At 35.3% G+C, this 144,179-nt stretch overlaps 4 protein-coding genes across 8 annotated transcripts; 1 reads left to right on the top strand and 3 right to left on the bottom strand.

The window, feature by feature from the left end:
* Positions 1–7,927: 7,927 nt before the first annotated feature.
* Positions 7,928–55,991, bottom strand: CD9_1 (cd9 antigen). 2 transcript variants are annotated; one of them, XM_051216009.1, is made up of 8 exons: positions 55,137–55,991; positions 51,092–51,185; positions 46,013–46,110; positions 44,374–44,448; positions 40,812–40,916; positions 26,326–31,490; positions 11,910–11,993; positions 7,928–9,413 (listed from the first exon to the last, which is right to left on the bottom strand). In XM_051216009.1, exons 1-6 carry the CDS (start codon positions 55,209–55,211, stop codon positions 31,326–31,328), a joined length of 612 nt encoding a protein of 203 aa, XP_051066556.1. In that variant the 5' UTR covers positions 55,212–55,991; the 3' UTR covers positions 7,928–9,413; positions 11,910–11,993; positions 26,326–31,325. The 2 variants fall into 2 exon arrangements, with proteins under 2 accessions (XP_051066556.1, XP_035585314.2); XM_035729829.2 differs by having other exon boundaries at positions 26,326–26,421.
* A 13,427-nt stretch (positions 55,992–69,418) lies between these two features.
* Positions 69,419–73,609, bottom strand: GPR89B_1 (Golgi pH regulator B; the record flags this gene model as incomplete). Of its 2 annotated transcripts, XM_012940711.3 has the most annotated exons (3): positions 69,419–70,951; positions 72,479–72,580; positions 72,950–73,609. In XM_012940711.3, the coding sequence occupies 3 exons, from the start codon at positions 73,607–73,609 to the stop codon at positions 70,328–70,330; spliced, it is 1,386 nt and encodes a 461-aa protein (XP_012796165.3). In that variant the 3' UTR covers positions 69,419–70,327. The 2 variants fall into 2 exon arrangements, with proteins under 2 accessions (XP_012796165.3, XP_051066555.1); XM_051216008.1 differs by having other exon boundaries at positions 72,479–73,609.
* Positions 73,610–73,654: 45 nt separating this feature from the next.
* On the top strand, positions 73,655–124,067 carry MS3_00007691 (uncharacterized protein). The gene is made up of 9 exons (XM_051216007.1): positions 73,655–73,900; positions 81,467–81,856; positions 90,327–90,356; positions 95,671–96,474; positions 99,466–99,646; positions 100,292–100,366; positions 105,757–105,871; positions 117,039–117,193; positions 122,351–124,067. The coding sequence occupies exons 1-9, from the start codon at positions 73,788–73,790 to the stop codon at positions 122,441–122,443; spliced, it is 1,956 nt and encodes a 651-aa protein (XP_051066554.1). The 5' UTR covers positions 73,655–73,787; the 3' UTR covers positions 122,444–124,067.
* Positions 124,068–125,465: 1,398 nt separating this feature from the next.
* On the bottom strand, positions 125,466–142,311 carry RABGEF1_1 (Rab5 GDP/GTP exchange factor). Of its 3 annotated transcripts, none has more exons than XM_051216006.1 (8): positions 142,280–142,311; positions 138,392–138,682; positions 138,244–138,335; positions 138,084–138,206; positions 135,797–136,025; positions 132,365–132,792; positions 129,138–129,316; positions 125,466–125,932 (listed from the first exon to the last, which is right to left on the bottom strand). In XM_051216006.1, exons 2-8 carry the CDS (start codon positions 138,648–138,650, stop codon positions 125,629–125,631), a joined length of 1,614 nt encoding a protein of 537 aa, XP_051066552.1. In that variant the 5' UTR covers positions 138,651–138,682; positions 142,280–142,311; the 3' UTR covers positions 125,466–125,628. The 3 variants fall into 3 exon arrangements, with proteins under 3 accessions (XP_051066552.1, XP_012796168.2, XP_051066553.1); XM_012940714.3 differs by having other exon boundaries at positions 138,244–138,359; positions 142,280–142,303; XM_051216005.1 differs by having other exon boundaries at positions 138,244–142,304.
* Positions 142,312–144,179: the final 1,868 nt, after the last annotated feature.

Below are 144,179 nucleotides of genomic sequence, written 5' to 3'. Positions count from 1 at the left end.
CATGGAAAACTTGGAAGCACTGGACAGTCGTTTCATCCTAGTATGGGACTCCTCAGCAATGCTTATCCACGTACCAGCTCGCGGGGTCCGAACCCAGGGCCTGTCAGTCTCACGCACGAACGCCTAACCTGTAAACCACTGAGTTGACATCCGTCGGTGTTAATGTCTAGCTTCTTGTACATCTTATGCGTAAATATATGTAATAATAACAAGGCAATGAATAATCCATGCTCTGTTGTTACAAACTTTTGCTTATTTACAATCAGGTTAATTTATTTTTGCATTCATTTTTAAGATCTGTTACCTTATTATATATGATAATGTTAATTCTAAATTATATAAAATAATCCTATTAAGTAAATATTGATCAAGATATTTTTTTGATCTTAAAATGTCAATAAGATTAATTTTCAGTTATCATTAATGTTGCATCATTTTATTAAAGGTAAAAAAAATTATGTAATGAGATAAGTGTACTTTTACAATAAACAGTGTTTCTATTGCTTAAAATGAACTTAACTCAAACAAAGTCCTGATGAATATAATAATAATATCAGAGTGAGTTTTGTGGAGATTTTAGTAAATTTCACAGGTTGAAATCATGAGTCAGTTGAAGCTAGACCACCATTGAAAACCTGGAAGCACTGGACGGCCGTTTCGTCCTAGTATGGGACTCCTCTGTTGTGAGATATCAGCTCACTGAAGACATTGGTGTTCGATGGCGCAACTTCGTGGATTGGTTGAAGTTAGACATTAACACCGTTGGGCGCCGGCTCAGTGGTCTAATGGTTAGGTGCTCGTGCGCGGAGCCAGTAGGTCCTGGGTTCGGATCCCGCGGGGTGCGAGGTCGTGGGTGCGCACTGCTGAGGAGTCCCATACTAGGACGAAACGGCCGTCCAGTGCTTCCAGGTTTTCAATGGTGGTCTAGCTTCAACTGACTCATGATTTCAACCTGTGAAATAATAATAATAGTAATAATAATAATAATACGTGGTTAGCAGTACATTTTAGTAGTTCATTAACCGTTTGCACTTTATAATAAACACTGCTCACTGTAATAATAGTAACTGTAAACTTAACTTTTTAAGTATAATAATTGATTAATTGGTTAATCAAGGAATGTTATGGTAACAAAAACACGTTAAAGTTAAGAACAGAGATATTTTTCATTTCATACAGTTGACCTCATTAAGATTTAAAAGTAAAAATGACAACAAAAAAATGCACATTTTACATCTCAGAAGCATCATCATCAATATTATTTTAAAGCTGATTTATTTATTTATTTTATTTATTATTAGCTTTATTCAATATTATATTTTTGGTACAATATAGAATTCTCAGAACAAAATATTTCAACAAGTTTCCGTTTCTTACTTCTCGGTCGGCTCTGACGATAAATATCGAGTGATCGCCATTTAGATGTTAGCAGTCCAGTAAATTGACATTGAAATAATGTACATTCTTTTCGCTGCATATCGCCAGCAATTACGATATCTCTGATTGGGTCTTTTGTAACTTGTACAACGAAAGGTTGTACACCTTTCAGAAACGTACAAAATGGATAACTTGTAGGAATATCTAGATGGCAGGAACAGGTAGCCCAGATGTTTTTATGTAAATGTTGAGAAATAAAGATACTAACTTTATGTTACTGAATATTTACAACACATTCGCTACCAACATTCCGTAAGGTAAAATATAGATCTACGTATAAGGGAACAGTTTGCCAACTAGTTAACAACTTCCATTATACTGTACCCAAGATCATTGCCATTATTAGATAAACAGATGACTTTTATATCATAATTATTTACTGGTAAAGGTCAGTGAACTGTGAATTCATTAACTATTATAGCAGCTTTTAATCCTTAATCGTTGACCATTTTATAATTAATTTCATCTTAACACTTTTCGGTCACGTTTAAGTAATCACATGAAACATTCTTTTTGTATGGGCTACTTTCCGGACAATTAATTTTTTAAAACAACCTTAGTTTTGACAACATTTTGAAATTAAGCAACAACTATTTATTTCATAACAGACTATGACATTGGAGAATATTTATAACAGTGTGAACTGCTATTCATTCAGCAATGTTATACTCATTAAACATTCTACATTGATTAAATATACCGTTTACATGATCTTACTACAATGTTTTATTCAAATGTTTAAACACGTATGGTAATTATTATCAGCTCAAATGAAATGTTAAGATAATTCATTGAAATAGTTTAATGGAAAATAGTTTTCAGCATGTGCTCTACAAATTTTATTAGCTATCTAGTACAATAATCAGTATTGTAATTAGAAACCTATGTCATGACCGAGAAATAGTTGTCAATTTCTTCTAGCTAACTTTTAATGTCGTGTATAGTGTTATATCTGGACGAAGAATAATTGAATAGTAACCGCTAGGATATATTGATGGACTATCATTATATATAATCTTGTTGCATAACTATTAAGTAACTATATTATATGTTTATTCATATTCCTCTTTTTATAAACTTCTATTTGACCTATTGACAATTACTATACGATTTACCTTTTTCAAGTTATTCCCAATTTATTAGTTATATTGTCTCACAATCACAGCCACTTTTTGGTCTGATCTCGTACAATCATTATTTTCTACTCTATGGTATGATGAGGTCTGATTGGCTTGTGTATAAACCAAATACATGATTCATATAGCGGAGGCTGATATTGGTGTTCTGGACTGAACCGATTAGGTTAGGCTGTTGTCTCGGTGAACGAATAAGAACTCAGAGTTGACTCTAGGCTGTTCATATTGGTTTATGCCTCATTGATCTGATCAACAAGTCGGTATTCTAATTGGCGATTTTATCACGTGATAATTGACAGGCCATTAGAACATAACATATAGTCTTTCTCTTGCCACGATAACTGACAACTTCTGTCTACATAACTGAACAAATTAAGTTTCATTTCTAAGTGAACAAGAAGGAAATTAATATCACTTTTATCTCGATGTCTATTAACAGCTAGTGCTATCATATGGCGCTCGAATAGAATTGATGTGGCTTTTCTTAGGTTACAATTTTATGTTACACTATAATGGAACCGTTTGAGAGAATTTTTTTTCTTAAATTAAAATTCAAATGTAAAAATGAAAAGTTTGACGTTCAATCGAAACATTTTATGCTGCATTGATTTTCACTAATCAGTTTACAACATGGCACAATTTACAGCCAACTAACAAATTATTACAGGTAAGAAAATGTTCGTTCCTAAACACATGAGCATACAAACAAGTTAACTAATCATTTATTATTAAATGTTTCCAAACATACCCATAAATTTTCGTCATTAAGGATCAGTAATCATAATAACCATGGCCATAATTACCCTCTGATTTCTTCTGAAGTTCATTTGCAATATAGGATTATCAATGTATTCACCTATTCTCTTGGTTTTTCTTTTCTCTTCTATCTCTGATCTTTTTTCTTAATTATTCTTCTTACAAAGGTCCTAGGATAATTATCCAACAACGAAGTAGACATAACTATATTCAATTCAGTTTATTTATCGTTCGGTTTTGTGAATAGTTCCTAAACTCTGTTTACTAAATTCATAGCAACCATCATCTTTACAGACAGGGCACGGGCTGAGTGTTTGGTTTTGAAATATATTAACTGTAAAACAATCAGTATTTTTTTTTACAACAAAACAGTCACAAAAAGCTGCTTGTGGTCAGTGGATTCAATCTTTCCATTAAACTTGATGCTATCAGATATGATGTAGAAGTTTGTAAAATAGTGTTTACTTAATTGATCTTGTTTTATGATGATAGAGCTGCCATCTACGTAACTCAACCAACTTTATGGTGGATTGGGACTCTGAAACTGTACTTATTTTCAGTGAATCTGTTAGTAAGCTTGAATATTAGTGTGTGCTTAGTGATGAAGAATTATCGGTATGAAATTCGCAATATTAAAACAAATTTCTTATTGATGACATTTTGTTCAGTTGCGTAATATACTGGATCCACTAAATTCAGAGAGATCACTCTAGTTTATCCAAAGTGCAGAGAAGAAAGAAATATTTTGCTGATTGTCGCAACTGTTCTGTTTGTAGTTTTCCAGTTTTTAGCTTTGTCATAAGCCTTAATCTTTTCCTCTATAAAAAGCGCCCTATTATAGTCAGTGGATAAAATGAACAATTAGTCAGTTTAAACTTGGAATTTATCATTTCCAACGAGTTTGTAATAATCTTACTAGATATTGAATCAATTAGATATTATTTTCCATTCCTATTCTTCGATCTGAATATTTGATAATCAAGAAGGTAACTGCCATGAAGTAGTGATGATAATGTTTGAATTGTAAAATACCATTTTTCCGTAATTTTATTCTTCACATTTATGTATCATTGATCAATTACATGCAATATTATTCAATAACTTTGCTACTATTTTTAGTATTTACATTTTTGATCTGCCATATTCTTTTATCCATAATACATAAAAAATTATTTTTCTCCTAGATCCCATGAACATATATTCTAAATAAGTTTCCCTCAGATCGAGTTGGGTCCATAGATTATGATTTATAATTAAAACTTATAGAAGTCACTGCTCACCAAATAAACGTAATCGATTTATCAGTGTCGGGTTGTGGAGATTGTTAAGATTTTGATTGAGATCATGGATCGATGAGTGCTGGATCACCACTGAAAACTTCGAAGTACTGGACGGCGGTTTCGTCCTAGTATGGGACTCCCCAATAGTGCACATTCACGATACTGCGCACGGGACTCTAACCCAGGATCTTCGTTCCCACACGCAAACGTTTAACCTCTAAACCACTGAGCCGAGATCCACCAGTGTTGATATCTAACTTCAACCAATCCACGAAATCGAGAGACCATCTTCCATTGTCTGAGGTAGATACCTGTCTCTTCCTGACACGGATTAGCTCCACGGGTCACGGCTTGATTCTGTCATTTTCTCAAAGATCTTCGTACAATTTGGAACTATCAGTTTTGGAGGTGTTCTATTCTATATTCTAAAACTGTCCAGATAAGAGGACAATGCACTCTAAAAAGTCTTATCCTAAGCTTTAAATATTATCTATCATTTTAGAAGTTGTCAATCCTCCTAATAAGATACAATTCAATAAGCATGCATAGACATTTATCAAGATATAGAAATTCACTCAGAAAAAAAATATTAGAGACAAGGATAACAAAGGTTAGTATACAAAATTAAAATTAAATGAATAGTACTTTATTGGTTCCACTTACAATTAATGATTAAATGTTTTATCTTTACAAACAGATTTCCAAGTGTTCACATGTGAACAATCCATGCCTAAAAACTTGTTGTGACCACTATATGCTACTAACAAGTAGTAAAAGTTGAAATGTAAAAAACCGAAAATGTGGCCTAAAGACAAAACAGACTTTCCAATATGTAAGTTCAACGGAGCGGCGTCAATTTTATTACAAGTATTTACTAATAAATTATAATTTTAACTGTGTTCTTATGACACAGTTCGGTTATTTAAATGCATAGGTAGATCTCTGGAACGTAAGAACTAGTCGAGTAATTGTGAGATAAATTTTATATTTTATATAGCATACCTTGTAGATGAAGTAGTCATGACTGACGAAATTAATTCATATAGGTCAGTTAATTTACTCTTATTCGAGTAGATACCTAGGTTTTTCATCAGGCTCCAGTCTTCATTACATTCAGCAATATTTGCTAGTATAAACTAGTAACTTCCTCTCCAACTCTCAAGGAATTACTACTAGACCATATAAAGGGTACAAATTCCGAATGCAGTGATGGAGGGAAATTCCATAAAATGATTCGTCAGGACATCAAAAATGCCACTACATTACTACGTCATCCCAATTCAATGAGTACTCAAGGTTATGTAAATAACAATTCATTGGGGAGTTTCAAAGCAGGCCAAAAAAATGAGCACAGGTTTGGTAAATGTTTGTTTTGTAGCAAAATTCACTCATGTAATTCATGTGTATTTCGTAATGCTAAATACTTTAAATGTGGTAAAAATTAGCCACATTCTGTCAGTCTGTAATACTACTGTTCATTTTGCTGCAACTAATACTGAACTTCGTAATTTCGATCCTATCGAGTGTTTCCAATGATCATTTATCTTATTCCATGATTTCGAAAAACAGTAGAGTAAAATAGCAGTCCAGAACCGAATGAAATTCAGAATCCTTGTGAGACAAAAGCCTCTAGTTAATCACTTTCTTATCGGAATCCTTATGTTATTGCACCAGATATCGTTTTTCCTAATGATTCACATATGTCTGATGAAATTTCTTATGCGTCTGAGGAGAATATGTTGAATGGATCAAATCATGATCGAAAATCTGATGCAGTTTTGATAGATGCTGATTTTTCTAATATCCCATTATTCTCCAATGAAATTCTTAATAAATTTAAGGAAAATATTTCAGAAGAATCAAATCCTGATGATGCCATATCAAATCTTATTTGTCCTCATAATGCACTTGTTTCTTGTAGGAAACTTGTTTAATCCGAAGCACGAGCCCGATTTTAATTACAATTCGGGGGATTTCATATCAACTGTTGTTTAGCCTTATCATGAAGTCACTTCTAATGAACCCTCTATTCAACGTGAGAAATATGTTTTAAATGGAGCAACATCATTTATAACCTGAGGATATGAAGATCCAACATTATTTCGTGGAGGAGTATTGTGTTGGAAAATCTATGGTTCAAATTCTAGATATCAGTGATTTTAGTACACAAACGACATGTTGATCATATACAATTCTAGGATCCAAATGAGTCAGTTCCAACTTCATTTGTTAATTCTAATACTTATGAGTATATTCTAGATCAAACAGAGTTTGTATTCAATACAGCCTGACATACAATGAACCTAAGTAGAAAACGTACAATAGATTACAGAAACTTAGATTCTAATTTAAGCTGTGGCAGATGAGGTGTTTGTATGAACTAAAGATTCTTTTGTACTTGATGACTGCCTGATTTCGAATTCTAAATACAATATGTTCATTTGTGCTAATCTAGTTCTGCTTAACTTAAATTACGTTACCTTGGGGATTCCTGGTTCGTATAATAATTCAAATACTTCTAATAATCACAGAAAGCTATGTAATGGCATATTACACAGCTATATTTTTACTGCAATTGGTATTCATTAATTCATATTGCTTATTCTCATGATATTTTTGTTGTACAGTAAATCAAAAATTCCTCCTATGATCTTAGATCACTCTACACCTTTTTCGTTGAACCAGCACAAGTATATTCAAGATTGACTGGAGCTAAATGTTTACATAAACAACCGCCAACCATAACATTATTGCCATTTAACTTCAGCCTAGATATTGATCCAAACTTTTCATTCTGACTGGCATTATATGTCTCACTAACTTCTATGAGCAATTCATTTTTCCTGAGTAAACTTATATATGATCATTTATTTTAAAGTATTTCTTTTCAACAGGTATTACAGTTTATCTTGAAGGTGAATGGTAAAATTTTATCTTTTACGTATTGAATTTAAAAAGTGAATACTTGAAATTTAATAAACAAGATGATTAAATTATAGTGAAAAACTAAGAAATCTCACTTCATTAAGGTAAAGAACTATATAATTATTAACTGAATAATTTGATTACGAAATGGACACACTCATTTCATGATACTCTCTAAACTAAGTAAAACTATTCTGTAGACTGAATTTTATAAGTGGATGAAAACGTTCACAATTATATTCATAATAATTTTCATTCACATAGAAAACATAATTTCTGATACCTGAACAATCGATATTATTTTTTGTTCAATCAACTCTCATCAGGTTCAAAAGAGATCTATGTATTATATTTAAGTTAATTATCTAAATAAACTAAATCAGTAATTGTGAACGGAGCTAAAGATAACCTTGAAATCAGCTATTAAGCCGATTGATAGATCTAAGTAAGAATCTCTGGCAAAACAGTGTTGGAGCTTTGGTGAGTACACTGTCTTGACATAAACTGTATTAGGTTTAAAATGAGTTCCTCTATCTTAAGATGAAGATGTTGGAGCAAAAACTCATCCTTCTCAGTATGATTCAGTCTATTTCTCGGTATACTACAAGATCGTTTGTCTAATAGATGGTTGTTGAATGTAGTTGGAAGAGAACCCTAGACCTTAGTTTCGTGCTAGTTAAGATTTTCCAATCAAACGTACCTGTAATCCTGTATGAAATGATGCTTCTTGTGGGAATCGAACTCAGCCACAGTACGCGCAATGCTGAGTTACTTAGACCAATGACCGTAGTGCAACTTGATAGATAGGATTTGATTAGCACTAGAGTCAGGCAAACATGACACTGGTGGTCACTACTCTGTGATCACTTAGACGTAAAGAGTATTCATCATTCAATATCTCAATAAAATATTGACCTATTCTAGAGCTCACTTTTAGTAAATGAAAAATAAAACGGTTCTTTAACGTATCGAATATATTTCGAACAAGAACAAGGAGAACCTTACGTTTCAATATTTACACTGAATGGTGCTATTAGAGGGTGTTTGGTTTAAATCCCATGCTTCATAGCTTATTTTATAGTGTTACTTATTAGATGAAATATTCATATCACTATTTTTTCAGTTTTCGTTAAATTCACTTTCTAGACAGTGATTCATTGAACAGTATAGTATGGTTAAATCCTGCTTAAGTGAAAAAGTCTAAGAATGTTCTAAAATATCTTATTTCACAGTCATATAATAATTAATGACATACTAACAGCTGGATTTTCGTTTACATGAAGTTCCCAGCATCAAACACGATTTACTTAGAATTGATTCACAGAAATGTTATTGAACCTGTTAATATACATTTGGTATATGATAAGAAGTACTATAATATTCAATCACAAAAGAATGCACATTCCAACCGAAAATATAAATTAAAATGCAATAATTATTCAGGGTTGATGAATAGATAGAAACAGATAAATAAACATAGATATATGGTGGATATATAAATAGACATAGCATTGCAATTGATTAACAGACATCACGTTCGATAAACAGATAAATATAGCTAAAGCTCTTTTTATAGGACAATGATAAAAGCAATAAGATACAAATAAAAAAATCTAAATGAATAGTTTGAAGGTAATGAACCCAATTCTTTTGTCAGTATCTTGTTTTTTTTACCTTGAAAAACAGCAATAAAACATCCATATTGATAGTAATAGCTATGATCTGGTGAATATAAATCTGTATATAGTTAAATTAACATATATCTAGTGATCATAACAAAGCTGTCACTTGTCTCTTCGACTTTCCATCTTATGATGATGGCTCAACTGAGTTCACGAATAGCACAACACAACATCATAGAGAACACCATCCCAGATATCTATAATTTGGTTTTAAAAGAGAGGAAAAAGACATATGAGCTAATATTAGTTAAAAAGTATACCTAAACTCATTATCCTTTAAACTAAATAGATTTACTTATACCTGTTACAGTTCGTGGAGGAGCATAGGCTGCCCACCAGCGTTCTCCATCGAACTCTACCGCAGATAATCTTTTTCATTTGCTATTCATTCTTTTGATGTCTGATTCCAATTACCGATGCAACATGTCGCTTGGTCTTCTCCTTTTCGGTTTCGCTTCAGGATTCCAAGTTAGCGATTACATCGTGATACAATTTGATGATTTCCGTAATATATGTCCTATCTATTTCCAACGTCTTTTCCTGATTCCCCCTTCAGCTGAAAGCTTGTTTTCTCCCACAGTAGGCTGTTGCTGATGGTATCCGCTTAACGAAAATTCAGTAACTTACGTAGACAATTGTCTATAAATGTACGTTTTTGTTGATGGATATGGTATTTCTCCACGTTTCAGCTTCGTATAGTAGAACTGTCTTTATGTTCGTATTGAAGATTCTCACTTTCATATTGGTTGACAGTTGTTTTGAGTTCCATATCTGCATTAGATACTCCTAGTTCATTGATGATGCTGTCCAGGTACGTGGAAGTTTACACCTTTTCCAGAGCTTCTCCACCAAGTGTGATTTGGTTGATGCCACCTGTGTTGTATTTGAGTCTTGGTTTTTCCTCGCGTATGTTGAGACCTACTGCTGTAGATGCTTTTACTATACTGGCTGTCTTCATCTGTATTTGATGCTATGTATGATATAGAAGACCTAGGTCAACAGCCAAGTCCAGGTCGTCTAGTTTCATCAAAGCTGTCCATTATATTCCATGCTTCCCCCTGAGATTTGAAGGTCTTCATAATCCAGTCAACCACCAGAAGAAAGAGAAAGGAAGAGAGTAAACAGCCTTACCTGACTCCAACCCTTGCTTGGAATGAGTCTGTCAGCAGTCTTTTATGCACCATTTCGCACTGTGGTTCCTCGTATGAATTCCGGATGATCTTGACGACCTTCTCAGCTACTCACTCCATAGTGTCGTAGAAGGTTCCATAATGTTCTCCTATCCATAGCGTTAAATGCTTTCTCATAATCAAGGAAGTTGATGTATAGTGACGAGTTCCATTCAATTGGTCGTTCAACAATGATCCGTAGTGTCGCGATTTGGTCTATGCATGACCAATCCTTATGGAATCTGGTCTGTTGATCTCTAAGTTGGGTGTCTACTCAGTATTTCATCCGGTTCAGGAACACTGTTAAAAACCTCTCCTGGTACCTATAGTAGTGTAACGACTTTTAGGTCTAACACTTGTTCAGATTTCCTTTCTTTATATCTGGATGAGGTATCCTTCTTTCCAGTCTGTCAGCACTTGTCCCTTCCCCCAAATCTTCCTGAAGAGAAAGTGAAGCATACTTTCAGTTAGTTCTGTCTGTCTTCAATACTTCAGCTGGTATATTGTCAGGTTCTACTGGTTAAATTTTGTCAAGCCCTTTCATTAACTTATTAAATAATGTTATTCGAACAGTGACAATGCGTCTATTTCTTTGTAATTATGATCACTATCTTGCCTGCATAAACGTATACACTTGATCATATGTGACAGCGTATCCACATATCTCTCTCTAGTTTAAAATGTTGATCGTTTAAATATTGCACGATGAGTCATTCTCTTTCCCATGTATATATGTTCTCGAATCCTATTAATGGCCTTTGCCTTGCCTCGCTGTGCCTTGATTCGATTTGACTATAAATTTGCCTCTGTATTCGCTCACTCACACATATTACCTCTTTGCTCCAATTCGCTCGATGTTGCTTGTAACTTTGTTATCTGTGTTATCTGCTAATAAACTGTATTCGCCGCTTTTTATTGCCTTATGAATTCAAGCAGCGTTGGGATCTATACAATAACGGTTATTAATGTGACTGATTAACGAAGCTAAGCCATTACCACCTCTACAAAGGTACTTGGAGAACGTATCTTTAGACAGATTAGAACTAAGTTATGCACGAAAGTCTGTTGCTATGTTTAAATATGCATGAAATCTATACCACAATTGTTCCATATTCTATATGTAACTGTCGGTATGATTGTGATTAGTTTTATTCATGTATTTGAATCTGAAAAGATCAAAAATCCTTCTAAGTCAATTTAGTGTTATTTTCCACTTAGTTGTTGTTAATCTTCCTTTGAAAAAACAAAGTAAATATTCTGGACACTTTTGGCTGCTTAGTTGGTTAAACCTCTAATTTTTTTATCGATATATATAAGAGTTACTTACTAGATCGAAACTAGTAAATACAAGTTTCAGAAGAAGAAAAGTAATTCCCAAAATCACAGTATGTGATTAAAATCACCAACATGGTGTTCAATTAAATCACAGCAGCACGCTTTAATATGAATTGGGCGATTAAATACAAATTATAACATAAATTTATCAATAAGATAATAAAATGGTTAAATGAAAAATCAACTTACAAGAATCAAAGCGAAACTAATCCCGATTCCACATATTACAGATAAATTAGATCTGCATGCCTCCACGAGTACTTCGTGACAACCCTATCAGTACATAAATCGATAAGTAATGAAGTTATTGAATTTAACGAAAATTTGAAGTAAAAATGTAATTTCACTGAACATATAAAAATAATTTTATTATGCAGTGGATGGAATGACTAGTTTTCGGTATTATTCTCTTATCTTAACCTAAAAATGTAAAAAATTATATTTTCATTAATGGTTAGATATTTTGTTCTATGACAGAGACTCTTTAATGACTCAGCAAATATATAATGTATTGTACAAAACTGACAAAAAAGCCATTAAAACCTGGTACTGAAGTTCCTCACATGATCGATGGGTCATAAAACTGTCCACTATACCAAAAACATCTGAAGAAAAACAAAAAGCACTTCTAGATAAAGTGGTACAAGTATCTCTTTTAGACTCATAATTCATGTGATTTGATTAGTTAAATATTGGACTGTGATAGAAAAAAACTGGGTAAATCACTAGTAGGTACGTAACTAAGATATTTTTTCTGCTAAAACAAGTAACCCGTTTGTGGTTATAAGTGACTTTTGTTTTAGCTGTTACAAGATATGACAATAATTGACGAGTTAAAAAAGCCTAAATCACAAATCGATCTTAATTATGCAACCATCGAAAACCAGGAAGGACTGACTGTATAGCTGTTTTGTCCTTAGTGTACAATGACGGCCCTGCTGAGGCAAAGAAGTCAGGATACTCAAGTTTCGTCCGTTCGTACTGATGAGGAGTCCCATGGTAAGACGGAGCAGTCGTCCGATGCCTTCTAGCTTTCGGTGGCTGTCGTAACATAAAATATGATAATCGCTAACAATTAAAAAAGAAAGTATCTGAACGAAGAATATTCTTTTCAATAATTTCTCATCAGGTTCTACAATTATAAATCCAAATTAATAATCCATAAAATTGGTCAGATTTAAGGCAGAGTACATCATTTGGAAATTGTAATATGTGAATCAAGAATTGTTGTTTGTTATATCAAATCAAATCAAATTGTTATTGTTGGGGCTGACTAATATAAAGTGTTAACTTCAGTCATTTTATAAGCGAAATGAAATTGTGAGATAAATGATCAGAATAAATATGGTCAACATGGGGTGAGAGAGAGAGAGAGAGAATAATGAAATAAAATCAGAAGTTGGAATAATGTGAATTAGGTCGGATATAGTAGATAGGGGTGGATGCTGAATAAATTCCTCAAAAAGGTTATCAAGTGTAATAATAATAATAATAAGTTTGGGACATAAAAATGAACATTAATCAAATCACGTCACCATATTATGAAAGAAGTGGCTGAACATATTTCTTTTGGATGCAAAGCTCTGGCTTTTTCATCCAAATAGCAATTGCTCCAGCCGTCTGCAGGATGCTCAGTCTGACGGAATTAGGTAGACTCCTGTTAACACGATATATTATTGCGAAAGATTGCTACATGTTGGCTGTATATCCCGTCTGGATTAAATGGTCTAAAATGGAGCTGTTAACCCTTTTAACTACGCCTTTGCTTAACCACACTTGGGGATGCTCACGAGTCCGAATATATAAATTCCTAGAACATCTGCCAATACAACTTGCTCCACGGGAGCAGTTGAATCGATAGATACAGAAAGAGGTGGCTAGTCTAGGCAATTTATCTTTCAACCTCGAAGTGATCTTTAGACGTGTCGAAAACATTAATTGTAGTTTACCTGCATTGAAGGTTCTTTGGATTGATCTACTTAACTTCAATCTTAGCATCTCACTAGGCGCATCTCCTCTAAATTGTAAGCGTATATACATAGGCTTTTTATTTGCAGTTAGGCGTTCTCTATGTTCTCTTTTATTGGCTATGTTTTTATTTATAAATTTCTCAGGATATCCATTTTCTTTCAGGGTCGTGTATAATGTCCTTGTTTCATCTTCGACCATATCTAGAGAGCATATAGTCTTGATTCTATGATGCAGTGTCTTAATAAGGTTTCTTTTGTATTGCAGAGGAACGCAACTAAGAAAGTTTGTATATTGGCCCGTTCAAGTGGTTTTCTTATTTATGTTTCTTCTTAGTGACCCGTCTTTTCTTCTTGTAAGTAGAACATCTAGAAAGGCTATTCTACCCTCATTTTTCTTCTCACATGTCAATTTTATGGGCGGGTGAACTGTATTGAATCGCTCGAGTGTTCCTATCAAATCTGTATGTTCGTTACAAAGCTCCATAAATCAACTGTTTGATACATCACTCATTAAGAATATACAAAGTGATTACTGTTCATGTTTTAAATTTTCTTGGTTGGTCTCTCTTTTTGATAAATTTTTTGTAGATAATTATTACATCAACAACAGAATGATAACTTTAGAATCATTTGATGGCATCACAATCTTTCACAGTTATCCATTTCTTACATCATCACAGTAAATTGAATTATCCTTGTGTATATTTCATACAAAATTATATTTTCAGAATGGGTTTTGTGGAGATTTTTGGAAATTTCACAGGTTGAAATCATGAGTCAATTGAAGCTAGAAGTTCGAACCTCGTGAGGCGGGATCGTGGATGCACACTGCTGAGGGGTCCCATACTAGGACGAAACGGCCGTCCAGTGCTTCCAGGTTTTCCATGGTGGTCTAGCTTCAATTGACTCATGATTTCAACCTGTGAAAATTATATTTGTACATTTCATTCATAAACTGAATTATATAACATGTGAAAGACTTAAATCATATGAATTTGGGACTAATTTATACCATTGTCTTATAATAATAATTATTCTTGCTTTGCACAATTTTCAAAACAAAGACAACATAGTTGCTTACCATAAAGTAAAAATCTATTGGTTAACCATTTCTTCTACACCTTAAAAGATACATGTTTATTGATTGTTTAAAACAAAAATCAGTTTAGGATTTTAACAAAATTCAATGTTCTTTGTTAACATTGAATAACTAATACAGAAGTTAGCATAGAACAATGAAGAAAAACATGCACATATATTAGAATACATTGTGTATTATTATCATCAGACAGATAGATTATTAATAGGACACTAGACCTACATAAATATTGATTCTTTTAAGGTGTACTTTATAACTTAGAGAATGTATTGGATATCAAATATCAGAAAAATAAATTTATGCAGATTTATTTTTAACTTAGAATATGTTAATTCCTTTTTCTATTATATATTTTCTATCGAAGTAAAACATTAATGACCCGAGTACTTTAGATGAATAAGAAATGTAAATGATGAATTGACTAAACAATGAAATTAACAGCGTTGACTATCGAATAAGAAAAAAAATATTTATTTAGATAAAGTAAGGTTTGGATAAATTAGAAACTTTTCTTTTAAAAGATTTTCTAGAAAATTCAGTGGTTTTACCATAGAACCATATAGATTGTATAAATCACTTTCTTGGTTGTGAATAATCCAACAAATCTCCATATTATATATCATGATCAATTCTAATATAGGAAGTTCTGATCATTAATGAACATGATAACGTTTTGACAATTTTAAAGTAGTTAGCATAGAGGTTTGTGGAAGTTATCAAATGTTATGATTTACATTACAGATAGATGTTAGTTATATAATCAGTAAAAACTAGAAAGCACTGGACAGCTGTTTTATCTCAATATTGGGCGCCTCATGAGTGAGCTTCTACAACTTCGACTGGGATCGAACACATAACCTTCAGGTCTTGCAATGATATCGTGTAAGACGTTAGACATATTAACCATTAGATTCTCCCTCAGTGGTTAAGAGGTCAAACTCTTGGAAGTCCTGTGTTTGATCGCTGGTTGGGCTGTAAATGTGAAATCCTGAGTCCCACATTAAGATGAAATAGTTGTCCAGTGTTTCATGGTTTCCAACAATTGCCTAACTAACGTCAGTCCGTGATGTAAACTAACGTAATCTTTATCCTATAGTGGTTTTAGCTGAATAATCATTGAAACACAGAAACTAGGGAACAACTATTGTGTTGTTGGTTTAGGGCATCACAAGTAATTGTAAATGTTTATAGGGACACCATGTATACATTTATTGATAGTACGGTTATTAGCTCCTCAAGTACCGAAGGTTCTTTGTTCAAGTCCCATGTGCGGGGTCGTAGATGCGCACTGATGAAGAGTCCTACACTGGGACGAAACAATCGTCCAGTGTTTCCAACGGTTGATAGGATCATGGTCTTAATGATACTGGTTGTGATAAAGATTTAATTGACTAAAATTTTCCAGGCTATAAAAATGCTAGAAACGTATATAAATTGTAGTACATAATTATATAGTTTGCAGGCACTCATATGTATTAAATAGAATCCAAGAAGTATGTGACTTGAAGAAGACCAACAAGAGTGGTAAAAACTTAGAAGCAAAGAAACTAAAAGCCTCCAACTTTACTACTGTCCAAAGATTTCCTCAAATAAGATATAATGTAAGGTATCTTATGTACCCGCTGGGGGCCCCTATAAGAACAACTGTCATTCTTGGATAAAGCAGACAGGTATAACGTAATGTTAGCGGCCACACTTCGCAAGAACAAATTCCATTACAGAATCACTAACCAGCCACTTCTATATAATGCGGTGATTAACAGCTATATGACGAAAAGTAGACAATCCGGCCTGAATTTGGGAGAAAAGTAGACAATTCAGTGGCATTTCAAACAGAGCTAGAAAAAAAGGAAATTTCACACCATTTCCTTATTACAGGCGAATAAGGAAACTTCCTGGTGCATTTCTCCATCATTTCCTTTTTATTTTCTAACGAAGTATCCCTTTTATTTCCTTCCTGTTTGCCTTTATTTCTCCTTTATTGGTTGCTTGGCATTCATTATAAACGATGATTGAAGTATAGTTATCATACATTTTAGTATGCCAATGTTATTGTTGTGTTTTGTGGACTGCATATTAGAGTCAGCGACCTACCGATCGAACCAATGACGCGTAAACACGTAAGGACGACCTAGAGTCCTGATTGGCCCTGCTTCCCTATCTAGCCCAGCCAGTTAGTCCAGAACGTAAGTCTCAGCCTCTGAGATATGAATCATTACATTTCAGACATACTCTGTTTATATGCCAATCAAATAGACCACATCGTACCATAAAATAGAAAACAACATTTGTACAATATTTGACAAGTGAAATAAACACTGACCAGTAGGAAATGTTCATTTAAAGTCCAAGGACACCATTAGACTTAACAGGATAATTATTGGGATATTTTTCTGAATATCCCAACAGTTATATAGGATAACTCGAAACAAATCGATAAATACATGGTATTATTCTACCATTATATGTTTAACGGTTGTCTATGCAACTAAATAAGTTTTACAGTCAGCAAACTATCACGTCAAAATGGCGAGAGAGATTTATAGCTCAGAAAGGTTAGCTCAAAGAATCCAATTTCATCAAAAACGGTCACATAAAAATATATATGATATAACGGTTAACACCAATTTTTTCTCACTGTTCCCTCCTTGATGAAGAACATTCCAGAACAGTTTATATATTCTGTGTGATAGTCTGATCAGGTTTTAATATTAATTTTATCTAATTACAAATTTTATCTTAAGTGAACAGTTAGTAAGTTACAAACTCTACTGTACACAATAATTTTTTGTCTTAGTTAACAAATATTCGGAAGACAATTGACTATCTCTGTTGAGAACCATAATTTCAAAGTTATATGGTGTGATCTTTATTAAATTATGAAACAAAGCACTGGACAAATTTGAACGAGTAGTCGGCAAACATTTCAACTAGTCTGATGTATACTTATATATATACTGCTTGGAAGCCACGAACTACAACAAAAGATCCATTTATTGTACTCTAATCTCCAATGGTCCTCTGGCAGATTCTAATCTATGACGAAAGCTATCTTCAATATTATGATACAATTTTTGAACAAAGACTAATCATTATTTGTGTAACTTTGTTCATAGAATCCACATAAATCAGTCAAACGCACTGTCCATTATTACAATTATTACGAAAAAAATGTTCTAGACACTTTGTTTTAAGACTGTCCGAACAAATTTAGCTACTCTAAATAGATAGTACAACTTTTCCACACTGAAGCTATTCGAAATAAAATTTGTATAAAAAATATTCAACGCAGAAGTTTTATAAGAATAAAAATCCTTCCTCGAGATGGATGCTAATGCCAGCCATTTTTCAACTAGACTATTACGCTTAATGAGAAGTTTTAGCTCAATGGTTGAGCTATTTGCCACAAGTTCGAGGCTCGACTCATCTACTTCGATAGTCACAGACATGCTACATCATTAGCTCTTATACAAAACTTTGCTTTAAAATCGAGTTCATCATTACGTATTTGATTTACGATTTCTAATCAATCTTTGTTTTATCCTCAATTCGTTACTCTAATGCGTTAGAAAAATAGTTGACATGATTGGATATTTTTCCATCATCATGTGACCTAACAACAGACATTGATTTTCTTTCATCCTACTCAATTTACATAACAAGTTGGCCTATTTTTTTTTATCAGTGAAGGTCATCCACCTTTATTTTAACTTAATATTTTGGTTACTGGTTTAATTATTCAAAGTAAAACGAGATCTGTTACTACTTTTTGACTAAGGCTACCAAGTGAGAAGTCTGAAGGCTGACTTTGTCAGTAAGTTCTCTGGTACCTTTTTGTGATGAGTTATGGTTACTCAGACAAACAACTGATAGATAAATCTTAATCGATTCACACTGAAATTCACCGTTTGAGATTATTTCACATTCTCAAAAGGTATTATTATTATACTTTCTACCTACACCAATAATGCTGAGCCCTCTTAGTCCGATATTGTACTCACAACAATCAAAAGCCCCATACAAAATTCACATATTTCCAACACGCTAGTTAGAATATTAGTACAGAAGTTTGACATGTGGCTGAGTTATATATTAATCGGTCAATTAACTAGACAGAAAGTATGATAATAATTTTTGTTTGGAAGAGAACTTACAGTGTAGGCTATGTGGAAATAACATAAAACTGATTGTTTAATCAGTAAATGTTAAAAATATACATATTGATTCATACAACAAGAACAAAAATCCAGAGTTTTATAATTTTTCTTCGAATTTCCCTCACAAATATTAGGTAGCTTCAACGCTTCTGAGGATTATGTCAATGAATGTATAACCTTCTTAAGAATCTTATACAAAATGTAGTATTCTGTATTGAACAATGATACGAAGACGGAGAATTTTGTCAATAAACTTTAATTTTTTCTTGTACAGATAATAACGATAACATTCTTTAAATCCATATTTTCTTTCATTGGTCTCTGTTGTAATCTGATCGGTTATTTTCACTCTTGTTTTCAATCCAAGGTCATGTTTGTTGCTATTTTATTTAAGCACATAAACATTGGTATAAGAAGGCATCAAATATATATGTGCCACATAAATCATTCGATTTATGTGAGGGCTGGAATACTACCTGGGTGCCCGAACAGAAGCAGGCTGTTTCCTTAGGAGGCCACACCCCAAACCTTTTGCCTAGAGGTCTAATCCACTAGCGGTGGATCAACTTTAGGAGATGCAGTCCCATGGTAGTCGATGACCAACAATAAGTTCATACGTCATTTGTTCCCTCAGAATCCTGAAACCTATGTGCACTATTAGTTTGGAATCAGGATTTTCCAACTCCCCTAGGTGGATCCTCCATACCCATCGAACAGGATAAAGCGCCAGATATTCGATTCTCGTCCTCTCAATTTCGTAAACAAAACCCCCACCACGAGAAGGCAGTGGGTAGGACTTCCCTTACAGTGGCTATATACGCATGGTCATGTGAGAGCATGTTGAGGGGGAAAGCAAACTCTTTCCACCCTCGGACGTATCAGTGCGTTTGAAGGGGGCATGTTTGTTGTTATATGTACATAGTCACTTAAAAGTAGTATATTCATTTTCTCCATATGAGCTGAAAAATATGCAAAATTGCATCAGCATGGAGCTTAACAAAGTAGCACAGTGGTGCTTAAAATGGCGACTGGAGCTTAATACGGCTAAATGTGGATGGATATATTTTGGTGATACATCACTCAACCTAGACATTACCATAAATGGAGAAGTGTTATCTAGGTTACATATAGTAGTAGACTTAAGTACTCCCAAGACTTGTCGTTTACAGAACAGATATTCAAACAGACCTCTAAGTCTGTTTTGTTGTTCAGTGATCTCTGTTTTCGTTTTAATTTCTCTAGTACATAACTATCAGTAACTCGATCTGGCACACGAAATAACCTTAATTACACCATTCATAAATCAACAGACTGTTGTGGCAAGCCCATTTGACTACTGTATCATTTATCTAGTCATTGTAACTCAGACTCAATTCACTATGTTAATTTCGGTGTGTATGATCGAAAGTATGTCTGTACATTAACTCTTAAGCTATTTTCCTATTGGTTTCAATGTGCAGATAATCGATAATCTATCCACACCCGATTAACTCTCAAATATATATGGATTTTTAACAGACTCACACACTCTCTCTCTCTCTGTTTCATCGTGTGGTTGCTCACCGTACGCTTGTGGATTATTATTATTCATTAACAATAAACTATCTCTATAACTGGTGTTCAGGCTTTTTAATAATCTCGAGTAAATTCGCAATTCTACTAGGAGATTAAGCCTACCTAAAATACTCAGTTACGGGATATTATTATTTGGAGTCAGATATTGAGGACATTATCCTCAACATTTTGGTGACCCGCCTTTAGAACGCGCACCATTTTCCTACAAAGTCTGCTGCATTCTCCTCAAGCGTAGCATAAAGAACTTCATATTGGAATTATTATTATAATTAATAATAATCCATTGACAGTCATAATAAATTCACTCATAATATTTTCCCTTCGGAATTATTACTGTATATTCTCATACATATACCCAAAGTGACAATTTTTCTTCTCGGTGAGTCTTATATATTTTTTGTTGTTATTTTTGATTTTTTCATATTGTATATTTCAAACCTCAGTTTATTATTATTATTGCTCCTTCGTACCATGTCAGTTGATAATTCGCTAAGCCTATCATCTAAATCTATTTCCGTGGGTGCCATCTCTGTACCTTTACCTACTTTTAATCCACGAAAGGCTGAACTCTGGTTCGCTCGCTTAGAAAGCTTTTTTGTAGCAAACAAAATCACAAACCAGAGTACGAAATTTAGTTACGCAAATTCTCTGCTGCCAGATGACGTCATTGGACAAGTGCCGGATGTCGTTTTTAAGCCGGATCCTGACTCACCATTCGATTGTCTAAAAAGAGAGGTCATTCGTGTCACATCTCTCACCGACCAACAGACAATTGATCAACTTTTAGCCAACGTGGAGCTAGGTGACAATACACCGTCACAGTTAAAACGCCACATGACAAACTTATTAGGAAATCGTACAGTAGACAAACGTCTACTATATCAATTGTGGCTCAGACGTCTCCCTCAAAACATTCAACAGATACTAACAATTAGAGACGAAGACGTTGATTTTGATAGACTAGCAGACATAGCCGACAGAATTTACGAACGGTCCAAGACTCACCTTGTATCTCAAATCCAATCAAGCTCAGCTGACGAGATCGCCGAGTTACGACGATCAATTGATACCCTTACGAAACAGATAGCTCAGATCCAATTATTGAATGCCTCCCACAGCAAGCGTAGAGGAACATGCACAAGCCGTAGACGACGTAGTCCAAGCACTACTAGACACAACATTTGTTGGTACCATAGAACATATGGCAAACAAGCTAGAAAATGTACTCCGCCTTGTAACTTTGCAAGCACACAGAAAAAGGAACGTCAAGACCGTAGGTTAATGACGACTGCACTCACAGACCACAACTTTCAAGACAGTCGTCTATTATATGTTACAGACAAAAGAACCGGCACACAGTTTTTAGTCGACACTGGGGCAGAGGTTAGTGTAGTACCACCTACTGCACTCGAGAAAAACACACCTGACCCCAAACTAAAACTACAAGCTGCAAACAGGTCTGACATCAAGACGTACGGCGAAAGGCGGTTGCAATTAAATTTCGGTCCTAAATCTAATTTTTCCTGGAGTTTCATCATAGCGGACGTCCTCGTTCCTATAATCGGCATTGATTTTCTGCAATTCCACAAAATACTGGTAGACGTCAGAAATAGGAAACTTGTCCTTGCCGAACAGAGTAAGGAAATTAGAGGGATTATATCAAATGAGACTTCCATACATTTATTAGTTAAACCTCATCATGAGAACGACAAATACGTCAATTTACTTAATCAGTTTCCAGATTTATTACGACCGAGTTTCAAACACGACAAACCGACGCATACCGTCGTACACCACATAAAGACAGAGGGTCCACCTGTGTTCGCACGTCCAAGACGCCTTGATCCCTCTCGCCTATCGCAAAGAACGAATTCAACAAAATGATTGAGTTGGGCATCATACGCCCCTCCGATAGTCTGTGGGCATCACCGCTCCATATGGTACCTAAGAAAAACTCTTCCGAAGTTAGACCGTGCGGTGACTATAGAGCTCTCAACAGCCGGACCATACCAGATAGATATCCTCTCCCACATCTGCATGACTTCACTCATAGCCTATCTGATGTGTCGATCTTTTCAAAAATTGATCTCGTCCGTGCTTACCATCACATTCCAATTCATCCAGACGATGTTCCTAAAACAGCCATTACTACCCCCTTTGGACTATACGAATTCGTCCGTATGCCTTTCGGATTAAGGAATGCTGCACAAAGTTTCCAGCGTTTTATTGACCAAGTGGTACGGGGCTTACCGTTTGTGTATGCTTACATAGATGACCTACTTATAGCAAGCAAAGATGAAAATGAACATCTAACTCATCTGAAGATGCTTTTGAGAAGCTAAATGAGTATGGGTTAGCAGTCAATCCTGACAAATGTGAGTTCGGAAAACAATCCCTCACCTTTTTAGGTCACGTACTTGATAAGCAAGGCATTAAACCAGTTCCTGAGGAAACACAAGCTATCAAAAATTATTCTTTGCCTGATTCATTCAAGAAACTACGACGTTTCCTTGGGATGATCAACTTTTACAGACGTTTTATCCCTAAATGTGCAGACGTAGCAAAACCACTAACTGATTTATTAAGGGGACGAGCTAAATCATTAGCAATGACACCGCAAGCAATTCAAGCATTTGATCAGTTGAAAAGCGCTTTAAGCATAGAGGCATTACTAGCACGACGAAAGGTTGATGCACCTTTAGCAATGATGACCGACGCTTCTAACGTAGCAGTAGGTGCTGTACTTCAGCAACGTGTCAATGAACAATGGCAACCCCTTGCATTTTTCTCAAAAAGGCTAAACGCAACGCAAACAAAATATAGCACATTCGGTAGAGAAATGTTGGCTATCTACTTAGCCATCAAACACTTTCGCTACATGTTAGAAGGCAATTCTTTCACGATATATACTGATCACAAACCCCTAACTAAGTCCTTGATGCACAATCATGATAAATATAGTCCGCGCGAAATTCGTCAACTAGAATTCATTTCACAATTTGCAGCTGATATACGCTATATTAAAGGCAATGCAAATGAGGCAGCAGATGCACTATCGAGATTAAATATCAATACCTTCTCGATCCCTGATATAGACTATCAAGGAATGGCAAAGCATCAAAAGCTCGATACGGAGCTACAAAAGCTTTTGCAGTCTAAGGAAACGAAATTATTATTCCAAAACATCCCCATAAACAACAAGGACACCTTAACTTGTGATACCTCAACAGGTAAAACTTGCCCTTTTGTACCTTACGGTATGAGACGAAATATTTTTGAGAAATTACACAATATATCTCATCCAGGTATAAAAGCCACTGTAAAGCTTGTCACAGATAGATTTGTATGGCCAAAAATAAACACAGACGTACGAAAATGGTCACGGGAATGCGTTCAATGCCAAAAGTCAAAAGTACATAGGCACATCATATCTCCTACCGGAATTTTTCCCGCCGCTAGCGCTAGGTTCGACCATATTCATATCGACATTGTTGGACCGTTACCAATTCCTAATGGTTACACGCATATACTAACATGTATAGATAGATTTACGAGATGGCCCATAGCTGTTCCGTTAAAAGACACGTCAGCATCAACAGTGGCGAAGAAGCTGGTGAAACACTGGATTACAAACTTCGGTGTCCCTACAACAATTACGACCGACCGTGGAACGCAATTCGAAAGCAAACTATTTCAGCAACTTACAGATACTTTCGGTACAAAGAGAATTAGAACCACTGCTTTTCATCCGTCTGCTAATGGAGTGATAGAAAGATTCCATAGACAGTTAAAAGCCTCTTTGACGGCCGCACGAGGAGATTATAAATGGGATATCAAGCTTCCTTTGATACTATTAGGCATTCGCTCAACCATCAAACAAGACCTCGGTTGTTGTGCTGCTGAGTTGGTTTATGGAACAACGTTACGTTTGCCTGATGAATTTTTTGACCGTGCAACAGATATTCCAGCAGATATAACCAACTACGTACAACAATTAAAACAGCAGATGGAATCCATTAGGTCCGTTAAACCACGAACCCAAAAGGTGAAATCATTCGTACCCAACGAACTAGATAAATGCTCACATGTATTCGTCAGAAATGATAGAGTACGACAGCCGTTACAGACTCCTTACGACGGCCCTTTTAAAATCATCCGAAAGGACACTAAAACGGTTACAGTGGAAAGAGCAGGTAAACATGATACAGTTAGCATCGATAGAGTAAAACCAGCATTTTTAGAGAACACTGAAAAACAGACAACTGTAAAACCGTCTAAACCTGCAGCAGAGCAAGCACCATTCAAACTACCTGCAACAAGCAACACTTCAAATCAAAGTTCAGCAGCAGCACAAACTACAACAAGATCAGGAAGAAGAGTACATTGGCCAGATAGGTATGTAGCAACCACCATATTTATCTAGACCAAATCCTGAGACTACTCTTATAACACATAAAAATCCTACTTTATTTTGATTACTATTTTTTTTATTGGCCCCACGGATCATCATTATGCTTACATTTTAACTTTATACAATTCATTAATGTTAAATATACACTTGTATATACATGATATGAAACGTTTCAACACACAAGCTGTTATTACAATTTTACGCTTACTCATCATATTGAGTTGTACTTTCATTTTAAAAACAGTTCCGTTCTTTATCTCTTTGTCGAACATAGATGTTAATCCAATTTTTTGTGGTACATAAAAACATCAATGTTCTGGATGGGAGCTTATGTGGCAAGCCCATTTCACTATTGTATCATTTATCTAGTCATTGTAACTCAGACTCAATTCACTATGTTAATTTCGGTGTGTATGATCGAAAGTATGTCTGTACATTAACTCTTAAGCTATTTTCCTATTGGTTTCAATGTGCAGATAATCGATAATCTATCCACACCCGATTAACTCTCAAATATATATGGATTTTTAACAGACTCACACACTCTCTCTCTCTCTGTTTCATCGTGTGGTTGCTCACCGTACGCTTGTGGATTATTATTATTCATTAACAATAAACTATCTCTATAACTGGTGTTCAGGCTTTTTAATAATCTCGAGTAAATTCGCAATTCTACTAGGAGATTAAGCCTACCTAAAATACTCAGTTACGGGATATTATTATTTGGAGTCAGATATTGAGGACATTATCCTCAACACTGTCCATTTAAGAAAAATTCAAAGTTCTCGGCTGATGAATTGGATCTCTGTAATACATGTACTACCTAAACAATTACTGAACTAGTATACTTAAAACTTTCTTCTATCACATGTTTGTTCTGTGCATCTAATGTTACTGTTTATATCAAATTGATCATGCCTGTAAACTGGCGTGAATTCTGTAATTATTATTTTCGGAATATATAAATTATTATTATTAATTTGATTTTGTTGAATGGTAAGCTTTCTCCTGTACCCCTAACTTGTCACTGTATCCTTTTGTATCGGTATAACTGCTGAAGTGATGTGTGCTAGTCTCCTGGTTTATCATGTTCAAATTGTATCCTGTTTGTAGTAGAATCCCAGTCGTTCAAAATTAGAAATCACCGAAGGCCTCATCGTTTTTAAAAGTTGACAAAAGTTCATTAGTTTCAGTCCAATTTTATCTTAAAGGTTATTTAACCACTAAAGTTGTATATATTATTAGTCAATCAGTTTAATCGACCGATGTTAAACGAAATAATTTGTGTTCATATCGGTTAAGGTTAATAGAAATTATTTTACAACTAGAGATATATTTTCGAAATAAAAATATCCGTCGGTTTAAAGCAACAACAAAAAGAAAGATAACTTACCCTAGAATATGACTGGATAGATTTTGTTACTGTACAACTTTTAGGTGGGGATCTTGTGCCATAATCAGCTGCTGAAGTAACACCGCAACAACCGAACTAAGAAACAAAACAAAAACCGAGAACAAACAGTAAAACATTAATAATAATTTACATTTTATATTCAAAGAAAAGAATAAACTTGATATCAATATTTGATGAGTGAATTGAGAGAGCCAGCTGAGGGTTATCTGCTAGTGAGTTTATAACTCAACGGACAAATTGTCTTTATTTTGTAGGTAAATGAAGTTAAAATATTATGTTAAGAAATGCAATCTTTCTTTTGTATATTACCACCATTGAAGTAACTACTTCTACGGGTTCGGTGTTCATCTTGTTGTGCTAATGAGGTGTGGTAACTTGTACTGATGTATATATGTGCCTGGACATAAGTTGTAGCTGGCTGATTGAAAGTTATTCACATAGTTAACAAATCTATTTGATAAATTAAATCTGGAAACATATTTCTTTTCTTTGTTAAATTTTTGGCAAGAATGTGATTATGAACAAGAAATCAAACCGTCGATTTATTCAAAATTGTTTAGTTCTTCTAAGTAACTTTCACCTACGAGTTAAATAGGTCAATTTGATCTGAGTTACAGAAAGAAGGAAATAAACCAAGCGTTTTTACCAAGAGAACAGATTAAAATTTGTACTTATCATTGTTGTAATCAACATTTATGAGATACTTTGTATTATTTTGCAAGGAAAACTATGAGATATTCAGAAATGAAAGAAACTTGCATTGATATTTTTTTGATGGCTTAGATTTTCAGTTTTTTCATCATTTATTAAGATACTCTTACTCACATGATGTTGGCTGATAAATTTATTATAAACTTGACAGATTTAAATACCGTCGGGATTTGATCTTTTGATGACTTCAATCATCATTTGAGGTATGTACCAGTAGGCGTGATAATAAATACACTAATTCAGTTAACTAGTCATTTAATTATGATCTGTTTCAATACACTTTCATTTCATTCCAATATTTCCATCCAGAAACTAGTGACTAAATAACGGTACATAGTAAATGTATTAGTCCACCATTGTCATGTTTCCTAAATTAGCATAGAATGAAATAACTTTCGCTTGAGCTGCAGTTTGGACACGATTTCTCTAACACTTTCAAATACATTGGCAATATACATTTAAGTCAAGCATAAAAAACAATAGTAATAAAATAACTGATATCTGGTCCAACGATATGTCGTCAAAACATTCAAATTTTAGGTCAATCAGATTCCATAACATTTCAATAACTCGGATACATGCTGGATATTCAAGATAAATGACTCACTATTATTCACTTAGAGTAAAAATCAACTTATATGATACCCCTACCTAGTCATTTGAACAGTATTGATTTTATTGTTAATCGCGTTGAACAGTTGATTTTGATTGGCTGAATAATATTTTATTTTACCAGCTAATTGTGTTCCCAATAGCCTTGAGCATACCATTATCTGTGATATTATAAAATGACTGCATTTTAAAACCAAACTAGACAACCGTCTTGTTCTTCTCCCACTCAGGCTGCAATTGTTACTACAACAAAATCTAGATCATTAATGCGGTATGATCTTTATTAAACATTTAATCAAGTTTCGTTGTGATCACGTGATCATAACTAATTATAGCAAATCCCAAATAGATATATATTTCATAATGGTAAGCCAAAGTGATTTTATCAATAAATAAATTCACTAAGATTCCTGCATGCTGTCTTAAAAGTGTAACATGGAAATTATATTTGACAGATAATAAAATCATTAAAATCCAGGTTTAATACTAAGCAATAAAATCGTATTTTGCATAAAAAATAACTATCTACATGGGAGTAGTAAATGAGATAGGCAACAACTTGTTCACATATTCTTATGTGTAACTAATCTGTATCTAGGACACATGATATTTTTATAAATATGAATCAATATTATCCGTACTTTTGTAACTAAGTTTTCTAGATAACCCGTCGACCGTGCAATCACATACAGTCATTGATCACTCCGTCTGTATAATAATTATCAGTAAAGTGGACAAATATTATTTATCCATTAACCAAAAGAACTTGCCTTGGTGTAATTTAACAAAAGTGAGATGACAATTCATGTAACCGATGAGTCCTACATAGAGCGAAACGTGCGCAATCGATTCCACTACGAATTGTCATCGATAATCCAGTAAAATAGCCTTTTATCTTACAATTGAAATTTCTAACCGCTTTAAATTTAAAGACAGAAAATGTTTTGAAAAGCTAGATTTTCACATTGTTTATGTATGACGACATTGAATATTGCCTATTTATGTTACGAACCAGAAACTGGACTTAAAACTTGTTACAGGATACACAACTTATTAGATTATGAGAAAAATAAAAATGGAGGTGAACACGGAAAGACAGTAAACCTTATTTGATATAACCCTGGTCAGCTATGTTTGAATAAATAACACTGATGCCTTCTGACTCAGTGATCTGATATGCTAATGCTTATCAAACTGTCCAGAATTTCTAGGTCCCAAAGCCCCAACCAGGACACGAAAAATAAATAGCCATTGTGCCCCCTTTATATATTAGCTTAATAAAATGTATGATATACATAAATTGTGGGACCAAAACACAACATAATCAAGAAATCAAGATGCATACCTAACTAGAACAAATGTGAATTACAGGTTTTTAATTAAATTACAATGATTTTGGAAAAGGAAACGATGTAACGACAGTTAAAAGTCAAATGGATGTATACAATTAGGAGACTGTAGAAATCCCATAAACTAAATGCCTAAAAAGTGTACATTAACAATATAAACACTAACCTACTCTTAAAAAAACTAAGCTTCTAAAGTTTGTTAACCGCACGTATTCGTCTCATCTTAACATTATCCGACGAATGATTAGGCTACAACTGGATAAGACATAAGTAGTGCTCTAGTTAATAATAATAATATATATATATATATACATTATTCCTAGGGCTGTTACATCATCTTCATTTCTTTCGCAATGTCTCAGCTTACTCAAAATACTAGTCAAAATTAACACTTTTATCCAAGAAATCCAATGACATCTTGAACTAACCTAGTTGAAACCGTTTTTGTATCTTATAATCTAATGTTAACTAAAGAATCATTGGGAAGTAATCAACATAAGACTGAACTTCACTATGGAAAACAGGATAAAATCTACGCAGCGATCACGAAACTATAATCATTCGACAGGTATATTAATCGACGCATTAAATTATCTCCTTATTATTTTATTCGACTTACAGATTACCACTGGATCCCTAAATTTATTTATGGAAAACGTCAATGACCCTTTTTAATGAATGTTTGTGTATACACCTTACTTCATCTAAAGTCCATACTTGTTCAATGTTAATACAAAGGCCTGTTCCGACATTAGAGAGAGTGATGTCTCTTCAGTAGCTGGATTCAGAACCGGCCAATAGTAGTATTATTGATAAGACAGGGACTAGCACATAAAACTAGACTATTTGCAACAATGAATCGCTGGGTTAAAAATGTAGTTATATTATCTGACCAAATTAGTTTAGTAGACAGTTTACAACTTTAAGGTGGTGGTTGGAGGTAGTCGACAGGAAATATTGCTTGAACTTGGTTTCTTGATAGTTGTCACTCGTCAGCAAGGTATGCCTGTAATCTCACTGAGGTATTCACGCCGCCCGAAGAAATTTCCTCTATACTGATGTGTTTTGTGGAGATTTTTAGAAAATTTCATAGATTGAACTCACAGTTGAACTCTAGCTTCAACTGACTCATGAGTTCAATCTGTGAAAATTTCTAAAAATCTCCACAAAACACATTCTGATAATAATAATCACCTGCTCACTAGTGACTGACTTCAGGAGACACTTCTGGAGTTCTAGTGAGAAGTCGTTACCAGTGGAGTTCAACCAGGTCTGTTGTGAGATAGGAACTCACTGAAGACAATGGTGTACGGTAGCGCAACTTCGTGGATTGGTTGAAGTTAGACATTAACACCGTTGGATGCCGGCTCAGTGGTCTAATGGTTAAGTGCTCGCGCGCGAAGCCAGTAGGTCCTGGGTTCGAGCCCCGGGTCGTGGATGCGCACTGCTGAGGAGTCCCATACTAGGACGAAACGGCCGTCCAGTGCTTCCAGGTTTTCAACGGTGGTCTAGCTTCAACTGACTCATGAGTTCAATCTGTGAAAATTTTTATACTGATGATTATTAACTGACTGCTGAGAGGTGTAGTTTTTTCAGTTAGGGGCCACCGAAAATGTGGACTGTTCAGCTACTGAGTAGTAACCAATTACATGATTATTTATTCCATAGTTCGGATCAACATTGGTTCCCTCAACACTGTAGATGTTTTATTTCTACAGGAAGTCAGGCATTGCTTGATTGATATTACCTGACACGTATTCCAATATTCCGAAGAGACTGTAAATATTGTTTTGCTGACCAATGCCAACTCAGTCAGTCAGTCAGTCAGTAACAACGTAGAACTTCGTACGTACGTACATCAGTTCGAGTTGCCACACCACATTAGCACAGAGATGCAGTTGTCGATTCAAATCCCGTAGACGTAGAGGTAATAAGAGTATAAGCAGTAATCGGGGAGATTACGGTTTGGAGATGTTATTTAAAGAGTATGTTGAGCATAATGTCCTCAATATCTGACTCCAAATAATAATATCCCGTAACTGAGTATTTTAGGTAGGCTTAATCTCCTAGTAGAATTGCGAATTTACTCGAGATTATTAAAAAGCCTGAACACCAGTTATAGAGATAGTTTATTGTTAATGAATAATAATAATCCACAAGCGTACGGTGAGCAACCACACGATGAAACAGAGAGAGAGAGAGAGTGTGTGAGTCTGTTAAAAATCCATATATATTTGAGAGTTAATCGGGTGTGGATAGATTATCGATTATCTGCACATTGAAACCAATAGGAAAATAGCTTAAGAGTTAATGTACAGACATACTTTCGATCATACACACCGAAATTAACATAGTGAATTGAGTCTGAGTTACAATGACTAGATAAATGATACAATAGTCAAATGGGCTTGCCACATAAGCTCCCATCCAGAACATTGATGTTTTTATGTACCACAAAAATTGGATTAACATCTATGTTCGACAAAGAGATAAAGAACGGAACTGTTTTTAAAATGAAAGTACAACTCAATATGATGAGTAAGCGTAAAATTGTAATAACAGCTTGTGTGTTGAAACGTTTCATATCATGTATATACAAGTGTATATTTAACATTAATGAATTGTATAAAGTTAAAATGTAAGCATAATGATGATCCGTGGGGCCAATAAAAAAAATAGTAATCAAAATAAAGTAGGATTTTTATGTGTTATAAGAGTAGTCTCAGGATTTGGTCTAGATAAATATGGTGGTTGCTACATACCTATCTGGCCAATGTACTCTTCTTCCTGATCTTGTTGTAGTTTGTGCTGCTGCTGAACTTTGATTTGAAGTGTTGCTTGTTGCAGGTAGTTTGAATGGTGCTTGCTCTGCTGCAGGTTTAGACGGTTTTACAGTTGTCTGTTTTTTCTCAAAAATATTTCGTCTCATACCGTAAGGTACAAAAGGGCAAGTTTTACCTGTTGAGGTATCACAAGTTAAGGTGTCCTTGTTGTTTATGGGGATGTTTTGAAATAATAATTTCGTTTCCTTAGACTGCAAAAGCTTTTGTAGCTCCGTATCGAGCTTTTGATGCTTTGCCATTTCTTGATAGTCTATATCAGGGATCGAGAAGGTATTGATATTTAATCTCGATAGTGCATCTGCTGCCTCATTTGCATTGCCTTTAATATAGCGTATATCAGCTGCAAATTGTGAAATGAATTCTAGTTGACGAATTTCGCGCGGACTATATTTATCATGATTGTGCATCAAGGACTTAGTTAGGGGTTTGTGATCAGTATATATCGTGAAAGAATTGCCTTCTAACATGTAGCGAAAGTGTTTGATGGCTAAGTAGATAGCCAACATTTCTCTACCAAATGTGCTATATTTTGTTTGCGTTGCGTTTAGCCTTTTTGAGAAAAATGCAAGGGGTTGCCATTGTTCATTGACACGTTGCTGAAGTACAGCACCTACTGCTACGTTAGAAGCGTCGGTCATCATTGCTAAAGGTGCATCAACCTTTCGTCGTGCTAGTAATGCCTCTATGCTTAAAGCGCTTTTCAACTGATCAAATGCTTGAATTGCTTGCGGTGTCATTGCTAATGATTTAGCTCGTCCCCTTAATAAATCAGTTAGTGGTTTTGCTACGTCTGCACATTTAGGGATAAAACGTCTGTAAAAGTTGATCATCCCAAGGAAACGTCGTAGTTTCTTGAATGAATCAGGCAAAGAATAATTTTTGATAGCTTGTGTTTCCTCAGGAACTGGTTTAATGCCTTGCTTATCAAGTACGTGACCTAAAAAGGTGAGGGATTGTTTTCCGAACTCACATTTGTCAGGATTGACTGCTAACCCATACTCATTTAGCTTCTCAAAAAGCATCTTCAGATGAGTTAGATGTTCATTTTCATCTTTGCTTGCTATAAGTAGGTCATCTATGTAAGCATACACAAACGGTAAGCCCCGTACCACTTGGTCAATAAAACGCTGGAAACTTTGTGCAGCATTCCTTAATCCGAAAGGCATACGGACGAATTCGTATAGTCCAAAGGGGGTAGTAATGGCTGTTTTAGGAACATCGTCTGGATGAATTGGAATGTGATGGTAAGCACGGACGAGATCAATTTTTGAAAAGATCGACACATCAGATAGGCTATGAGTGAAGTCATGCAGATGTGGGAGAGGATATCTATCTGGTATGGTCCGGCTGTTGAGAGCTCTATAGTCACCGCACGGTCTAACTTCGGAAGAGTTTTTCTTAGGTACCATATGGAGCGGTGATGCCCACAGACTATCGGAGGGGCGTATGATGCCCAACTCAATCATTTTGTTGAATTCGTTCTTTGCGATAGGCGAGAGGGATCAAGGCGTCTTGGACGTGCGAACACAGGTGGACCCTCTGTCTTTATGTGGTGTACGACGGTATGCGTCGGTTTGTCGTGTTTGAAACTCGGTCGTAATAAATCTGGAAACTGATTAAGTAAATTGACGTATTTGTCGTTCTCATGATGAGGTTTAACTAATAAATGTATGGAAGTCTCATTTGATATAATCCCTCTAATTTCCTTACTCTGTTCGGCAAGGACAAGTTTCCTATTTCTGACGTCTACCAGTATTTTGTGGAATTGCAGAAAATCAATGCCGATTATAGGAACGAGGACGTCCGCTATGATGAAACTCCAGGAAAAATTAGATTTAGGACCGAAATTTAATTGCAACCGCCTTTCGCCGTACGTCTTGATGTCAGACCTGTTTGCAGCTTGTAGTTTTAGTTTGGGGTCAGGTGTGTTTTTCTCGAGTGCAGTAGGTGGTACTACACTAACCTCTGCCCCAGTGTCGACTAAAAACTGTGTGCCGGTTCTTTTGTCTGTAACATATAATAGACGACTGTCTTGAAAGTTGTGGTCTGTGAGTGCAGTCGTCATTAACCTACGGTCTTGACGTTCCTTTTTCTGTGTGCTTGCAAAGTTACAAGGCGGAGTACATTTTCTAGCTTGTTTGCCATATGTTCTATGGTACCAACAAATGTTGTGTCTAGTAGTGCTTGACTACGTCGTCTACGGCTTGTGCATGTTCCTCTACGCTTGCTGTGGGAGGCATTCAATAATTGGATCTGAGCTATCTGTTTCGTAAGGGTATCAATTGATCGTCGTAACTCGGCGATCTCGTCAGCTGAGCTTGATTGGATTTGAGATACAAGGTGAGTCTTGGACCGTTCGTAAATCCTGTCGGCTATGTCTGCTAGTCTATCAAAATCAACGTCTTCGTCTCTAATTGTTAGTATCTGTTGAATGTTTTGAGGGAGACGTCTGAGCCACAATTGATATAGTAGACGTTTGTCTACTGTACGATTTCCTAATAAGTTTGTCATGTGGCGTTTTAACTGTGACGGTGTATTGTCACCTAGCTCCACGTTGGCTAAAAGTTGATCAATTGTCTGTTGGTCGGTGAGAGATGTGACACGAATGACCTCTCTTTTTAGACAATCGAATGGTGAGTCAGGATCCGGCTTAAAAACGACATCCGGCACTTGTCCAATGACGTCATCTGGCAGCAGAGAATTTGCGTAACTAAATTTCGTACTCTGGTTTGTGATTTTGTTTGCTACAAAAAAGCTTTCTAAGCGAGCGAACCAGAGTTCAGCCTTTCGTGGATTAAAAGTAGGTAAAGGTACAGAGATGGCACCCACGGAAATAGATTTAGATGATAGGCTTAGCGAATTATCAACTGACATGGTACGAAGGAGCAATAATAATAATAAACTGAGGTTTGAAATATACAATATGAAAAAATCAAAAATAACAACAAAAAATATATAAGACTCACCGAGAAGAAAAATTGTCACTTTGGGTATATGTATGAGAATATACAGTAATAATTCCGAAGGGAAAATATTATGAGTGAATTTATTATGACTGTCAATGGATTATTATTAATTATAATAATAATTCCAATATGAAGTTCTTTATGCTACGCTTGAGGAGAATGCAGCAGACTTTGTAGGAAAATGGTGCGCGTTCTAAAGGCGGGTCACCAAAATGTTGAGGATAATGTCCTCAATATCTGACTCCAAATAATAATATCCCGTAACTGAGTATTTTAGGTAGGCTTAATCTCCTAGTAGAATTGCGAATTTACTCGAGATTATTAAAAAGCCTGAACACCAGTTATAGAGATAGTTTATTGTTAATGAATAATAATAATCCACAAGCGTACGGTGAGCAACCACACGATGAAACAGAGAGAGAGAGAGAGTGTGTGAGTCTGTTAAAAATCCATATATATTTGAGAGTTAATCGGGTGTGGATAGATTATCGATTATCTGCACATTGAAACCAATAGGAAAATAGCTTAAGAGTTAATGTACAGACATACTTTCGATCATACACACCGAAATTAACATAGTGAATTGAGTCTGAGTTACAATGACTAGATAAATGATACAATAGTCAAATGGGCTTGCCACAAGTATAATCCAGTTAAATAAATTTGGAAAGAGGAAAAAAGGGACATGAAGAATTCAGAAGATTAGAATTTGGGAAAACATAGACAGTGGATGCACCTGGGCCATTGCAAACGATTTTGACCCACGTCATTCAGGGTCTCTAACCATCGGTTGCTATCATCTCGTGGTCCCAACCAGGTAGTCTACACCTACCAACATGACTCAGTCCACTTGTCAGTGACTTCACGGACTTGTGCCATGTTTTGGTTTGGCCGCCCCTAGCTTTCTTCCAACCTACTCCTATACATACCACTGAACATAGCACGTCGAGGTAGTCGGTCGTTGGGCATACGTAACACGTGTCCCAGACATCTCAACTGATGAAGTTTCGCTACTTCATCAATTGATTTGCCATCCTTACCTAATACCCGTTTCCTAACAACTGTGTTACTTACTCGATGGTCCCACGATATACGCGCAATATTTCGAAGACACCTATGATCAAGTACTAGTAACCTACGAATATCCTCTACTCTTACCGGCCATGTTTCACTGCCATAAAGTAGGACGGGACGAACTGCTGCGCAGTAAACACGTCCTTTGGTTGATAGACGGATATCTCGCCTACGCCATAAATGACGCAAGTTGGTAAAAGCTAGTCGAGTCTTCCGTATCCGTGCTGATGAGACTTCCAAGATAAGTGAAGCGGTCAACACACTCAACTACTTCACTCCCTATCACTAGTTCGGGTGTCGATGCAACCCAATCCTGAAGCAACATTTTGCATTTCGAGGGAGAGAATCGCATCCCGAACATGCTTGCATTGTTTCTTAGAGTGGTCAGAAGACTCTGCATTTTGTCAGCGTCTTCACCAAATAAAACTATGTCATCAGCATATTCTAAGTCAACAAGTGAACCTCCCGGTAGAAGTTCAACCCCTGTAAAGTCAGATGAGGAAAGTGTTATCTCTAATAGTACGTCGACCACAAAGTTGAACAAGAATGGAGAGAGTGGGCAGCCCTGACGAAAAGCACTTGAGGTAATCAATTCTGATGACAGTTCACCATAAGCTCTCACTCGACCAGTTGTGTTCGAGTAGAGAGCCTTTATAAGGTTAATGTACTTCTTTGGTACTCCTTTCAGTGACAAACACTGCCATAGAACCTTACGATCGACAGAGTCCAATGCTGCTTTAAGGTCAAGAAATACTACGATTGTGGGGCGTCTGAATGTGTGTCTGTGTTCTAGAACCTGACGTAGTGTGAATATGTGGTCTATACAACCACGTCCAGGTCGAAAACCAGCCTGGTTTTCTCTAGTCTGCTCTTCACGAGCTTTGATTAGTCGTCGAAGTATTATTGAGGCTAATATTTTATACACTATATTTGTCAAACTGATTCCTCTGTGATTGTCACAAGAGGACTTTTGTCCTTTCTTATAGACTGGCACAATCAGTGATTGAGACCAGTCAGATGGGATTACGTCCAGTTCCCAAATTCTACCTAAGACCTCAGTTAATCTCACTGCTAATACTGGACCACCATCCTTAAAAATCTCAGGAGTAAACCTGTCAGGGCCTGCTGCTCTCCCTCGCTTCAGATTTCCTATGGCTTTTTCAACTTCGTAAAGAGACGGAGGACCTACATTAACTTGCCATTCAGGTTGACTGGAGATCGTGGGAAACCGAAGTGTGGCTGAAGGCCAGTTGAACTGATCCCTAAAGTGTTCTGCCCATCGATCCAATCTCCTGGATTGAGAATGTATAATATGTCCATATTTCTCTGAGAGTGTTTCGCTAACAGTCGGTTTCCTAATACCGGTTTCCTTAACAAGTCTGAACAATTGTCTGCTATTACCTATTGCCGCTGCCTTTTCCATCTCTCTTGCTTTCGCTACCCACCACTGTTCGCGATCATTGCGTAAACTTCTTGTCAGCTTGCGCTTAAGCTGACTCCGCTCTTCATTATGTTCAGAGCCAAGTGGAATGAGTTTCCGAGCATCTATCAGTGCGGTAGATGCTGCTGAGATCCAGTGTTGCTCCCTAACCTTACGGGTTACCTTACTGGCAGATATCACTGCTGTTTCGACAGCTTTTCAGATATCATTCCATGCTGCCTCGGGGTGGGCATCACATACATGGCTGCCTAACTGTTTTCCTAGTTGTTCCTGAAATATACTCTTAGCTTGACTATCATTAAGTAGGACCCTAAGAGGTTTACTTGCAGCGTCTTTCTTACATCCAGTAAGATGCAGACAGATACGCGCTCGTACTAGAGCATGATCTGAATCTAAGCATGTGCTCCAGAATGAGCGACAGCCTTCTATCGAGCCCCTCCATCGGTGGCTGATAGCGATGTGATCTATTTGGGTCCAACGTTGGGACGAATTAGGGGTCGCCATGTTAAAAGATGTTTTTCCTTATGCTTAAAGTTAGTATTTGCAAGGAACAGGTGGTTATCTGAGCATAGCTGCAACAGACGGTCGCCATTATCTGTTCTTTGAGCCATGACACCATAAGATCCACCTAGGTGTCTTTCCCTATCGCTTAGTTTACCTACTTGAGCATTAAAGTCACCGGCCACTATTACTACATCAGAGCGCTTAGCTTTTCGGAGGTCGGAAAGCTTTCTGTAAAATTCATCTTTTACATCATCTGAGCTGCAGTCAGTGGGAGAATAGGCAGAGACGACGAAGAGGCAACGATGAGTGTCCCTATCTTTTCGGATCCTTACTGTTCCGTTCAGTCGGACAGCGCACAAACGACTGTCTACTGGGATCCACTCTAAGAGAGCTAGTTCTGACCTAGGACTCAATGCTATACCTACGCCGGCGAGGCCACGGGAAGCAGAATCAGGGCTTCCAGATACACGAAGCGTAAACCGAGTCGGTTCTTTATTTTGGCATGGTGAGGTCAAATGAATGACGCTACTCGGATCCTGTATGCGCGTTTCGAAGACGCAGCACACATCGATGGAGCGAGATTCTAAAGTCCTAGCTAAGGAAGCCTGCTGTCCTATTTGGCAAAGTGTTCGTACGTTAAAAGCCCCTACGTGTAGTTTAGAGCGTGGTTTCAGGAGACCAGGAATAGCGTTCAACGTACTCGAATCGTTTGCCCTAGCGGTGCGAGGTGATAAAGGGACGTGAGGAGGGTTAGTCATGGAGATAAGAGAGGTATTAGGAGGTGTAGGAAGGATTTGAATCTGACCAACTTGGTCTCGTGTGCTGTTACGGGTATGAGGGCTGATGTCACTTCCCAGCTGCCCACACCGTGGAAGAGTATATCTTGAGGAACCTGAAAAGGAAATTGGATTAGTGTTGGTCTTAACGACCTGGGAGCGTGACCGCAGAGCCCAAGGGACAACTGCTTGAGGCCGGTCGCGCACGGCCTTTTCGTGGAAGGTTTTTAATCTGTCAGCTCCGTTCTTCAAAGGGCCTTATCGCCGGAGACGGAAATCCGTGAGGTAAGGTGAAGTGTGACATTTTTAGGGTCGACCTTTTCTAACCCCACCCCTCCTTGTGGGAAGGCAGCATCGCTGTAGATGCTGGTTGTCCGAGGGAAACACCTTACTGCTGTCACACCTCTCTACAGTCAGCAGTACGACTTCGCCCTCAGACCTTGAGTTGCTGCTTTTAGTCTTACCGTTCACCAATCGACCTGCCCGGCATGGTAGAACCTACAGGAACATATGTTCCAGCCAATATAGCTCGGTTGGGTCATCACGATAGGCAAGCCCGACCACCGCGTCAAGGTAGCAGCTTCGATCGGGACCAATGCCAACTATCATGAAACTTGTCTCCAGAGACACCGGTAGATCGCTTTCAACAAAATAACATCAGCGGTGAACATAATAGTAAGCGACTAGATTTCTAAGAAGTTTAGAATCTTTATTTCTTAGTACAAACGCTTTCTATGTCAAATATGTTAATGAAGTTATTATCACATGATTTAACATCACATGTATATGTTAATAAGATGATTTCCGTATTGCGTAATGTTTCGTGAAATTACAAAACAGGAATTGAGAAGTAATTATTTAATCAATTATTCAAAAGTCCATATAGTGTATATTCGTTTTTAACATAACTTATAGAATACTAACTTTATCCTAATAATTAATATGTATGTAACCGTTAAATTGTAAAATGGTTCATGGAATAAGTTCATTAAGTCCGTTGTAAAGAATTTTCGCAAACAAATATATCCTATGATAAATTGCTCGATAGAGTTAAGTGAACACAAAAAGCATTTACAGTATTTGTAAACTAAACATTTTAGTCCTATAAGAGGGTAATGATAGTTTAAATAGTTTAGTAGTAATGGCTTTCACTTCAAGACTGGTTAATGTGGCTTCTTATCTGTTGTGGAAAGAAACGAATATCAACTTTCTTATTTATGAAATCTAATCAATCAACGTAAAAACTATGTTTAAGACTTTCTCTCATCTACCTTGAATCATTATGAAGATTTGCAAGTCAGGTAGATGCTTTTTGGTTATGTTATGTTGTCTGTGGTAAAAGGCTTAACTAATGGGCTTTCATGAAGGAAAGAACAAATAAAACAATAAAACTGATAAAAGTAATGTATCACAAGCAACACTATCAGAATAAACTAACATAACATTTGTCGAATAAGTGAGAAATTAACTTCCACGTGAATTAGATACGAATGATGTTGTCCAGAACGACAATAAAAGCTCTGTAATCAAATTATCTAGTTCAAAGAGCATAATACCATTGGAAAAACACCCAAATGTTTCATAAAAAAATAATTACAATTGAAGAAACAGAAATTTTATAAGGAACTGATTAGTCTAAGATATGTTTCATAAGAGATTGGTGTTATGTGAAGAATTATTTAGAATTAAAGAGTATTTTGAATTGTAGTACTGGAAAGTGATATGTACTTCCGACACATGAACATTCAATCATATCGTTTTGTACACTACAATTAGGTCAATGATCACGAACTCACTGATCTACATTTTTAAACTAAATTGATGTGTATGAATAGTGAACCATTCAAGTCTGATCATATAGTAAAGAGATAACATACTCTTCAATAGATCCAAAAGTCAACAATCTAAAGTCACAATGAATTAAGTATTTACAATGTTCGGTAGTCTTGAACCAAAAAGAGATACTTAACAAATGTTTCTTGCTATCAACATTTCTCTAAATGAAATCATTATTTTGAAACTTACGAAGTTTTAACGTAAACTGGTGAGTCATTTACCATTCAGATACACTTATTGTAATTTTTTCTAAGATTGATTGAACAGGAAGTTTTATATGTAAAAATACAACAAAAAATAGATACCATTAATTTAAAATGTATGTCAATCTATATTCAATTTATGTAACTCACTTTCTTTTGTATAAAATCCATTAATTTTGTACTTTCATTTTCTGGTTCCGTTTCACGATATCGAGTCACTTGTTCTTCTAAATAACGATACATGTAATGATTCACCTATGAAAATGAAACGTTATATCAGAATAATAATACTTCTAATATATTAATAGAAATATTTTCATTATTCAACAGTATACATTAAACTGTTAATAAATTTAATATCTTCTTGAGTAAATATTTAATCAAGGACCTGTAAAGTTGATATACATTTTAGAAAGCAGTCTAATTAAACTAAATAGTTTCATTGTTTAGGTTTATTTTTCACTTCAAATCAAAATTACGAATTTTATAGACTGAAACACAATTTGATAACTTCCCTAGCTACGAATAGACGGTTGAATAAACTCAATGAGTTATCACACTGAATATATTTACATGTTGAAAGTAGTGAAATAAGACTATTATTATTATCATTAAACGAATTCAAGATACATTTATATATTTTAATAAGTAATATTAAGAAATATGTTTAAATGCACAAATGTTACTATTGTTCAGTTGTTTAAATAATAATAATTATTATTAGTAGAATTATATATATATATAACCAGAGAGGGGTTTTGTGTTCAGCGTAGTAATTTAATAGTTGAATTCATGAGTCAATTGAAGCTAGACCACTATGGAAAACCTGGAAGCACTGGATGGCTGTTTCGTCCTATTGTGAGACTCCTCAAAAGTGCGCATCTACGATCCCGCCTCGCGAGATTCAAACCCAGAACCTATCGGTCTCACACGCGAACGCTTAAACTCTAAACCACTGAGCCGGCATCTAATGGTGTTAATGTCTAACTCCAACCAATCCGCAAAATTGCGCCACCGTCCACCATTGACTTCAGTGAGTTATTATCTCACAACAGACTCGGTTGAACTACACTGCTCACCACTTCTTACTAGAACTCCAGGAAATATCTCTTGGAAACAGTCACTAGTGAACATATGATCATTGTAATCAGCGAGGGGTTTTGTGGAAACTGTAGTAATTTAATAGTTGAATTCAATTGAAAAATCGGCCACATATTTTAGTGGTAAAATTATGCTAGAAAGATGCATGAGATTTAAAGAATAGAAAAATCAAATCGACCACTTTTTAAACTCAACTAAATTTCAAGCCTCATTGAAAGCTAATGTTCTTATCAATTTTAAAACAATAAACCATAACTTTCGTAATAACTCTAGTACATGAAAAAAAGTAGATAAGCACATCATAAGCTCATTTGACTGAATTTAAATTTTGACCAATATGCGGTTACTCAATGACAAATGCTTGGCTTAATTAGTCAGATAAAAAAACGACAACTCAAAAGCGCCAAAAAACATACTTCCGATTCTCTATTTTCATGTAGCGAAGATAACTCTATTTGCATACTAATTATTTTAATTTTATGTGTGAATATATTGTAACTTATATGTACAATTTACTACATGATCTTCATGATTCTCTATACTTGTAACTAATGTATATATCTTTATCTTTATAAGTTGATGATACACCAGAAAAATTTCAAACACCTTACTGTATGCTAACTTTCTCCATGATCGATTTTGCTGATCGCCTAAAAATATCTTCGACAGTGATGAAATATATTCAAATTTCTTTGATCCATTATAATCTAGGTATTAAGAAACTTTGGTCTAAATATGTTGACATATTTAATTGATTTTTTTACTTTAATAATATATAATTTATCAGTGAGCAGTTGTTATCAAGATTCTGAATACTCTAGATATCTAAAGTAATCAATTGTACAGTTTTTATCATTCAATTAAAACAAAGAAAAGATATTAGTTTTAAACTAATTATTTTATTTTAACAGGTATACATAACCTAATAATTTTACATTAGACCTATACAGATATGATTTAACATATAACTCGAATTTTATGTTAAATGTTCTATTTATAAATTATTTTCACATAGAAATACACTATAGTTTTTCTAATGATAATCTGTTATTTTCATTGTAAAACATGGAATACATAGAAACCAATTGTTCATTCACCACCCCTGTGTCATAGGCATATTTACGTTTTTATTTAAATATTTCACCAACTGTATTAATTCTCGACTTATTTTCATAATTAATAATGCATAAAAATTAGAGGTAAGTCAATAAAAAATTCAAATCTATTATAAACAGTTACAATTTCAGACTTGGATACAGAAAGAAATGCTGGGAGATTTCAAATATATTATATAACTATTCAATCAGTCCTTATATCATGTACATAGTTCTTCAATTGATTTCAATTTATGACAAAAGCTGATTTGAATTTTCTTACTTTTATTCTGAATGAGTGATCAATTCAATTGACTTTCTAATAAAAACTATTAACTTTCTTATTAATCATTATGCGATTTGTATTTGTTTTAATTACTAGATAAAATTTTAAAATAAAACTATTCTTACAACTTGTTAAGTTATACACTTGTTAACTGATACGGTGAGACTATAATTTATGGACGACCTCTGAGCGACACTAGACCGACCTTGAGAGTGCCCACTTAATAACCATGGAACAAATGAGGGTTATAAAGCCGTGTGAGGAATTAGAATTATAGTTTACAGTTGATGATTAAAGTTAGGAATTAGATTTCAGGTTTTCATCACGAGCTGGCATCAGCTACGATGCCGAAACTCTATTTCTCCAAATGGGTGAATGAATTTAGCGCCAAAATCCGAGACCTGTTATCTTATACGTGATTGGTTCGTTCATTAGTTATAGTCTCGCCACTGATACAAATAACTGGCACATCATTTGATTTTTTAAAAAAATATATAATTTCTTCAGTACAGTTAGCTCGTAATGATATTTAAAGCGTTAAATTAAATCAAAAATCGACTCTTACACTGATGATAATAATAATTATATCTATATATATGGTCAACTTTGAAAAGTATTCCTTAAGTCCTAGTTAGAAGCCCCGACCAGTGGAATTCATTCATCCCGGAAGTCAAGCAGGTTTCACTGATGATAATAGACAGTATTCGTGTAAGTTAGAAATGTGAGTTGTCTAATATTAACCCAGTGACCTGAAAACAACAGGCGCCAAAATTACTAGCTCTGGTCCTCGCGAAGTCGTAGGTATACATTGTTGAAAACTTTCATATCAAGACAAAACAACTGTCTAGTACTTCCAAGTTTCGGGTAATTGTCTAGATAAAGTCAGTCTGTGATGTTGGTCACAGTTACTTCTTTGATTAATTTATATTTTTTAGATCTTAAGATGGGAATATTCAGATTAGATCTGCCTGGTTTCTTGAAATACCACCCTTTGAAGTTTTTCTAAATAGAAGGATACTTATGGACCATTGATTACAAGCGAAATGATGGATGCTCACTGTTGGTTGAGTAGTCCCATTTTTAGAACGAAGTGGTCGTCCAGTGCTTCTAGGTTTTCAATGGCGGTCTTACTTAAACTGACTCGTGATTTCAACTTTAAAAATACTACAATCTCCATAAATCCCAATACTGATAGCATACATAAATAATTATATAAAACAAAATAACTTACTTTAGACGACCATGCAACAGCCCATAAACCAGCTGCCATTAACAGAGTGAAGCAAAAGAATACAAATGCAAAGAACTATGAAAATAAATGAAAGAATTAAAAGGAATATCAATACAAAATCTCGTTATTTATTAAAATAAACAAACATGAAAGTGTACTGAAAATTTACATTGTTCAACGTGCATTGGCTAGTTGTTGTTTATCTCTTAATCTAGAGAAGTAGTACACGATGTGAAATTCTCAATTGTTTTTGTCATTGTCAAATCTAATGCACTAGATCCCTCGTAAAAAAATTGTCTTCACAGTCGGTGTCTAAACTCGCGAAAACTTGAATCAAGAAAAATATTGAGAGGCGAAAAATACTACAGAACGTTTACTCCCAAGTTTAGTTTAGTTATGGAAATCATGGGAAGTAGTTGTATGGTTACATGCAACCTTGAAGTTCTGGAAGCCTATATTAAAATTTAATTAGCATTAACAATAATTTAGATATTTAACCAATTGAGTTAGGAAGGATAAAAGTAATTTGCACATTTCCTTGCTTTCGCAAAAATCAACGATAATTACAGGTATGCCTTAAGAGATATTAAATATTTTAATCAACATCTGTAGTTTTAAGTAATATTCTATATATCTAAGTACAGCAATAAATAATAATGACAATCAATTTGACTACGACTCTATTAACCATTGGCTTAATTAAAGTCTCTTGCAACAATTATATATTTATCACTACCAATATATATAATAAGTACTGGAATACAAACTGTACATCAATTGAATGCTTGCTTAATTCGATTACCCCTAGCGGCATAAACATGAATATCATCATAAACCCTTCATACAAATTGTTCAGGATAAGCACGACTGGCTAGAACATTGGGATGATAGAAAATTAAGGACCTATTATTTACTTTAAGTTGATTAACTTCAGTGATATTTGCCAACTCTTGAATTCAATAAATGGTATTTCTTTAAGGGGGTTAGTTTTTAAACCCAATTGTTATAGATAATTTAAAAATAATATTAGCTATTTATGTTTTGATCGTAGGATGGGGAAATTTTCTGAAGATAAGGTGATACTTTAGTTGGAAGTTTCTTATTCATTTCACTGGGAAAATTAACGAGAAGTTGATGATAAAATTTAGTCCATGGAAATGTATAATTTTGTTCTAGTCAATCTGGCAATAAAACTAGTCATATGGTTTTCAAAATAGATATTCATATGGTGTTCGACATTTAGATCATTTATAAAATCAGCGCCAAAACATCATCGTGAGTTGGAGTATTACAATGTGATCAGACTTAACATTCTAAAGGCTTATATAGCTAAACGTTTCAAAAGTGGTCACAACATAGATGAAAACAATAACTCCTATGGTTTTCTAGAAATACAAGTGACAAAAAATTGATTATTATTGAAATAGGTAGTGACTCATCTATTCATCGACCCTGCTCGATAACGCTTAACCTATAGATCACTGAGTCGACATCCAATCATGTTATTGTCTAACTTCAACCAATCCAATGTACTGAGCGATCACCAATAATACATATATATATATATATTCAGTTTCAAAAATTGAATAAAATATTTTGAGCAAACCGTTATTTAACTATTTTAAGAAGTTAAACTTACTAAAAACAGTAAACATTGACTTTCACGAATGGCACCACAACAACCAAAGAAACCCATTATCATAATGAAAAACCCGACAGCAATAAGTAAGTTAGCACCTAGATATTACAATGAAAAACGAAAGGAAAAATGAAGTTTGCCAAAACGTAGAGCAAATATCTGTTTAGATTAATAATGTTCGTGAAAATATAGCAGCCATTGATTTGGTTTCCTTGGAAAATTCCTTAGTCAACGTATCTATATCTTTACTTGTAAAGGAGCCACACTGTTACCAGTTAAAGTGACAGCCACCTAATAATTAAGCATCATCATTCAACTCTTCATTATGGAAAAGAATTTGCAAAAATTCAAGATTTACTCTGATTTGCATTATCTCATAGAATCAAACAGGTTCAATATTGTATGAAACGGTCACTCGATGTCATATTACATCTATCAATGAGTGTGTATTGGGTCTCATTATCGGTCTAAGTGGTCAATTCGTTCTCTCTTAGGTGATCAGAAATAATCAGCACGAAGCTATAAAACATTCGTACTGATCAGTAAAGAATATCTAGGGTCTTGAAGAAATTGATGTGCCTCGTGGGATTCGAACCCATACTGTAACAGGGAATGTGAAACGTAGGTAAAATGGTCCATATAAAATAATCCTTTCTTTCAAATATTTGAATATGAACTTTATAAACAAAAAAGATAACATAATTAACAAATTACTTCCTGAATGTACAGAAATAATTCAAAATATTTCATCTGTTCTATTTCCTAGGTCCTGCGTTATTAGGTTATTTCCACTTTTACACAACATGCAAAGCTAAATGCTTCTTTTTAATTGTAATTTCTCTCTTGAAGCCCGAGAATTTTCATTTTCATCAAAAATGACTTTTCTATCATTATGACTACAGTCAATAAATTTTAATTAACTGTATCCCATCATTACAACTTCAATCTTGTATCCAATAGATGCTTTAAGTGTATTTATGTACAAGCTATGTGGGTTAGTTCTATCTTTGATTATAATCTTAGATGATTATTTGTAATTTGTACACGTTAAGAACTGTAAACAATACATTGTAACTTGGGTTATTTTACCATAAGAATTTGTTTATAACATAATGAAGAAATTACCAAATAAATGTAAACAACACATTAAAACCACAGAAATAGTTTACATTTATGCTATTTTTAAATGTAGAATAAGTATTAACAATTAATAGGGCAGTAGAATTTATTAATTTCCAAGCAACACTGCAGTTACTCACAATTTCAAACAATAATATCAATACATATGAATTCAACTGAAAAAAGACTATCGTCATTGAACCATTGAATCTTGTAAAAATAAAACAAACACTTGTTGGATTATTTACTATCCATCAACGTGACAAGCTATTTGGGTCGTTTTATCGATTCTCTTTTTTTGAACATAATATTTACATGTTAATGACATCTGTGATCCTAAGAGATTGAATAACTTCAAGGAAGAAGTGGGTCACTAAAAGATTTCTTGAATGCAATTTTTCAAATGGTCTAATTTATTAGACAAACAATTCAACAGATCCACAAATTTATAATTAGTCCTTATTGATATAAATAATCAAAATATTTGTTTACTTTTTTTGACACAATTGAAAATGAATCAATCTGTAAGAGCTATACTTCATATGATATCTGAAACTAGTTTATAAACAAAATATGTAATTTAATTTTAAGTACTTAACGATATTGTCATAACCAGTGGAAATTGAAATTCTTTTGTAAACGGAACCTATGTTAAGATCGAAATGTAATCTAATTCAAAGACATTCAGTATCAAATGAAACGTTATTTCTAGAGTAAAAATTTTTTTAATTTAGCTGTTCAGTTGCCTTCTTGAGTTAACAAATGATAAAATCGAAAGCATTTCATCTTGGAATTATGGTATTATAAAATATTGACGTTAATTGATAAGTTAATACACTGATGACCTATAGAATTGATAAGCATTGTGTTACAGACATTTCCAAGATTGATCAAAGTTTACAAATCAATGGGTAATGTATAAAAATATAACTAAATAAATAACGTTTCATTGTATGAATACTTTTCTTGACATCAGTTGAAGATTCATTATAAGGGAATGCATTTACAAATCGCTAATCCATTGCGTAATTATTCCTTCTGTCTTTTGTTAAATATTACTTTGAATTAGAACATTATATGACTTGATCTTTAGTAGTCAGTCTCAGATTTGAATCAGCAATTATCGCGATCAGGTATGACATACAAATGAAATGACATCTAATCTAGGAGAATGGAAAATCTCCCAAGAAGCAAAGATTTCATTTTGTTATTAGGTTTTCCTCATTAGGACGAAAACTATATTTAAAACATCGGAATAACTAATTCAAGTATTGAATTCATTAATTAATTTATGATAATCTGTTTGTGAAAAAATCTTTGAGAACAAGATTTACAGATTTTCACCAATTGCTGTCGACAATCCATTAACATACGAAGCACCAATCACTTAACCTATTGGCTACTTCTAAACTCAATTCAAAGAACATATATACATTGGCTATTATATAATCTGTTATCAAACATAAATGTATCTCAATATTGATGTCTGAAAAACTTAATTATACTTATCAATATATTTATAATTATTTACATAGGAAAATCAATCTGGAAAATAAGTCTTTTGTAAAATCTGATAGCAAAAATGAAATATTGACAGTTTCATATCACTACATTAATGCATAGATTAAATGTCTTCACACAAGACCACAAAACTTCTAGTTTTCACTTTGTTACCTCACCATACATATCTTGAAAGAGTAGATACTGTAAGATTTAAAAAGCCATTGTTTTATTTATCTTACTCTAAATATATATGAGGTGACGTTTAGTTTGCATGATATTTGTCCTTAAATCGTTAATGTCCTAAATTCAGTTGCATACATATCATATTGCAGTATTGGTTAATAGAGCTTTGAAATGTTCGTTTACTAATCAACAAATCATTTTTTGCTGGGTACTAATTGATTTTCCAATTACAAATATGTTAGTGTACTTTATATTAAGGTTATTCTTTACTAACACTGAGGTCACGTGGACAATTTCATCGTCCCCATATGGTTTATAATAATTAATCATCTAAGTGTAAGCCATCCTTATAAAGTGCTGATTTCTTTCGTTTTTGTACTTTAACTAAATGAAATATTAAAATATTAAAAAAACAAGGGTTTGTTCTCATATTCATCATAATAACAACCTTCCCTAAATTCTGATGAGAAAGCGCGACCCGTACAGTTTACAACTATGTCGACAGTCGGTAGTTTGATTACAAGTTTCATTGGATCAGAGTAGTACAGTTTACTGAAGCTGAAAATGTGAACCTTTGGATCCTAGCTCAGTGGCCTGGAAATATCGGGCTAACCGCTAACCTTAGGATTGTAGACTGGATGTAATATGAAATCACGGGTGTCCATCGATGTGAACTTTCAGAAGTGTTATATTTTGTGAGCTGAAGCTGAAGCTTTCTTCATATGTGTATGTAATGTCATCGACACATTTCAAAAAGTAGAAGTATTTACTGATAATGTAGTTTAGAAATACAATGAAAGCTTCATAGTTAGATAGTTCAGCTTATGGGATATATCACCAACTAAATCATTCTACTGAACTGCAAATCTTCAAAAACACCTTAAACCATGGCAACAAAGTTATCTAGAGCTCTCTAGTTAGCAATAGCTCTTCAGCTGATAGTTTCACAGAGAAAATTGCGTGTCATATGACAGTGAGTTATTATAGTTTGATATGTATGCATATTTATATGAAGATGAATGTTTCAATAGTTTCAAAACATGTTATTAACTTTAACTCATTTGTTTTATTTGAGTTTAAGTAGAATACCAATCAATTCTCTAGTGTTCATCATCTAATTGACATATTTCTAAAGTTTCGACTGATCAAAGTCTAAATATACGCTTAACCAAGTATTTATGTCGTTATCATCATCATTATTAAGCACAGCATCTCGGATGACGCATCTAATTCAAATAATTTTATTATGACAGTTCTTTGACGATTGAAAGATGTATATAGAATATCGCCTTTGAAATTCATGAATTTTAGTTAAACAGTACATTGCTAGAGCTATTCAGCACTATTCGGACTAGTGTTCGAAATGTAGTTCAAATACATCCTATTACATATGTCAATGATTTAGAAAAGAGAGAGAATATCACAAAAGTCTAACTATTCATTTACATAGAACAAAAAACCTAGTAATTCATTGTAGATTCAAAAAATTTGCTACCCAGTTACTAATCCCGTATAACTGTTATTCATTAGATCTTCTAAGTGATTTGGAAATCTGACCGAATAAAACAAAGTACTCTGAATAGAATAATTTCTCAAATAGCTCTAACTCAAACCCTGACAACTGGAAATAAAAGTTAGAAATAAAATGGGAACTGATACTAAAGAAATATATGAGTATTGTAAAACATTTCAAGATACTCTTTAGAAATAACCAATAAGGATGTGGGCTTTCAGATAGTCAGTCAGCCAGTCAGCTACAACGTAGGACCAGGCACATATATGCATCGGTCCAAGTTTCCATACCTCATTAACACAACAAGATGGACACCCGATTCATAAAAGTAGTTGATTCAGAGGCGGTAATATATAAAAGAAAGATTGCAATAAGGATATAGTATAGGAAGAAAGAATTAGTTCGTAGAAAGAAAGATAACGAAATAATCTATACAAAAGTAGTTTTAAAATTTCAAAATATCGATCTGAAGAAACTTTTTTAAACCGAACCTGGTCTAATTTTTCTGAAAAAATGTCATTTCCCAACAGAAAAAAGAAAGAACATATCTGTGAATTACTGGATATTATCCAATAAAAACTTATTTGTTATTAAATTCTACCAGAATTATGTTCGTTGGATTGTTTGTGTCCTGCTGATGAAATATATATTTCAATGCATTCACATAAAACTATTTAGCTGAATACGAATTATTTGAAATGTGAAGTGAAAAACACTTTTTTTTAAAAAAAGCACTGTTAATATAATGTAAATTATGTTACCTGCATGAACAGCTGGTATATGTGCATCTAAAATTCCAAAGCTACCATTTACACGAGCCACAATACCAACAATAAATGTGATTAAACCAAGAACCTGTAATTTAATTGAAACAAGAAACAAAATTAAGTATTTTAATCTTGTGAATAGTTGCCGATACATATTCGGGAAGTAGTTTTCACCATGGACTACCAACAAATAGAAAACGATTAAAAATAAGAGATAACCAGCTAGCTAAAACAAAATATCTTTGTTTAAAAGAACGTTGGTATAGAACTTAACAAAAGGTGAACTTTGATTCATATTTGTTTCCTGGTTATTCAAGTAACGAGACTCGCACATCGTTCTTTCACTATTGAAATCACAAACTGATCTTAACTTGACCACCATTGAAAACCTGGAAGCGCTAGACGGTCGTTTCATCTTACTACGAGAGTCAACACTGCAGATCCACTGCCCCACAAGAGAGAATTGAACCTAGGACCTTCGAATTTGTGTGCGAACGCTTAACCTGTAGACCATTGAACCGGGATCAAATGGTGTTAATGTCTTACTTCAATAAGTTCATTAATCATCAATTAGTGATTTTAATTGTGAAAATTCTGCAATCTCCACAAATCCTCTATACTTATACATCATTTCAATAGTTGAGATCATGAGTCAATTGAAGCTAGACCACCATGGAAAACCTGGAAGCACTGGACGGCCGTTTCATCCTATTGTGGGACTCCTCAGCAGTGTGCATCCACGATGCCGCCTCACGAGGTTCGAACTTCTAGCTTCAAGTGACTCATGATCTCAACTATTGAAATTACTATAAAATCCACAAAAACCCCTTCTGATATTATACATCATTTGTCGAAAACTATAATTAAACTACGTCTAATTAAGCAAATTTTAGTTCAGCTTACTGGAAAATATGTGTACTACTCAATGAAATGAGTAGCTTAACATTAGCCGCATAAATCAATAAGAATATATTGTTGAAAAGACAATTTTTCTCACTGATTAAAAAGATCATCAGTATTTTTAATGGAATTGTTCAATTAAGTCATTCAAAATGTTTAGATAGCTGCTAAGTTAATTTGTTTGTTTGAAGAATATCTGTTAATACTTGTCAAAGATGGTTATATTGAAGTTCAACCAAAGATAAAAATAAAATTTGACATAGAATTTAATCTGTAAATCATTTATGTATTATAGCATAATTTAGAAATTTTGTTGGATTTTCACGGTCATTTAGTAGGAATAAATACAATTCCATTTACTGATACAGGCCTATCTGAGAATATTAGTGATTATTTCTATTTAAAAAGATAGAATGACACCTATATTTAAATAACTTCCAACTACTTAGTAGACATTCATAATTGATATAAATCATTTTAAACGCTAATCGCTTGTTAGACGTACATCTTTATTTTTTTTAAATTAGGCTCCAGAGATTAAAACAATCAATTTATTGTTTTTATTACCTACTTATTATAGGTAGTTACAGAAAGTAAATAAAAGACTTTACTACTTGTTTTATAAATGTGTTTCGCACTGAGAAACAAAAATCGAAATCTCGTGAAAATTAAAATTGGAAATTTCACAATTTAAGATAGAAGAGAATTTATTTGACGTTAGATAATGTTTGTTTATTAAGCATTCTACATTAAGTGATAAAATAGTATTAGATACTGACTTTTTATACTTAATCTCATTATTCCTTGATTAATTTAACGTGACTATAAAAAGGAAATTGCTCTTCAACATGATGTCCTATTTCTAATCACATATCTAATATATTTTAAATAATTTCTGAGATTTGACTTAGTATTTCCATGGATATGTGCATGACATAAAAACGTGTTGTCCTTCAGTAGTCCTTAAAGCTGAACAAACTGTTAATTGGTGATTAACATGATAATTAATATGAGTTTAACTGTTGACAGGATTATGAACAGTTTTAATAGAGTATTTAGTGTAGATCATCTAAACCGTACGAGATTACAAAAACACCAAAGGTCCATTAATGTGGTGTTATTTTCCTAGCTATTAAGTATAAGTACCTCGTGTGGGAATCGAAATAGATTGTTTTTTCACAACAAAAATTTTTAAACTAGAAAACCTTTTAAAATTGTCTTTCTCTTTGAATCTTAATTTAGGCAGTCAATATAAATATTCTTTCAGTGGATTATCATAAATAAACCAGAAAATTTCATTTACTTTTCAAGTCAAATGTACGCCCGTTTGTGGCTTACGATCAATAATCACTGAAGTGTGATACACTTCAGTAGTTCTGCCAGATGTATTATTTTCGAACGATCAGTTAACCCTAAAATTAAATACCCATCGTTTACTATGTTAAACATATCTATCTGGAAATATTTTATAATTTATGATCTGATGACTCAACAATAAGGAACTTTTTGAGGAACATAAAGCTACGCTTGAAGCATTACTAAATTTGGGTTATTAATAAAAGGATTTTGTAATTTTTGGATTTATCGTGAAAGGATAACAGGTTATCGGAGGAATAGTTCATAGATAGATATCTATGTGCTTTATTGTCGGACTATTCATCATTAGACAAAGTTTAAAGTGATTTTTCTTCAAGATTGTTTCAACTATTAAAATTACTAAAACCCTCACAAACCCCATTCTGATAATAATCATGTGCTTACTAATGACTAGCTTCAAAATGGATTTCTTGGAGTTCTAGTGAGAAGCCGTGATCAATGGAGTCCAATTCGTGTTGAGTGGAGACAGGTATTTAGCTCAGATAATAGATGAAGGGTTGAGCAAGATAATGGATCGATTGAAGTTTGACATAACACCACTGGATGCCGGATCAGTGGTCTAGAGATTAAGCGTCCACGCGTGAAATCGAAGATCCTGGGTTCGAACCCCGTGTGGGTGCGTACTATTGAGAAGTCCCATACTAGAACGAAACGGTTGTCCAATGCTTCTAGGTTTTTAATAACTATTAAAGAGTTAGTTCCCAAATAAATGTTAGGGTTAAGTCTGATCGACTCTAATCAATGATGGTGCAAATAACGTAATCTATCACTTTACATTTATGTGTTGTTACAGAACTGATCCTTCAGAATAAGGGCATCAAAGCACATAACCCTACATAGTTTAAAATACGATATGATTCAAATCAATGTTTTATTGGAACACATAAACAAAAATACGGTGGGTACCAATCGTTTCATTTGTTGAAACGCTTCCCTATGCATATAACTAAGTTTAAAGCAATCCGAAAAAAGGCATCACTGTAGTTAGCCTCACTTATATTTCATCGGTTCCACTTTTTATATTTGGCTATTAACTTCAACCTTTGTGATTTGTGGTAAAATTATTAATGAAAACTAGAAATGTACGAGATAGTTATATTAAACGAGTTGTGGGAATACACGTTACTCATTTAAAATAAACTAGGTTTTTTCATTGTTTCAAGATGTGTTTAGGTAAGGACTGATATCACTTTAAGAGCTATTGAAGACTAAGGAGCACTATATATATACTTAATTGTTCTTTGGATCTACTCATTAGTGAATAATCACGAACCAATTACGGAATGAAACATAGGAAATCCTAGTTTACCAGGAAGTACTATATCACCAAATTACCAAGTTCGAATCCAGTAGACTGTATTTTTTATTTCATTCAAACTCTGAAATTTTGAGAGCCCGATCTAGTGTTATTCTTGAGTTATCATCTCATTCCGAACCTATGGGAATTATTCAACTACTTTGCTTTGTGATGCACGATGATATATATATATATATATATATATATATATATATATATATATATATATATATATATATATATATATATAGCATATATGTAGCTGGTATTCGTACAAGTAGAACTTTAAAACTTCAAATAATCCAATGTGCACTTTCTCAATGGAACATACCTTCGGACGAACTCTTCACCCCAGTGAAATATATCAATAAATAATCTTTTTAAATACAATGTTTTGAAAATTCTAATATTGATGTATATTGACAACAGAACATGCACAATGTATATAAAATATTATACACTTACCCATGCTATCAAACAAAATACAAACATGGAATATTTGAGGCATTTAAAACACGAAGTAAAGGTTATTTTCGTCATTGTTTCTTTTCGCTTGAATTTTGTTTATGATTTTTAACAAGAAAATGAATGAGTAGATTGTTACTTATTTTCAGTGTTAAATGTCTAGTTTAATAATAATTTATTAGAAACGCATCACAATAAATTTTTGCATATGAATGATATGTGAAATGAAGAGAGATTTATATTCAAAGTTTATAATCCAATTGAAAAATGAACACCAAGTAGTAACGGGAAGTTTTATTTCAACGAGCTAAAATACATTCGTCAAATACAAGTATTTAGTTATGTGTTGTACAATTAATGTTGTAATCTATTGACATATTGCTCCTACATACACCTATAAAGGTGTGTACGGGTGTGTAAATGTAGACCATATGTCCGTGTTTGTTGTCATTAGTATATTTAAGGTATAAGCACAAAGTGTGTGTAGCACAATAGATACTAACATCATAGATAGTCTCCCATTGTGACAAAAATTAAAATTACTACAAGATTTTTTTTTAATGCATAAATTGACCAACCAAACGGACACACACTCAAGACAAGCAAATACAAATACTTTGTAATAGATAAACAAACACAACTGAAAAAAATTATATTGATTCTTTGTCCCTCATTTTCTGACTGGAGAGATTTAAAACATTTCATCTATGTACTGCTAAAATATCCATTTTAACTTGATTGGTTCAATTAAATTCAAATGGAGGATTATTTGATCTATTTTCCAGTATAAAATCTATAGCTCTATTGCATCAGAAACAATTGCGACAATAAACAACATACGAAGCTACATTCATCAGTCGAATTTTAAAAAACGTCACAATCACTTTCGTTTTCCTATGATTCAATTTCCTTGTTGTAAGACAGACATGCATAAATCTTTCAAAATAATTGTTGCCTACACACTTACTGATCATAGGAAAATTTTGTCATCTAGTTGTTACGTTAACATTTAGCCAATATGTCTGTGCCTAATCAATAACTTGTAGGGAAAATAAATAATTATGGTCAGAATGGGGGGTTGTGGAGATTGTAGCAATTTTAATGGTTGAATTCAGGAGTCAATCTATGCTAGACCACCACTGAAAACCTGGAAGCACTGGACAATCGTCTCGTTCTAGTATGGACTCCTCAGCAGTATGCATCCACAATTCCTTACACAGGATTCGAACCCAGGATCTTTGGTCTTACATGCGAACGCTTAACATCTAGACTACTGATCTGGCATATATTGGTGTTAATGTAAAATTTCAATCGATTCATAATCTTGCTCAACCCTTCATCCATTGTCTAAAATGGATAACTGTCTTGCACCCAACTGTGAAAATACTACAATCGCCACAAATACGCATACTGATAACAATCATGTGCACACCAAAGACTAGCTTCATGATGTAACCCCAGCTCAGTGGTTCAGAGGTTAGACATTCATATGCGAGACCAGATGTCCTGGGTTCTAGTGTAGTGTATGGAATAGTTGATGCGCACTGCTGAGGAGTCCAATACTAGGACGAAATGACCATCCAATGCTTTCATGTCTCTATAAATTCCATCACAAACAAATATCAGTGGGGAAACCATAAAAAAACAGGTCAGTAGGTGGTGGAAACGAACTAACGGCACTGAAATATACGCAATGATGTTTTAGAGGATGGATAATCCAAAATACTAGTGGAAAGCTAAGAACTGTTAAGTTAGTCATGTCAGGAATATAACTTAATGTAATGAATGAGACTAATGTTGCGTAACCAACTTACTAGAATTTAAAACTATCAACCACCAAACTAAATCTCAGTAGTTGCATGAGGTATCAGGTGGAGTTTGTAAGCTACTAATCCTGAGTTCAATATCAAGTTGAACGTCGTGTTACTGATTACTCAGTGATAACAAAATAGACTGAAACGGCACTTTCATATTATGAAATATTCAATCAACCTCTAGGTGACATCAACCAACAATGAAAACCCCTTTAAAATATTACGTAAAGTTTTCACAAAATTACTGAAGTAAATTAAAATTCCCTGGAAAGCATATAAAAACATATGAACTTTCAGTTAATGCAATAATTTTCAAGTGATTGACAATCCAATCCTATTTATTGATGCTTCAAAAAGATACTTAAATCTGCATTGTTTAGGGTATCAAAAACTAAGTGATTGTCAGCTTCGTTAATAACTATTTTATGCCTTAACTAAATTTTAATAATGAAAAAAATAGAATGTATCGAAATAATGAACTTCATTTCTTCAGTCAATCATTCCGTTAATAATTGCTTAGATGGTTTATTATCACTCATTTTATTCACCTACAACTGTATCGTTTACATTTTCAAGCAGACTGGAATAGATACAATACGTAGCACAATAATTACCACATCAGATTAAGGAAAATAATAACCGGAAATAGATTACCTGGAGTATTGACAGTGAGAACGAAAGCTATAGTAATAGAATATTCATATAAAAAATAACCTAAATGACAAGACATGTATTCAATGCATTGATTTAAATATAGTGCTCATATATATATATATATATAACCAGAGGGTATTACAGGGTTATTTAATTTTCATGTAGGGTTTCTTGGATGGATGTAGTCACTACCTTGGTCGGTGATCGATCATGTACCAGTTTCGGACATATGTCGTTAAATGTAGTTTAGTGCTTATTCCCTCTACTCAGTCTATGTGATCATGGTATGGCCTCTATTTAGTTGCTAACTAGTCTATGAATATTTTATTCGCTGGTTGCTGATCTCAACTCTAGGCATGGAGAGGAGCTAGAGAACAATGGGCAAATGGGAAACCATCTGCTGGCTAGAGGTCAGTAGACATGTTTAACGTGTAGCCGGTCAAGTTAGAGATACTAAACTATAAAGTAACTAACAAACCATGTTAAGACTATGATTCCGACTGGTGGCTGGGAACGTATTAGTGGTCGGCGGTCTTCAAGACATAAAACAGCTATTCTCATTTCTTTATAGTTGGAGAAATCTTTCTGAATAATTTCAGTATTTTTAATATCGGTTTCTGGTGGTTGTTGAAAACAGCATGTACTACTGTTGTCGATTTAATTTGTAAGTTTTCCAGTTCTACAGGATTATTAGGTTCTTTTGTGTAGTTCAGGCGTTCCTTAGCGTGAGTCGAGATTTCACGAGAAGATACTCCAATATAGAATCCATTCAATCTACATAACTTAATCTGTAAATATCATTCTGTGTATATATAAATATAATATTTTCCTTTATTCGAAATAAAGGATTTCGAATAGTTTCGTTTGGTTCTAGAAAACTTTATTTCTATTTAGTTTTAAAATGCATTGGAATTCTTCGCTCTTTAGAAGTTGAAGTTTTTATTCATCTATGGTTTACAGACTACATTGAAATTATATTAAGCAAATGTGTGTTCAATTAACTATAATTTAACAAAAAGCGTACTAATATTCATTATAAGGGAAACTGAGATGTATTACAAATAGAGTTAGGAAGATATGCTCAGTCGATTCAAAAAACAAGGAACTAGAGTTCATACATAATATGTTGATTGAAATGGGTTTTCCACAAGGTTTCCTGAAGAGACACATGAATGTAACAAACAAGAAAATAGCGACATCAACGGCTATCAAGAAACCCCTTTTCCTGAAGCTGCAATTCACTGGAGATGTAGCTGGTGATGTGCTACGGGATAGACTGACTAGAGCATTTGGGAGAACGTTTAATGCAGCCAACTTCTGTCTATCGTACACGATCCAATCTATGATGATTCCTCAACCAAAGAATAAGTTACATGGTTCTGTCACATCTATGTGTATCTATGACTTTAGCTGCTCCTGTGGAGAAAGCTATATTGGGCTCACTACCAGACAACTGAGCCAACGAGCTAGTGAACACCTCCCTTCGTGGTTAGGAAATGGTACCGTCAAAACAATACTCAGCTCTGTTCTATCACACTTGATCTATAGTGGTCATGTAGTGGACAGAAATAAATCATTTAGAGTGATTTATCGTATTCCTACTAGTTATTTTTATGGGGTTCGACCTCGTCTCTTACACATAGCAGAAACCATAGGAATTCGAAATAACAATCCAAGTCTTTGTGTTCATAAGTAATTTGTAACACCTTTATCTCTCCTTTGACCTTAATAAATGATTTTATTTTGTTCCATACTCATTGTTCGTTTATTTTTCATCACCCTCTCCTACACTTTTTTTAGATACAAGCTTCATTGTCCAATTATCTGAACATTTATAATTTTTTTATATGAATATTATTTCAGTGTCTATATTTTTCTAATCTTTGACCTATTTGCCATTATGAAACATTAATTCAAGCCTTTATTATTCTTATCACAACTAGTACACCTGACATCACACTATCAATCTGTACTTTTCACATATGTTTATTTATATAAACTATTATATTGTTATCATTGACTCATAAAATGCCTTGATTAATTTAATGATTTCATATATGCATATAAAATCACGGTATATTAGAGTAAAACCTGATGAAAATCTAATCGAAGACAACATTGTTCGCTTATACATGTTATTTAAGATTACTTAGAAAAGTGGCTTTATTACAATTTGATTGATGAAGTTCATTTATCAGAATGGAGATTGTAGTAATTTCAACACTTGAATTCATGAGTTGATCTAAGCTAGACCACCATTGGAAAAGTGGAAGCATTAGACGTTTTATCCTAGTATGAAACTCCTTCAAGATGAATTTCCTGGGGTTCTAGTGAGAAGCCGTGATCAGTGGAGTCCAATCCGTGTTGAGTGGAGACAGGTATTTAGCTCAGATAATAGATGAAGGGTTGAGCAAGATCATGGATCGATTGAAGTTTGACATAACACCACTGGATGCCGAACCAGTGGTCTAGATGTTAGGCGTTCGTATATGAGGCCGAAGATCCTGGGTTCAAGTCCCGTGTGCGGGATCAGGGATGCGTACTGCTGAGGAGTCCCATACTAGAACGAGACGGTTGTTCAGTGCTTCCAGGTTTTCAATGGTGGTCTAGGTTAGATCGACTCATAAATTCCACTGTTGAAATCCATTTAGCCCTGAAAGCTGGGTAACACGATACTAGTTAATATGATGTGATCGGTTAGTATGAACATCCGGATTTTACAAGAAGTAATTCAGAACCCTATAACACAGTCTCGATGTCAGAGAATATGACGGTGAGTGATATAGATTTCAGCATTGGTTCCCTAAAGACCACACATATATCTTGCAATAAATTCTAGGTAACTTGAAGCATGGGTCTGGCAACTATTTGTTGACAGTCTCCAATCGAGGAAGGTTATTTAGAATTTTAATAGAGTATGTATGACTTCTTATGAATATCTACTTAGATGTTGTAAAATGTTTTGCAAAACTAAGTTTTCCCTAAAGTTCTAAAGTAGTTACATTTAAAGTCTCGAATATGCAATTGATAATAATTAAGATTATTCTGGGGACTTCATTCAAAGTAAGTCAGCTTATGGAAACATTGAATAAATATAAAGTTTATTTGTTCATTCAGATTTTAAAATAAATAAAATAGGTGCATTATATAGTGCAAACCATTGAACTGATTTCTATTGAAAACCAGTTAAAAGTAAACTTTTGTTGAGAAGTGACTAATTAACAACAAAGATTCCGTTTCTTTTTTACGGAAAATGAATTTAACCGTTAAAATGACAGGCGCTAAATGTGTTTCTTATATGCTGTTATTTATTAGCAAGTGATTAGAGCATCTATTACTTGTCATTGTCTGTAGTGAGATATATTGCATAAACTATTTAGACTTTATTTGACTTCAATTAACAATCAAATGCTAATACATATAAGCCTCTAAAAGATTACTAGCTGACTGAATTTGAACATTGTGTCTAAAAATTAAACAAAGAATGAAATTGTGTTCTATCATTGTTTTATTACTTCATTGATTTTTTTAATCACAAGATTTCAGTTAGTATTCGTAATCTGGGATTGGCTAATATATACCAACTAATTTTCCCCAAATTTTCCTTTCAAAAGTTATATGGTATCCAAAAGTAGAAACCTTATCTAGTGACTTTCATTTTCACTCTTGATTATTTATTTATTTGGTCATGGTCATATGACATTAGTTGACAATTTTGTTTGTCAACAACATATTTAATATTCTAATAAATCTTCGATAAATTGATGAGTGATTCTTTTCAGTAAGAGGTTTCAGATTTAATGTTATGGTCAGATAATTATTTGTATAATTCAGTTACTCCATTAATTTATATTTAGTCAATTAAACTGCCATAAAATACTTTGAATCAGAAACGTTTCTCACCGAAAAAAAATATGTAAATACCATTAGGATATAAATATTTCTGTATGCTTCATTTAACGGCTTCAATTGTTCTGTTTAAGATAACATCGGTGAATTCCAAATTAAATGTATATTCAAAGTAGGCATAATTTTTTTTCTAGAAAGAAGTGCATTTCCATACTTTATTTTTTAGGGAGAATTTTTGCTACTGATTAATTAGTTGTATTTTATGCATTATGAATGTAATCAGTAGTCTGATTTCTTTCTCCTATTAATCGTATTCAAGTGCATCTATCAGGATTATTGCACACAGTTAAAAAGATAGTTATTAGGAGTTTAATACTTAAACATTGATCGGACAACTAGCCCATATTTACTGACGTGAATTTTGATAATGGAATTTATCTAAGGATTATTATTTTTTCCAACTTCTTGGAACAAAAATTTGATTATCCATTAAGTGAAACCTAGCCTCTGTTATACAGAAGAAATGAGCTTGACAATTATCTTCGCCTTGACTTTAACATAATACCACTTTGATTGATTGTACTTTAAGGTTTTAGAATATCCGCTTTCTTGTAATTATTTTTAGTAATCTTTTAATGTTTTCAATTTTAACTGTTTCTCAGATCACTTCACACAAATCGTTTCATATCTTCGATATGACTAAATAATATGATGAAATATTCATCTTAACTACCTCATTATATTTACATTAATCAAGTTTGTTTGTTTTACACTCATTCTTCAGTTATGTATGTCTGGTTAACGTTACGTAACTGTACGTTGTTATGTTTGACATGACATAACTTTGGACTACAATCTTTATCATGTTATTAGCTATTGTTTGATTATTAATAATTCACTTGCCTTTGTGTGATATTTGCAGTTATTATATGGTGTAATCGCTTATATGGACCAATACAGTCAAGTGATGAGATTTTTCCTTTTGTTCTGAATATCATTGCTATATTATTTTCATCAAATCAATTTCACTAACTCAGTTTTGACAAAAATGAACCAAAATTATTTAAATTCAGGCACTGTTTGATGTAAGCTACGTTTTGTGTCATATTGAATAATAAGCATTCCTGTGATTTTCACTTATAACGATGACCTAATGATGTACATTATTGGTTTTTTTTCATTATTTTAAAAGAGAACCAAATAATTTGTCCTGTCACATAGATACATCTAAAATAAATATCCCAATTTTACACAAAATTTTAGTGGTGAATTTATGAGACAGACCAGTACTTGTCAGATGTTCATAAATCAATAAGTGTATATTTCCAATAGTCAAGAGATTTAACCTGACTCTATTGGGTATTCTCTTACATAATAAAATGATATATAGTTTATCGTAAAGTTAACCAGTCAACAAGAAATATAAAGCTTAAAAAATTAGGAGACTATGTTGCTTGTATATAAACCAAACTGAAGATGAATACTAAGGTTAAACTGACCATGAAGGTAGAGATGATCATCTACAAGCACAGAATAAAGGATATTTAAACTTGTTCTGTCTAGTAACTCCCTGTGTAGGCTATGCAGTTTGGTGGTTTATTTCGAATATAAGATAGAATATCGGATTCTTATACAGACAACAAAAGTAATAGGTTAACATTTCACTTTATTTGTGATTAAATGAGAAAGAAAGATTAGTTCAGCGAAGAGTTCTCTTTTCGGCCACCTTCTTCATCTTCCATCTTCCCTTCAAATCCTCTATCCCCAATCGGTTTGTTTTTATTTCCACGATCATTCCGATTACATTTCATCACCGTTTCAACATTTTGTGTTATTTTATCATGCTGAGCCATCCTTACCCGATGAATACTTAAGCCATTAACTATCAAACTTTCCTTGTTTAAAAAAAATTTTCTTTTAATACCTTTGTTTATTTAACCTCACTGTCACCATGTATAACAGAAGTTTATTATCAGTATTATTATCACCCTGTAAAAATAAGTATATATATTTGCGATTGTACAGCTTTGAAAATGAATTCGCCGAAAAGAGAACTCTTCGCTGAACTAATCTTTCTTTCTTATTTAGTCATAATGGGTGTATTCCGTTTATTATTTGTGATTAACTGATTTCCCCCCTCTCATTATTACTATATTTTTAATTACTGTTAGGCATGTTATATCAGTCTATTTCCATTCTGTGTGGATTATTACTTTGTTTTTTTACTTAACAAGAGCATTAACCAGACATCTAAATTGAACACATTAGTTATTCTACTTACTAATAATTTAAGTAGCCAAGCTAAAATAAACAAGTTAATTAGACTGACGATGCTTGGAACGGTGCCAAATACCGTATTTTGTGCAGAAATGAAATTTAAAGTTAAAAAGAAACCTCACTGTGTTATAAACCAACCAACCAACGGATATTGAGTATCTTTCGTAGAAAATTGTTTACAAATACTTGTGCTTTTTTGATGATGGTTGTGGTAGTCCTCCAAGTTTCAGTTTTGTATAGTAGAGCTGTCTTGACATTCGTATTGAAGATTCTCACTTTAATGCCGGCTGACAGTGGTTTTGAGTTCCATATCTTCATCAGATCCTCCTTGTTCATCGATGATGTTGCCCAGTTATGTGAAAGTTTCCATCCTTTTCAGAGCTTCTCCATCAAGCTGTGCTGTATTTCAGGATCATGCTTTACCTTTGAGTTGGTTGAAGCCTACTGCTGCTATACCGGTTGTCTTGGCCTGTATTTGTTGCCATGTATGATAAAGAAGAGCTAGATCATCTGCCAAGCCCAAATAGTCTAGTTTCATTAAAGCTGTCCATTATATTCCATGCTTCCTCCCGACATTTGGAGGTCTTCATAATCCAGTCAACCATCAAAAGAAAGAGGCCAGAGTAAACAGCTTTTACTGACACGTCTGCATCTGGAATGCATTCATTGTGATCCCATCTTCCTTTGTTTTGAAGGATGCCTTGATGATTCTGGACCCATGAGATTCCAATTCTATAAGTTCTTTTCGTGATTCTTTCGGTAGCATCAGTGCATTCTCGTGTGTGCGAAGTATTTTCTTCCTCGTGATCAGAACATAGCAGCATCTTTCCCGAATCTAATCTTCTCTGTCCGGTTTGGGTCCAATAGGTTTCACTTATTCTGGGAACCGTCAAGTTGAATCTCCCCGTTTCCTTAGCTGTTTATTTAGCCCTCCCAGTCTCGCACATTCCATGTGCCTACAATAATTGTTGCTCTGGTTGTTAGAGGAGGCATTGGCCTCGTGACTTCCGAAGAATCTTGGCTTTCACTATGAGGTGTCACAGTTCTTCCGGAAGGTAATCCTTTAACCCCTCGGGCAGAGTTTAAATAGTTTATTCTGGTTACCGTCTTTTTAGTAAGGTTGTTTTCTACGGGATGGGGTTTCCCAACCCTCCTCCTTTACTCGGGTTTGGGGCCGGTAGTAACCCCAGAAGATCTACAGGCGGAGTTTACATATATAATACTTTCATAGTGAGAAATAAGGATGAAAAGAGTAATCTGCTTAACATATTCAACTATATTCACCCATCAATTACATTCACTTTAAAGAAAGGAAATAATAATAGCTCGTTTTTAGATATCTAAATAAAAAGAAGATAGAATACTAAAATGTGAAATACGTAGGAAACCATTAGATATACAATATACTAATTTCTACAATTCTATACCGTTTAAATGTAAAAGAAACTTAGAAGAAGTTCTGATTCATTATACGAAAGTAATTTATTCCGGCGACATTATCGAAGAAAAATTAAATAATATCCGTTATGTATTTAGCAGGAATGAATATCCAACCAAAACTATTAACAAAGACACAAACATAGTGAAAATAAAGTCAACAATAACAACTGTCTGGAATAAGTAAGTCCCACAGTTCAAAAACAACGTTGCTTGTGAGATATTAAGATAAAGGATGAGAAAGGTATTACAGAAAGCATTCGTTGCAGCTAAACTGAATATCGTATCCTACAATCATCCGGCAATTATATCTTTAAGCAAACACAAACTGCTTAAATTAGCCACATGTTTACCAATTCAACTTCTGTGAAGCCAGTTATTATTTTATTTTATTTAAACACATAAATATTGGTACAAGAGAGCGCCAATATATGTGCGCCACACAAAACAATGAGAATTCGAAGAGAAGTAGAAAAAAAGAACAATAACGAAGAGATTGGTGTCAGGTAGTGTGGTAGCAATGAGGGAACGCAAAGGTACAATCGGAAGAAATCTTTCAGGTAAGGGAGACACAACCACTTTTTATGAAGAAAGTAAAAGAAAGTTACAGCAGGATCGCCACTGGCTTCTATCCTGAGCCATATCTGATAACGTCTCTAGCCACTGTGTTGCACCATCTCTCGGACCCCAACCAGGGAGCCGTGAAGGACCGACACAAGCCAGCCCTTTGCAGCTTTCTTTCATACCACGACACCATGTCATGCACTGACCACCTCTCCGCTTTCTCCAACCAGTCCCAGAGTCGGCAAATAATGCACGACGTGGAATTCTCTGGGACGACATTCCGAGAACATGTCCAAGCCACCGAAGTCGGTGTTTCAAGATGGTGACACCAATTGAATTATCATCTCTGTGCCCGAACACACGATGCCGAACCTCTGCATCACTAACATGGTGTTGCCACTGGATGTCAGCAATCCTTCGGAGACAACAATAATCGAACACAGAGAGTCGTCTAACGTCCTCAACTCGGAGAGGCCAGGTTTCACAAGCATAGAACAAAACTGCTCTCACCGACGCGTTGTAGATCCGACCTTTTACAGCCAGACTAACATCACGAAGGCGCCAAAGGTGGCCCAGATTGGCATAAGCCGCTCTGGCTTTCACTATACGTGCATTGATCTCATCACTCACACCCCCACCAGCACTTATGCAGCTACCCAGATACACGAACTTCTCGACTACGTCTATCTGCTCACCATCCAGGGTGAGTACAGGATTAGAATCCTGCCAGTCTTGTAGAGGTACTTTGCATTTCAAAGGTGCAAAGCACATACCCTACCTACGGACACTGATTGCCAAATGATTAAGTGCGGATTGCATGGCTTGAGCATTATCGCACAGTAAGACAATATCGTCCGCATACTCAAGGTCGAGGAGTCTTTCTCCAGGCAACAGATCCACACCGCCATTACTTACATCCATCAGAGCTGTTTCCAGAATGTCATCGATAGCAAAGTTGAAGAGGAATGGTGAGATTGGGCAACCCTGTCTAACCCCAATGCTCGAATAGAACAATGGAGAAAGGTGGTTGTATGCCCTCACTCTGCCTGAGGTGTTTGTATATAGGGCTTTCAGGATGTTAATAAACTTCTCAGGCACACCCTTCTTCAATAGACAATCCCAGAGAACAGCCCTGTCCAACGAATCGAAGGCAGCCCTGATGTCAAGAAACACTAAGATTGTTGGCCTTTGATAAGTATGGCGGTGTTCTAACATTTGGCAGAGAGTGAAGATATGATCAATACATCCTCTACCAGAACGAAACCCAGCCTGCTCCTCGCGAGTCAATCTTTCTCGGGTTTTGAACAACCTACGAAGTATGACGGAAGCCAATAGCTTGGACGCAATCGGAAGTAGACTTATCCCCCGATAGTTGTTACAGGAACGACGTGAACCCTTTTAAAGATAGGGACAACTATCGACTCATTCCATGACGTTGGTACACTCTCTAGTTCCCAAACCTTTGTAAACAACGTCGTCAATTCCTTAGTCAAAAAGTCACCACCATCTTTAAAAGGAGTCGGAGGTAAGTCATCTGGGCCAGATGATTTGTAACGCTTCAAGAGTTGGAGTTCCTTGCGGACTTCCTCCTCGTTTAGTGGATCAGTCGTCACCGGCCATGGAGGGCAGGGCAGTCTGACCGATGTTGCCGGAGCAGCAGGCCAGTTGAACTGCCCTTCGAAAAATTCTGCCCATCGTCCAAGACGTCGATGGATGTTAGTGATTGGCATCCCATCATCCTCACAGATTGTTTCACTCACACCATACTTCTTGCTGCCAGTGGCTCGGATGAGTTGGAAGATCTTCCGGTAGTTACCAGATGCAGCTGCTGCTTCCAGCTCATTAGCTCGCTCCGACCACCAGGCTTCTCGGTCCTTACGCAAGCTTTGCCCAATCTCACTACGTAACATCCTTCGTTTATGGTCAAACTCACGGTCACCCGGAGTAGACCGACGGGCTTCAATGAGTTGTAAGGAACCTGCAGAAACCCAGTGCTTATAAGCGGGACGTTTCGCGAACCCACAACTGACTGTACCCTCCATTTTCATGGCGTCATGCAATTGCAACCAATGCTCATCCATACTTTTCGGTGGAATGGTAGCTAGCCTAGCACCTAGCTCGGTTCGATACTTACTTGCAACAGAAGTTGCAACCAGCTTGCTAACATCAATCCGTTGGTGGCGGTCACTTCGTTGTCCACTGAAAAGTAAGGCAAGATTGGAGCAGACCAAGACATGGTCAGAGTCCAGATAGGTACTCCAAAAGGAGCGGCAGTCTTTTACACAACCACGCCAGCGGTAGCTGATCGCGATGTGATCAATCTGAGTCCAGGCTTGAGATGCAGAGGGAGGACGCCAGGTGGCACATCGGCGACGACTGTGCCGACAGTTAATGCTAGCCAGAAACAGGTTGTGGTCTGTGCACAGTTGGAGTAGACGGTCCTCGTTATCTGACCTGCGACCAACGAGTCCCCATCGGCCACCTAAACGACTCTCTTCTGTGCCTAGACGCCAGTTACACTGAACGAAAAATTTGGCAAGTCAGTTATCATAATTCCAAACACCATTCAGTCTGGCTGAGCAAAGGATAGTTATGGGTGACTAAGAAATCTATTCTTCCTGACTTGGTTGATGCAGGAAACCTAGTAGACTTTTCGAGTAATCTACCATACTACGGAAGTTATCGGAATCCAGATCTATGGACCCGGCTTGTGTACAAAAGAAATTTACGCGGACCCTCTCCCTACCCTGGTCATTGACACAGGCTGCATTCGTCTTTTTTTCTCTTACGCAGCTGTCACTAGTTTTAATTTCTATAAATAACCAAATTAATCATAATTATCCCATCCTTTTTGTTCTAATCACAATTATTTTTGACATTATCTCCATATGCACATACAAAATACTTTTCTGCACTCTTTAAGATAACACTATTGTTGCAGATAAATGTAAATTCTTTGGAACCAGTGATGTGAATTATTTGGCTGATAATGTAGAAGCTTATACACGGTTGAAAATTCACATGATTTTGATGGAGTTTTGTTCTCTGAGCTGGATAGTTTGATCGTGGAGCTTCTACCTAAAGTTTGTGCTGATTATGTCGTTCAGAATAACGATGAAAGCTCCGCGACTAAACCATCCAGTTCAGAGAACAAAACTCCAAATCTTCTCCATCCCGAGAATGGACATGATAAGAAGTGTCCAATCTAGGGCCGTAGATTATGACTGGTCCTCCTAGATTTATCAGTCAGTCGGCTACAACGTAGGACCAGGCTCACGTGTGCATCGGTCCAAGTTGCTATACCATCGTTTTATATTCTAGGATGGATGATTTTGTGAATTAATGTACACCAAAATCATAAGTAAATTTCATTACAAGCTATGGATTTTGACCACTCATCTCTTATAAGGTTATTAGATGATTAACATCTAGAAAACCACGAGAAATAGCTAAAGAATTCCCACATAAATGAAGAGTAAACTGTATTGCTTCTCCATAATGATAAGGTAAAGTGAAGTAAATAGTCACTCCTAAGTACTGTATGCACGTTTCGGAGAAATAGCATACATATATCGTGTGGGATTACGGACTTCTAACTAGTGGAACTTGTCCTATCCAACTTAAAACCAGATCGAAAGCTCAGACATTTAGTTTGGGCCTTGCTTCAGGAGGTGAGAGATGATATTTCGCAGCATTGAAAGGCTTGGTAATCGGGGTGAAAGAGAAGCTACAAATCGAGGAAGGAAATGGTTGTCAGGACCAAGTTCAGTTGGTGTATCAGTGAATGATACTCTCCAACTGAAAATAACGTAGAAGGATTATTCTTGTTGAACGACAGGAATAGTATTAAGGCTGCAACATTAGTTATCCTCAAAATCAACCACACAACCAGGATAAATGACTAGATCGGAATTCTGGGGTCTGAAAACAAAATCACTGGGAATGGTAGCTATGATCTGCGAATTAAATCGACTTGACACCATCCTAGCAGTGCCAAAACGTGGGTGGTGTATTAAACAATACTACTTCACAGCCGAATATTGTACTAAACTATTTTGAAATGTTGTATTCGACATCATATCTTCTTACCCCACCCTACTTATTTCGACTAAGTAAGTTAATTAGAAATACTGACCTTCACACACAAACTGTCAGTCATTTGTGGACGGAGTGATCACAAGGACTTGAAACTGAGTACATGAACTTATACTGTTACCTAGATAGATTTAAAAAATTGGTTGTTCTAAGAGATATTTTCTTACTAACTATTAAGCGTGTCATTACTACTCATTAGTTTTTCCAATATGTATTAAAAGAAAGGATCCCGAAAACTTCATTTAAATTTATGGAAGGGATGAAGTGCATGAACTCAGTCATCAACAATGTAGAGCCTCGCATAGATGTGCATTGGCCCAAGTTGCTAAACCTCATAGGCACGAGATGGAAATAACAAGATGAATGGGAAGAGACAGAAATAACGTACCAGTCTATATAATTTCATATTACCATAACACCTATTACCTGTGGAATGCAAGTTAGTGGTAGCATAAGAAAATATTTAGGCTGTCTTGAACGATATGTACAAACAATATGAAGTCAAGAAATATAGTCATCTTTTATTTCAGCAACTCGTTTATGTGCTAAGTATAAAAACGCAATACTACACATAGCACTGATAAGAAAGATTACGTCAAACCAACGATGATAGAAATGAAACTGTAAGTCACCAAGTACTTGATTTAACATATTCCTATACTCTGCAGTCATATTCATGCGTAAAAGCAATACAGAAGAAACAAAATAAGTACCCATTATTTGTGCTATGATTAAAACAATTATATTCGATGATTTTGTGCTGGCTATAGCATGAAAGAATTTTGTTAAAGTTATCAAGAGTCCACGAATTGACGTTACAACAATTATACCGACGAGCCAAAAAGATATTTGTTGTGACCAAAATTTTACATCGATTTGAAAGCCTAGATAATGTATAGTTATACCCATAAAGCGTGTTATAGGATCTTGTCCACCGAATCGATTCAATAAAATATTTACAATGGATATAAATATTTTCCAACAGCAATAACCACAGAAAAAGTAGCCAAGACAATTGAAATATTTCCCTTTCCATGTTTTTGAAAATTCAATACGTTCTTGGGCAGTTCGGAGGTAGTGCAGTTCCAGAAATAATTGACGGCTTAAGTCCTCAAGAACAGATATCTATATATTTTGAAAGAAAACAAGAGAAATTTACGATGAATACGAAAAATAATCCTCGTGTTAGATTTTCCTACTGAACGTAAGAAATAGTGAAAACTTTCAGGGTAACTTAAGAATTCTAAATAAAAAAGAGAATGATTCTATACAGTATCACAACACAAGAGTTCTAAACAAGTATTCAGTTGAATTTTAATAAGACTAAAATGTTTTGCCGTATAACTGCTGTCAGAAATAACAATGACATCAGTCAAAATGGGAGTATAAAGTAATAAATAACTAGGTGATAATGTTTGATTAAAACTCCTGGCTTATACAGTTGTAGCGGTAAATAAATCCCCAAAATAAATAGCTCTGTAAGTTTTCAACATTGGATGCTGACTATATGTTTTAGTGGACCCATCTAGCTGAAGGCGCTCGGTCAGGCATCCGCACCAGATCACGTGTGGTAACGCTGTGCTCAACATCTACCGCAATCGCTAGCCAGATTAGATCAGAGAATTCCGATATATTGGTTATCACCAAATACACTCTTCCGATCTCTTCGACTCTGTCTTTTGATTTCTCTTGGTGGGTACGAATTATATTAGGTGTTGCTGGTAAAAGCGTTGTCAAACACTGAATACGTGTGTCATCTTCACAGTCAACAGTAAGTAAGCGATGAAAATTCAGAATGCCTGATGTTTGCTTTCAAAAGTTCAGGAAAACTAACTTAAAAGTAGTGAAAAGTAGTTTCAATTATTATTCTATAGGTTGTAAAACGGTTGAATAGCTGTCCTACTTATTTTGAAGCAACTACACATTTTTTCACCATTAATGACTACACTATTGGAAACGATAATAACCATAGTAGATTTTGTTAGCAATATTTCCTAGGCTGTAACTGTGATACATTCCGAGTATGCTGGGCTTTGTAAAAACATTTTTTGATCATACTTCGAACATGATCATAATATTAAATAGCAGGAATTTGTATTGGATGAACATGACTGAAGCGTAACATGGAATTAATAACTATAATTTAAAGCCCCTGGAAGAGCCACACTCGTAAAAGTGGACGGTTGTTATTGAGGTTTTATTTTAAAGGTAATATCCTTTTTATTAGGGGCTTTCTGAATATATTAGTGTAGTATGTCTGACGTCACAATCTATAGATATATAGCCTTTTAATTGCACGAATCCCTACATTCTTAGTTCTTTTTCATGAATTACATAAAATAAAAATGCGGTTACAGGAGTTGAATTTCGATTATCAAGCCATATATTCGGATCACAAACAAGGGTTAAAATACGAACTTTTACTTGGCTAGTGAGCTTAACTTGATCCAAATCGATGGTCTAGAAACCGGAAAAAAACAGGTGATTAAAGGTCACACTATTTTAAACTTAAGAGTGCCTATCAAGATAAAAGATGTTAAGACAAGAATCGATCTTAATACAATTTAGATTCGGAACTGAAAATTAATTTTTTAAGACAATAGCTAGACAAATGACTCAAATATGGTAACAGTGTATAAATAAAACACTAACCTCATGTTTCAATAATTTTTCGTCAATACGAGGTGATGAAATGGACATTCCAACTGTCCGTAACATATTCCAAAAGGTGTTAGATTTTTCGTTGGTAGTACGCTGAAATTCACATAAAAACATTTTGCGGTAAAACCTGGAAGCTATATAACGACTAAGTTCTGCAAAAAATAACACTCAATGAAATAAAGGTCGAATGCCCAAGTGTTGGCCTCCAGAAAAAACCAGCTGTCTCCGTTTGGGCGCACAAGTAGTATCTCGGCTCTTTCACAAATATAACTGAGTTATAAAGAAGGTGGTATACCTGCTTTGTTGTAGACTAACAAAACGCAGCAGTCTGATCTGTGGTGTTGAAGTTAATAGAATAAAGCGGCACATTGAGTTAAAAAAATATGTCTACGGCGTAACATGCATAATAGGAAAAAAACAGACAATCTCAAAACAGAAATTAAAAACACACGATGGACTAACTTTCATTCTTGCCTCAAATTGAAACTGAGCTAGTCTTCGACGCTTCACCAAAATCATATCTACAGTTTGTAACAATCTTCTCTCAGCTGTGCGTATTTCTGAGTTTGAAACGGACAAGGCGAAGTAAGTCATACATGAATACGGATAATTGACAGCACCAAAACCGGATAAAAAAGCCATTATAGTTACTCCAACTACTCCTATTCGACCAATACATTGCTCCAAGAATACAATGCCATGTTTTCCACTCAAAATAGGGAAAGATGTCCCCACTTTCCAAAAGGCATATAAATATGCAGTCATAAGTGCAAAGGAGAAACAAAGTCTAATTGAATTTTTAGGAGGGATAACTCGTAAACTCTTACTGATATAAAACGATATGTAAAATGGGATGATTATTATGACATCTAAGAGTGTTGTTAAAAGAATAAACTGCCAATGTATGCGCCTGGAAGAGGCTTCCAAAATATCTAGTATTTCAAAAATTACTAATTCGAAAACTGTACAAGACAAGGAAAAAGTGAGTGAAAAGATTAGTACTACTATGGAGTCCTTGACTTCATAGTCACGAAAAAGCTGTCGAAGAAAGAAAACCCATCCTCCTATAAAGAAGGCTATCTGAGAAAAAAATAGGGCGCAAGAGTCTAGTAGGAAACTCATAATAAGCGCATAGCCTTGACATATCAACAAACACAATGTTGAGACTATAAATCCATACTAATCAGACATATTTTTGTGGTCATTTGTGTGAAATTATGTATGAAAAAGGAGTAATTGTAGCAACGAATTGGTTAGCGCGTTTTTTGATCTTGGTGAAAACTATGCTAGTTGACCGAAGATGGATAATATCATAAATGAACATGAAAATAGCCCACTCCAGTCTGAAGATGACATTTTACAATGTGATAGATATGGCTTTCGTGGTGGCCAGCAGTATACAAATCCAGAGGAGTAGGTTAAATGAGTTTTTACATCTGGATTATTCCACTTGTTTAATTTGTACATTTCTCTTTGGAATCATGTGCCTAAAACCCCAATGCACTTTTTCAATGCGGTGATGCCTTCTCAACAATCCACCAATATGGTTCTTACTTCTAATATAACCTAGGACACCATGCTGTTCATTCGAAGAGGGTTTAGTAATCAACCTCAGTCTCTTTTCTCTACCGATTTATCCAGATTTTTTGGGGGTTATTCCTGTTTCCAATTTCACGTAGAAAATAATTATTCTTATCTGGTCTTTATCGTCACATTTACTGTTTACTTTCTAACTTCATCCACCTTATCCTATAACGGTGTTCATTTAGTTGTGCTAATGAGTTACGGTAACTTGGTTCAATATATATATATATATATATATATTTTGTAGATGACTGACTAACTATCACTGAAAATAAAATCTAATTATCAGTTTTTGTCACTTAATTTACTCAACCTCAACGTATATATTGAATCTCCCTATCTTTTCAAGATAAATCCATGTAATTCATAGTACTAGTTATTCGTTGCTGCTAGATAAGGAAACTGGCTAAACTCAAGCTTATTCTCCTTTATCAAAGCCTTCCAAATACTTCTACGTTGATGTAAGTAATACTTCATTGCATCGAAATGCCGTTTATCACGTTCCACATTTCTGTCTGTGGTCATATGGTCTACATGCTTTTAATCGAGCTCTTTTGGGTACCTGGTAAGTCCTATATGCTTCAACCTGTTTAATGTTAAAATGCTCAAGTTGAGTAGTTTCCAAGTACTTTCGTTAAAAGTCATCCAGAAATCTTCCTAACAATTTTGTATAATTAATTTCAATGGTTAAGATCATGAGTCAGTTGAAGCTAGACCACCATGGAAGATCTGGAAGCACTGGACGGCCGTTTTGCCCTATTGTGGGACTCCTCAGCAGTGCGCATCCACGACCTCGCCCCTTGCGAGATTCGAACCCATGACCTACTGGTTTCGCGCGCGAGCACTTAACCACTAGACCACTGAACCGGCCGGCATCTGACGGTGTTAATGTCTAACTTCAACTAATCAACGAAATTGAGCGACACATCCACTATTGTCTTTAGTCAGTTATTATCTCACCACAGACCTGGTTGGACTCCACTGGTCACTACTTCTCACTAGAACTCCAGGATATACCTCGTGAAGCCAGTCACTATTGAGCATATGTTGGTCAATATCAGACCACAAACGAAGGTTGTTACGTAGTGAGATTGGGCAAAGCTTGCGTAAGGACCGAGAAGCCTGGTGGTCGGAGCGAGCTAATGAGCTGGAAGCAGCAGCTGCATCTGGTAACTACCGGAAGATCTTCCAACTCATCCGAGCCACTGGCAGCAAGAAGTATGGTGTGAGTGAAACAATCTGTGAGGATGATGGGATGCCAATCACTAACATCCATCGACGTCTTGGACGATGGGCAGAATTTTTCGAAGGGCAGTTCAACTGGCCTGCTGCTCCGGCAACATCGGTCAGACTGCCCTGCCCTCCATGGCCGGTGACGACTGATCCACTAAACGAGGAGGAAGTCCGCAAGGAACTCCAACTCTTGAAGCGTTACAAATCATCTGGCCCAGATGACTTACCTCCGACTCCTTTTAAAGATGGTGGTGACTTTTTGACTAAGGAATTGACGACGTTGTTTACAAAGGTTTGGGAACTAGAGAGTGTACCAACGTCATGGAATGAGTCGATAGTTGTCCCTATCTTTAAAAAGGGTTCACGTCGTTCCTGTAACAACTATCGGGGATAAGTCTACTTCCGATTGCGTCCAAGCTATTGGCTTCCGTCATACTTCGTAGGTTGTTCAAAACCCGAGAAAGATTGACTCGCGAGGAGCAGGCTGGGTTTCGTTCTGGTAGAGGATGTATTGATCATATCTTCACTCTCTGCCAAATGTTAGAACACCGCCATACTTATCAAAGGCCAACAATCTTAGTGTTTCTTGACATCAGGGCTGCCTTCGATTCGTTGGACAGGGCTGTTCTCTGGGATTGTCTATTGAAGAAGGGTGTGCCTGAGAAGTTTATTAACATCCTGAAAGCCCTATATACAAACACCTCAGGCAGAGTGAGGGCATACAACCACCTTTCTCCATTGTTCTATTCGAGCATTGGGGTTAGACAGGGTTGCCCAATCTCACCATTCCTCTTCAACTTTGCTATCGATGACATTCTGGAAACAGCTCTGATGGATGTAAGTAATGGCGGTGTGGATCTGTTGCCTGGAGAAAGACTCCTCGACCTTGAGTATGCGGACGATATTGTCTTACTGTGCGATAATGCTCAAGCCATGCAATCCGCACTTAATCATTTGGCAATCAGTGTCCGTAGGTAGGGTATGTGCTTTGCACCTTTGAAATGCAAAGTACCTCTACAAGACTGGCAGGATTCTAATCCTGTACTCACCCTGGATGGTGAGCAGATAGACGTAGTCGAGAAGTTCGTGTATCTGGGTAGCTGCATAAGTGCTGGTGGGGGTGTGAGTGATGAGATCAATGCACGTATAGTGAAAGCCAGAGCGGCTTATGCCAATCTGGGCCACCTTTGGCGCCTTCGTGATGTTAGTCTGGCTGTAAAAGGTCGGATCTACAACGCGTCGGTGAGAGCAGTTTTGTTCTATGCTTGTGAAACCTGGCCTCTCCGAGTTGAGGACGTTAGACGACTCTCTGTGTTCGATTATTGTTGTCTCCGAAGGATTGCTGACATCCAGTGGCAACACCATGTTAGTGATGCAGAGGTTCGGCATCGTGTGTTCGGGCACAGAGATGATAATTCAATTGGTGTCACCATCTTGAAACACCGACTTCGGTGGCTTGGACATGTTCTCGGAATGTCGTCCCAGAGAATTCCACGTCGTGCATTATTTGCCGACTCTGGGACTGGTTGGAGAAAGCGGAGAGGTGGTCAGTGCATGACATGGTGTCGTGGTATGAAAGAAAGCTGCAAAGGGCTGGCTTGTGTCGGTCCTTCACGGCTCCCTGGTTGGGGTCCGAGAGATGGTGCAACACAGTGGCTAGAGACGTTATCAGATATGGCTCAGGATAGAAGCCAGTGGCGATCCTGCTGTAACTTTCTTTTACTTTCTTCATAAAAAGTGGTTGTGTCTCCCTTACCTGAAAGATTTCTTCCGATTGTACCTTTGCGTTCCCTCATTGCTACCACACTACCTGACACCAATCTCTTCGTTATTGTTCTTTTTTTCTACTTCTCTTCGAATTCTCATTGTTTTGTGTGGCGCACATATATTTGGCGCACTCCTGTACCAATATATATATGTTCAAATAAATAAATAAATAAATAAATAAATCAGTGGTCTGGTGGTTAAGTGCTCGCGCGCGAAACCAGTAGGTCATGGGTTCGAATCTCGCAAGGGGCGAGGTCGTGGATGCGCACTGCTGAGGAGTCCCACAATAGGGCGAAACGGCCGTCCAGTGCTTCCAGATCTTCCATGGTGGTCTAGCTTCAACTGACTCATGATCTTCACCATTGAAATTACTGATATATCCACAAAACCCATCTGAAATTTTGTATAAAACAATTTCGCTATTCGCTATTATCAGCTGGGCCGTGTGGACTAATTTCAAGTCGAAGTATCAGTCAAAACAAATTTTAGCCCCTGATTGGGAATTAATTTTGGGACAATATCTTTGTTTTTGTTTACTTCCCTACAGACATACCAACGGTCCTCAGTTTCCTGGTTTGACCCTAAAATATAAAATCAACTCATTTACTAGGTACTTGGATATGAACCACTCTGAACGTGAGGGCCAAATAACACTAGCTGGATACCCAACCCAAGTCGATACAGCGGGGGTCATAACTGGGACTTAATGCCTGAAAGTCAAACGCATTAACCATCGAGCCACCACTCAAAGCTCTATATTATTCCTTTGGAAGAGTATCGTTAACCTTCACATTTGAGGGGTAGATGAAAGTCGAGTATACAAGTCTATACCTAATTACTATCATGATGTAATAAGTAATAAGCATGTACCTGGACTTGAGTGGCATTTTCTGCGAGAGATAAATACTACCTAGCTAGTCAAAAGAAAGCAGAGAGGAGCATAGTGTGCTTCGGTTAAGATATTTACATCCTATATATCCTTCGAAAAGTCAAATACCAACACCTATGATTAAATTCTGACTTAAACTAGTGTGAGATTTTGTTGTTAGGGATGACTCGAGTAATTCCTGAATTAACCTATATCATAATCTACATTATTATTATTATTATTATTATTATTATTATTATTATTATTATTATTATTATTATTATTATTTGAACACATAGATATTGGTACAAGGAGGCACCAAATACATATGCGCCACACAAATCTCATTTGATATGTATGAGGGCTGTGATACTGCTCAGGTGCCTAAACCGAAGCAGGTGGTTTTCTTAGGGGGCCACACCCGGAGTCTTCGACTTAAAGGTCTAATCCACAGGGCAGTGGAGCAACGTAAAGAGATGCAGTCCCATGGTAGCCGGTGACCAACAATTTGTTCATACGCCATTTGTTCCCTTAGGATGCTGGAGCCCATGTACATCATTGGTTTGGAATCAGGATTTTCCAACTTCCGTAGGTGGATCCTCTATATCCACCAACCCGGTTAAAGCGCCGGACATTCGCCTTTCGTCCTCTCAATTTCATAAACAACAACCCCATCACGAGAAGGCAATGAGTAGGAATTTTCTGTCAGTCGTTATATGCATGTGGCCATATGAGAGCATTTCGAGAGGGAGAGTTGAATCTCTCCACTCTTGGCCGTACCAGGGCATTTGGGTGACTCGACCTCATCATTTTTACCCATTTCATTTACACATTTCAGTCTTGTTTTGATGAGGTGCCAGAAAAACTGTGCTTCGACAACCTCACGTACTGATCCCTTGTCCAAAGAATTTGTTCTACTGAAACAGTGATAAGCCTTGCTCGTCTTCTCTGTCTTTTATATGCTAGGAACCGGTAGTAAATCCTACCAGTTATTGTCAATTCTACTACTTGGCTTTTTTCTAACACATGTCTCTTTTACCTTTCATATACGCGCGATACTACTTATTTATAATATGCCATAGATTTATGTGTAAATGGCGTTTATTCTTCAAAACATCCGTCTCATACTTTATTCCTTAAAGCGAATGAATCAACTCAAATATGTAGCCCACGGTTTTCAGGTCTGAGTAGAATATCTTCTTTTAGAATTTACTGTTCGAGGTCGTCACAGTTACATTTTTAAAATTACCAAAACAGTATAAGTGTAGTAATTACCTTGTAAAGTAAATCTGTTATTTGATGGTTAAGTATATAACTGAGTACTTGTCTTTGAGTGGTAAATCCGGTAATGCAAGTATTAGTTCACGACTTTAATGACTTAACTGTTTACGCAGCAAATCTTCGTAGTGTCTTCTGTAATTCATGGTCCACACAATTAGTGAATGATTTTGCCAAAAACATAACTTTGTGCATGTTTTCGCCGCTGGCTAGCAGTTAAAAAACATAGTTTGGTAGCCTGTTAAGATCATAGAGACATGAGATTAAAATTAAAAATCGTGTGCGGAAAGTTCACTTTTTTGTATGTTTAAATAGATCAGTATAGCTTTTTAACCCAGTTTAGGTTCATAAACTTGGTCTTCGGTCATACTTTCGATGTGAAAACTAATGATGCTACTCTATTTCCAAAACTATAGTAGGAAAATCAGCTTCCAAACCTCTGACTTTATGATTGAAAAACGAATATCTTAACCACTAAGTCTTTGTTTCGAACGAATAGTCTTGTTACGATCGGACAAAAACCTAGCCTTTGTGAATTGAAAGTATTAGATATTACATAGTATCTATTAATTTCAGTTGCCTAACAGTAGAAGTAACGTTGTTCACTTTTCACTTTTATCCGCCTAACCTCTTCCGGTTCGTCCAGTAGGATAATATCACTTCTACACAAGCAATATGTCATAGATAGTTACGTCAACATATATTCTTTAAGTTGCATTAAGTAATTACCAAGATGTTACTCAACATAAATGTTGTGTCTAGGATTTATAGATAGCACTTTGTTCCTTATACTTCAGTGAGTGTTGCTTAAAACAATTATGATTGTCAACATGAATAAACTGGCACAGAAAACGTATTTGCTTTCTATCCATCTCAGTCAAGTATAAGGATATCTATTTGTACTAGAAAACTAGCTCATAGTATGATAATACAAGACATTTACAACCCTAATTGACTATATATCGTCTAATTTTGTGACTTTTATGGAACCGTTAATTAATTTTCTCAGTATGATTTCATTTTTACATCCGAGTCTGCAATTTCATACGGAGGGTCCACCTAGGGGAATCTGAAAATCCTGGTTCCAAACCAATGGTGTACATGGGCTCCAGCATCCTAAGGGAACAAATGGCGTATGAACAAATTGTTGGTCACCGGCTACCATGGGACTGCATCTCCTTACGTTGCTCCACTGCCCTGTGGATTAGACCTTTAAGTCGAAGACTCCGGGTGTGGCCCCCTAAGAAAACCACCTGCTTCGGTTTAGGCACATGGGCAGTATCCCAGGGCATATGTATTTGGTGCCTCCTTTTACCAATGTTTGTGTTTAAGTAAATAATAGTAAATAAATAAAATAAAGTTCGGTTTCATGTACTGGTTCTTCACAATCTCTTGACAATAAAACCACGTATCTTGTCTTTAGTATATTGTAGCATTAAATTGTATCATCGTCTCAAATATTCTGCATCAGAGATACTTCCTTCGTCTCATAAAATTATTATCCTTTTCAAAGCATTATTTAGAGTGCGTTTATTTGTTCGCTTTTTTAATTACTTTTTCAATACAAACAAACTTCGTTGGTCTTCAGATACTATATTTCTTTGCGATACTTCTTGTCCGTTATCGTAACAGCCCAGTTAATAGCTACTGCTTTTATTTTCTACTGGGACTTGTTCTTCTCAGATATCTAGTTGATATATTGACTGTATCGCTTATTCCTGGACCTTCTATTGCCAGATAGATCGATGGTAGTTTTGGGGCAACTAGGCAACTGTCAGATAATGAATATCTACATTGTAAGATGAAATCGTACAGTTGTCAAAATCAGCTGTTTTTTCAGCAAGCTTGATCGGAAATATCAGCTTTTTTATCAGTGTTGTTAAGGTTTGAATTGTAAGGATTAACTCTAAACACTTCACATCTTTCCTTGCTGTACAGATTTTGATTGTTCTATAGAGTACGAGCAAAATTTTCTCGTCAACATCTAAAAATGAAAATCCAGCAAACTGCTAATACCAAAAAGACCCATATCAGCAATTCTTTTCATCTTTGTTTATTTTTCGTCATTGAGTATAATTATTAATACTGTTCCCTTTAGCTTTTATGAGTTCAACTTCACGGTCAATGTTAATAATTCGAGTTTACGGAACAACTTTTTTCTAGATTTTTCAGATCACAGAATGACTGTGATTATTTCGTTTCTTGATATTTTCTGAAGAGCATTTCAGTTATTTTTTACATATTTTTAGAGAAGATCGTGTTCCCATCGAGGTTATACGTTCACGAGAGTTAAAATGGAGAAAAATGTGTTCTAATTGGAGTTTATGGTATTTTAAATACCATCAAAAGCTACGTGATCGATGTCGAAAAGGAATTCCTGATTCATTTCGTTGTGAAGCATGGCAACGACTTTGTGCAAGCCCAATGGTACTTGTTCAACGTCAACGAATTACATGTGATGAAACTGTCGAGACAAAAACAACAACTACAGGAACTAGTCAAAGTGTTGATCATAGTAGTAAAAGTAAATTTCCTAGGCATCGTTTTGGCACATTATCAAATCGAACAAATTTTAAAAGTTTACAAATGGTTATCACTTCTCCAAGTTTTCGCACTAGTCAAATTAAAGAAGACGATAGGTGAGTTTTAAGTCTATATAATGTTTTTATGGCCATTGTTTCACATGGCATATATGTACTCCAAGTGGTACTTTTAGATCGCTAATAATAACGTGTGACTTGCAGCTTGTATATCTACCTTTAAATACCTCTCTGGGTCCTCAAATTGCTTGATAGTCAAATAGTTTATGCCATGCGTTATTTATTCTAAACTTTTATTTAGTTATGGTATGTTTATTAATAAATTGTATGATGTAGTGAGACTAGTTAGTTAGTAAAGCCGTTTTCTACATGGTCGATGGGGAAATGCATTTTATAAAATAATTCACGTGTAAATCGAACGTTAAGACTTCATGTGCGAAAAAAATCGTTTTTGAGAATGTTCTGTACTAATTAACTCTACAGCACCTAAATTTTCAACTAATCATAGTCGTCTATTAACTCATTAAATATCTCTGATTCATTAAACTAATGTATTAAAATAACTCTAGTACAAAGGCATTTTGACTGCACAAAATCTCGGTATTCGAACTTTTCCGGATAAAAAGACAAATGCTTAAAAGATACTAAACAGTAAATTATATTTGTAAAATTCGCAGCAATTCAACCTGGAATTAATGTTGTCATTTTCCCTTATTTTGTTTATACTGCTACTGCATTGCAGTTTATCGCCTGTATTTACAAATCAGACTCAGTTTTGAATGGATCGCTTGTTTAGTGTCATCGTTATTAACATTTCTATGGGTATATTACTTAGTTTTTAATACCTTGATTTTCACGATTCTCGACCTGATCTTAACAGGAATGATTAAATTATTAAATATTCGTTTCATGTCTCCCTATTTGTATACTCATATATTTGTATATGATATATTAGTTCGTATTATTTATGCATAAATTTATTTTAATTTACATTGAATACTAGTATCTTGTTGATGTCCTTATAATTCCATGAAGAATCAATAAACTTTAATAATAATAATAATACTAAGAATAGCTATAATTGATACCTTTTAACGTTCATTTATTGTGATTCATTTTAATTTACGCCTTAATAATTGTTATTTAGTATAGGCCGATGCATATACGTACCTGGCCCTACGTTGTAGCTGACTGACTGATAGGCTTATTTAGTAAATTATAACATTTAATATGTTGAATAACTAAAGCCTAATAGAAACCTACATATTATTGTGGGCTATTTAAAATAGCAATTTCTAGTTTATGAGGTGAAGTATTATTTGATATTTAGTTTTACTGAATTCACCGAGTAGTTTTTTCAACTTTGGTATTCTGATTGGTGCGGTGAAATATAAATAGTGATATGTTTCCTACTTAGATATTTAACTTGTTACGTGGTTGAACATAGCAGAAAATCACTGGACCCATTCGTCTTGCTAGCCGACACTGTAGACGTACCTGCAAATTAAAGGAACTATTCTTCCGTAGTTCAGATGATCAATAATGAATACCTATCATGTGACCTATTGATTCCTAAATGAAACTGTCTACCTAGTGAAGATGCTTACTTAGTGTTATCAAACAATAAATTGAAAACATTGCCTAGATGATTGGATTATTTCTGAACCGATCACCTCTAACCGTATCGACGAACGAAAAAATAAACTGTCATTAGTAACATCACTGACTGTGGCACTAGGAGACGCCGGTTAGAATCTTTGAATGATTATCGATTCCTTCATGGTTGTAAATCTTGCCAAAGAGTATCAACCAATACAAAATTCAAGTCTAGGTTTTTCTGATGATAACCTCCAACCATCTAATAGCACCAGACTTTTATTGGTTGAAACGCTCAAATGGCGTTTATTTATTCGCTTGACCCTAGTAGCTTAGTTTCGTTACTTTAGAAATCATTTTTGAATAGTCCTGGAATCCAGTGACCAATTCCGTTAATGTTACATGTTAGGACTAGGCAAACCACGTGATTGTCAATGCACTTCAAATAGATTCTAACAGGCAGTTGTATGAGTAGTGTCCCGTCAAACAATTTAGTAAGACGTTGCGATGCACGTCGATATATACGTGGATTCAACATATCTTGCCTACTGATACTAATGTTGAATGGTATAATACTATGCTTGAAACGAAACTTTTATAAGTTAATCACCAATCGTAGTTGAACTAACCGTGGATTTAAAATTTCTTTCAGTACTCACTAAAGTATTGACTATTAACCAAAAGAAGAGTAAAGAAACACAGCACCATGTGATTTATGGTTAATGCATTGTGACAATACTTGTTGTTTATAATTTGTATGTTATTCTTTTCTTCGGTTCATGATCACGATTGTAATTGTTTAAGTGGAAAGAACCCACGTGTTATATATATATATATATATATATATATATATATATATATATATATATATATATATATATATATATATATATTATTATTATTATTATTATTATTATTATTAAGTTGCTATGATCATTTTATAAGGACAAATGTTCTATACTTAACTTATCAAAAGATTCTCCGTTTATTTTTAGTTAGAATACAAAGCAAGCAACACATTTCTTATTGCTCCAACGCATACTAAAGTCTTTTCGTATTATAAGTAAAGTTGATATAGCATACACCATGAAATAATGTAACAGAATTATAAATTGAAAAGGTGGAAAACTTACATAAAGATACGTCTAAGAACGCCTTTATTGCTTTTTGCTAATTTGTTTTAAACTTTGTTCAGTATGAAAATGTCCTAAAGTTCTACTCCAGTGCTTTTCAGCCAACCTAGACGTTGAAATTACTCTGTTATTAATATTTCTGATTCCCTAGTTCTTCCCACTAAGTCCGGAGAATTTACCTTAGAACTCACCTATTTCGTGTTGGATGAATTCATCGGGGATGTAAATACAATCTGCTAAAGATAATGAAGTGTATCCCTTCATTTTCTAGTTCGTAAGTTTTCATTCAACCACTCAGCATACAAGCGATATTTGATTGAAGTTCCATTCTTTCAAACTTAATTCTGTACTTACATCAACTTAATCACGAGTCGTTAACAGTTCTTTGGAAATGAGAAGAGTCGATCATGTTAGTTCTCCACACTAGTTGGGTATAGTTAAGTGAATAATTACATTTGAGTATTGTATGTAGGTTTCGAAGAAAGCAAGTTTTACTTAGAGAAGCTTATTGTTTGATTAGACATGGGGTCTGAACAGAGGGGGCTGCAACACGTACTTAGGATCCCGATTTTGAGAAAACTGGGATAACTTTTTGAATATATTTTAAATCGTAAAATGTAGAATTGTGTTGTTCTTAGAACGCTTGGACATTCTTTAAACTACTTTCTAGGTGACCATACTACATAGTTCCCAAATTTTAGAATTGGGAATCTATCTCACCGAAATCCTAACATATTGCTACTAATATATAAAATGAACATCGGGGTAAATTTTCAGTCGTAAAAGTAGTTTAGCGTTAATCATTTTCCTCACCCAATTAATAATGGTTATCTATCTCAATTCAGTTAGTTTCATCTCTGTATTAAATACATAGTTTCAATCTTGACAGTAGACTACATTTTCTTTTCTTACTCAAACAACTTATGATGAGCTTAGTGTTCAAGCGCATAAATCATTACAAAATAAATAATACTTTTTTCTTGTATCAATCGCTTTTTAAAGTCATCTTATTTCTTTAATACCGTGTTGATACCTTTTCGGCAACTGACATAATTTAAGCTTGACTTGTCTACTCTTTTCCGCATACCATCGACTTTATATTCTCTTACCATCTAACAAACGAAAGATTTAAGTAGCGATATCTACTTGTTTTTTATCTACACAGTGCATTCTTACACATTTCTATTATGTTCTGTGTATGTATCTCTATTGTGTGTATATTTTGTTAAGTCTTCACAAATTGTCCTTAAAATAAACTTGAGGTTATTTTTTACAGTTACCGTAACTGGATTACATGATTGAGAGTATACTTATTTCGGAAATCAATTAGTTTTTGTATGTCATGTAAAGTGATCAAATGTAAACTTTGATCGATCAAAATTTCTCTTTTCAATTATTTTTTTGGTTAGAACATAAATTCACATTACTTTGACACTTTCTAAATTATTTTTCTGTTCGATTTTGTCATTGCAAATTTACTTATTTTTTTGGCATTCTTTTTTTCCGTTTTAGTCTCGTTTCATTGAAAAATCTATTTTTAAATGATCGATCTAAATGTTTTACTGACTATTGATTTGTTTGATGATAGAGAATTATGAGATTAGGACTAGTAGTAGTAACCAACTCACGACCGAAGCTGCTACCTTGACGCGGTGGTCGGGCTTGCCTATCGTGATGACCCAACCGAGCTATATTGGCTGGGACATATGTTCCTGTAGGTTCTACCATGCCGGGCAGGTCGATCGGAGAACGGTAAGACTAAAAGCAGCAACTCAAGGTCTGAGGGTGAAGTCGTACTGCTGACTGTAGAGGGGTGTGACAGCAGTAAGGTGTTTCCCTCGGACAACCAGCATCTACAGCGATGCTGCCTTCCCACAAGGAGGGGTGGGGTTAGAAAAGGTCGACCCTAAAAATGTCACACTTCACCTTACCTCACGGATTTCCGTCTCCGGCGATAAGGCCCTTTGAAGAACGGAGCTAACACGTCAAAAACCTTCCACGAAAAGGCCGTGCGCGACCGGCCTCAAGCAGTTGTCCCTTGGGCTCTGCGGTCACGCTCCCAGGTCGTTAAGACCAACACTAATCCGACTTCTATTTCAGGTTCCTCAAGAAATACCCTTCCACGGTGTGGGCAGCCGGAAAGTGATATCAGCCCTCATACTCGTAACACCGCACGAGACCAAGTTGGTCAGATTCAAATCCTTCCTACACCTCCTAATACCTCTCTTATCTCCATGACTAACCCTCCTCACGTCTCTTTATCACCTCGCACCGCTAGGGCAAACGATTCGAGTACGTTGAACGCTATTCCTGGTCTCCTGAAACCACGCTCTAAACTACACGTAGGAGCTTTTAACGTACGAACACTTTGCCAAATAGGACAGCAGGCTTCCTTAGCTAAGACTTTAGAATCCCGTGCCATCGATGTGTGCTGCGTCTCCGAAACGCGCATACAGGATCCGAGTAGCGTCATTCACTTGACCTCACCATGCCAAAATAAAGAACCGACTCGGTTTACGCTTCGTGTATCTGGAAGCCCTGATTCTGCTTCCCGTGGCCTCGCCGGCGTAGGTATAGCATTGAGTCCTAGGTCAGAACTAGCTCTCTTAGAGTGGGTCACAGTAGACAGTCGTTTGTGCGCTGTCCGACTGAACGGAACAGTAAGGATCCGAAAAGATAGGGACACTCGTCGTTGCCTCTTCGTCGTCTCTGCCTATTCTCCCACTGACTGCAGCTCAGATGATGTAAAAGATGAGTTTTACAGAAAGCTTTCGGACCTTCTCCGAAAAGCTAAGCGCTCGGATGTAGTAATAATGGCCGGTGACTTTAATGCTCAAGTAGGTAAACTAAGCGATAGGGAAAGACACCTGGGTGGATCTTATAGCATCGTGGCTCAAAGAACAGATAATGGCGACCGTCTGTTGCAGCTATGCTCAGATAACCACCTGTTCCTTGCAAATACTAACTTTAAGCATAAGGAAAACATCTTTTAACATGGCGACCCCCTAATTCGTCCCAACGTTGGACCCAAATAGATCACATCGCTATCAGCCACCGATGGAGGGGCTCGATAGAAGGCTGTCGCTCATTCTGGAGCACATGCTTAGATTCAGATCATGCTCTAGTACGAGCGCGTATCTGTCTGCATCTTACTGGATGTAAGAAAGACGCTGCAAGTAAACCTCTTAGGGCCCTACTTAATGATAGTCAAGCTAAGAGTATATTTCAGGAACAACTAGGAAAACAGTTAGGCAGCCATGTATGTGATGCCCACCCCGATGCAGCATGGAATGATATCTGAAAAGCTGTCGAAACAGCAGTGATATCTGCTAGTAAGGTAAACCACAAGGTTAGGGAGAAACACTGGATCTCAGCAGCATCTACCGCACTGATAGATGCTCGGAAACTCATTCCACTTGGCTCTGAACATAATGAAGAGCGGAGTCAGCTTAAGCGCAAGCTGACAGGAAGTCTACGCAATGATGGTGAACAGTGGTGGGTAGCGAAAGCAAGAGAGATGGAAAAGGCAGCGGCAATAGGTAATAGCAGACAATTGTTCAGACTTGTTAAGGAAACCGGTATTAGGAAACCGACTGTTAGCGAAACACTCTCAGAGAAATATGGACATATTATTCATTCTCAATCCAGGAGATTGGATCGATGGGCAGAACACTTTAGGGATCAGTTCAACTGGCCTCCAGCCACACTTCGGTTTCCCACGATCTCCAGTCAACCTGAATGGCAAGTTAGTGTAGGTCCTTCGTCTCTTTACGAAGTTGGAAAAGGCATAGGAAATCTGAAGCGAGGGAGAGCAGCAGGCCCTGACAGGTTTACTCCTGAGATTTTTAAGGATGGTGGTCCAGTATTAGCAGTGAGATTAGCTGAGGTCTTAGGTAGAATTTGGGAACTGGACGTAATCCCATCTGACTGGTCTCAATCACTGATTGTGCCAGTCTATAAGAAAGGACAAAAGTCCTCTTGTGACAATCACAGAGGAATCAGTTTGACAAATATAGTGTATAAAATATTAGCCTCAATAATACTTCGACGACTAATCAAAGCTCGTGAAGAGCAGACTAGAGAAAACCAGGCCGGTTTTCGACCTGGACGTGGTTGTATAGATCAGATATTCACACTACGTCAGGTTCTAGAACACAGACACACATTCAGACGCCCCACAATCATAGTATTTCTTGACCTTAAAGCAGCATTGGACTCTGTCGATCGTAAGGTTCTATGGCAGTGTTTGTCACTGAAAGGAGCACCAAAGAAGTACATTAACCTTATAAAGGCTCTCTACTCGAACACAACTGGTAGAGTGAGAGCTTATGGTGAACTGTCATCAGAATTGATTACCTCAAGTGCTTTTCGTCAGGGCTGCCCACTCTCTCCATTCTTGTTCAACTTTGTGGTCGACGTACTATTAGAGATAACACTTTCCTCATCTGACTTTACAGGGGTTGAACTTCTACCGGGAGGTTCACTTGTTGACTTAGAATATGCTGATGACATAGTTTTATTTGGTGAAGACGCTGACAAAATGCAGAGTCTTCTGACCACTCTAAGAAACAATGCAAGCATGTTCGGGATGCGATTCTCCCCCTCGAAATGCAAAATATTGCTTCAGGATTGGGTTGCATTGACACCCGAACTAATGATAGGGAGTGAAGTAATTGAACGTGTCGATCGCTTCACTTATCTTGGAAGTCTCATCAGCACTGATACGGAAGACTCGACTAGCTTTTACCAACTTGCGTCATTTATGGCGTAGGCGAGATATCCGTCTATCAACCAAAGGACGTGTTTACTGCGCAGCAGTTCGTTCCGTCCTACTTTATGGCAGTGAAACATGGCCGGTAAGAGTAGAGGATATTCGTAGGTTACTAGTACTTGATCATAGGTGTCTTCGAAATATTGCGCGTATATCGTGGGACCATCGAGTAAGTAACGCAGTTGTTAGGAAACGGGTACTAGGTAAGGATGGCAAATCAATTGATGACATGAAACTTCATCAGTTGAGATGTCTGGGACATGTGTTACGTATGCCCAACGACCGACTACCTCGACGTGCGATGTTCAGTGGTATGTATAGGAGTAGGTTGGAAGAAAGCTAGGGGTGGCCAGACCAAAACATGGCACAAGTCCGTGAAGTCACTGACAAGTGGACTGAGTCATGTTAGTCGGTGTAGACTACCTGGTTGGGGACCGCGATATGATAGCAACCGATGGTTAGAGACCCTGAATGACGTGGGTCAAAATCGTTTGCAATGGCGCAGGTGCATACACTCTTTGTATTCTCCCAAATTCTAATCTTCTGAATTCTTCATGTCCCTTTTTTCCTCTTTCCAAATTTATTTCACTGGATTATACTCTTTAAATAACATCTCCAAACCCTAATCTCCCCGATTACTGCTTATACTCTTATTACCTCTACGTCTACGGGATTTGAATCGACAACTGCATCTCTGTGCTAATGTGGTGTGGCAACTCGAACTGATGTACGTACGTACGAAGTTCTACGTTGTTACTGACTGAGTTGGCATTGGTCAGCAAAACAATATTTACAGTCTCTTCGGAATATTGGAATACGTGTCAGGTAATATCAATCAAGCAATGCCTGACTTCCTGTAGAAATAAAACATCTACAGTGTTGAGGGAACCAATGTTGATCCGAACTATGGAATAAATAATCATGTAATTGGTTATATATATATATATATAGTCTCCTAGTTAAATGACAGCTTTTGGCCTGTTTCAAAATTGAACTGAGCTCATTTAAATATTTCTTTTCTCTATCAGATTCCTCGTTATCTCTTATCTCTCTTTTTCTATTTAAACAGACGCAAACTTTTATTTCGAAAATTGCACGGGTAAGTAAATGCTTTTTCTTTAGTATATCCATGTTGATTGTGTACGTGTGTTTATTTTTTTCATTTTATTAGTGTTTTCGTGATTGCAATAACTGTACGATATTACTTGTCTTAGTCATAAAATATTTCAGTGAAAATATCACTACATTTAGTGTACATTTTTACTCTTCCTGAACCTTATTTCATGTGATTTGTGATTCAGTTCGTTTTCTGTTTAGCTTTTTTCACTTTGCATGCATTATACTTCAACATCTTGACGTCTCGTATATTATTGTGTCGTTAATATATATATGGTCAGTCAGCTGCAACATAGGACCAGGCACATATATGCATCGGTCCAAGTTGCCACACCTCGTTAGCACAAAAAGATGAACACCAAATTCATAAAAGTAGTTAATTCAAAGGTGGTAATATATAAAAGAAAGATTGCATACAAGGATATAGTACAGGAAGAAAGAATTAGTTCGTACAAAGAAAGATATGAAGCGATTTTAATCTCGTATTTTAAGGGAAGACAGAGAGTGTATACACCTACGCTATTGTGATCGATTCTGAGCCATGTCATCAAGAGTCTCCAACCATTGGTTACGATAGTCACGCCGACCACAACCAAGTAGTCTGCATCTACCAACATGACTAAGACTAGAAGTTAGTGACTTCAATCACTGATGCCACGTTTTGGTTTGGCCACCCCTAACTTTCTTCCAACCATCCCGAACACCGGTCAGCATTGCACGTCGTTGTAATCGGTGTTTGGGCATATGTAACACGTGGACCAACCATCTCACTCGATGAAGATTCACAACCTCATCAACTGATTTACCATCATTGCTTAACACCCTGCGTCTAGCCTCACTATTACTTACCCGGTGATCCCAGCATATGCGAGCAATATTTTTAAGGCATCTGTGGTCAAATACTAGTAGCTTACGAGTATCTTCTACTCTTTATATATATATATATATATATATTATTGATATGTACTACTACTATTTTTGTAATCAGCTAAACTTGCATGCATACACATCTATTAATATTGTAGAAAATGAACATTTTGATGTAAGACAGCACAAATAAATTTCAAGTTTTCTCTCTGTAAAAGAATAACCAGATATTTTTTCATGACAATATCTCCTTATTTCCCTTCTTTTCGTTGCTAGTTCAAATACGAAATTTATGCGTTAAAATGTAGTGAATGATAGGTAATTTATTCTCATATAAATAAAAATAATTTGTGTTGAAATGAAATATAGGTGGTGATGACTAAATGTACTTTAACTGTTACTACTGCTACTACAGTGTGGTGGTAGTTATTGATTTATTCAGTCTGCGATCAATCAAGCCAGCAGGATAAGGTTAAACTTAATTCTTTTAGATGCGTTACTTGGGTGTGTAATGTAGAATGGCTTTTAATTTTGCTTCTCAGTAGATTGCTTTATAACTCGTTTATGTGACTAAATAGCATTAGGTCGAACTGTTCAAAAGTCTTCCATTTATCGTGTAATTCCATTTGATCTAAAAACAAACTTATTTTACTTACAATCCTGGATTTATATTATACTTTTTTGTTAAATATAGTATTTTTAGTTGTTAAATTCATGAGTCAATGTGAGCTAGACCACCATTGAAAACCTGGAAGCACTGGATGACCGTTTCGTCCTAGTATGGGACTCCTGTTGGGTAGAGACAGATATCTACCTCAGACAATGGATGAACAGTTTCTGAAGAGCATGGGTCGATTGAAGTTAGACACTAATACCGATGGATGACGGCTCAGTGGTCTAGAGATGAAGCGTTCACGCGCCAGACCGAAGGTCCTGGGTTCGAGTCCCGGATTCGAGACCGTGGATGTTCACTGTTGAGGAGTTCCATACTAGGACGAGATGGCTGTCAAGTACTTCCAGGCTTTCAATGGTGGTCTAGCTTACATCGAATCATGAACTCTCCACCAACCCCCATTGTGATCAAAATATAGTATTTGTCTCCTATTTATCTATTTTTACTGGTTATATGTACATAAAACAGAAAATTTCAAAATTATTTGTCGTGATTCCCTTTATCTCGCTGAAACATTTTTTTCATGCATATTTGTATATATGTATGTAGTCATTTTACGATTTTTTGGCTGTTGTCAATATAAAAGCATATTTTGTCTATCAGTAGTGGTCGTCCAATCGATCTGTCTGGCAAAAAGAATGACTCATTTTTGAAAAAAGAAAACAGAAAACTGTTTCTTCTATTTTATTTCTTTTATTACTATTGTTGATTGAATGTACTTTGTCTTTGTCCTTGCCTTTCCATTCCCTTTCCTCCTCCTCCTCCTTTCCCTCTCTCTTGCTTATTTGGTTACTTCTTTTGCTATCAAACTTTGATATCAAATATTCATTGTCGTCTTTTTGTTAGTTAGTTTTGGTTCCTCTATGTGTGATCCATAAGAATGAATTCTACCTGTTCCATGAAATATAATCAAGTTGAACAGTAAATAGGGGATAGGAATCATTCTGCAATTCACTATATTTAATAAAGGGAAAAAAGAATTAATCGATTAGTAGTAATAATGATAATGATGGGAGTAGTTGTCATTAGTGACTCATTAATTCACCTGTAGCCTCAATGACCAGTTGAATATTTGTTGTTTTGTTAAACAAGGATAAAATAAGGGACAATTCAGGTAAACTTGTATTATTTTTTTGAGAATTTTTAATTTCCTGTTGTTGATATTCAGGACTGTAATTGAGCAATCTCTATTGCCATATATACATACATCCTAAATGGATCGTCTCTACATAGCTTGTGTTCATTGTTTCAGCTCGCTTTTAGAGAAGTCATCCTGTTTTCGTATAACGAGAAGAAGAAAAAGATTATTGGGCAAGACTATAATTTGTAGATGACCCTTGAGCGACGCCAAAGTAGGGTTTAAAAAGGTTAGAAATTGTGCTGATAAATTAGAGTTGAAGTTTTCATTACAAACTGAGATCAGCTATAATGCGAAAATCCTATTTGGCCATATAGATGAATGAATTTCGCGCCAAGATCTAAGACTTTTGGTGGAGTTTTGTTCTCTGAACTGGATGGTTTGGTCGTGGAGTTTTCATCGTTCTTCTGAACGACATCATCAGCACAAACTTCAGATAGAAGTGAAGTGTTCGAATTTCTCCATATGTGTCTCACAGCTTGTTCTGCGCACCTCGATGTTGATTGGTTCTTATTGACTTTAAATTTATCATTGTTTACTTCTTTGTTTTGGTTGTGTCTTCCATTGGTTTGATTTTTGTTCCTATATTTATGCATGATTTTCTTGATTGGTTGATAAATTGGATTGATTTCAATATGTTTGTTGATTGCTGATTGACCTGAGTGCCATGCTTCTAAAAATTCTCTTGTGTTTTTGGAGTTTCCTCTGTCTAAGATTTCTACATTTTTCCAATCGAATGAGTGTCCGTAGTTATCCACGTGTATTGATATAAGTGAAGAGATATCATGGCGTTTGACTGCTAATTGATGTTCATGTAGGCGTAGGTGGAGGGGGCGTCCGCTTTGTCCGATGTAGTGTTTGTCGCAGTTGGTACAATTTATTTTGTAGATGATGTTTGATTTGTTTTCTTTTGTTATTTCATCCTTTGGTTTGCATAGGATTGATTGTAGTGATTTTGTTGGTTTGTATGCCACACCTATCCCGAAAGTTTTCAGCAGTCTCGTTGCGGTTTCTGATATTCCTTGTATGTACGGTAGGGTGATCCTTTTATTGATTTCTGTGCTTGACTTGGGTTCTGATGCTGTGTGCCGTTGGTGCTTTTTGATGAAGTTGATTGGGTAGCCGTTTTTTTGAAATATGTCTTTCAGGTATTTCTCTTCATTTTTTCGTGCTGCCGGTGTGCTGCAGTGTGTCCTCGGCCTCTTGAACAATGTGTGTACGCAGTTGATTTTGTGAGCTCTTGGATTGTTGCTGTTGTAGTTGAGAATTTGATCTGTATGGGTCGGTTTCCTATATACTTGAGTTTCCAGTTTTCCTGTGTCAGTTCTAGTGATCAATATATTCAAGAATGCTAGTTGGTTGTTTGACTCCTGTTCCATTGTGAACTTGATGTCATTGAAAACGTTGTTGATCAGTTTGTATGTGTTTTCCAGTTCATTCTTTTTGACGATGAAGAAGGTGTCGTCTACGTAGCGAATCCAAATTTTTGGCTTGATCACTGGTAATATAGTGGCTTCTAGTCTTTGCATCACTGCCTCTGCGACCAGTCCTGATATTGGTGATCCCATTGGTGTCCCTTTTGTTTGTTCGTAGATTTTGTTGTTGAATTGAAAATATGTTTTTAGGCATAAATCGATGAGTTCCAGTAGACTTTGAATTTTAAGCTTCCTGTATTTATTGAGATTTGTGTCGTTGTTGAGCAGCAGGGATATAGTTTCTTTTGCTAACTGTGGTTCAATTGAGGTGAACAGTGCTGTTACGTCGAAGGATATCATGAGTTCGTGAAGTTCTGAAGTTTGTGCTGACGATGTCGTTCAGAAGAACGATGAGAGCTCCACGACCAAACCATCCAGCTCAGAGAACAAAACTCCACCAAAATCATCCACCTCAGCTACAAATCTTCTCCACCATCTCAAGATCTAAGACTCTCTAACTCAGATCTAATTAGTTCGTTCACATGTTATAGTATTGCCGATTATTGGCGTGTATTAGGGCCTGTGTCATCAGTCTGTTTATTATGGCAGCAGTTTTATTTTCTTGTCCGACTCACAACTCATACCTGATCTCACTTCAGCACTAATAGAACGTTACTATATATACACAACTCAATTATAAACGAGATGAAAATAAAGCAATAAAAAGTAATGAATAATAAATCTGTAGGAGTTAAAACATTATAATGGTTTATAGATCAAACGAAAACTTATAAATAGGAGAATATAAAAATACAAGAATCCAAGTGTTTGATATTCGTACAATAAAACGGTAAGCAATGATTCCCAATTGCATAGGTATGAAAGTCCGACTTCGCTTAAATCCTCTTCGATATGACTGACAAGTTATGTGGTTTTTAAGATATTGATTTAAATTCTTGAATGAGGAAAGGATTTTTGAAGTGTTGAGTTTCCTAAGCAGGTTGTTTAAATTTTAAAGTTATCACAGACTTCAAAAATCATTGTCGATACAATCTATATAGGTAGTGAGTGCTTCGGGATCTATGTCATCCTGTTAGAAAAACCAATGCGATATGTTGTTTAAGTAAATTTTGTATTTTATGTCTTCACTGTCTAGGTAATCTACATGATGTATTAATAATATCCTTTGTTTTCTATCTTCCAGCACTGACAGTACTGTGTTAAGTCAAGGGTCTAGTTTCCATTCTTTACGCATTAGTAGGGTTAAAGATGTTATTCCTGATTCACATGATAGCTGTCGATATCCTTCAGCACTACCTCTTTCCTTACAAAATCACGAGAGTCCAAATACTCAAAGAATATCACCGTGGCAGCGAAATACTTTCAATAGCGAATCCATTCGATCAATATCCGGTACAACTCATAGCAGTCTTCATAATTTACCTTCTAGTGCATTGAACAATGTTAATTCTTCAATGTTTAACCAATCAGCATTACCTAATTCAGGTTATTCAACAATTGCATCTGTTCATGGCAAATCATGTTCACCAGAATCACATATTGATACTACTGATATGATAAAATCAAATCATGTTACAACTACTAGAAATTCCGGTGGTTATGCTAGTCTTAGTACGACATCTTGTACAGACAGTTCTAGTACAAATCATTTTCAAAACGAAATTCAAATTCACGAAGCATCATCCACAGATTCATGTACTTCCATTTTAATATCATCATCTGTTGGATCGTCATCATCACCAATTTTACATCGAATTACACGAAATATTGACGTGTTTTCTAACCAAACAAGTGGTGATATTCTAACAGAATACGATAATGATGATCCCAGAGCTACACTTGTCCCATCGATTGATTTAGATCCAGAGAAATTATATACAAATTATTGCTTACAAGAAGGGACATCAGTTAATTGTGATCAAATACGTCGTGATATTGATCGCCAATTTCCTTTCCATGAATTATTCAGTGAAAAGGGAGGTCATGGGTCAGTTCAACAGTCATTATCAGTCTGTCTGTCTGTACTTATTCTCTTTTTGTGTTTTTAATAGGCAAATAAATAAAGCTAAGTAAATTGCATAAACACATGCTCGTGTACCAGAGCTGATGAACTGCACGTACTTTTAAAGTAGTACTCACATGAATTGGTTTCAGCGGACACGACTTATTTGTTATGATTAACGATTTACCACAAAAATAACTCACTTTAAATAGAATACAACCAATTCCAATTTTATTTTCATGCAATATTTTGTTTTTTCTCATTTTCATTCATACTAAGTCGATCAGCTTTCTTTCAAGTCTTCTTGATTAAATGATAATTCCTGCCTCAACTTCGATGACTAAATTTTTCTATCTTAGTATCATCATTCTATAACACTAGCATGTGTATAGACGATTGGATTAATTATTCTGTTCTATTTCCTTCCTCAACTTCCTAACCTTCTCTTAACACATTTCAATAATCCAACATACATTTATTATTGTTGTTATTATTATTATTACTAAATGTTGTTAATTTCATTAGAAATAATCGTTAACGGACAGTAAAGTGCAAGGCGGTTCAAATATTGCTAAGAACATAAAACAATGGTAACATACCAGTAAATATTTACAACTAAGTGCGCGTACTGTATTCACGGGTATACATATATATCCTCATTGTTTGATTGTCTCAGCAGAAATGATTTGCCGCCATTCTATTATGTATATCTAATTTTCTCGACAAAACACACTCAAATAGTTATGGGCTATCATGTCGTGTAATACTCTCCATGTGTGAGTGATGTAGCCGGGTAGGTTGATACAATAATAACTAACGGATTGGACTGAACAACACGAATAAACAATATATTAGAACTACTCTTTCCTCTTGGTACATTTTAGTTTAAGGTTTTTTAGATTTCACTTAGCTCTATGTTTGAGAAGTGTTGTAATTTGGTTGAAATACTATTATAGATGTATTTTATAACAAACCTTAACTTAGAAAATGTTTGGGCAGTTTACTCTGATTGATCTAAAAACATAATAAACTATCCATTAATACTGTTCGAACTATGTCACCTTGTCATTCAAAACATTTAAATGTTGGCATTTAATAAAGCCACTTCCTTTCTGTTATTTGATTTCGATTTACTAGTCGGTGCTTAAGTAATGATAATCGTCAAAGCACTGTACCTAATAACTTTCAAAACAGAAATGTTAATTACTGGTTCGCAATTTAAATTAACAATGGTATTATCCTATGAGAAAGCTTTTTAATATAACATATATACACATAAGAGAACAGGGTAATTGTAATTCATGACTAATTTGTTTCAGTCTTTCATCATTAAAAAAAATGAAAATCGGAACAGTTATTTGTATTATAGACTAACGATAGTTGGAGAGCCATTGAAAGTCAAGGTACATTAGACGAATATTTCATTCTAGTATGGGACTCAGGTTACACGGGAATCTTTAAAGCAGTGATTTAAAATAGATTGGTCCCCACTTTTAATTTCGGTCAGTTCACTGTATGGTATGATCGATACTCAGTATCAATGATATATTTAAATTTCACCACTCAGATCCTTCCACTTGAACTTCACTAATTCATCTCCAAGTTATTTAATAATGAGGACACAGTTATCGTTAAGTTGAATTGATTGTGTGGAGTGCCCTCTGGTTTTCAGTGATTACTGAGATATCATTTTGTCATGAAGAAAATACGTTGAACAAATTGCAACGGTTCACCCAATGAAAATCTAAATTTTTCTCCAATTATTCATTTTAACACTTACCTGCAATCGCCGCCTTTATGTCTCTTTTATGTCGTTTGCAACTAAATGCCACTATATTTTGAGGTCATGCTCTTCTGCGAATCACTTCAGATTGACATTTAAACAGGCCACTATTGTCTTTATAACAACTATCGCATATTATTATAGAAGTAAATTGTAAATTATTTTTAGATATTATATTCAATATTGATGTCAAATATTCACATTGTTTCTGCATAGAGGCCTAAAACAACGTAAAAGATTGCTTCATTTGTTAAATGTTTGTCTACCACGAAATCTATATATATATTTATTAATCGTGTCATCTTGTATGCTTAAATTTGCATACGCTTAAGTTTTTTTATAATTTATCAGCCTTGTTGAAAACCATATACTTTTTATGATAAATAAATGACCTACCAACTTTTTTCTCTATTGATGTTTTTTACTGAGAAAAAAGTTAAATAAACAAACGGAAAGATTTACGCGTATTCTTTGTGCTGCGACAGAATTAAATTATATATATATATATATATATATATATATATATAATGTAAATGGGCATATTTTTTTTGATTGATTGCAAGACCACCACTACTACTACTGATTCACACACATTGTCATAGAATAAAAACTTCGCGAAAATCATAATATTGATTTGTGCGGTAATTTAAACATATGAAAAATCACCGCGCACTGTGTTGTTATCATATACATACGTTAGTTCTAAATCAGTTTGTGCATTGTGATTTGGTTAATTTTTCATAAATTGGATCCAGTCATATTTGTATCGCCTGTAAGATAAACAGTGTCGAATTTGTCCGAATTTTGTAAATAAAGCAAGTGGTTGAGTATGCTGTGTTTATAAACACAGTTATTAATGAATTTGTTAGCGTTTCGTGTTACTTATGCAATATAGTGTTTCGACCAAGGTCCTACAACAGTTATTTAGTACTTATGGTGTCTATAACTAATAATACAGTTTGAAAATAACATATAAAGATAATTATGTGATCTTTCTAGGAATAATTAGATGTTGTTCAAACAGTTTTTTAGTCAACCGGTTATACGAAGTTAGTACGACCTCCAGCGAAATGGTAATAAGCTTAGTAATAGCTAGCTAGATAATTATATATATATATATATATATATATATATATATATATATATATATACAAAAACTTGCTATCTTTCATTATTTTATTCTTTTATTTTAGTCAAGAAAGTTTATACACCTTACTAAAGGCTTATACAGTTAGACATCCGGAGAAAGGTTACTGTCAAGGTCAAGCCCCACTAGCAGCTGTCCTACTCATGTTTATGCCGGAAGTTGATGCCTTTTGGACTTTCAATGAAATTTGTGAACGTTATTTAGAATCTTATTATGATGATGGTCTTGTAAGTTATGGTTTTTGCAGTTTTGTTTAATTTTTTTGGTATTTCTGAGTGTACTGAAGTCGATTAAATTGAAAAGCAATAAAAAGAAGATATTTGTGTTTCTATATTGTTTTTACATCAGTTGAACATTAAAGTACAATCTTTTGGTTCTTTTCAAACAAATAATGTTTTATGATTCGTTAAAAGCCAAAATTAACACCATACGAAATAAAAGCTAATGATGAATCAAATATTTAGTGATTAAAGGGTTCGGCATTCGATAATAAAGTCTCACTATTTAGAATCCAGGCGTTTATGTGTTTGACTGAAGGTTCTTAATTCAATTTCGGGTGTTGGGGTCCTAGACGCGCGCTGTTGTGGAGTCTGAGTCTAGGACAAAACCGTTTGGAGCTTCTTGGTTTTCAATGATGTTGCGCCTAAGATCATTTTATGGTTTATATCACACAGTGAAGTTTCAGATTCAAACCTCGTTCTATTTGATCCGGTTTGACCAGCCGCGTAATACCCCACTAATCTATCTTAGGCACATAAAGTGTGACCTGGAGCCTGATTTATAAATCTGATCCTGATCATTAAGTTTCATTGTGTAGAATATGGCTAATGATATTTGTATAGTTACTGGTTTCTTCTTTGTTTCTCAATTAGGAACGAGTACAAATTGACGGGGACGTCTTATATGCGCTTCTTAAGTCGATACATCCTCCAATATACAAATTTTTAGTAAGTTGTTTTCTGAAACATGTGTTGGATTTCTCTTAATAACCATCTTGCTGAATTCATTTAGTTTTTAAAAATAGTGAATTATCAAAATTTTTTACTTTTAGTGAATGCAGTTTTTCACTGCTTTTGGTCAATTCCGTACTTTGGTTCAGTCCTGTATGAGTGTATAATTATGTGTGAATACTGTCGTGAAGTTTCAATCTAAGACAAAGTAATTTCACAGAACTCATTAGTTTAGTTAACATCAGCTTGTGACGAAAAATATCTTTCTTCAAATTATATCTTTATTCACACACAATCGGTTGCTTTCTTGACTGACACAGAAGTTTTTGTTATTGTTGTCATTATTATTTTTCATTACTGATCTTGTTTATCAATCAAAGTAGAATGACATAGTTATTCGCTAGATAAACAACATAATATTCACATGACTGGAAGGAAAAAGTTTAAAAGTAAACATTGCAAAACAAAACAGAAAAGGATTTACGCATCAACTTATTCAGTAGAATGAGCTAAACTTTAGTTGTATATTGAATCAAATGTTCTATGAATTTACTGTTTGTCTGGAATTGAAAAACATTTGTAGACAATACACCTATCACACCCCTGTTTCGAATGTTTAAAACGGACCTGGAAGTCCTTATATGTTATGCTCTACGATCTTGTGAATACACATTGTTTTTATTAGCAATCATACGAACAGTGAGTAGACGGTCGTAAATCTTCAGAAAAATCGTGCATTCAGTTTTTTCATTAATACTGGAGGTTGATCGTTTTCGGTTGCGAAAATTATGTGCTTTATTTGCGATTTACTAAATTATCTTCTACTGTGGTTGTTTCGTATTCCCTAGGAAAAATGGAGGATGAATTAATTTTCTTTTTAGTTACCGAATAAATCTTGCTCTGTCTAGTATTATTACAATTACCACTGGTGCTACTACCAAGTCATCATTTCATTTTTAGTGTAGCGAAATACATAGTTGCTTAAAAACAGGAAATAGACTTAATATAGATAATCACCAAGAGAATACATATCGTTTTAATTAGTATACATTAATGTTTACGTCATCATCTACTAAATTCACTTTTATTAGTATATTTTCTTAGTTAACAGACCATATTATGTGCGTGTGTGTTTCCTTTGTAGTCATCCTAATTATCAGCTGATACATCTTTTTGCACGTTAGAGGTGGATCAGGATGAAAATTTCTGAATGGTTTAGTTCTTTACTACTGATAATCATTTCAGGGAGATAACTATTTAAACTGTAGACTCCATTAATTGTTACTGCGTTTTTCTCATTCTTGAAAGCTGAATACCGATGATAATAATAATAATAATAATAGATGCTACTATTAATAATAACTCTATTTACTCCTCTATGTTTGGTTAAAGAGAACAATTCTCTGCACAAAATATGCTTTTTGTAAATTGTTCCTGTTCTATTTAAAATTTATATATGTATGATTCACTAACTGGCTGTCATTCATTTCGATACGTAGGCGTTTACTACTAACTTTGCTTTCACAACAATCTTTCCCATTGCATAATTTTATTGAGGTATAATTTCCAATCTAGCTTCATTTACCGACGATTTCTCTGACAGTAATCATCTTTGTCATTTGTTGTAAACCTCTTCTTAAAATCAAAAACGTGTCAGTAGATTAGGTGGCTATCAACTAAAACGAATTGATACACAAACGTGTATTGAAAGATTTGCATATTTAAAAAAATAGTGAACTCAAAAGTTTATAGCATGCCTCTACTATTGCCACACGTTTAAGTTCATGGATGACAATACCAGTCGCTCCAAAGTTATTTAGACTCTTCCATCCTTATTGTAAGATTTATAGTTTTAAATTACTACTCTATACTTACATTCGGTTATTATACATTTGTTATGACTTTTGCTCTGTTAATCATCACGTGACCAAACCGCCGATTAGAACACGACTTATAGGAACTTGGCAATGTGCCAAATCAATGACGCGTTAACCATTACGAGCAGCCTGGAGTCAACTCGGAATCCTTATTGGTCTAGCCCTGCCCATTGAGTTCAAAACATAACCTCAGCTTCCACTGTATGAACCGTATATTTCAGACATACTTGATGTACATAGAAGCAAATTAGACTATATCATACCATAGAATGAAAAATAATAATTATGCAAGATCAAGCTCCCAAATGCCCTGGTACGGCCGAGGGTGGAAAGAGTTTGCTTTCCTCCTCGAAATGCTCTCACATGTCCATGCGTATGCACTCACTGCCAGAGAAGTCCTACTCACTACCTTCTCGCTGTCGGGTGTTGCTTACGAAATCGGGAGGACGAAAGGCGAATGTCCGGCGCTTTAACTGGGTTGGTGGATATAGAGGATCCACCTACGGAAGTTGGAAAATCCTGATTCCAAACCAATGATGTACATGGGCTCCAGCATCCTAAGGAAACAAATGGCGTATGAACAAATTGTTGGTCACCGGCTACCATGGGAATGTATCTCCTGACGTCGCTCCACTGCCTTGTGGATTAGACCTTTAAGTCGAAGGCTCCGGGTGTGGCCCCCTAAGAAAACCACCTACTTCGGTTTGGGCACCTGGGCAGTATCACAGCCCATACACAAATAAAATGAAATGACAATTATTACTGGAATTACTGTTCTCGCTCCAATTAAAGTTCAGACAACTCACATTCATTATTATTTTTTTATATACTATGTTACTTATCTACTCTCTTTTATTCTCACTTTGTGTATCCTTGTTTTTCAATTTATATATGTTGTAACGGGTGTGACTGCAGGTCTTTGATAAGCAGCGTTTATTTATCGATCGATCACAGTGACAGGTAAACACGTACGGACGGCCTAGAGTCTCGATTGGTCCCACTTCCCTGTCTAGCCCAGTCAGTTGAGTCCAGAACACAAGTCACAGCCTCTGAGTTATGAATCATTATATTTCAAACATACTTTGTTTATATACCAATCAAGCACACCACATCGTACCATAAAAAATAGAAAACAACATTTTGTACAATATTCAACAAGTGAACAGATATCGACCAATAGGAAATGTCCATTTAAAGTCCAAGGACACCATTGGACTTAATATCATAATTATTAGTCTATTCCTCCGCATCCACAACAATATAGCAGCTCGCCTATGGTGGAAACCCCGTTCTATCTAAACGACCTTGAGTTACCAACTAGTCGGATGTTGAATGCTACCACCGCATAAGAATACTGTAACAATCTTTCTGAAACGACGTACACCATTCAAACTGGATTCCTTCAGCGTTCGTATACTAGTGCAGATCGGACAACATATAGGGTTGGCTATGTCTTTAGAAAGTCTTAGTATCGACTTCTGTTGTCTATCCTAAACCAGTAATCAAGACTCTAGTTAAGTACTACAAATTTACTCTCCATCTGTCGTTTCGAAAAGCTTGTTTTACGTGCGTTTATCCGGGAGCACTATGGCATCTTCATCTGATTGTCCTGGTATTAGTGTCGCACTAAGCGCTAGAGCTGAGGCAGCACTGATCTATTGGATCCCCATTAACAGTCGGTTATGTGCTGTTAGATTAGAGAGTCCCATCAAAATACGAAGAAATAGGTGTGAGAAACGATGTCATTTTGTCATCGCCTACGCTCCAACAGATTACAGCCCAGGTGCAATCAAGAATGAGTTTTACCATCAACTAACTGTCCTTCTACAGAAAGTGCGTACGACAGATATTGTGGTACTAGCCAGAGACTTTAATGCTCAGATTGAGAGTCTAGTCACAGAATTCAGTCATTTAGGTGGTCGATGAGGACTTGTTGGTCGCAGATCAGATAACGGTGACCATCTACTGCAATTGTGTGCAGACTACAAACTGTTTCTGGCTAGCACTGACTGCCGGCACAGTCGTCACCGCTGTGCTACCTGGCGTCCTCCCTCTTCTTCCCGAACCCGGACTGAGATTGATCATATCGCTATCAGCTACCTCTGGCGTAGTTGTGTATAGGACTGCTTTTCCTTTTGGACTACCTATCTAGACTCTAATGATGCTCGTGTCTGCACTAGTCTTATCTTACGTTTCAGTGGCTAACAAATTCATCATGCTAAATTAATCGATGTCAGCAAATTGGTTGCAGCTTCTGTTGAAACTAAATATCAAAACGAGCTAGGTTCAGGGCTAGCTACCATCCCACCAAAAAGTATAGATGAGTATTGGTTACAATTGCATGACGCCATGAAAATGGAGAGTAGAGTCTCTTTCGGCCTCGCGAAACGTCCCGCTTATAGGTACTGGGTTTCTACAGGCTCCTTACAACTCATTGAAGCCTGGCGGTCTACTCCGGGTGACCGTTAGTTTGACCACAAACAAAGGATATTACGTAATGAACTTGGACAAAGCTTGCGTGAAGACCAAGAAGCCTGGTGGTGGGAGCGTGTCAATGAGTTGGAATCAGCAGCTAGTGTGAGCGGAACAATCTGTGAAGGTGATAGGATGTCAATCACTAACATCTATCGACGTCTTGGATGGTGGGCAGAGTTTTTCGAGGAGCAATTCAAGTGGTCTGATGCCCCAGCAACATCGGTCAGGCTGTCCTGCCCTCTGTGACGACTGTTCCACCAAATGAGGCGAAAATCCGCAAGGATCTCCAACTCTTGAAGCGCTACAAATCACCGGGCCCAGATGACTTACCTCCGACTCTTTTTAAAGATGATGGTGACTTTCTGGTTAAGGAACTGACTGAGTTGTTTACAAACGTTTGGCAGTTAGAGAGTGTTCCAATATCGTGGAATGAGTCGATAGTTGTCCCTATCTTTAAAAAGGGTTCACGTCGTTTCTGTAACAACTATAAGGGAATAAGTCTTCTTCCGATTGCGTCCAAACTATTGGCTTCTGTCATACTTCAAATCCTGCTCTACTTAGTCTGGCTTGAGCAGCTGGGTAATATAACTAAGCCTCACACTAAAGATGTAGCTCCAAGTTAAGTACATCAATATATACCTAGTAAATGAGCTAATAATGATATCTGCAGTATATTCTAACTTTTTCTTACCATTGTTATCTGTTAGCGGGATATAGATTGGATTAAGGGATGTTCCGTGCAGGATTTGGAAAAGACTTTAGAATCTGCTTGTGTAAAATTTATAAATATAGTAACGTATTGTTTTACTTCCATTGAACCCTTGTTCATTCGAAATATAATTACGTTCCTGTTCAAATGTATTCTGATTTGAGGGAATTATCAAGTGAAATGGTGTCCAAAGAATAGTAAGCGATAAGAGTAGCTGGGTTGTTATAAGAGAGATCATAACATCATCTTATATAAATTTTTTATCTATCTATCTGTATTGTTCCAAGTCGGTATTCATAAAATTTATTTCCAAACAATTTTTGTAGCGAAAATATTCAGTGGAACCAAATCTTGTCGTTTTGGAATGGTTCATGTGCGCTTACACACGAACTTTACCTTGGACAGCTGTATTAAGAATATGGGACTTGTTCTTCTGTGATGGTATGCTAAATATTGTACATTTTTTAATAATATTCCATATCTTCATATGTATATGGTTTATTTATTCATCATAGAACTTGACATGTGATTTACTGTGAAATGGATACGAATTCATTTTATTTATAAGTGGTTATAAATTTTACTGCAGACTACTAGACTATTCAAATGGTGTATTTAAAATCATGTAATATTTCTAAAAGCTTTTACAGTTATTATGAAATATATACATAATGTTTATGTAACTCATCTATCAAATATGAGCTTTGAGCTACACTTATAAAACCATTTTGTAGCGAATACCTTCAGGTAACCATTCAAATTTGAGATTGCTCTTGCAAAACGTTTAGCGAAAATTAAAAGTTCAGTTAAGAATAGTATGTTAAAAAAAACCTGGTTATGATTAGTTTCTAAAGTTTTTGTGTAACCACACAGTGGATTTAACGTAGTGTGCAATGTAAATGACCAGAAATGCGTGCTCCATATGCAGATTGTGTTTGAGCGTGCATGATGTGATTCAGGGCATATTCAGGAGTAGTTTTGTGATTATAAGGTATTCTCGAATGTTTACGGAATGTTCTAACCCTTATGTTTTTAAACACAACTTCTTAACCTTAACTCTTGACTGTAACCGGTCTTCTGATCCGTAATACTAATCTTTTTCCATTTATTTATCACCTTGGTACTATTAATCTATCATAATTTTAATGCTTCTTTAACCACAAATTGATTTGTCACCAAACCCTGTTTTTTGATTGGCTAATCAACCACTTAGGGTTGTCGTTATAATATTATATTATCACTACATTTTCTGTTTGTTTTTGGATCAATGAGTGTGATTCTATTTATCTGCTAGGAAGTAAAGTTAGTAAGTCGGGTTTCAAATACACTGCTCTACAAATTGTATTACAGATAAAGATAAATAAATACTAAAAACTCTAAAATGATTATTGCTTATATAATTACCGAAAAGATACTAATCTGTATTCCTTGTGAAATCATTAACTGTTTGTAAAATCGCTTAAGTTGTTCACAATTGACTTTTACGACATTTTTTCAAAAATGTACACTGAATGATTTGATGACAACACAAAATATGAGTCTTAGCAGGATTCGAAATTCAGTTCTGTGGGTTATTGCTTCTAGTTTACCTATTAATTTTTTAATTGACTAGTTTAAATGAAAACTATTAGTATTGGCATTTTTTTATTTATGTAAAATATGATCTGATCAATATTTTTCCAAAAGCCATCAACTATACTTTATTATTATTATTATTATTTGTAAGCGTTTTCTCGTTGTTGATATTCTAAACTAATTTTAAAGTTTTTTGGGGGGTATAGGCTCTCTAAAAGTGATCAGTACTTTCTTCACTTACAGGTAATTATAATTCGTATATTGACTAGCAGTAAGATCCATTACTCGAATTTCGTCCCATACAAACTATGGTTCATTTATGAATATCGACAGTATTTTAGTGTATTCCATCAAAATGTGTCTATACGTTAACAGAAAACGATCAAACTCATTCTCTATCATCGACGGCAACCTTTGCAGTTGTAATTAAGCTCATGGTTGTTGAACTGGTTATGAGATATTTTAATTCCTTTAGCTTAGTGAACAATACTCATAACAGGTGTTTAAGATGATAAATTCTAGGTTTACGTCCTAGTGTGAACATTCATATTATGATAAATGGGTACATGTAATTTACTAGTCCTAAATAGGACGAAAAGCGCTTTGTGTATCCCACTGCTAGCCACTATTGAAAATATTAAGAATTATGCTTGTTTTTTCTTTACTTCGTCCTATTGAAAACAATGTTTCAGACCAACGTACTGACAACCTTTTTACGCATGAAAGAATAAAAAGGACTTAAGTTAGCGTATAGACATTTTCATATCTTGGTAATTACAACACTAATTTGCTCAAATTATCTTTTTTTTCAGTAGAAAAACTTGTCGAAGTCAGCTTTCACGCATGTTAATTATATTTTTTTCGTAAGCAATAAATTAATCTTTCTTCTTTAAATACCTTATTCACAACTATCCATCACGAGTATGAAGTCATTATAACCTGCTCTATGTGTGAAGAAACACAAATATTGTTTTTAGAAACGTAATTGCCACGAAGTCTGAACACTTGTTGCTGATAACTATGTCAGTGTTTTTTTCCTCTAAAGTAACTTTAACATAAAATATATTCTTTTTTCCCTTTTTCCCTTCTTTCTTTCTATAATCCGTACTATATTCACTTTTAGTATAAGAGGATGGTAGAGGTTGTTGAATTGTATAGTTTATATTATGGATTAACATCAACCAACCATTGGAAAACAGGAAGCTCTGGATAGATTTTTTATCCAAATATGGGACTTTGATTTATTAGCCTGTCTATACAGCGTGTGATCTGGCCTCTTTCAGTTGATCATGCCCAGAGACTCTTTGTGTCTCATTACTGTTATCTTCGAAGAACTGCTGACATCCAGTAACAACTTGCATTAATAATGCTGGGGTTCGGCAACGTGAATTCAGGTACTATAACGATAGTTCACCATCTTCACACACCGACTTTAATGATCTGGACATGTGTTGCAAATTCCATCTTAGTGGCTTTCACACGTGCATCATCTCCGGATGTTCGGGTGCGATGGCAAAAACAGTGAGGTGGTCGTTTACAGCATGGTGTCGTAGTATGGGAGAATTGTTCACAGTACGAAAATGCATTCACTCCTTATCTCCCCCTCGATCTTGAATTCCAGTGTCCCTTCGTACATACCTTTACACCTTGGCGTCTTAAGTCATTCCTATGGTTTAGTCTTTTTTATCATTCCTGTTACATTATTTCGGTCTATTTTGTTATTTTCATCTCATCGTGGTAATCAGGTATGGCAACCTTGACCAGACCATATTTGTTCTAGGTTCTATGTTGATAATGTTTGTCTATCACGAAATCAAGCTGTATAAATCTGGGATCTGTCGGTTTATTATAACTTCCTGGCTTGGGATTCTAGAGATGATCGAACTCAATCTCTTGATATGTTATCAGATATAGCTCTCAATAGAGACCAATTGCGATTCTACTGTGGTTTTATTTTACATCATTCATAAAAACTGAACTTGGACTCCTATTAGAATACTACTCCTCTCCATCACCCGACCGTTGTTGCTACCTTGACGTGGTGGTCGGGCTTGCCTATCGTGATGAAGCAGCCGAGCTATACTGGCTGGAACAACCGTTCTTCAAGGTCCTACCATGTCAGACAGGTCGGTTGAAGAGCGGTAAGACTAAAAGCAACAAACCCAAGGTCCGAAGGCGAAGTCGTACTGCTGACTGTACAGAGGTGTGACAGCAGTAAGGTGTTTCCTTCAGACAACCAACATGACAGCGACGCTGCCTTCCCACAAGGAGGAGTGGGGTTAGAAATGGTCGACCCTAAAAATGCACACCTCGCCTTATCCCACGGATATCCGTCTCCGGCGGTAAGGTCCAAAAAAGTACGGAGCTAACACAAAAACCACCCATAAAAAGGTCGTGTATGACCGACCTCAAGCAGTTTTCCCTTGGACACTGCAGTCACGCTCTCAGGTCACTAAGACCACCTCTAATCCAATTTCCTTTTCAGGTACCTCCAGAAGAACCCTTCTACGGTGTGGGCAACCGGGAAGTGATAACTGCCCTCATAACTTTAACAACACTCAAGACCACTGTATTCATAATCAACCTCCGTCTTCACTTCCTGGTTTTGCTCCTGCATCGAATTTCAAGTCTAAACTTCCTTTTTTCGGCTTCCCCCTCAAGTGTCACCATAGCCAACGATTCTAGTGCTCAAAACACTGTCCCAGGTCTACTGAAACCTCGCTGCAAACTACACATTGGAGCCTTCAACGTACTCACTCTATGTCAAATCGGTCAACAGGCTTCCTTGGCTAGAACCCTAGAATCTCGTACCATTGATGTATGCTGTGTTTCTGAAACACGCATACAGGATCCCAGTGTGGTCATTCACTTGACCTCACCTCGGCAAAACGGAGAGCCAACGAGATACACCCTCCATGTATCTGGTGACCCGACGGCCATTTCTCGTGAACTGGCAGGTGTAGGCATAGCACTAAGCATGAGGGCCAAACAAACACTGTTAGAGTGGATCCCCGTTAACAGTCGTTTATGTGCTGTTCGGTTAAACGGCTCCGTAGGAACTCGGAAGGATAGGGACACACGTCGTTGCCTTTTCGTCGTTTCTGCCTACGCTCCCACCGACTGCAGCTCAGATGATGTGAAAGATGAATTTTACAGAAAGCTAAACGTCCAGACATAGTACTCGTAGCAGGTGACTTTAATGCCCAGATAGGTAGCTTAAACCAAACAGAAAGGCATTTAGGTGGATATTTTAGTATTCCGACACAACGAACAGATAATAGTGATCGTCTGCTGCAACTATGCTCAGACAATCGTTTATTTTTAGCAAACACAAATTTTAAGCATAAGGAGAGACATCGTCTAACATGGTGACCCCCTACACCAAATCAACGATGGACTCAAATAGACCATATTGCCATCAGTCATCGTTGCAGAGAGTGGGTACAAGATTGTCGCTCATTCTGGAGTACCTGCTTGGACTCCGACCACGCACTAATACGGGCACGCATCTGCTTGCGCCTCACTGGACGCAAGAAAGCCACAGTAAAAAGACCCATGAGATTTGAATTGAGTAGCGAGAAAACCAAAAATAGGTTCCAGGAACAACTGAGGTCACAATTAGGTAGTTCTGAAAACGAGGTTGACCCAGATGTTGCTTGGAAAGCTATACAAACATCTGTGGAAACAGCAGTGACATCTATCAGTGATTTAAACCACAGGGTTACAAAGAACCAATTGATTTCTTCAAGGTCTATTGCACTGATGGATTCTTGTAAACTCATCCCATCAGGTTCTGAACATGATGAAGAGCGTAAACAAATCAGATCTAGGTTAAGCAAAAGTCTGAGGAACGACCGTGAGCAGTAGTGGTCAACGAAAGCAAAGGAGATGGAAAAGGCGGCGGTTATAGGTAACACAAGACAGCTTTACAGACTAATAAGGAAACTAGAATTAATAAGTCAAGTGTAAGTGAGATTATTTCGGAAAAAGACGACACTCTCATCTGCTCCCAGTCCAGACGTTTAGAACGATAGGCGGAACATTTTAGAGAACAGTTCAACTGGCCTTCAGCTACTCTACAACTGCCCTCCATTCCCAGACAATGTGAATGGAACATTGAAGTAGGTCCCCCAACTCTAGCAGAAGTTCAAAAGGCTATAGTTAATCTGAAACGAGGAAGGGCAGCTGGTCCAAATGGACTGGCTCCAGAGGTCTTTAAAGATGGTGGTCCAATTTTAGCGATTAGGTTGACTAATATTTTAGCTAAGATCTGGGAGTTAGACGTTATCCCATCTAACTGGTCACAATCACTTATCGTCCCAATATATAAGAAAGGGTCAAAATCATCCTGTGACAACCACAGAGGGATTAGTTTAACTAATATAATATCTAAAATACTAGTCTCGATAATTATCAGACGCCTAACTAAGACTCGTGAACTGCAAACACGAGAGAATCAAGCTGGTTTCAGACCTGGTCGTGGCTGCATCGACCACATATTCACCATTCGTCAGATTCTAGAACATAGGCATACTTACCGGCGTCCGACAATGGTGGTCTTTCTTGACTTAAAAGCAGCATTTGACTCTGTAGACCGCGAGATTCTGTGGCAGTGTCTGTCATTGAAAGGCGTACCCGAGAAGTACGTAAACCTTGTAAAGGCTCTTTACTCGAACACTACCAGTCGAGTTAGAGCTTATGGCGAACTGTCATCTACTTTTGCAACCTCAAGTGGTGTCCATCAAGGCTATCCACTTTCCCCATTTTTGTTTAACTTCATCATAGATCTACTGATGGAAATAACTTTCTCGTCGACTGAGTTCTCGGGTATTGATCTGCATCCAGGAGGTCCACTTATCGACTTAGAATACGCAGATGACATAGTCCTGTTTGGTGAAGACGCTGACAAAATGCAGAGTCTTCTGGTAGCACTGAGCAACAATGCCAGAATGTTTGGAATGCGCTTCTCTACCTCTAAATGCAAGTTGTTGCTTCAGGACTGGCGTACGTCAGTCAACACCTGAATTAAGGATAGGGAGTGAAGTAGTCGAACGCGTTGACAACTTCACTTATCTTGGAAGTCTGATCAGCCATAATGGGTTGGTGTCTGACGAAATCTCAGCACGGATTCGAAAAGCTCGTTTGGCTTTTGCCAACTTACGTCACCTGTGGCGAAGTCGAGACATCCGTCTATCAATAAAAGGACGAGTATACTGCGCGGCAGTCCGTTCTGTTTTAATTTACGGCAGCGAAACATGGCCATTAAGAGTAGAAGACACTCGTAAGCTACTAGTATTTGACCACAGATGCCTTAGAAATATTGCTGGCGTCTGCTGGGATCACCGGGTAAGTAATAGTGAGGTTAGACGCAGGATATTAGGAAATAATGGTAAATCAGTTGATGAGGTTGTGAATCTTCATCGAGTGAGATGGTTGGTCCACGTGTTACATATGCCCGAACACCGATTACAACGACGTGCAATGCTAACGGGTGTTCGGGATGGTTGGAAGAAAGTTAGGGGTGGCCAAACCAAAACGTGGCATCAGTGATTGAAGTCACTAACTTCTAGTCTTAGTCATGTTGGTAGATGCAGACTACTTGGTTGTGGTCGGCGTGACTATCGTAACCAATGGTTGGAGACTCTTGATGACATGGCTCAGAATCGATCACAATAGCGTAGGTGTATACACTCTCTGTCTTCCCTTAAAATACGAGATTAAAATCGCTTCATATCTTTCTTTGTACGAACTAATTCTTTCTTCCTGTACTATATCCTTGTATGCAATCTTTCTTTTATATATTACCACCTTTGAATTAACTACTTTTATGAATTTGGTGTTCATCTTTTTGTGCTAACGAGGTGTGGCAACTTGGACCGATGCATATATGTGCCTGGTCCTACGTTGTAGCTGACTGACTGACCTCTTCATCTATTCTTTTTTTATTCCACTTTCATTCCCTTCTTTACAACAATATCTCTTTATTCATGTGGCGCATAATATTTTCTGGGTAGTCTGTTGTACCAAAATTTATATAAAATATGGCACTGTTCAACAGTACCCATCTACAGACCGACCACCTGGGACTGAACTCAAAACGTTTGAGATTTGTGGCGAGCACTTAACCTTTTCATCACCGGGTGAGCATCTAGTGATTTACTTTTCTAACTTCACGATACCTTTTCATCTAATTTGAATTTTTCTCCGGTAACAATTGATCACATATTGTGGTTATAAAGCATTTCGTCTACATAATCTATTTGTTGTTATGTTAGTGGTAAATAAAAAAGGGATTAAGAAATACTCTTTTTTTAATTGCCCAGTTTTGGGACAATAGTTATTTCTGTTATTCAGATGTTTACAACACATGTACTGCAATAAATATAAAATAAGAAAATTATCGACTACTACTATTACTACATCCATTACTTGTCCTTGATTTATTGCGTTATCTGAATGTTCAATTTTAGCTTTATTTTATTGGTAACCACTTCAACATCATATAGAAACAGTTTAAGCATTTATCGTTTACATGTCATGAATGCACACTATTAAGGAATGGCTCCTCAAATAACAAGTGAAACAAGTGTTTAATGCTTGTTAATTTTCCATAATTCTTTAGGAATTGTCATTTTGTGACAAAATTCACTGTCAGAGTAGAAAGAAAAAAATCTCTATAGGACTATCTCATTTTGTGGTGAGAATAAATATGCCTCAAGACTGAAAAGTATCGTTTCCACAGTTCTCAACCCAGATGGGTTTTTAAAAAAAATATATTCGGCAATATATTCATTGTTTTTTTTTGTTGTCCTGATTTAATGTATTCCAATATCTAAAATTATTTTCAATGTATACATTTTCCAGGTTTAAATACCGTGTATATTCATATCTCACAGTAATTTAAATTATTACCATAGAATTTTGATTAAACAAGATGTCTGAAAAGGCTCAGAGATGTGATTGAGCTTGCATATTCAACTTCATTATAAACTAATTTAACAATGCGTGTACCCTTGTCTCCAGCGCTTTTAGATTAGGATCATAATGAACGTGTACAGGTGAACGAAATATTATCTACTTTTCAACTAATACACTCGAAAAAATCGGGTGATACTTTCTTCATTGATAAGTTATATTGATAAGTCATATTCAGCATTATTTAAAATACACTATGATAGATTTAAACTAATGTTACATTTAAAGAAAACATATAGGTGATTTTCCTTGACATTGTACTTTTACAGAACTGTACAATCTGAAAACAACTTAAAATTAAACATGTCAATCTCAGATCGCACAGTCAGTGCTTCAGTGTTTCACCATCTTGCCGAAACCCAATCAGTATTTTTGTGGGGAAGATAGTATGTCGGTTCATTAAGTTTTTGTTAATAATCCAACGTGAATATTGTTGTGCTGTGGTAAATTATCCCATTTTATGAAACTGATGTAGTAGTAGTAGTAGTAGTATGCCACTTATGACCAGACATTAACTTGGAATATTTATCTAACCTATATCTTAACAGATTCTGACTCATTATCAAAACACTAAGAGGAAATTGTGCCCAATGATTGGAACTAGTATATTTCAACTTTCTTTTAAACGTATCAATGGAAGAATTCTCTAGTGATCTGCCTTTATCAGATGTAATCGTCTGACTAAAACCTAACATTATAAGAGTTATTTTGCCGTAAATCATATTGTCGTTAGGTAAACATGGTAGTGTATAAAATATGAACAATAATTCATAAGTGTTGTAATTCATTCGCATGTCTTTCGGGAGTTTTCTTTCTCTGTCTCGTCATCGACTGTCGTTTTTCAGTAATGAGTCACCTTGCTTAATATATCATAGTGCAAGTTGTCTATACTAGTATTACAGCCTCATTCATCTTTGTGAAGAAAAAATGATACATTTAATGTGTACAAAGGTACTCCGTCCAACTTATCACTATGTCTATCCTTTCTAGAAAAATATATTAGTATTATTCTATTGTGTATTCACGCCCATGCAAAAAAACGCATCTAATTTTTATTATTTCTTTTGTGTTTTACATAAGTGGATGATTCATCCTTAAAACTCTGGTCGATGTTAATATTATGCTCTTTGTTCTATTGTGTATGTTGAAAAGTTACTAACATGTGGTTATTTGTATTTCGTAGAGTAAATCAACATTTTTTGTGTAAAATTTAAACGTTAAATAATTTTTTCAACTGTGGAAAAATTGTTTAACTACTTGAAACATATAACACAAATGTTCTGATGAAAATATCCTCCATACTGAGATGGTTAATGATGACAAACCTTTCTAGATTCCGGATTAAATGTTTTCTAATACACCTCTTCAAGAGTGTCACATTGTTTTGTTCATTCTAAGACTATTGGTTAGCAGATTAATTTTAGTTTTGAATACAAAATTGTGTACTGGAAGTAATCGCCAGCATACTGCTGAAACATTTACCACTAACGTTAATGGGAGCAACATATTTGCTTATTAATTTGTGTGAAACTATCATGTTCAACCTTGGCATTGATACCTATAAACATTTGCTTATCGATTTGAATAGATTTAGATACATGGTCATTAACTGATAAATAAAATTGTTTGACAGAACGGAAGATGAAATCAACAGCAAAAAAACATAGAAACAATAAAAGAACAAATTGAATGTTCCTTTTTTATTGGAAAACAGTATAGGGAGAGCTTAAAACAGTTACAGCCAATTTTAGCTCGTTGTTGTTAGCCAATCAAAAAACAGCTATTGATAATAGAGATTATGTGGAAAAATATGATACTATAAAGTCTGAACAAATCATAAATAACTTATGAATCCATTAAATTCTCCTACCAGTTTCTCTATTTGTGAATCCAGAAGTCACCAGATAGATTTGTGCGTACGGAAATAGAACGCCCGCCTTCTTTTAGCCTTGAAAGGATTTGTGGGTTTTGATGTGTTCATTCTTTTTTTACGTAGTCATTTTATTGATATCTTCATCTAAATATTGCATTATCTATTTCTTATTCTTTTTAATATAATCTTTTACAGTTTGAAGATGTTTAAGATATATTCGGAATTCTAATTCAATATTCTAAATTTAGAACACCAACTAATTCAATGATAACTTTGTTACGTATACCCAAATTAAACTGTATGTTTTGATGCAATATTTTCGTTTTGTTTTCTTTTTCAACTCTTTTACTAGCTACAAATTTGTGCATTTGGCTTTGAGCCACACTTCAAGCACAATGGCTAAGTGGTACTATCCGATACCCCAAACAGAAGTAGAGTGGAGTGGGAGTTCAAACCTATGGTTTAGTATATACGAACTTTCGTCTAAATTTGATCGAATAATTTCACAGTATTTGGGCACCGAGTTGATGTGAGACATTAAAGAGGAAGAATGTATTTGCGAAATCTTAGCGAATGAATTTGAAATAAATCCAACATTTCACATGACAATCTGGTCCAAGCTTTTTCAGGGAAATTTAATCAAACATCAAAATTATTGAATATAAATTTATATTCGGTTTTACAAATATATTCTTCTTCTTTAATGTCTGAGGTTTAGTGGTTAAAGGCTAGATTCTCTAACTCATTGAACCGCCGTCCCAATATTTAGATATTTCTAACTGTATAGAGCTTAAAGAAGTTGTTGAAAACAATTGTTCACTCAAATACTCTTTATTTCACAAAAATATATGAACGACTTTCAAAATAATTATAGTCTTACGATCCATGAGCTCCATATACATGCGTAACTAGTTATATTTTCACATTTTTTGTAGTATCATTGTTGTTGTGTGTGTGTGTGTGTACTGATTGCCATTCAACAACGTGAGCCGAAATGATTTATAAATACATTTGTTAAACAACTCTGAAGACGAAGGATGACGATGCACTGTTTAATTCTTACTATCCACTTTTACAGTACATCTAATCCTTTCTTTTTTAGGCTTAAATTAGGTTGTTAAAACACTTTCTAAAACTTACTGATTAATTATTATTGTTTTCTATTTCAAAAAATCATCTTATTAGGTAAAATCATATTATTTAAAGTGGCTATTGTTTTATTGAATCGTTTATTTGGACATCCTTCTCACCGTAAATCATGTCAAGGACTTGACGATATTCTTATGAGATTACGTGAAGTATCATCTGTTGTTGGCAAATTGGATAATTTCATCCGTGAAGTAAGTTGAACATAAATAATATTTGTATAGCAGGCAGTCATTTTATTTGATGATTGAAGTGAAATGAATGTCTTACTGATTAGTTAGTTGTCCATTTTGTAGAACAGTGAATGCGTGTAACTTTGTAAGCTTCCGGATACCACTCTTCCTATCTCTCTCTTTATCCCACATCATATTCTAAAGCACATTCTGTTGTTGCAAGGATAAATAAATATTGTTATTCTCAATGTAATTTTGTGTAAAATGTCATACTACTGTTTGCGTTCACCTTTAATGTAGCAGTCGAACTGATCAACTTGTTAATATTAAGTATTGCATTCTAGTGAATTAACTAATGATTGTACACCGAGCTTTTGTTTCATTATTCAGCTAAACAAAACATGAAATATAATTATCAATAAAATAAGTGCATATTATTGATATGTTGTATCGCTGTTTAGAATGGACCAGTCTACTTTCGTTATCGACGCCACAATTCAAAATACTCGATTTGTTAGATAAATACTACATCATTCTCATTTAGTCCAGATTCTCAATGTTATATCAGCTAGCTTATTTATCTTATTTTGAAACGTTACACCTAACTTCAGTTTTGCTGGTTCGTTAGTTTCATTGTATGTACGCCGATCATGATATATGTTCTAAAGACAAGTTGAAATTCTCTTATTTCCAATTATATTTTTCAAAACAATTAAGTTCAATCATTGCTAGGTATCACATTGATTATGATTGTATTTTATGGCTTACAACCTACCGATACGCAACGACGACCTTAAGTAACCAATACACAGCAAATGAGAGGGAGACCGATACTTTTATTTGACGGTCGGCCTAAGACTAACTAGCCTCGAACGAAGAGGAATGATACAAGACCAATGATCACTAGTTAAAAATCGTCTTCATATTTTAGATACTCATTTATATAAATGCAAGACTAGACCACAAAGCAGACCAATTGAGTAACAGTATTAAGACGGAACAACCACATAATTGATGAGAAAAACGGAGTACTGGGTACACAAATAATCGGTTCTGGTTTATAAATGTAAAATGCCATAGCAATAATTTACGGTTCAAATAAAAGCTTGGAACAAGAGTAATATGAAAATAATAAAACCAAAATACTTAACAAATATGCGATATATATAATCGTAGAAAAGTAACTTCGAAAGTCCTTATCTCATAGTTATCTACAATACTGTATATTTCTTAAATAAACTTGGAATATCTGAGAATGATAGAACTGCAGAACATTGAGTGACTGACTGTTTCTTGAAAGTATGAATTATCTTTCGCTAAGATTACAAATAAACCATTCAATGTTTTTGCACATAGAGTTCTATAATGTATATCAACATTTCTTTGTGCTGAAAAAGAAAAGAAACCGATAGAACTGTTAGCTTGTTGCATTATCATTATGTAGTTCAGTACTTTTTTATGTATGACCAGTGGAGGTGAGATGTAATTGGCCAGTGGACAAAAATAAACAAACACAGCTTGTTAAACTTTGTGACACTAATGTTGTGAATTCCTTTTTATCATTGATTTCACTGTGATCTCTATCCTGTTTGTAGATTTCTAGTATTTGTGTTAAATAAATTATTGTCTAGCCTAAAATATACGGAAAATGCCCAGCACACTCAGGGAGTTGCTCTGATGCTGTCCAAAGAAGCACTTAAAGTTCTTGTAGGATGGGAATCTCATACCATACACCCAGGATCATCAAAGCATTCTTCAAAACAAAGAAGGAGGGAATCACATCGAATGTTATTCAGCATTATGCACCCACCAATTATAGTAATGAATACGATAAAGACCAATTTAATTAGAGGCTTCAGTCGATTATAGCGAAGTGCTCAAGAAAGGACTTGATGATCCAGATGGGAGACTTAAAAGCAAAGTCGGAATGGACAACACCGAATATGAAGATATCATGAGACGACATGGACTGGGAAAAAGAAACATGAATAGTGACAGAATTGCAAATTTATGTGCCTTCCGAAAAATGGTTATAGGCAGTACAATATTCCCCCACAAACGCACACACAATGTTACATGGGTGTCACTGAATCACACTACAGAGGAACACATCGATCATATTTGCACCACTAAAAATCCAGGTCAATGGAAGACATGAGAACCAGGAGATGAGCTGACATAGCTTCAGATCACCACCACTTGATAGTTGTCAAGATGAAACTAAAACTAAAGAAATAGTGGACAACTAGAGGAACAGAATTACAAAGTTTCAATACAGCCTTCCTACAAGATACTAACAAACATAGGGAATTCAAGATAATTCTCAACAACAGGATCTACTGAAAGAAACTACGACGGAGGACAACTGGAAAGGGATCAAAGATGCACTGACTTCAACGTGTCAGTAGGTTCTGGGTCTCAAGAAGCATCATCATAAGGAATAGATTTCTATGGAAACCCTGGACAAGATTTAAGAAAGAAAGAACAAGAAGACAGTAATTAATATCAGTCAAATAAGAACAGAGGAAGTCAAGGTACAAGCTGAATACTCAGAAGCAAGCAAGAGAGTGAAGAAAAGCATTAGAGCCGACAAGGAGAAATACGTGGGAACAACAACAGCGGAAAAAGCTGCAAGAGAAGGAAATATGATACAACGAAGAAACTGGCTAGGAAATACAGTAAACTAGAGAGACCGGTCAAGGACAAAGAAGACAATCCAGCCACTGAGATTCCAGAACAGAGAAACTGGCAGGTAGATCGCTCTGAGGAATTCTTGAATAGGCTAGCTCCATTGAATCCTCCGGATATCGAAGCAGCACACACAGACCTTCCGATAGATGTCACTCTACCAATGACGGAAGATATCAGGATAGCCATCAGACATATCAAGAACGGAAAAGCAGCAGGACCTGACAATATACCAGCTGAAGCTCTGAAGCCAGACATTGAAGCAACTGCAAATATACTCCTCGTTCTATTGAGGAAGATTTAAGAGGAAGAGCAAGTGTCGATAAACTGGAAAGAAGGATGCCTTATCAATATATAAAAAAAAGAGATCGGAGTAAGTGTGAGAACTACAGATGCATCACACTACTGTCGGTACCAGGAAAGGTTTTCAATAGTGTTGCTGAGCCGAATGAAGTATTTAGTAGACGCTTAACTTCTAGATCAACAGGCTGAATTCCATAAGGATCGTTCGTGCACAAACCAAATCGCAGTGCTACGTATCATTGTTGAGTGATTAGTTGAACGGGACTCGTCCCTACGCATCAACTCCCTTGATTATGGGAAGACGTTTGACAGTGTGGATAGGAATATCCTACGAAACCTTTTTTGACACTATGGAGTGAGTAGCTGAGAAGGTCGTCAAGATCATCCGGAATTCATACGACGGACTACAGTGCAAAGTGGTGCATGGAGGACAGCTGACAGACGCATTCCAAGCAAGAGTCGGAGTCAGATAAGGTTGTTTACTCTCTTCCTTTCTCTTTCTTCTGGTGGTCGACTGGATTATAAAGACCTTCACGTCTCAAGGGGAAGCATGGCATATAATGGACAGCTTTGATGAAACTAGACGACCTGTACTTGGCTGGTGACTTAGCTCTTCTATATCATACGTAGCAACAAATGCAGGTGAAGACAACCAATGTAATAGCAGCAGCTTTTGCATCAGTAGGCTTCAACATACACAAGGGAGAAAGCGCGATTGTCAAATACAACACGGGGAACACCAACCCTAATCACACTTGATGGAGAAGCTCTGGAAAAGGTGAAAACTTTCACATACCTGGACAGCATCACCGATAAACGATGAGAATGTGATGCAGATGTAAAGGCACCACAGGGAATGGAAAATGGTCGAATAATGTCTCGAGGTGATTGATGTTAGGGATGTGTACCATTGGTACCGACCAGCCATGAAACCTGAAGGCCCTGACTTTGATCTTGGGCTGCATCGTGTATACGCACTGCTGAAGAGCCCCACACTAAGACGAAAAGGTTTCTCAGTGCCTTCTGATTGTCAATTTTTATGTTACTGAAATCAGTCCGTGATGTAAACTATCAAAATACATATGCTTATGCTACGAATATGGCGGCTACTAAACCTAAGGTTGTTTAGGTCTTAAAATGAATTGGAAGTAAATGAGATTATCTATTTGTAGAATTTCTATTTTAACGGGAATTAGAACAGTTTTTTGCATATTTGAGGATAAGTTTGGTCACAAATTAACATTAGTTGGCTGAAGAACCATTAGAAAGATGATGGATTTTGTAACTTTTCTGTAGTGTTGTTGTTATAACTTGTCAGTTGAATGCTGATTGTTTTGGCTCTTTTAATGCTACGTTTTATATCTGGTCGTCGCTGATTGTTATGTCAGAAACTTACCACTTATACTCGAAACGAGGGACCTCTGCAATCTCCACGACGCGAAGGTAAAAACACTGGTATAAGTGAAGATTTATTGACCCTCAAAACACGACGAAGACAAACTTAGTCGAAAATACACTTTGATTAATAATTAGGATAAAATCACATATATAGAAAATACTTAGAGTTATAACCAATCATATACTGAGCATAGTTCGTGCCAATGGAATACAAGAATATGGTATATTATACAGAATATCATACGAGAAAAGAAAACAAATACTACACTGAATGACTTTTCTTCCCGTCATATCAGTTGTGAAATCATGACTACAGACGAGATCAAACTGAAAACTTTCAAATCTCCCAACGAGGATGTATTGTAATTAAATGAGAAAATACATTTTGTGTGATTTGTTTTTCGCTCACAAAAAGTAAATGATCCTTCTATTCTTAAAATATTTTGTTAACATTCAATACTAGAACTGGTAAACGATATTGACAAACGCTTGATCATCTTTTGTCTTCAGATATTGTTACATTTGTTTTCTTTTGTCATTTAGTTCACTGTTTTAGGTAGTTTCAGTGGAGTTACATTTTACAATGTACAACCATTTATGATTATAAAATGTATAGATAGGTATTTAATTTGAACATCTCGAGTCATCAGTAAACATAGGCTTAACTTTTTTTGAACAACTATCTGTAGTTGTTGTAATAGTTCAACCTAATAATTCTTTTTTCTCATAATTCAATTTTCCAGTTGGCTCTACTCCTCCTCTGATTAAAATCTTTCTTTTTTTGTAAAGGTTGTTCGAGTCCCTATAACTACGAAAGAATTAAGTCAACAAATTGTTCGACAATCTCAAAAATGGGCAGCTAATCATCAGAAACAATCTTAGGCACTTAAGTTCATCAATTGATTTAAATAATTGTCCATTACATTAAATGAAAAAATAACTAAAAGAACAGTTGATCATTTACACGTTTACTCAGATTAAGTCAGCATGGTACAAATGAAGTAATCAACTCCAAAAAATTATATATATATATTCTATCTATGCTATGCTTCCTACATATATATATATATATATATATATATATATATATATATATATATATATATATATATATATATATATATATCTTTCCTCTTCGAACACTGAATTACTCTTCATTAGTTCTTCTACAAAAAAAGAATATGTTAACAATTTTCCTTCCTTTGTTAAGAATAAATAATAATTACGACTTTCATACACTTTCTGGTGCAATGTACTGTATTTACTCCGCCCAAACTGCTTTCACTGGATGAAATCCCCTACTTCATGGTAAACACTTAATCATATCACAAGTGAAATGGCTTTTTTCTCAATAAATGGATAGACTCCTCACTTGTATTTACCACATCATTTTTCATTTAAAATGTTTTTTGTGGATATTGTTGTTGTTATTCTTTTTCTTCTTCCTTTTATCCGAACTACCTACTTACTTTACACATGGTTGTTGTTTTTCTACGGACGTTAAATTACCACTCTCTAAGACTTATGCATCAGGGTGCAGGGTCGAGAGTAATATCTATCTAGACACATGAGATGGAAGCCTTTTTATGAATATATACATATAGCTTCACCCTTTCAGCTTTTACGTATCTTTATTTCTCTCTTTCTTGTTTTATTTTCGAATTTAATCAACCTACTCCAACTTTAACCTTTGATCACTATGCACTGTTTCGTGCTCACGTATGTGTATTACTAGTGTACGACTGAAATAATTATCTTCATTGTGCATTTATTTCTCGTAAATACTACAATTCGAATTTATACATGTCACCTCCTTACTAATGATAATTATTACTCTTACAAAAAGCTTTTGATTATTTGCTATAGATTCAATTAAACAACTATGTACATAAAAGTTTTATTTTTAAAATCGTTTACTTCCTATTTGTCATCTTAATTTTTTATGTATCATAAATAATGTGATACAAGTTTTGCTTGCGTGTTGTTTTTTTCTCTCTAATTATTTTGGCTTATATATTCTTTGTAAGAATATTTATTATCAGACTTATCGAAATTTGTCAAAATGAAGTTCACTAGTGTAGTAAATTGTTTGTTTTATATTAATGAAAGTAAATCTAATCCAGCCAAGAAAGCTAAAGTTATCGAATATACCTTATCAGAGAAGGAGATTTCTTCTTTGTACAGTGTACTGAGATCTGGCTCACAACATATTTTGTTTGATGAGAAATATGTGAACACTTGAAGGTGAATTTTATCATCTTGAAAAAGATTACCACTCTTTAGGATATTACTAATTCAAATTAATATGGAAATATTCAAGATGAAATCCAGTAGAGAATTTTTATTTTATTTATTATTAGCTTTATTCAGTACCATATTTTTGGTACAATGTAGAATTCTCAACACAAAGTATTTCAACAAGTTTCCGTTCCTTAGTTCCTGGTCGATCCTGACGGTAAGTATTGAGTGATCACCAGTTAGAAGTCCAGTCAGTTGGCATCTAAATAATGCACATTCTTTGCGCTGTATATTGCCAGAAACCACAATGTCTCTGATTGGGCCTTTTGTAACTTGTACACTTTTCAGAAACGCATATGGGTAGGTTGTGTGATTAATAGCTATAATGATGTATTAAAACAAACAAGATTAGATAACTTGTTGAAATATCTAGATGGCAGGAACAGGTAGCCCAGATGTTCAACAGGTCGCCATGTTTCTTTCATTCAACATTGTATCAATTCAGAGACAATCTTCCAGCCTTGGATTCTCGTTAATCGTTTGACAAGAAAATTACCATTTACTGAAATGTTTCATCAAAACATTTTCTGTAACTTGAATATGATTTCCGTCAGAAACTGATATCAACTAGAGATCATCAAGCAGTTATTTTAGACTCCTCAGAGATATTCACTCATGACCCCACAGGAAAGCGGAATTGGGGTCTTTATCTTAAGGAGCATAATTCATTTATATCACTAAACTGGAATCCAATTGTTTACGGTACGCAAATTGATAGCAAAACAAAATCTCTTGAGTGTTTTTCATCGCTGGATTTTTTAGAGAAATAAAAGTACAAAACCTCTATAAAAGATTATCAAATATGTGGGATTCGTTGTTACTTAAAATTATTTACGCATCAGCTTTAGGCCAATCAATGAGTTTTACGTGTAACAGCTGCATAATGAACACTTGGTCAGTAACGAATCTAAATAGTTTGCAGGAGAATAGTCACGAGAAAAAGTCAATTTTTCCACTTAAAATCTGTTGAGAATATAATAACTTGTATTTAAGAAATGAGTATGTACCGAATTTGTTTAAATCTTACAGAATGATCGAATGAATTTATATTTAAGATAACTAATTATTATAGTAGATCTAAGCGTTTTCTGTTATGTTGCTCACAAGTTGTACAAATATTCATGAATGGAATAAACATCACAATGTCGTCTGATAATTTTCAAGAAATCGGTATTCTTTATTTAGATATAGTTCTGAATATTTTATGAGGTTTCAAAGGTTATTCTGAAGTTTTGCATATTAGAACGATAGTAATGGCAACGGAAACATCACATTCATATTAACGCATGCTACAATGCAACTTTAAATAAAGAATTCTTCCTTCTCCAATTCAATGCTATTTAGTACCCACGTACTTGGGTTTCAATCAGTCTAGTGACACTGCTTATAAGCAGAATTAGGTTGACAACGGAGTCAGCATTTGATACCTAACAGTTAAATCTTGAATGATTTAACTATTTTATACTCACCTATCTGATAACAGTTTCTTAATAAACTGAAAAGATTTTTTATAGCCTAATTGAAGACTATCAATAGATAGCTTAGAATCTTTGTTTATTACTCTCTGAAATAAGTATGAGATCGAAAACGATGGATAAAAATAATAGTAGTTTAATATACACTAATTTATTGATTGTTTACACTATACATCCATAAAAACCTTTCGAAAGAAATATAAACGTTCTTTTTAAATTAGAATTCAATGAAAATTAAAAGTTAATATTATTTTTAAAAAAAAAACATAAATAAGTAAATAGATGTATATAGATTTATACACTTTTTTTACAATGATCAACAGCAACATATGGAGTCGGTTGTATAGGATCTGGTAATAGACGATTTGTAGCCTCATCCAAATCACAGTCTAGTAATGACTCATTTTGCCGATTTGATTTACATAATGGACCTAATAATAAAATATGTGGATTTTCTAAATGACGTGAATCTAAATCATCTATACGTACATTCAATGGAATATTTGTTCGTATTTGTCTTATTTCATGATGAAAATATTCATGAAATCGTTTCATATCCAATTCAGCTGATTCTAATTTTGTATTTAAATCATTTAGGCTACAAAAAAAGAGAACAAAGGTGAAAAGGATGATATTTTAATTTTAACTAGTTCAACCTAACAACCAACTCATTTCTTTGAGTTTACTTTCTACTCACTCACTCATACTCTTTTCTCGGCAACATTCTCCAATACTATTTACTTCTAAACATATTGATATTTTCAAGTATCTTCTATGTAATAATTGTTATCTCTCAGCATTATTTATTCACCCTAAATTATTAATCGATATTACACACACACACACACACACACACAAATGGTTATGTAAATATGAATATCGAGCACAGCGCACATGTGCACATATTTGCATGACATCCTATACATATTTAATGTAATAATAATAATTATTATTACTATCACTTATAAGTGGTATTATTTATGTATTAGAAAATAAGTAGAAATGATTGTTAATAATATTATAGTTTTCTTGTAAATTAACTTCATAGATTATTAATTAATAATCATGAGTAGAAACATCTACTTTCGATTTTTTTGGATCACTGAGATAATATTGTGATATCACTTACCAAGCAAATAACAAGTTATAATTAAATCAACCTTATAGCGGTTTACTTTGAATGTAACAACATTACTAAAAGAAAATGATAATTATTTCCACTAAAGAACTATTTATAAATGCGAACTGAATTCATGTAGTTTAATTAATTTTATGACTTTTACCTGATACTGATTACACATAAGTTAGTAATATAATACACATTTTACCTTAATGATTATTAAAACTACTTGAAAACTTATTATTAGTAGGCAACTGAAACTTCATATCTACATTATGAAACATCAACATATTTTCTCGTTAAATCTGTGGAAGCTTTTTTTGTACAGTTTGGAATGAAACAGTTACTTGAATTGAAAATGTATTAACTATTTTCATGTAACACACTGATAACAATGGTTACGCCTACTAAGAACCTTTCTCAATAAAATTTATATTCTTTACAGCACAATTTGTTTGTATGCTTATTCACTATCGATTCTGTCAGTCAGTCAAACGCAACGTGGAACCGGGCATATGTGTACATCGGTTCAAATTACCACACGCCAATAGGACAGAGAGATGAATTCTGCGTCACAATAATTAAGTAACCTTATTGTTGTCGTACGTCATTTTACTAATTGTAAAACATTATTGATGCGTTCGGGTGACATGGCTTAAAATCGATCATATTGATACAGTAGAATTAATTATCTTTATTTGAATGTGATGCTTAGTTCCTGTTGAGATTAGACGAATAAGAGAGAATAATAAACTTTGAAAAGTATTGTTTGAAACGCCTATACTCGCGTTACTAAATGTGTAATTACTTACCCTTAGCTCATGTAGATTTTATATTTTCCAGATGGCTTGTTTTTATCTAACTCATTTACTGTTATCATATTTTTTCTATTCTAAAATTGTTACAAAGTAATCATAAGGCCTATTATTTCAATTTCATGTATTGATTTCATGTCATGATACACACTGTAATGTCTTATTTGTGGTGCGTTGCGGTCCTATTATTCGTACATTTAATCGTATGGATTTTTGAGTCAAATAAACGGGATTAGATCGGTTGTTTCATTCTTGTGTTCTGATAGTTTTGAGGAAGTGAAATTCTGCTTACCTACCCAGCATTTGGATAGCAAGTCAATGAGTTGAAGCACTGGTGTAGACACTCACAAGGTCAAGGTGAACGTAACAGATCCACAAACCATATCATTTTTTTTCGTTTTTTCTAATGTTCGATCTAATTTCTTTATTCATAATTATTTCTTATATATAAATTTCCACTACAGTCGATATTATTTATCTCTAATTTATATGATAGTATTCTCTCTCACTGTGTTGACTTGAGGTATAGTAACATGAATTGATATAATTTCGTCCCTGATCTTATAAGCGCTGTTCAATTTGGTCTGTATATTCAGTTGGTGATATTTTCAAATTTATTAGAATGTCTCTACATTACAACCCTTCTTTATAGTTGACTTAGTGACCTGAAACTGAATGTTCCACGTTTTGTGATTATATCCTACGTCGTTTGTAAATTATATATTTTATCATACTAAGAAAGTTTGAAAAAGATAGTCAGTGACTAAGACAACGGAACATTTTATGAAGTAATTATCTACTTAGCTAGAACTGAACTATGTCGTGAGGTGAAAGTTGTCCGATTAAGGTCGAAGAAGTAACCACTATACCTTTTGAGTATAAAGATGATGATATGGGTTGAAATTAGTCCCACTGAAGGATGTGCATTATCTTTTTTATTTTCATCTAAATATGGAGCTTAATATTATTCCATAAACTTCATTAGATAGTTTTATTCGTTCTGTCGAACAATTATTTCCATATTTTGCATTCCACTACTGTTAATATTATTACTTTCAGCTGTTAATTTTTCGTCTCCTTGTTTACTGTTATTGGTAGGCTACCATTTAAATCTCGACTTCGTTGACTTCACAGGTGACGGCTTCTATTTAATTTAATATATGAGGGAGATTAATGAACTTCGCCAATGACGAAAACTGAACTGCTTTATGGTACACAAAAGGCTAAAAAACCATTTTATCGTACTAAGAGTGAATAAGATCTGGTTAATTTTGAAACTAACTCAATGAAAATTATTGAAGGTGATTTCGAATGTAACTAGAAGTCTTCCGTTCAACAAATTATATATTTAGAGTTTGACTACTAACAAGTAGTAAAACTTTATTTTCTACGTCTACAAATCTGTGTAATTCAGATTAGAGATAAGAAGCACTTTTTGATTACTGGATTTACTTTAGATTCGATAGTATTTTTGCAATACATAATACCTAACGCTTTTTCAAAACATTTGGATGCCATTACTTAGTTAAGAAAAGAAAATCGAATTTTCTGCCTATATACTTTAAACTGTTGGTGTGAAGGCCAGTGTGACATTCGGCTGATCAAACCAAAGTTGATACGGAAGGGTTCGAACATGTGAATAACTAGTTGAAAGGCAAGCGCTTTAACAACTAGATCACCACACCACTTGTTATGTATTATAACTATTTATAAGGATAACCAAGTTCAAATGACACTAGAAATTATTACTTTTTACAACTATGCTAACAAGAATACCAAAGGGCTGAATTACAGGAACAATTCCACAACATTTATTATGAATTGAAAATTTATTGTTTTAAAATAAATATAAATATATACACATTTACCTATCTTCTAAATCCGCAAGACGAATTCCATTATCCATTAATAATTTTTCGTTTTCTGATAATGGTTCACCAGGACGTCTGATTAATAATAAACCTTTTCGCATACATCGACTAAAATCTTCCTCGGATAAACTTAATGACTCATGAGTTAGATTTCTCAGGAAGTGAACGGCACACGACTATAAAAGTATGATAAAAGAAAACAGGAGACAATTAATTGACAAATAATGTTTTTTTCCGTAACATCAGTTGTTGTTATTCTCTTTTTCTTTATTCTTTCATAATAAATAAACTAACGTATCAATCTGGATTACCACGTTAAAAACAGTGGAGTCATGCTTACGTACGTAAAATTTAAGCTATTGACTAAATAATTTAAAATGTCGTTAAATAGAGCTTTTCATCATAGCAAGTAGCTAGTTTTTTGGAGATTTCGCTTTTAACAATTTTACACATAAAAGCTGTAACACTTCAGTAACAGTCAACATGAAATGTCATACTTTCTAGATAAAAACGAATTATGCTCGAAAAACCCAGAAAATTACAACACAAACTTAATTTTTTTGATGAATATATAACTGAAGGCTATTGCTTCATTGGTTGGTTGTTTTCAGAATGTCGCCCCTAAATGCCCTGGTACGGCCGAGAGTGGGGAGAGTCAACTCTCCCTCTTGAAATGCTCTCACATGGCCACGTGCACACAACCACTGACAGGGAAGTCCTAATCACTACCTTCTCGCTGTGGGGCGTTGTTTACGAAATTGATAGGACAAAAGGCGGATGTCCGGCGCTTTAACTGGGTTGGTGGATATAGAGGATCCACATAGGGGAGTTGGAAAATCCTGATTCCAAACCAATGGTGTACATGGGCTCCAGGATCCTAAGGGAACAAACGGCGTATGAACAAATTGTTGGTCACCGGTTACCATGGGAATGCATCTCCTGACGTTGCGCCACTGCCTTGCGGATTAGACCTTTAAGTCAAAGGCTCTGAGTGTGGCCCCCTAAGAAAACCACCTGTTTCAGTCTGGGCACCCGGACAGTATCGTAGCCCTCACACAAATCGAATGGTTTATGTGTCGCATATCTATTTGGTGCCTTCTTGTACCTATGTTTATGTGTTTAAATATATAAATAAATAGATATCAGAATGTCAGACACTCACTAGATAGCTTTGTGTTGATTGAATAAAACTTGGGAAATTCAATAAGAAAATATTTTATGGTTTTCGGATAGAGTGAACTTAAATGTTGATCAAGAGACAAGTTTGATTTGTTGAAGGAAGCGGTTTAACTTTGTTAATGATGTTTGATTCCCAAAGACAATGTATTACGAAATCAGTTGTAAGATCATATATTGATTTAGGGTAGTTTTCATTCAACTGACTTCTAGTACGCTTTTCTTTCTATGAATTAATTTAATGTGATTTTTGTTCATTTAACTGGTAGTACACTTTTACTGTATTGATTAATTCAGTATGACACGTTCATGTGACATTTGTTTAGGTTAGAAAATGCCCTGACTAATAATCACTGAATGTAACCGATATGTAATTGAATGAATTCAAATGTCAATTGATCTTCTTTGATCTCTCCATTAAGTAACTCTTCTTTACTAGATTTTTCCTACGAAGTAGCCGGGGATAAAAGAGAAGGAGGCTGTGGTATACTGTTATGGAATTTGCTATTTTTGAAGGAATTACGAGATCACCTAAAATCGGCGAACGGAACGAAGGATCGACGACACAGCAACAAGACAAACTAAAGTATTCCGATGCGTTTCAGCCCTGCTAACTAGAGAGAGAAGACCTGGTTCAGATGAAGGAAAGGTATATTCCACAAGCACCAAGAAGCACGAACAATGAGCAAACAACTCAAGCATATATATATAGCATAAAAAGGTCCTTGGGAAATGTCACAAAATAGCATATAAAGAGGGAACGAATCAATGACATTAAGGGTCTTGTCAAGTGGGAAATACAATCTGAAGGTAGAAATGGGCACATTTGGTGCGAAAATCAGAAATTTAAATTTCGAAAGTAAAATTACAGAAATAAAACGTCTATCATGTGATTTCTGGGGATCTAGCATCCCCAACAGAATCACTGTTATTGGCCATATCGAATTTGCTGATTTACAATCATAAACAGTGCATAACATTATCAACGATAAAATGTTTGCTGTGTTGATACTTTGTAGGATGTTTACTAAATTATTTTCAGTTGCAATGAAATAGTAATAATAATGGACAGTTTAAGTTTAGCATACTGTTTTATATAACAATCCAAAGAGAAATATTTGCTATTTCAGCTAGAAAACAATTGTTCATCATTACTGAATCAATATTGCTCTAAAGTGCCTAGATCCAATGTCATATCATCAGCTATTAAACCAATATATATACGGGTAATGGAAGAGTACGCGTATACACTTTTTGTATGTAGTAAGGTTTTCCCTAAGACAACAGGCATCTGAAACGATACTGCCTCTCCACAACAGGAGAGCGTTATAGAATATCGGTCTTAAAAATAGCACACCTTACTTTGCCCCGCAGATTCCCATCCCCAGCAGTGAGGCCTTAAAAGTGTGACACTAACTTGCCTAAAACTAATCACAAAAAAGGCTATGACAGCGCTCAAGCAACTGTTCCTTAACCATAGCAGTCACGCTTCTAGGTCATCAAGACTACCCTCTAACCCATTTCCATTTTCAATTATCTTAAGAATAAGTATCCTTCCACGATGTGTGGGACCATAAAGTAAGAAACCGTCTTTCTGTCTCTAACTGCACTCGGAATCATTTCATGTGTAATCAAACCTCACCCTAATTAACTAATATTCATTTTTTCTGTGGTTACTGAGGTGAATTGAATCTTTAATAGTTATTATGAAGTAAAGTCAGTAAAAGGTTTATAAGACATAAAAAAGTCTGTATCACATTCATTTAACAATTAAGTACAGTTAATAACAGTAAAACTTTGTTAGGAGCCAATCAGGTCTCGTGGTTTAAATTAGTAGGATATCAAAAGAACAATTTAGAGATCACTGGTTTGACTATATATAAATGTAATTTAAATTTTCTTAGAACATTACTATTCATCTTTAAACTTTATTACTCATATGCTCACCAAAGTCATATTAGTAATTACAAAATTCACTTCGTACTATACATAGAAGCAGTATGGATTGAAAAAAAAGTTTTATAAATAAAATACAGTGAAACACTTACTAAATTCGTGAAGAAATAACCAGCTTCACCACTATTCAGTCTATTCTGATTAGCAAATCTCATAATAAATTGTAAATTAGAATAGATTAATGGTGGATTTGAATTCAATACAATCCAAATTAGTGTCGGTAAAAAATCGTCAGCATTAGCGGTATCTTCTTGTTCAAATACAACATTATTAGTTATATTCACAGAGTTATTCATGACATTATTTTGTACATGAGTTGAATTGTTATTTTCATTTTGACTAGGCATATAATCAGGTGTTGGGCTTTTATCATTATTATCGTTGTTAGATAAATATTGTTGTGTTATAGCGGCATAATTTCGATAGTGAGCTCTTAATGCATCGAATACACTACGACAACACTGAACTATTTGATTTAATTTATCTTCAGATGCAAGTAATGTATTCACTTTGATAAGAGCTAAATTAAAACAAATAAAATGAAATAGAAATATAATCACTAAAAATTAATCAAGACATGGTTTCAGTCTGTGAAGTCAGTGACTTTTTTAATGAGTCATTTTTTAAGGTGTAGAATACCTAGTTGGGGTTCACATGATAATTGTGAACAATGGATACGTTGAGCGATATGACACAGAATTGGTTGCAGTAACGCAGATGCATTCACGTTTTGTCCCCTCTTAGATCATGTGTTTTAGAATCATTTTACACCTTTATTTTGCAAATTCAACCTTTTTTATGCCTAATCTTTTTTACTACCATTGATGTTAGTAATAATGATTCTACTGCTGTGACATTTATCTTGATAATTGTTTCGTTGATATGGTGTGGCAGCTTGACGCGATGTTTCTATTTGCCAGATTGCACGTTGCTTATAATTAACTGAAAATTAGCTTTTAAACAGGTCTCTTAATACGCAAGCATTTCTAGAAAGCAACTACATAGATAATGGTTAACGTGATAAGAATTTGATATTAAAATACCTAGAGAAATGAAGCAGTAAATAATATCGTACGGACAGTTTTATCAACCATAAAGTCATTACTTTCAATCTTGTAACCACTTTTCCTATCTTATTTAACTTTATTAGACCGTTTACATTATTCGATCTGAAGACAGTATTGGATATGTATAAAATTGGTGCTATCTATACTGTAAATGATACACCGTACTTCCTTTTCTGTGTAAAAATACATCTTGAGTTAGACTGATAGTAGGTTGTTTACTGATTTATGAAGATATTTAGAAGAATATTAGTTAATTCGGCAAGGTAGGGCAGATTGAACTATTCTTCTAAATAAGTAATCTGATCGACACTATCTAATCATCAAGATGGATAAGTCAAGATTTACAACACCATGCATACATTTGCCAACTGCAATTCAGGAAAAACTAGATCATTAATGTATGTAGTTAGTTCAACTTTTAAGAAGTCATTAAGTTATTGTAAATAACCTTTGGAAATAAATGATTAACGCGCTTTGATCATTTCATCATATTAACTGTTGTCTACAGGTTATATTTATACAATGGAATAAGAAAGATGATATATGTAATTAACACGCTTCTATGTACGTGTACGTACGTGTGTGGGTGATCAGTTCACTAGCCTATTCATCCAAAATTAAAAACTGATGCTTAAATTACGAACCTACGTAAGGCATATACACCAAATAATTTGTTGAAGTACAACTAAATATGATTATTTCAGTTAGGCAGTAGATAGTGCTATTGAATACAGTAGCTTAAATGTTGGATCTACAATAGTCTAGAACAAAAGTCTTGAATAATTATTCCATTAAAGGTCATATGTGTTACACACTTGAGTTTTACTGATACTCAATAACGATTAGTTATCTCTCAAATTGATTTTTTAAATACTTACTAAAAACTCAGTGTTAATAAATATTGACTTAAAGACATTATATTGTTTTAAAAAAGTGTAAACGAGAGAAAATACAACAAACACAAAAAAGTTGTAATTCTAATTGAACGAATCACCATAACGAATTTACAAGATACTACTTTATTTATTATCGTCGATCAAAAAGATATGATTCATTATAAAATTAGTCCCATGTGTTTATATAATTGGTTGTTACATAGTTAAGATGTACCAATTGTCAAACAAACTATTTGATGTCAGATATAAATTGTTATAAACGAGAAATAAGTGATTCATAAAAAAGTAAAATTTCAAGTTATTAATATTTAATTCAACTGTAAGTGTACATTTCACTCATAGGTTTCCACAAATATCATTAAGATTATCATTTCTCTACTTTTACTGAGATCTATTTAAGTGACTAGATTATCACTACTTTATCCTAAAACTTCAAAACTTAATGCATTCTATGCTAGATGTGATTATTGAATCCAATAATAAGTTCGGGGAATAACTGTTCACCATTTAATTATTAAATTGGTTACATAGATAGTATATGAATATTTAGTGCTACCTTTATGAACAAGAACTCAGGTGGGGATAACCAATTTATTGTTTAATGCTAAATTACAGTGCCTTCTTAAAATACGAAAACCATACACTAAATACATTATTTGCACGTCTTCTTTAGGCTTTCTCATGCATGCTTCATAATTCTTCCAATTCTGTTGTTATTACGATTGCGCTCTATTTCCCTCCCTGTTCTCTTCAATCCAATCTTCTGCTAGCAGGCTGTCTACTTCTGATGGGTACTACATCCTACTCATATATATCAGCATAAGTATCATACACTGTACTAGGTCATAAATTGAAATCATAAAAACATTTGGTGGAAAATAATTAATTTAATAGTTGAATTCATGAATCAATTAAAGCTAGACCACCATGGAAAACCTGGAAGCACTGGACGACCGTTTCGTCCTAGTGTGAGACTCCTTAGCAGTGCACATCCGCGATCCCGCCCGTGGGATCCGAACCCATGATTTATCGGCCTCGCACTTGAACGCTTAACCTCTGGATCACTGAGCCAGCATCCAACGGTGTTGATGTCTAACTTCAACCAATCCACGAAAATAAATATCTTACACAAGTTTTCTTTTTATAGGACGAAGCTCACAGCCTATATATTTATGGAAAAACAGGTTTTTCCTATTGACTGGTTGAGAACCATTACCAAATTACTCGTCTCCATAAAAAGGTGGTGTAAACGGTTTGCATCTTTCCACTTCGAAATGATTATATGTTTACGCTATTAGTGAACATTTCCTGGATGTCCGATTTCTATTTAAATATTCGTAGCACATATTCCGTTTATTTGTGTCAGTGTACCGGACACTGTTTGCGCTACGAGTAAATGTAAGTATATCGATTTATAAACTAACCGTAAACAATACCCATTTTCACATTTCCATAATTCCTGGAGTATCCCAAGAAAAAAACTGAGTGTAAAGGTTAAACTCGTGACTTTATTATTAATCAACAATCATAAATCGTGCACACAAAATTTACGTATTCTTACCAAATGTTGCTAGATCTAAATGGGCAAGTTCCTCTGACGAATTAGGATTAATCGGTGAATCAAGCAAGTAGGGAGTTACCCAATGCAATGACCGAATTTTTTCCTGTAATTTCAAATCTATTTCCTCATCATCCGTTGTAGGTGAAGCAAAAGCCCAAAAATAAATCCAAGTTGTAACGAAACGTTCAACTGAGTTTAAAACAGATTCTTTGGTTTTTGGTGACAAATTCTGAAATGGATTAAAATTGCTTTTTAATAAAAAGGAATAAATCAATGAATAAAAAGTTATTTCTGAAACATAGTATCGAGATTTTTCTCATAACGTCCCAATAAAAATTAAATGTTTTCAATTAGATAGTCATCAGGCTTTACTCTAATATACATGAATATTTATACGAAAATGTTAAAGCAATCAAGGCAATATGAGTCAATAATCACAATGAAATAGAATAAGTCTCTACACATAATAGGTAAAACTACAAGTTGATAGTAGGAAGACAGGTGAACTGATAACAGTAAGAATAATAAAATACGATAACAAAAGTCTTATCAATAGTTAAACGTTGGAAATAGAAGGTCAAACATGGGTAAATAGACTAGGAATAGTAATCACAAAACATTAAAATCATTACGTAATAAGATGTGTGTAAATAATTAGATAGTGAAGAATACAAAGAGGCGGAAAATTACAAACAAATAATGGATGTGGAAATAAGGTTAATGATAACAAAGTAGAATAAAATAAATAATTCTAATAATAGAAATAAAAAAAACTTTTTTCGTTAGTTAAGTTATAACTGGCCATGGAAGGGATAGGGGGGTTACGTATTTTATATTAGAGTAAAGCCTGATGACTATCTAATTGAAAACAATTGTTCGCTTATATGTGTTGTTCTAATTTTCACAATGGGAATCTTTAATATTCAAAAATTAAATGAACAACGAAGATTCTGTGGTCGACGGAATATTGATTACTTTCAGAACGAAATATTTTAACCGGAAAACGATAAAAAATAGGATATATGGTGGATTTATCACCCATGAAGGTCCTCTGACTAACGAGAATAGACATTTCGCAATCTGAAAATAATAATCACAGTAATAATAATAAATTATTTCCACCCTTTTCCAGAACATGGCCTTGTATCCCTAAATCATACAACAATATGGCATTGGCAATGAGTTTCATCTACCCAGTGCTTTACGCGAAGGTCTCGTTAATGAGACAATATATTCCTTAACAAAATTTAACTGTGCTCAAAACAATGACATCCATTTGGGTGGAATTAGGTTTTTTAACCATGATTAAATCACTCAGCTTAGTATAAAGCTAAATAGAAACATCCTATTGAGCTGCAGATCTCTAGTCTCAACATTCATTTGGAAACAGAAACTATAACACAATAAATATTTGTTTACCATGAGCATGATTATGTTTAAAATTTGGCTGAAGGTGGAGACATTCTAAACTAACTCACAACCTGGAAGCAACGAATCCTGTTACTTGTTAGTAAGCTTCTGAAGTATCACAATTTGGATTATATGACGGCAATTAGTATCTTAGACGCAATCGGTGGCGGAATTAGATATGGGCTGTTTATAAAGATAGGCGTTATAATAAAAACAGTTTGGAATAATGGAATACCTTGTCTTTCATACCCTAAAACAATACAGAAACTCTCAGCCAGAATTTTCATTGTTAAAATTAGTTGAAGTGAACTGGCTGAATCGGGAGTCATACAAAGTGGTCCTTAATACATCTGAGAATACTAAGTTAGAAATGAAGACTGTCTCAATGGCTCTGGTTAGAAGGACCTCTATGGTGATACCACATTTCCCGAAAAGTTATCTTGAGAACTCTTAGCAATAATAGAAACGCTCGGTAGTATTTGCAGTGCAACTTAATAACCAAGAAGAGATTTATGTACACAGTTGCTAGCCCATCATTTTATACGGAGTTTAATATTACTGCTGTTACCCAGACAGAATAAGTGGACGGCGGTTCAAATTTAGAACTTGATGGTTGAAACTAAAGTGTTTTACCAACAAAGCCACTGCTCCCCAAAAAAAATCATTTGCCAAGCACAGATTCATTTACACTAAGGGCTAATGACACTACTGGGTTGATTAAATGAAAGTAGATGGATAAGGTTAGAATCTACAATCGAGCAATTAGAAGCTGAGTTCTTTAATTACTAAATCTACTTGAAAGACTCAAAATTAATCACTTAACAAGTCGAGATCATAAAGTATATTATATATCAATATGAATGGGAAACTAACGTACTGAATACATAGGATTATTTGAAATACGGTTTGAAAGGTTGTGATAAAAGTCTTGCACAATCATTGAGGCTTGATTAATATTTGAACTTCGAATAGGCTCCAACTGTTCCATAAGCTTTGAAACCTTGTGAAAATTTCAGTTACTAAATTTGAATACCTACATGGCGGGAAATGTCGGCATTTGCAGAGGCTCGAAGGGTGTTTAGAAATGTTTTAAATTCTTTTTCGGCTTGTAAACACTCTTCTGGGTTCACTGAAATTTGGTCCCGGTTATCATCTGAGATATTTTACAGAATGGCCGTTCCTTACCTCGAGGAACCTTAAATATATTTTTGATAGAAGTTGTATTCCTTCCAGTGCTATGTTTAGGCTTAACCTCTACTTCCGAATTTGGAGTTGAAAGTGATGAAGTGGAGGAAGCCTGAAGAAAATTCGATTGTCTTTGATGAGCGTTGCGATAGCACACGGAACAATATCCATCCCATGAAGGATTCCCATAAAAGCCACACTTATTTTTACATGACAAACTTGATACTTGAAGACGAGATGGAGGGTAGTTTGTATTCATCGTAAGGATGTTCCCCGGTCAGTTGAATACAGCTTATATTTTCAAAAAAACCCATAATACATTCATTATACGTATACATAAACTATAACATTTACAAATCTTCTGAATGATATGCTTGAACATAGAGATATTAGAACACTAAGATTTAACTAATATAAATCTCTAAAGTGCTTACAACAATATGCATATACCAGTTTCCAGCTACTGCTTAACTCGACGCGCGATGTTGGCTGACGTAGAAGCAGGTAGGAAGAATGTTAGGGGTGGTCAAGCCAAAACGTCAAATCAGTCCATGAAGTCGATGACTGTTGGAATGAGTCATTTTTCAAGGTGTAGAATACCTAGTTGGGGTTCACATGATAATCGTGAACAATCGATACGTCGAGTGAAATGACATAGAATTGGTTTCAGTAACGCAGATGCATTCACGTTTTGTCCCCTCTTAGATCATGTGTTTCAGAATCATCTAACGCCTTTTGTTTCGCAAATTCATCCATCCTGAGTAACCTTCTTTATGGTTAATCTTCTTTACCATTGTTGATATTGTGTATAGATAACTTCACATTTCTCTGTCGTGATAAGGCATGGGGATTTGAACTGATGGGTATATGCGCTAGGTTCTATGTTGACAACGGTCAGCTGACTGCTTACCTCGACTTTATGAAAAAAGAACTTTCAGTTTTATATTCATTTATTGCATATATACTAATTGATTTCTGGATAGTGACTAATGTCACGTCCTTCTAGCCCCTGGTGCTGATCTAATTCTGCTGATCGAATTACAATGTATCAACTAATCTGAAAAGTTTAACAGTGGGTTCACTGCGTTTTGATATTATGTGGTTGGATGTATCTGACATGATACCCTAGACCCAGATTTTGTGACATTTGGTGCCATAGGTTTCCAACATCCAGGAGAAGATATGGAGGCAATATGATACTGATTGTTAGACGTTTCGTCGAATTCAACTTATTAGCTGATTGGAATGAAAGCAAAAGAGATGGAAAAGGCGGCGACTATAGGGAACACAAGACAGCTTTACAGACTAATAAAAGAAACTGGAATTAATAAGTCAAGTGTAAGTGAGATTATTTCGGAAAAAGGCGACACTCTCATCTGCTCCCAGTCCAGACGTTTAGAACGATGGGCGGAACATTTCAGAGAACAGTTCAGCTGGCCTTCAGCTACTCTACAACTACCCTCCATTCCCAGACAATGTGAATGGAACATTGAAGTAGGTCCCCCAACTCTAGCAGAAGTTCAAAAGGCCATAGTTAATCTGAAACGAGGAAGGGCAGCTGGTCCAGATGGACTGGCTCCAGAAGTCTTTAAGGATGGTGGTCCAATTTTAGCGACTAGGTTGACTAATATTTTAGCAATGCTATCCGGTATTGGAGATGGTTGGAAGAAAGTTAGGGGCGGCCAAACCAAAACGTGGCATCAGTGCTTAAAGTCACTAACTTGTAGTCTTAGTCATGTTGGTAGATGCAGACTACTTGGTTGTGGTCGGCGTGACTATCGTAACCAATGGTTGGAGACTCTTGGTGACATGGCTCAGAATCGATCACAATGGCGTCGGTGTATACACTCCCTGTCTTCCCTTAAACTAAGAGATTAAAATCGCTTCATATCTTTCTTTGTACGAACCAATTCTTTCTTCTTGTATTATATCTCTATATGCAATCTTTCTCTTATATATTACCACCTTTGACATAACCACTGCTATGAATCCGGTGTTCATCTTGTTGTGCTGATGCGGTATGGCAACCTGGACCGATGCATATATGTGCCTGGTCCTACGTTGTAGCTGACTGACTGACTGACTGCTGATTGGAATAAAAGAATTAAAAGTGAGTGGTGTATGAATACTTCGATAACCACCTAGTGGCTGTGAAAACAAACCACCAAAATTTAGGATAATTTGAGCAAGTTAGGAGAATTAAATTTGAGACTGTATTACATTTGGTGTGGGGAAACAGTTGAAGTCGGTTGTTCCGCCAGATGAGCAAGGAGGCAGACGATAACTTAATGTGAAACAAAGCAGCGTTGACTGGGATTATAAAGTTACACAGACCATATGATTATTCACTTTTGAAATAAGGTGGGGTCGAGGAAAGAGCCTATAACTCATTCTCCGCAGACTTTTTCTTCTACATAGCGACATCGAGATTTTGAAGATTGTTGCCATATGCTTAAGTGACTGCTTTGTGCAGAAACAAGTCAGTTTATAAGATTGGGAACCCAAAGTATCCTGAATGGTCAAGTTAATTTCTATATACTGGCTTGACATATGATGCTGAATGGAGTGGAAAAAAATTGGAAAAGCTAGACCACTAGACAAATTTATCAAGTCACCGATAGTCTGAATTGTTATATCTAAGATTTTTGAATGAAGTCCTTGAAGTGATAAATACTTCATGATGAAAACTATATCTTGTCTGAAATAATTGCAAAACCGCTGGCAATCCTGTTTGGCTTATCACAGCAAGAATCTAAACTTCCAAGTAACTGGTGTACAAACTGGGGACAAACATTTGGTTAATAAACACCACCCACTTAGCCTTACTAGTATTGTTACTAGTTTGATGAAAAAAATATCCGGTGCTACTACTCTACATCGATAGGAAGAGAATACTCTTCTAGCCACTGTTTCAGAGCAAGTTCACCAATTTTTCACTGAAGGAAAAGATCAAACTGCAGAGGAAGGTAGGAATATTGTGGTAGATGCAATCTCTATTAAGTTACATAACGATTTCGTGAAAATATCTCCTCTAGATCCTAGTTGGTCAGTTACACACACTGTAGAAGTTGGCCTATATGTCAAACGGGTTAAGTTGCTACATCACAATAACAGCTAGATGGAAACGTCAAAACGAATCCTAGAGTAGTAGTAAGAACAGCAGAAAATATTAGAAAACAAATAACACAACCCCAAAAAAGATGAATTCGTTAAGTAAAAAAGCACAAGATAGTTTGAAACCTAGTATCTCAAAGAAGGTAGAGTAAATGCATCTGCGCCAATGATATCGGTACTGAGCCATGTCATCGAACGCATCTAACCACCGGATACGATAACCATGCTAAACCTAGGCAGGGAGTTCGAAACTGCCAACAAGACCAAAACTGACTACTCATGATTTCACGGACTGATAAGACGTCCTAGTTCGGGTGCTTCGAGCTTTCTTCCAGTCAACTAGGGGTGATCATACCTGAACGCGGAACCACCACTGAAAAACTTCGGGGTCGATGTTAAAGTTGATGATATGAATGAGGACTCTTATTCAAAGAAGGTATGGTATGGAGGGTGAACGGTATTTCATCTTAGTTGTAATCAATAGACTACAGCTCCAAAAAACTCTATGTCATTTTCCACCTTATGCAAACCATCTAATCAGAGTATCAGAAATACTTAAAAAATCGTCTACAGACGGGACTACAGAAATTCCTGTATGTCTTAAGGCATAAATCCTCTGCCTGAGTAGACAAATTAGTGATCTTTAAAAATCTCGAAATCTTGACAAGAACAATAGTTGAAGCTCCTATAGATACATCGACGTCTTGGGCAAATGTTTACTGTAAACGTTAGCAAAGGTCAGCTAACTGATGTATGATCTGAGATAGCACTTACTGTAACACAACACTCAAAGAAGCCGCTTAAATAGTCTGAACGGTTATGAACTGAGTGGTGGGAAATTTCACTTAATGAGCTTCCGCGTCCAAGAGTAATGAATCCCCGATGCTTCGAGGCACAGACCTAAGCATTTCAAGTGAACAAAAGAGAAGCATTGGCGCCGTGTTCAGGGTGATCAGGAATGCTCTGACCCCGGGTGGAGGCTCACCATTGCACCTCGGTGGGTTGGAACTCGCGACGAACCCTAGTCGGGTGCGCTCGGGCGTGTAGTTTTTGTCAGTGGGGAGGTCTCACAGTCCTCCCTTTATATAAAAAAACAGCTTTCATCCCGTGCTAATTTCAAAAAGGGCAGTGATTTTTGTACTTGTTGTGATTATACTTGCTTTTGGTACTTATTGCACTAAAAAGCATTCTTGGTCTACTTTAACTAAGAGTTCTTTGGTTAAAGTTTGAATTTTTTTGCTACATTTTGTCCTGGGTACCTGTTTTTAGTCCTTGACTAACACTTGTGTTCACATTGTTATCATTTTTTGTTTTTAAACCTTTTAAATCGAATTACAATGGTTGGTAAGACTCACAAATGTGGGCAACCAAATTGTTTGTTCTCCGTTGAGGAGGGAATGCAGTGTGACGACTGTAAAAAGTGGTATCACAAAATGTGTACACGACTAAGTCCGACGGCTTACAAAAGATGCTCGAAGCCTAACTCGCATTGGCTTTGTGTGTTCTGCTGTACGGATAAAAAGGTACTAATACAGGAGGCTATGGGCCTATTGGCTTTGGCCTGCAAGAAAAACGATAACGGAAGCACTGATAACAGGAGCACTGACGATGAAGAATGTGTCAGTGTAGTAAGTGCTGCTACTGGACCCATTAAACACCTGACTGCGGTTGACGGGAGCGTGAAATCTCCGTTGACATTAACAAGAAATGAAGTGTCGCTTGATATTGACAACGGCAGTCATACACCTCTAGTCGAAATAGAAGATCCGGATAAAACTGTCACCGTTCCACATAGTCCAGGTGTGGCTGTTCTGAGTGGTGACAAATGGACTTCGGTAAGGAGAAAAAAATAAGAAGAAAAAGGCTGTAGGCAAAACGCAGCTGGTCAGCAAGACATTGGAAGGGACTTTATCAGAAGAAAAATCCTCACCGCGTGAAAAGACAGATCTCTCTGAGAGATCAGTCATTTTTCATAAGATAAGAGAATCTTCAGACACTGAACCAAAGGCAAGATTTGAACATGATCTCAATCATATTAAGACATCATTAAGTAAACTACTCCCAGATACAGTTTCAGGAGTTAGTATTTGTAAGCTTTATAGAATAGGAAGAAAGGTGGATTCCGAAAGTCCTCAGAAAAACCGCCTCCTAAAGGTTACATTCAACAAGGTGGAAGAAAGGAACCTGATTCTAAGTAATTCACGTAAACTGATTGGATCCGGAATATATGTCCGTGAGGACCTCAGCCTAGCTGATCGTATTAAGAGAAGAGCTGCAGAAGCGGAAATAAATGAGCGTCACCGAAACGGTGAAAGAAACCTCGTTCTTAAAGGTTTTCAGATTGTAAAAGTTCGGAGCAAAACGATCCCCAAGCCACTCTGGGTGGCAAGGGAAAGCTCTCCACAGACTTAAAAGTGTGCTACACAAATGCTCGCAGCCTACTAAATAAAATGGCGGAGCTGAAGTCAGTGGCGGATAAAGAAAAACCGGACGTTATCGCTGTCTCGGAAACTTGGTTAACGTCAGAAGTATTAGATAGTGAAATCCAATTGACCGGTTTCATAACCAGTAGGGCTGATAGATTAAACCGAAGGGGAGGCGGGGTTATTGTGTACACAAAAAGTACCCTAACCATAAGATTAGCTGAGACAGTAGCACATGTTTCAGGGACATG

This window comes from Schistosoma haematobium, chromosome 4 (assembly GCF_000699445.3).
Source record: "Schistosoma haematobium chromosome 4, whole genome shotgun sequence".
NCBI lineage: Eukaryota > Metazoa > Platyhelminthes > Trematoda > Strigeidida > Schistosomatidae > Schistosoma > Schistosoma haematobium.
This window is presented reverse-complemented; position numbering and strand designations above follow the sequence as displayed.

Excerpts from the sequence above, each read along its gene's own strand:
- MS3_00007691 (XM_051216007.1), top strand. The coding sequence starts at position 73,788 with ATGGATAATATCATAAATGAACATGAAAATAGCCCACTCCAGTCTGAA. Across the intron at positions 73,901-81,466 it reads CAGTATACAAATCCAGAGGA|AGAAGATCGTGTTCCCATCG; the intron begins GTAGGTTAAATG and ends ACATATTTTTAG. Across the intron at positions 96,475-99,465 it reads AGTGAAAAGGGAGGTCATGG|TCAAGAAAGTTTATACACCT; the intron begins GTCAGTTCAACA and ends CTTTTATTTTAG.
- CD9_1 (XM_035729829.2), bottom strand. The coding sequence starts at position 55,211 with ATGACGAAAATAACCTTTACTTCGTGTTTTAAATGCCTCAAATATTCC. Across the intron at positions 51,186-55,136 it reads TATTTTGTTTGATAGCATGG|GTTCTTGGTTTAATCACATT; the intron begins GTAAGTGTATAA and ends ATTAAATTACAG. Across the intron at positions 40,917-44,373 it reads CTGTTGCATGGTCGTCTAAA|GTGAATCATTACATGTATCG; the intron begins GTAAGTTATTTT and ends TCATTTTCATAG.
- RABGEF1_1 (XM_012940714.3), bottom strand. The coding sequence starts at position 138,650 with ATGAATACAAACTACCCTCCATCTCGTCTTCAAGTATCAAGTTTGTCA. Across the intron at positions 132,793-135,796 it reads TTTAGATCTAGCAACATTTG|CTCTTATCAAAGTGAATACA; the intron begins GTAAGAATACGT and ends GTTTTAATTTAG. Across the intron at positions 125,933-129,137 it reads CTTGCGGATTTAGAAGATAG|CCTAAATGATTTAAATACAA; the intron begins GTAAATGTGTAT and ends CTTTTTTTGTAG.